This window comes from Fundulus heteroclitus, chromosome 21 (genome assembly GCF_011125445.2).
Source record: "Fundulus heteroclitus isolate FHET01 chromosome 21, MU-UCD_Fhet_4.1, whole genome shotgun sequence".
NCBI classification, from domain to species: Eukaryota; Metazoa; Chordata; class Actinopteri; order Cyprinodontiformes; family Fundulidae; genus Fundulus; species Fundulus heteroclitus.
The window spans coordinates 33,200,895-33,342,340 of record NC_046381.1 but is presented as its reverse complement, the minus strand read 5'-3'; the positions used below and the strand labels follow the sequence as shown (position 1 = coordinate 33,342,340).

The window sequence follows — 141,446 nt, the reverse complement described above, 5'->3', positions numbered from 1 at the left end:
CTTATTGCACTCCAAACAGTCCTTTGCAATATGAATATCTCATAATCTGATATGACGGCGATGGTATAGTTGCGATGTATTGTGCAGCATTATTGCAACCACTATGTTTCTATTCAGGGTGACATTAGGACTCCAGGAACGCGTGACTGATATATTAAAGAGTTATTTTTGTTCTTTGACTATGTATTTTGGGAAAAACTGGTTAGTTTTAAACTAAGAGCAACATACATGCTCGTGCCTGTTATGATGCTCACATAAAACTAAGAACCACATGTGTTATTTTGTTATAACTTGTTTTAACTTGTGGTGGGAACCTATGACAATGTGTTGTGGGAAAGACTGATTCTGTATTTCTTATTTTGCTTATATTTGCTGTATTCTGAGTGCACTCATTATTTTGCTTCGCACACTGCTGAGATGCTGGGAACGGGTTCTGTTTGGGAAACATGCTTAGGGAGGCAGGGCAGCTGTGGAGGGAGAGATGGCCGCTCTCGCTCCACATCTGACTCTTTGTTTACAACTATATAAAGAGGTGACTGCCCTCAGCCCGGTGAGTCTGCCGTGAGTTTGTGTGTGGAATACCGGCATCGTGAACGCTGATCTTAACCTAGGACTGAGGACTCCCAGTTCGTGTCAATGGTAAGAGCTGATTCTGAGAATCTGTTGAGCGTCACATTTGTGTGCCTTATATTCTAACAGAAAGTGTTTGAGTCCTTATTTGTGTTTGCCGATCTCTCCCGATCCTGAAATAAACATTTCATAAAACAGTGACGTACGTGGAAACAACCATCTGCTGACCGAGGCGTTCTGGGTTGTCTTCTTAAGGGTCACTGAAGGCCACAAGCTGAAACGCGTTGGTCAGCAGTTCATGGTTTGCCAGTACATCGAGCGTTGCTGGAGTCTTCACCAGATCTTTGACCTTCTCTGTGCACATTGGAAGTCTGCAGTTGTGTCAGAGACATTTGGATCTCTGAAAGGTGATCATGGATGCCACCCTCAATACAATGTCCAATAACCAGAGCACCTTCTTACATGGTTTTAGGTGCTGAAAGCATTTCTTACTGCTTCCTGTCACTCTACCATGATGTGGCTGCATAGGATTTCATTCAGGGGTAGCAGAATAAAGGGGGCCACCATCTTTCTTAACGTGTGAAGCTTTATAATGTCCCTCTGTGGTGATACGGGGGACCCGGGTTCTAACACTGGAAAAGCTTCTGGAATAGAAACTGTGCCGGGCCTGTGTGTGAGCTGTGAGGACTTGCTGCGGCAACCCGTGGAAGGATTCACTGGCGTATGGAAAGTATTTTTAGAAACCATCTCTTTTTTTTCTTATTTCCCTTCAGAATTAAGCACGGCTTCCTGTTGGTCTGTCGCATAAAACCTCCACAAAAGAAGAGACAGAAGTCAAGGTGGTATGAAAACTTCTGCAAGGCACCGTAGGGTTACACTCCCGGTACATGCAACAATAGAAACCCAAACTAGTGCATCTATTCTATCTAAAATCGGTTAGTACCCTAAGTTGCACCATATAATACTCTGACTGAAGCACCCACTGTTTAATAATCATAGTTAATTAAGCATAACTGTCTAAACATGATACCGTTGCCTTCGCTTTTTGAGGCATCTCATTACTTCACCTTCTGCCGAGCAGAATAACAGATAAGACGGTGCCTGGTATGTTGGACGCCGCTAGTCGCCTTGGTTTGGGTCAAGGTCCTGCTATTTCCGTGGCTGAACGCCTCTGCTGCTGCGGGTTAACTTTAGATCAGAGCCAGACAGAGAACCCTGACATGCCTCTGGAAAGCAGCTCCACTGCAGCCTCACGCAGAGCAAGGTTTGCAGTCGTGACAGCTAGAAAAACTTCCCAGCACATCGTGTTTCCAACGAGATCAAATGTGCACACTCTGGTAGAAGATAACTAGCCACCGACAGACATTCACTGATCAAACACGGTCGTAAATAGTTCTCGTTATAAAGGATGAGAAGCTCAAACCGGGTCCCAGAACCCGACTACCTCCTCTAAAGTCTAAAACAATGAAAAGCTCTGATCTCAAAGTGAATATTAACACCCGCTCTCCCCAAACGTCAGCTCGAGTATAAAGAGCAGACAGAGGAGCTCCACATAAGAGTGACATGTCTAAAAATATCATGTGCTCTGGTTACGCGCAGCCTTCGCCGCTGCAGGCGCCCACGCAGACCCCCATCTCAAGAGTTTCTATTTTCACAGAGCAGTAGCAGCTGAGACTGAACATGCTGCAGAGGGCACGCACCACAACGGCAGCAAGCTAAGGTCCCCGGCTGCTGGTAGATGCCAGAGCTAATCGTCTGATTCAGGACGAAATAATTAAAAAAAAGCTGCATGGAGAAACACAGGCCATTCCAGTTAAAGGTGACCGAGCAGGCCAACAAACCCAGAGTTAGTGCGGATTATTAGTTTCAACCCAGTTCATTACAACGTTAGACTCGGCGCTCTGATGCATTAGCTGCGAGAGACGTAGCAGATCTACCAGGAGGTTAGTCTATGCTCTCCTCTCTTCTTCAACTGTCAGAGCAGAACTGGTTTCTGTTTCTTTATCTAGATCAGGATTTAGTCTGAGTTTTTTTTTTTTTAAAACACTAAGAAATATATGTTGCTGATTACAAAAGTAACAAAATGAGAGAATCTATTAACGGTTTAACCCTGGTACCACTGCTTACTAACGCTTCCACTCTTACCCCAGGTAAAGACGGGTAACAGGTCTGATAATAAATCCACTCCTGACGCAGTAGTAAATCAATAAAGTCCAATCATTAGTGCCTTTCCCCCCCCCAAGAAATTAACTTAAAAAAAAGGATAAAGCACCTGGGATGCATTTCTCATCCCTATGAAATTAATGGAGCAAGTATTTTTATTCATACTTTATATTATACATGCCGTTTCTCCTAAGAGCTAAAATAGAAAGCAACTGAACTTCTTCTCTGGTTTCCTGAAGATGTTTTACCTCTAATATGGCTTCTTCAGTTCTGCTCATTGGTGGGGAGCATCAGGAGAATATCCTGTAGGAAACTGCAGCCAGATATGGAGCGTCCATCTTCTAGTTATTCCTCTTTACTCCTTTCTTCCTTCTATGGATTTCCTAATTGCCCTCAAGCCCTTTTTTGTGTTTTTTGTGCTTCCCATTTGTCTCTGAGGACCTGTTCAGGTCGGGCTGTGGCCGTTTGATGACAGAGTTTACGTTCTCGTGGGTATAGCGTGGATACTAGAGATCTATGTTAAGAGATGACCTAACTTTGAGAAAAGCAAAAGGTTGAACCCAGAGACTGTGCAGAGAGAACAAGTCACAAAGAGATGGATGCAAGAGATGCAACCCGTCCCCCTGCACTAAATGACCCGGACAACAGGTGCGCCGTGTGCAGACAGGGGAAACCTAAAAAGAAACATTTCGAAACACGACAAACCCATATTCTGTCGCTCCACCCACCAGAGGCGGAACAAAGACTACCGGCCTGCTACCATCGAGCTAGCAATGTCAAAGCCCTCCTCCCCGCCCACTCAGTCAGAAAAGGCAAAGCCTATTCCAACGTTCAAGGTAGGTTGTCCAGACATCGACAGTAGCTTCAGAACCAGTGGAGCAACATCCCGTCTGACAAATACTTCACAGCAACGATCTATGAAATCAAAACAGAGGCCACCCAGGGTCACATTTTCTGATGCATGGTGGACTGACTCAGGGAGCAAACGTCTTGTAATACAAACAAACGAGGTGTAGGAGAATATAGCTGACCGGCTGGCAGATTGCTGAGAAAGACTAAGTTCCTGATGAAGGCAGCCAGCATGGACTCATTTACTAATGAATGAGCTCAGCTGTTGGCCCAGGAGAATATTTTCCAGAGCTGGCAGTAGAGAACTTGAGTATTTTGTTTAGATATTTTTTTTATCTTAGGCATATCTTGTTAAACTCAAGGCTCTCTGTTAGATGGTGGGTCTGGGACTGAGGTGCCCAAAGAGGTCATCCATCGATTTCATCAAGCCCGTTTTGTAGCAAACAGATGGAAAAATAAATAACTTGTTGGCATCCTCCCTGGTGAACTTGATGTTCTCAACAGAGTCCGATGTGTTCTTCAGAAGCCTCCACTACTATTAGCTTACAGTTTGACCCAAGTATGGAAACCAGCAGCTTCGTGGTGTTCCCTCGAAGGAGTTCAACGCTGCTGCTTCCCACCTCCATGAAGAAATGAGCTGCTTTCAAGAAACCCATGGTAATCCCACGCTAAGGTCTGGGAAGAGTTGTTCCTATATTTGGAGAATGTGGTGGGGAAAGTCCAGAAGTGATAGAGTGGAGGCTTTACAATCCTCAGGATCTACACTGAAGAAGCCTTTGGGACAAGAGGTGAAACATCTTTAAAGAGGAAGAGAAGACGCCCAGTTTTGTTGAATTTCACATTAGAATCTCCACTGATCAGCAAAGTCTACACCACGGTCTGAGCCCTATAACCAATTTATCACATACATAATAATGTATAGACTACATGAGAAATAAAGGGGTTTTCTCCTGGTGTTCTTCAAGTCAAAGACTGTTTACTTGACCTCCAACTAAAAACGAAGGTTTCTCTTGGCGTTTAAACTTTTGCTGCAGGAAGCTGCCAAGCATCTTACGGGCAGGAAGATCACTACCAGCGATCTTTCTACCATTTGCGCTGTGCTCAAATGGTAAATAATATTGAGATTTCCTTATTGTGTTATTTGAACTGATAGGAAGTTTAAAAAAAAAAGTCTCTGCTTAAAACTCTGTTCTCATATAATTTTTTTTGACACGAGTTTGTAATAAGTCAAGATGTCTGGACTCTAAGGAACTAATGCATGTCTTCCCTGCTTGGCAACAACAGCCACCCACCGAGCGGTTTTGCCCGATGTGGGGGGGGCAGGGTGGAGAAGAGACGAGGAGTGAGACTGCAGTTAAGATGCGGGTCAGCCAACAGCTACCTGCTCGACGCTTAGCGACAAGCTGAGCATTCAGGACGTTACCCAGGAATCTCCGCCCCACAACTCCCATGTCGGCACGCTGAAGCTGCGAGCTCCACCTATTTTGTCCTGGAAAGTGTACAAGCGCTACCTCGGCAAAAAAGATGCAAAGGAAAATGTCACTTTTTTTTTTTTTCCCCCTTCCCCTTTTGAATGAAGACTTCATGATGAAGAAACAGAAAACTAAACATGGAGGGGTAGAGGCCTCTCCGTCTAGGGTCTCGGATCACTTCCTGACCTTCTGAGGAAGTGAAACAGGCGTCCTCCCAGCCTCCCCATCTGCTGCCTCCCACCCACCCGCTCAAATATTTACACACGTGAGAGATCCGCTGTGCTCTACTGGGCAGCCCAACACGGCTGGTGCCGCGTACCTTGCTGGTGGAGGCTTTGTAGGTCGTCTTCAGCTTCTGTGACAGCTGACTGGTGCTGTGGCTGGCTGTGTGACACAGACAGAAAAACCATGAATGAAACGCTCCGCTGGGTGACCAGCTCTTTGCCTGCTTTCACTGCGGCGATTGCTTAACCACAAAAAAAAAGTTGAAGAGCGATTTTTCTTGCGCGCCTTTATCTCAACTGATAATAATAACCCAGGTCAGTTTAAAATAAGTCATGTTTCACACAGGAAGTTAGCACACCAACTGTGAAGTAAGTGACTGCGGGAAGGTTTTTGTTCTGCTTTTTAACGTGATGATCTGAAGCTAAAAAAAAAAAAAAAAAAAAAAAAAAGAATGGATTATTTATGTCATTTAACAGTTTCATACAAACTAGCTGCGCTTTTAGTTGCTCCTTTACTTCATCTTTTAAAGCCTGCTGCTACTATAGCAACATCCTAAAGTATTAGCACCCCTAATAAAGATGTGTAAACCTCTTCAAAATAAATGAATCCTTTATTCCAGTAATCCTTTATTTTAAGGGTATTTCTCTTCCTACTATTGGTTTTACTTCATTATGGCAAGAAAAACTCTACTGCAGAGAATAAGGAGGGCAAGGATTACTAAACTGCTTAGAGACTGATTAACTTTTAAAATAGGTGGTAAATGTCAGAAAATGGTTGGGTATCAGAGGTGGACTGAAACTGAGTAAAAATCCGTCAAAGCCTGAAAAAAAAAAAAACGAAAAACACTCTGAAAGGCCTTCAGGAAGTGTCGGCAATTGCTAATCCAGATTGCTTTCAGTGGCCTGAGGACTCACTAAGTAGTTTATATCAGAAAAACTGAATGAATAATAAAAAAAAAAAATACATTTTTTTTTAAACGTTTAAATCAAGTCATGCTGCCGCAGTAAAAGCTGACTGTATTAGAAGTGTTTATACACATCATTAAAGACAGTAAATGTGGATTAGCATGTATTTTTGGTTAAAGTTTTCTTTAACAGCCTTTTACGTGACACCTCACAGGTGGCTCATGCTTTTATGGTCTGCGACAATAAAACATGTCAAACAGAAACTTTATGTCGCTCCAGTAGAGCCTCCGGGTTGTTTGAATGACTTGATTGACCATTTTCAGCGCTGGGTTAGGGGACCCGACACATGTAGCCGTGCTAATCCTTCATTCACTAAACACGTTCATCTAATTGGCTTGTGAGGCGCAGTGGAGCCATATCCAATAGAAAGCTTTAGCAGATAGTTCAGAAATCGTTGCACCTTTGGCTTTTTGGGCCCCCTTGTTGGGGTCTCCCCCCTCGATCGCCTGTCCATCTCCAGTCAGACGCTCGTTGAGGGAGTCGATTTCCCGGCGCACTGCAACAGAAACACAGCATTGGTGATTGAATGAAGCTCGCTGCTCAGTAAATCGGCACCCGATGAAGGAAGGTAAACTCACATTCAAGGTTTTCTATGTAGAGATTCTCAAATTCGCGTTCGATCTGGCCAAACAGGTCCAGGAGGTTGTTCCGCAGGGGGAGGGGCAGCTTGGAGTCCTGGACACATGAAGCACAGGTAAACCAAGTTTAAACCCCAGATTTACTGAAATGCAGATACTGTAAAAAAGTATTCACACCCCTTTTCTTGTTGTCACCACAAACACCAAGTATCTTTATTGAGATTTTATGAGACAGGCCAAAACTGAACATTTCGGCTCAACTGCAAAACGGTAAATTTGGAGGAAGACCAACACATGGCGTTCAACACACCCTCTGCATAGTGAAACAAGTTGGTGGCAGCATCATGATGGGGGATGCTTTTCCTCAGCAAGGAGCAGGAAACATGGATTGGGTTGATGCGAAGCCAAATCAGGGTTTCAGGAAGTTAAATTTCAGACATTTAGGAATAACTTCTAGATACAACAACTTCTAAATGATGTTTGACTCAAGTATAAATACGATTTCAGAGTCTGGCATCCGAGTTTAATGCTTTCGTACCCAAGGTTATCAAACTTCTACAGCTTCTTAAAGTAGAGAGAAAAGGTTTTAGATAAGTACTGATGGCTCTGAATTTCAGAGAAATCTCACTGAATGGATACTTAACCTTTGAGCTGGTTATGGATAACAAAATAAGAGCGCTTTTATTTCATCTGTCAAAATGAGTTTCAGCTAGAAGATACAAATTTGATGGACAAAAAGATACAAATGAGCTGACAGATTTAAGATGTAAAGAAATATAATTTAGTAACTTCTATGGAGAATCGGTACATAAACTTTTTAGGGCCTAAAATTTGATTTATTTACTTAAAAACCCTGAAAAGCACAGGACAATCCTGAAAGAAAACCTGTTAGTGCAAAAGACACTGAAACTAGGGCGGAGGCTCAACTTCCTGTAGGACCAGGACCCTTAAAGCCCAAACGCATACCCAGATGGTTTGGATCAAAGCATATTCATGTTTTAGAACGGCCCAGTCAAAGTCCAGATCTACATCAAATAAAAAAATAATAAATATAAATAAAATAAAAATAAAATAAGATAATTGATAATTGATGTTCAAATGCACTATAGGTTTAATCTGATTGTGTAAACAAGTAAAGAACATCCAGGGCAATTTCTAGATTTGCAAACCTGATAAGCCCATAAACCCTGCAGCTGTAATCACAGTAAAAAGTGGTTCCGTAAAGCACTGACTCAGGAGGGGCTAGATAGAAATGCACACAACACTTTTCATCCATTGTCTTCCTTCCCGCTTACAGTTATGCACAACTTCATGTCAATCACATCAAGTCCGATAGAAAAAGTGAAGCTAGCGGTCATAACCCGTTGGCTGCTCCAACAACTACATACGACCTTCGTGTCTTACCTCCATGTCGACCTCCTCCTGGTGCCCGGCTAGAAACGGAACCACCGGCGTGTAAAAGTTCCCAATGAACTGCTACCAGATCGCACAAGGCTGCATCTTAGAGTTTAACTACAGATTCACACGTTTGCCCAAAGTTAGTCGCGGTGACGTTAGCGGCCCATGTCACCACGCTCTGAGTCAAAGCTGCTTACCCTTAGTCTCTTAAACCTGCAGCCTGCGACACACTTTGGTCCATAATGCCAGCATTACAAAGGGCAGAGGGAAAAAAGCGGCCCGCGTCGCTCGCGGCCTCTTAAAGCTGCCTGTGCATGTGGAACCAGCGCTGGCCGGGGGTCGGCGTGGCCACGCAAACACAGGCCGGAAAGAAAGGACTGTTGAAAAGACTAATTAGACCCGGACAATCGGCCCATATTAAAACTTGATGAGACAACAGAGCGGCGCAAGCTGAGCTCCTGCTTTAGTGTCTGAAACGTTACATTTAAAAGGGAGAGAGTGACAGCTAAAGCCCGCTTTCCACTGATACTGATTTCACCTGTTGGAATAAACATGAAGAGTCTGAGGCCTTTGCTCTGTTAATCTGGGAGATGGCTCTGTCGAGCTGCAGCCAACTCCCAAAAGTTAACGACTATAATGTCCTTAATCAAACAGAAACTCCTTTTTATTGTCTGAGCAGGACAGAAGTCCCCATATTGAGCCGTGCATAAGGAAGTGGCTCCGGTTCAGGAAAAAAAAAAAAAAAAAAAAAACTCTGTCCTTCGGTTCTGTGAAAGATAAATCCACTGTAGACTTAATTCAAATAACCTGGTAGGAAGTAAGTTAATCACCAACTTTATGGCACCGGTGCAACCCAAAAGGTTACATCTCGATCCATTTGAATCAGTAACTAAAGCGTCAACACCCAAGATGGTAAAGCGTTCTGTAGTCACTAGAACAGATCCTGTATTTAAGCAGTATCGGTTAAAAACGTTTTCCTTTCCCCCCCGAGGGGGAGAGACTCCACCTGATGAACGCGTAGTAAAACGTAGGCCGTCAACGCTGAATCACTAGGAAAGCTTAAAAATGCGGTTAAACAGGTCGGTGCAGGAAGGTCAGGACGGACGAAAGCAGCAGCGTGCCGTCACAATCACTTTCATCTTGGCAAAAAGAAACAACCCTGCTGACTTGATTGTCTAAAAAAAGTCACGTTTTCAGATGATAAACTCATATTACTCATATCAGTGAACAGGTTTCACCCCCCTCCTGCTCCTCTCACCTGTCCCTCGAGCATGTCTCCTCTCAGGATGCCTGGTGGCCTCTCCTCTGTGCTGTTGGTGCGCCGGATGGACAGGCTGTGTGCCTTGCGCTTCTGCTTGGGGTGACGCGCGGCCGAAGCTGAGCCGCTGCCGCTTCCGCCCTCCACAGGCATCTCTCCTATCCCGTGTCCTGTCCTGGCCCCGCCCCCTTCCTCCTTACAAACTACCTGAGAAGCAGGTAAACAAAAGCCGACCTTTGCTGGTTGACAGGAGTGGGGGGGTAGTTTGGGTTTGTCAGTTGTCACAAGGTACCTGAAGATAAAAAAAAAAAAAAAAAAGTATGATGCTTGTGTAATGGAGATGAATCGATCCAAAGAAACACCAAGAGATTGAGAGTTAAAGTCAAGCACGCCCTGCAGCAAAATGCGCAGTACCTCCTGCAGAACTATCCACAAATGCAATTTTCTTCCTCCAAATAAAGAACATTTGTTGGATGTAATGCTATTGTATCACCAAATTTTGATCCAAATAACTTTTTTTTCCCCCTTCAGGACATGCAAGAGTGAAATAAGACATCTGCAGCCCACCACCACAAACACCTTAGAGTCTAGACCAATCAGCAAGCACGGCAGAGGCATTGTTTTACAGAGAGTGCTGTGTCTGTAAAAAGTGTTTCCAAATACATTACAGACAGAAACAAAGGGTATTTAAATAAACGGCCAACACTTGTCGCAGTAATGATGGTGTACGACAATTCTGGGACGATAAACCCGTGCAACATTGTGCGGCCCTGCACACAACCAGACAAAGTTACCATAACACACTGCGTCGACTTTTGGAGATGAAAAAAAAAAAAAAGAAGTTTTTTCCAAACGCTTCATTCCAACTTCACTGTGCAGAGGTTGTCTGGTCACGGTTAATAATCGAGCCGCAACGCATATTACCGCGTCTGCATGAAACCAACAGCAGCATGCCTGCACAAAACCCCTCACTTCAACCGTGGAGCAGGACCGTGGAGGGACCACCTGGTTCCCCTGCATATTTAAAATGTTCAAGGGTCCAAACTGAGTTCATCTGTGAAAGCAGAAGATGACTGTGGGCCACAACGTTCCCAGAACAGCAGCAGATCTACAGCCAAGCGCCGAGAAAGAAAGAAATAGTTAAGGTGTCGCTATGGTCCAGTCAAAAGGAAACAACTTATTCAAACACTGTGAATGGGTTGTAGGAAAACTGTAGAAAAGATCATTTACACTAATTTCCCATTTTGTCATTTTTTTGTTGTTGTTGTTCACCAAATATCAAGTCTAATTGATTGTGTTTTTATTTTTCCTTACACTTTAAGTCAGTTTTTAGAACCCCAGCTTATTTAGCACATCCTGATGATACCCAAGACAAATAAATCCCAGGAGACTTTTCCCTCATCCATTTTCTCAAAGTCACGGCCAGCCCTCAAAACCTTATGAGACAGCACCACGTTATGAAAAAAACAAGACTATTAAATAACATGAGAAAAGGCCGATAACTGACCTTGAGGTTGGTTCCTGGTCACGACAGAACCTGACGGCGCACAGATGTTAGTGTCACCGCCGGCCAAGCCTTAAACGTCCCGTTACAAATCAGACCGCTGTTTGCCCAGAGCACATCACCTGCTTATATTTAGACTTTATTTTTTATGACCTTTCTCTACACACTGAAAATTCGTTTATCGGGCTATTCGCGTGTTTTTTTCCCCCGACACAACCTGACAGAGGACAGCTCCGCAACGCAAATACAAGCGAAAAGCTGAAAGTGGAAGTAAGCCGCGCTTTATAATTTCCGTATTCTATCAATTTTTCCAAACATACGAATTATTTTCTAATGTGAAATCAGACGAGCAGCCCAATACTCAACCCCGAATGGTTGCATAGCTGTAGAGGCGAGGCTGTCACTCACCAAATTCGCTGTTACCCTGATTTCAGAGACACCTTCCAAGAGCTTCGACAGAGCACGCTAGCATAAATAGCCGCTGCCACATACCACCTTCATCATATGCTGCTGTCGGACGTTCATGGCTGCTGTGGAGGAAGGGTGGGCTCTATCACGCGCGTCTGTTCATTTTTATTTTTAAAAGAAATGCCATGTTTTATTGTGTTGGCACTAAACAGTTAAAGGCACGTTATATTTAAAACAACATCATATTTTAAGCACAAAAAAATTTGACACATCGCATACTAAGCTGTGCTTCCGCATCACGCGGCTTGTGTTTGCGCCTTTTGAACCAATGAGCGGTCACGCTGCCGCTTCGACGGCGAATGAGAAGCCGTAACGTCAGAGGCGGGGAGCGAGAGCGCGTGCTCGTTGGCAGTCTGCTCGCAAGCAGATCTAAACAGACGCAGGGGGGGGGGCGCTTTTTGGATCTGCTGCGGTGCACAGCGTGCTCTGTAAGTAACAAATCAACAAATCATGTTATCGGTGTGTTTGCGAGGCGAGCGTGCGTGCGTGCGTGCCTCCTGACGGTGCGTACTGACGTTCGGTTGTTTGAGGCCTGGGTGGCGCAGTGTGCTGATGGCGTGTTGACAGTCTGCGTTGACGGGAAAACCCGAAATGGATTTTATTGGAATGAATCAGCATCAAAATGATCTTCAATATACGACTAAACGGAGAATACTATGACCTGTAGCATGTAATGGGACCAAACTACAAGGTTCCAAGTTTTTTTTTTTTTTTTTTTTTTTTTTTTGGCATGCAGTTTTGAAAGTCTTGAGATAATGGTTTGTCTAAACTGTAGGTAGTGTCATATTTGGGTAGATACACATGGCAGCCATCTAAAAAGAAAAAAAAATCACTGACTCAACCATTAAGGGATTGTTCAGGTTAGTTCAGACTTTTTCATCCGAGGTTCTGTTAAAATGTCACAGGTAGTTAATATGTTACCTGCAGCAGATGACTCTCCTGCTGTCTCCATTTAGTATAGATCCAGATTAGCTGGAGGCTGAAGCTATTAAAGCTAAAGGCTAATCTAAGAAGGGCCCAGATCAAAGCAGGTTTGTACAATTCCCATCTCAAAAACAGCAAACCAGTTTACACAAATGCCATGTTTTAACCTTTAAACCATTCTAACGTTTGCACGCTACAGGCTGATTATTTCTATCCACAGGAAATACAGGTGGGAAATGGTGCACCATCCATGTTCTTCCTATATGAAACACTCACCAAGAACAGAACATGTTTCCTTTCAAAGTAATCAATACAGATGTAAATCCAGTTTCAAAAGTAAAACTAAAGTTTTAAATAGACACTACTTTATTGATTTGCCCTTGCCTCCAAACTTTTCTATTAGCTTTAGCCTCCGGAACCGACTTACCCAAAATTTTGCTTAATGAAGATGGCAGAGAGACATTAACTTCTTATAATGTTTAAACAAAATATCATTTAAAATGTTTAGCCTATACCTTTCAAGCAAATGGAAGAAACTAAGAGCTCCAAGATGGAGTGTGAATAGAGGAAATGCTGCTTGTGTAGAAATGAACCACTTAATTTAAGACGGTAAAAGTACAACAACTATCCTTTTACACATGCAGTTTTTTCTGTGAGAAAGATATAGTTATGAGTGCTGTCTGGGATTTAAATCAATAGAGAAGGGTTGTCCAAAGCGTTGCCCGGGGGCCATTTGACTTTATTCTTAATTTGGGCAAAATTTTACAGACAAGTTAAGATCTTCTTACAACTGAAACGTTTAGGTACAACATAAAGTATTTGTCTTTTAATAACCACACTTTTTACAATCTCATTCATAGTAAATAGGACCACATCCATCCAGTTAATTAAAAGCAGACTTTGGTGCACCAAAATCTGCTTTTAATTAATTTATTAAAATCGCCAGCTGTTTTCCAAGCAATACCCAAATCCTGTTTTTTAATACTGAGAATAGACAAAAAAGAAAAAGATTTATGGTGCCCAAAAGAATTTGCAAACTGTCAAATGTGCAAAACCCCTTTGAAGTTTTGGATCTGCAATGATTTATACATCCCTTTCCCACAGAACACCTTTCTAATTTAATTAAGGTGTTGCATGCTCATATTTTGTGATCCGGGTAAAAATTATCTACGGTAAATCCTAATGTGATTTTAGCTTCTTTTTTTTCTTATACAATTTTTATAATTTTGGCCCATGTGATGAAAAGTTTGGACCCCTGTAACGGAGGAACCCTAAAAGCTAAAATATTAATGTTTTATTGAATCTGAATCAACAAGAAGTATAAAATCGTGTATAAAAGCTATAAAAAAAACTGTTTTCCGGTATAAAAACTTGTAACAAAGAATATATTCAGGTTTGAGAATAGCAGATACTTTTCTGCAGCTTTTGCTATATTAATGTATAGTATAGTATGATTCCAACATGGCGACGGCCAGGAAAGCTGTAGTTTTGTTCGTAGTACCTCTAACAAAAGTATTTTTTAAAGCTGTATTTTCCGCATGCAAGCAGCACTTTGAATTTGTTCGTTGCAGAGTCGCATCCGCTGCATGTAGCATTTATTTTAGACACGCTCTTACAACGGCGTCTTGTAAAATAAATATTTTTTATCACAGCTTACTGTTGTCGATGCGAGGCGCTGCCCTATTGGATCTGACAATGGTCCTTAAAAAAAATGTCTCTGACTTTCCGAAGGGAAAGGCCGACTTAAGGGGCTGTTACAGTTGATGTTTTTTCCGACCGGAAGCCGATATTTCGGAACTGGAACTAGAACTGGGAACGCAACATCAGGACAACATTATCAGCCCACAGGGACAAATGAAACGTGCAACAGTGATCCTCTGTTTCTGTCCTCCTTGAAGCCATATCATGAAAGCCCCTGAACAGAGTCTGTGTTATTTCAGTGAGATAAGAAATCTCCTGTTGCGAGAGTTTAGAGTTTTTATCGTCATAACAGAAAGGACTTCTTTATACACTGGGGCACAGAACAGAGAACTATGGGTCTTCTTGTTAAGGCCCCCTGATTCCTGGGGAAAGTTGTTGTCCTTGAACCCAAATACTGGATTGTTGCAAGATTAGGGAGAGAGGCATCAGTTAAAGAGTAAAAAGACGGTTACTTTTATAAACTTGGACAGACAGTTAAGTAAAACTACAGGCTGCAGAATAAATACTTCTTAATAACCCATAGCTTAATGGGCACGTGCAAATTTTTTTATTTTTTTTTTTGGTTTGTTTACAAGCTTACCGTGGTTTAAGGAGGAAGAACAGCTGATCTGGTCCTTTTCACTTAAAAGGATTGCTCAGAATTTCTGAAGCAACGTTCTCCTAAAACTTGGTAACCGCTTGACGTCTTACCTGCACTAAATGGTTTGTGCTTTCATCATTAACCCGGATCAGTTGGACCTGGAGGCGGAAGCTAATGGCCTGTTCAAGAGTCTCCAAAACCAAAGCGCACTTCTATTGTCTTAAAACCGCAGCAATCTCCAAAAACATTGCGGTTTTATGTGAGCGCTGTTTAAGGAACCTCTGAACACTGTTTACATTGAGTGGACATTTCCAGAGAAGCCCATGATTATTTACGCAATAAATGGAGGAAGTTGGTGGTGCGCCCCCATTAATCTTCCTATGTGAAACGTACTAGGATAATTAGAACAGAACTTAATCGTTTTTGATCAGTAATTACATGAGTAAAGTACTCACAGGCCACAAATATGCAAAAAAATGTAATAAAATTAAATGTTCTAAATATGAAAAGAACAATTTTCTGTTCTTTTTGTTTGTTTTCTTTTTGTCTACTGAGCAATAAACTGACTAAATATTTAAAGCAAAGTAGTTGGTTACTTAGAGGGAAGGAATTTGGGTTTGTGGATCCGGAACATAAACAGGCACTCAGTGTCCTAAATGTTTCCAATTTTGTCCTTCTGGAATAAGTTTTCATTATCAGCAACAAGAAAAGGACATGGGTCACTCTGGGTCTCTCTTTTTCATTTGGTTTAAACTGTGAAGTCCTGGTTTGCTTTTCAGTAAAAGTCACAGGTTTTATTGGGGTTCTATAAAAAAAACACCTTCAAATACAAAATAAAAAGCTAATTAATAGGTTAAACAAAAAGAAGCGATCTGAGTGTTGCAAATGCCCTTCTGGTCAGACTTGATGTGTAAATAACGACAAAGAATATTAAACTCATAAGCTAATAATAGTTGTATAAAGAGGTACAAAGAGATCTGTTTACAGGTGCAAACCAGAGGTAGAAAGGGACAGATAGGCAAAGGAGTGAATAGACCCAGAATCTGTATTTACTGCAGGTTAGATAACCTCTACTCTAACCTTTCCTTCCATTATTCGGTCTCTTTCTGCCTTGTAAAGCTCCAGCCTTGTGTGCGCAGTCTCGCCCGATCCGCCCCTGCCGGTTCCGCCCCGGGTTTTGCCGTCAGCCGGGTCCGTCGTCCCCTGTGATTGGTGTTGTGTTTTGGTCAGGCCATGGCCCCAGCCGTGTGGGCGGCGCTCCGGGTGCTAACCCGCCAGGCGGTCGGCGTGCTGAAATCAAACGCACCTGCCAGCAGCGGACTAGCTTCTGCGCGGCACGGGCCCTCCGCGACGAGCTGCAGCAGACGGATATCCAGGTAAGCGGGGGGCCTCAGCGTGCTGCGGAGCTCCTGGGGCTGTTTAGAGACAACAGGGTGGTGGGGGGGGGTAGCTGAGCAGCAGGGAGCTTCGTTCCTCCACCGCCTGGAGGAGGCTTCAGCGGGGGCAAGGACTCTGAGATGAGTCTGCGTAGGCTGAAGCTCGCCGCCTGAATATCCTTTTCTGTGTAGGTGAAATACTTTAAAAAGAAGAAGAGAGCAGATGTTTTGGAATGGGTTTACTGACCCTGTGATCCAGGGTCTGACAGGGGCGGTTCTAGACAGGGGGCCAGTGCCCCTGTAGGGGCTCCTGCACTAAACACATACATTTCTGTGATATATGCTGGCAAAGATACCGTAACTGATTGGTCACCAATCGTGTTTTTTACCTTTTGCATTTAAAAATGAAGCTGTTTCACGTTTAGCTTCAGCCTTTGATAGGATTAGGGGTCAGCCATCTGCAGTTCCTGAGCCACAACTGGCTCTTTGGCTCACTTACGTTTATACCTTGACTTAGGTATAAACGGTGGGGTGATCAGGCTTTTGCAGTTGCTGCCCAGAGACTCTGGAACAAATTACCCTGTTACAGATACCTGTTACGCATATCGCTCTTTTTATCGCTCTTTCTAAATTTGCCGTAGAGCCGCCGGTTTAGGAGCGTTCCGTATTAAGTCCCGTTTCTCTCTCCGTCAGTGAGGTGAGACGCCTGCAGGCTGCTGCCAGGATGCCGGAGATCGCCACGGATCACCTGGACGACAAGCAGGTCCAGCTGCTCTCCGAGATGTGCATCCTCATCGACGAGAACGACCAGAGGATCGGCGCGGACACCAAGAAGAACTGCCACCTCAACTCTAACATCGATAAAGGTACGCGCCTGCGCTTGGAGGCCAGCACTGGCGCCGCTGCCCCCCAGCAGCACATCTGGACCTCTGTTTGTTGAATCTGTGCAGGTTTGCTGCACAGAGCCTTCAGCGTCTTCCTCTTCAGCAGCGACGAGAAGCTGCTCCTGCAGCAGAGGTCGGACGCCAAAATCACCTTCCCAGGTCCGTTAGTCAAACTCCAGACGCGCTGCCTTTGCAGCTTGTCGGTAATCGCTTCAGCTGTCCCTTTTCTGTCCGTACGCGTGTCGCAGGCTGCTTCACCAACACGTGCTGCAGCCACCCCCTGCACACAGACGGCGAGCTGGAGGAGGAGGACGCCGTAGGGGTGAGGAGGGCCGCTCAGAGGAGACTGCAGGCTGAACTGGGCATCCCCCTGGAGCAGGTAAAACACCTGCTGCTAGAGGATCATGGGAGGCCGAGGTCTTTGCTGTGAGTCAGCCTTTCTCCTGTTGCTCAGGTGCCACCAGAGGAGATGACTTATTTGACCCGGATCCACTACAAAGCCCAGTCCGATGGCGTATGGGGAGAGCATGAGATCGATTATATACTCTTCATGCAGAAGGTGGGTCTGCTCACCCTGAGCTCTGATACCGTTCCTGGTGGATGGACAAGAACCGCTGTGCACTACGTTGCCTTTGCAAAGTATTCACACCCTTCGCCCTGTTTCATATTGCGTCAGGTTATAACTACGATGAATTACATAGCAAATTACCGTGACATAGTCTATGGATGACATAGGAAAAAAAAAGCATATCGATAAAATAGAAATGGATGTCGATAATTCAAACAAATTCAAAACAAATCTTTTAAGTGCAGCCCTGGCCATTTTGTGCCGTTGCATACAGAACACACAAACACTGAATTCAAACTCAGGCCTTTATTCAACCAACTTTTTACCAAAACTGCAAGTTTTTAATAAAAAAAATGAAAAAGAACGCGCCCTCTGTGAACTCTTTGAAGGGGGGCGGAGCTTGGGGGCAAAGCGTTCCTTGGTCTGCGCTGTGATTGGTTGGGATGGGTAGAATGCAAAAGGAAGGAAAACTGTTAATCTATTGAACTTTTTATTGATCTTTTTTCTATCATCGATATACATCTATCAATCAATCTATATTGTTATTGAATTATCAGCCAGCTCTAGTTGTTCGATAGTCTTTTTATTTTCAGGAAATTGGTTGTTTAGAGTTTAGGATATTACTATTTACTTTACATCTGAATGTATTAATACTACAACTTTTTTTTTTCTTTCTTGGCTTTCCATAGGACGTGGAGCTGAGTCCAGATCCCAACGAGATAAAAAGCCACTGCTACGTGAGTAAAGAGGAGCTAAAAGCAATGCTGGAGAAGGCCAAGCGTAAGGAGCTGGAGGTGACCCCCTGGTTCAGCCTCATCGCCGACACGTTCCTCTTCAAGTGGTGGGACAACCTGCACAACCTGAAACAGTTCATGGATCACAGCAACATCCACCGCATGTAGCAGAAGGCTCTGTGTGTAACGGCGTTCAGGAGGTCTTCAAGAAGGCCGAGCTGTGGGAGTCCTGAACAGAAGCGTCCGCTGGTGACGGCTTAGTGCCTCCGGCGAAGCAGTTGGACTTTGAAGGCTCCAAGTGTCGAGGAATGTAGTCGGTCTAGATAAGTTGAGTTAATAATAGTGCTGGCACACTGACCGTAGAGTTGCGCTAAGCACAAAACCAAAAACCGCTTAGGTGAAAAAATGCAACCTCAGCAGAAATCTCTCTAATGTTAGTCTTTTTGTAAGACAAAAGTTCAAGTGCCTGATAACGGGTCAGTAGTCGAGATAAATCTCCGTCTTTCTCTACAATGTTGATACTGATATCAGTGAACAAGATGTTCTCATATGTTTTACAAAATAAAGTGACTATGACCACTGATCGTGGATGGCTTTATTTGACCTTCTAGCACACAGGGTTTCTAGATTGTTGCCGTTTATTCCTGAGAACATGAAGCAGCTGCTTTTTGTAGAATGTACTGGTGACATTAGCAAATCATCAAGATGTTAATGATCTTCAGTAAATCAGTTCAAATCAAAAATAGAATGATGAGTAGAGATGAAGGCCTGCTAAAAACCACGTCTATGGTCCATGTTCAGTACAGGCTGTCTGTGTTTGGCCGCCGGTCGTTTTGACATCAGGCCGAGCAGCGGTAAAAATGTTCCCCCTTTGGGTTCCTCATGCTGATAGGATTTAAAACAGCCTTTTGTACTGTTAAATACATTAGGAATTATGTATGTTTTTAAAATATATATAAATACACTTAATATAAGAGATTTGGTGGAGATGAGATCCTCATTCTGGATAAAGCCAAACTCGATGTAGTTGTTTTCATACTTCTTAATTTTAGATGATTTGGCTTTTACCTTACCTGATAAAGTGGACGGAGTTAAATAGTTGTCCAGCAGTGAACTTTTAAACCCTGCGGTTTCGTCATGCAGTTTGAGCTGTATATGAGTACCATGACTGAAAATATCGTAGTGTTTACTAAACTCAACAACATGTGTTTCACAGACCCCCCACCCGTGGTTCGCGGACCCCTGGGAGTCCAGGGACCCCAGTTTGAGGGCCGCTGCCTCCTAAAATTGTGTATTAGGGCTGGACAATAATTCAATAACATATTGATGATAGGGAGAGGGGGGGGGGGGTCAGTAAAAAGTGTAATAAAATGAGTTTTCCTTCCTTTTGCATTCTAGTCTATCATGTAGGTTAATATTACAGTCACTACATCTTCCCAACCAATCACAAACGCAGAGCCAGGAACGCTCCCTCACTAAGCTCCACCCCCTTCAAAGAGTTCAGAGAACACGCATTAGTTTGTTTTGTTTTTTTTTAGAAAACTTGCAGTTTTGGTACAAAAAAAAAGTTGGTTGAATAAAGGATTAAGTTTGAATTCAGTGTTTGTGTTCTGTATCTAAAATAGGTCGCTAAGCAACAGCATAAAATGGCCGGACTGCACTTACAATATACATTTTGAATTTGTTAATAATGATCGATATTGATCAATATTTCTATTTTATCAATATGCTTTTTTCTATATCGTCCTGCCACATTGTGTATTTATTTTTATTGGTCTTATTTAATGTTAACAATTTCTGTGAAACTAAAATTTGGGGGTTTTCAGGAGCGGTAAGTCATATTTAAGATTAACAGAAATAAGTTCAAATAAGTTGCCTTTTACTGGGAATTTCTATTTTACAGAGAGGCACCTGTATGTTGCAGATGCTGTTCCTGATTTAGTGAGGCTGTCATAAGATTAGATAAGATATACTTTATTGATCTCACAGTGGAGAAATTCACTTGTCATATCGGCTCAATAATCAAAAGAAGGTGCCAAAAGGAGGAAAAGGTACATAAGGTATATACAGCGTGTCCACATATATACAGTGGATCGAAAATAATAAAGAAAAAGAAAATAAAGCAGAGATTTAAGATGATTTATGTACATTCAAGGTGACTTATACACATATGGATTTGACGTTGTCATGCTTTCTTCTGTCCACTAGGTGGCAGCAACATCACAGTGGCATAGGTTTGTGATGATTTTAGTATAAAAAAGAAAAAAACACTGCGACACAGAATTTGATCAGTAAGTATTTTATTAGCAAGCTGAATGTCCCTAAGCACACCACCCACCCCTGATTTAAGTGCACAGCAGCTGGAATAGACCAGGAATCATCAGATGCACCTTATGTGGTCAGAAAGTTACACATATCAAGCTGCAAACATTAGCAGTAAACATGTTTCCATAATCAACTCTGGAACTGGCTTTGAGAGCACTGGCACATATAATACTGATAATACGTTAGTCCACGTCTAGAGACAAATCTGTGCAGCTGTGCATCATCTATATGGAGAAAGCAAAACATTCAAAAGTGGCATAATAAACGAATATAATGACAGGTCTGATCCATGTAAATATCTCTATATAAGATTGATAGATGCATAAAAATACGATTAAAAAATAAATGGTTTTAAAAATTAAAAATAAAATGTTTTTGATAAAAATAACATTTTGAGACTGTAGGAGGCGCTGTAAGTCTGTACACACCCAAGCTGATCTCCCATGTAATATCTCCATCACAAACCCAATCTAGATGTATATCTACTTATAGAATAAACAGAGCTAAGATTTCTGATGAGTGTGTATGAGGACATGTATTGAATTAAAAATAAGTGGCTTTTTTTAATAGTTTAATGTGAAAACACCCGACCACAGAAGGGCAGCGTATTGGGATATGACCAAAAAAATTGAATATCCATCCATCCATTTTCCTACACGCTTATCCCTGTAGGGGTTGCGAGGATTGGTGAATATTAAATTATTCTTTTATTTTTCTACTTTTTGATTCGGGGAAAAAAAATCTAAATGTATGCTCAACTGTTTAACTACTAGGGGTCAGGGGTCAGGGGCCTATCTCCAGCGGGTGTATCCCAGACTGGTCGCCAGCCCATCACAGGCCATGGTCAAACACTTCCTACGTAATTTTGCCAAAAACACTGGAATGTAGGATGTCTGATCACTCTCATGGCCACAGCTGAATAACATCCAGCATCTAGTCATACAGAGGGATCAGTTGTGGGGGGGGGGGTTGCATATTTGGCCATGAAGCAGAAGGCATGTAAATTCACAGAGGGAAGAGGAAGAGCTTGACCTGCCTGCACAGAATCCAGCCCGCAACCTGATAAAGCACCTTTGGCATGAATTAACAGTGGAAACCTCTGAACCAGAACCGTCCTGTCCAACATCAGTGTCTGACCTCCAGGATGAAGGGTCAGAGATTCCCACAGATCTTGCGACGCCGTTGACGCCGTAGGAGCAGCAAAGGGTGGGCCGACATCCTTCTGAATGATGGGGAATGGGACGCCACTAAAGGTCATGTGTATGTAAATGCTATATGTAAATATACTGTATGTTAACATGCAAACTCAGATCCTACACAAAAATAAACAGGAAACTTAGAACTACAACTTAATAACTTCTAGAGATATAATCCAATTTTGACTACATCCTGTTTACTGCAAGGATATATTAACGCTGATTTAAAGTGCACTGTTCTGCACAAACGTTGGAATGATACTTTTGTTTTTACTTAGAAAGCAGCGGCTGCAGCAGCAGACCTGGATGTTATCTAGACCTGGCTCGATCAGACTGGTGCATGCAGACCAGGTAATGGGGCTGTTAGGACGGGCTGGCCGAGATGAGCTGGTTCTGTCTAAATCCACGACGAGATGAAGCGGGACTCCTATCCCGGTGTGCAGGAGGTGAAAGCGGAGTCCGTCTGGTAGCGTGGCATCACGGGGTGCCAGCTGCGTTTGGTGCAGGACTTGGGTTTGGTGGGTTTAGCTTCATGGTGCGGAAAAAGTCCATAAGCTGAGAGGGTACTTCAGCCAGCACGCTCTTGGCCAGGGCTTCGCGAGGAGCCTAGAGCACGAAAAGAGGAGACTTTGTGTTAAACACTCACAGCCGAGGAGCGTAACGACGATGGAGCAGCCGACTCCTGCTGCGGTTTAGAACGGACGTATAGAAATGCAGAGAGGTGACACGCAGGGAGGCCATGCAGATGAAAGCAACTAAGATTCCTGATTTAGATTTTCTTAGTGATTGGAGGAGAGCGCAGGGGGTGAATTCAGGGAACCCTTCTCTCTGATGTGGCATGCGACAGCGACAACCTGTTCAGATCCACGTTCAACGTTTGTTCTGGCAGATCAGATCAAAGTGGGACAGAGAGCGAACTTTTTCTTTTTTTTCTTTTTTTTTTAAAGCATGTGGTTGTGTTCTTTCAGCCTGAATTTAAACGAGTTCCCCGACACAGATGCAAGGCTTTATTGTTCTTCTGGTTTCACGAAAGAAAAACGTCCCATTTCCATATCTTTCATTCCCAGCTCCCCCGTTCCTCGTATTTCCTCCTAATTTCAGCATTCAAGTGCATTCAGGGTACGTGCAATGACACTTTTCTGCCACGCGTAACATTTTTGCATGTAGGCCAAAAAGTTCAGTTTTGATCTCATCGGACCAGAGCGCCCCTCTGTGACACGTTTGCTTCTCTTGTAGCCTCTGATGGATTGGTGTGCGTGTCGCCTCTCGCCCAGTGACTGCCTGGCTGAGCCTGCAGGGATGGATAAGCGGGTATAGAAAGTGCATGGATGGATGTTGCAGCAGGCTGCAAACATGGATTGTTAGAGCTTTCATTCAACAATGGCTCTACTTTAGCATCGACCCATGAAGACCAGATTGGTTGAGTGCCTGATTGATTTATACCCTCCTTGCCTGGCTTTACAGTTTAGGCGCTGGGTTTGGTAGACTTGCGGTTGTGCAATACTCTTTCCCTTTTCCGATAATGGAATGAAAAGTGTGAATTATTCAACCTGTCTTCCTGGGTCTTCATGATGCTGTTTGTTGTCTGATGTTCTCCAACAAACCTCTGAGATTTTCGCCTAACAGCTGAGATTAAATTACACTCCAGCTGAAGGCAAGTGGTTGTATCGGGTTTTATTTTACGACTTATGAGAGTAAAGGGTCAGACCATAAATGCACGCTACACCATACACTCGAGTTTTTCGGTAAATTTTTAAAACCTAATGTCGTCTTCCTTTCAGTTCACAATCATCTGCAACTGTGTGATGGTCTGTCACACAAAGTCCATCACAGTTTGTTGTAAAACCAACGTGAAAGGGTTAAAAGTGCATAAACACTTTCCTAAGCGCTGCTCAGCGGGGTTGTCACTACCCGATCCGTACCATCAGCTCATTTGCGCACGCGCGAACAGAATAACTTCCGGTAGGCAATATTTGGTTTTCTTACTTTTTATTCTTTTGTCTTTTTTCGGGCCAGGTGTTTCTTTTTGTATATCTTCGTATTTGCGTAAATATTGCATATTTTAAAAAATAAATCGAGAAATATGTAAATATATATATATATATATATATATATATATATATGTAAATATATATATATATATATATATATATATATATATATATATATATATATATATATATATATATATATATATATATATATACACACCATTACTTAAAGAACATAAAAACCCCAGCTATGAACACGTTTAGGAGTATAGAAACGTATTTTATTGTGAATATTCTTCAGGGTTTTTGTACTTAAAAAATGCATTTTAAAAAAAGTATGCCTTGGCTTTGTTATGTGTTCTTTGTTCTATTCCCTGTTCTGTTTTTGTAAAAAATAAACAATGCGGATACTTTAATGACGGGGTCTTCTCTTGTTTATGATTTGTACACCAGAGGGCGCTAAATTCTTAATATATGGTTTTAACTTTCTAATAAAACTAATTTTTAGTACAAGATTATTTAAATAACAAAATTCACCTTATAATTAAGGAAAAAAATATTTTTTCCAGTCCTGTTTGAACAAATAATATAACTTATAGAGTGTATTCAGACAATACAGACAAACGTTGCGCAATAATATATTCCCAGACTTCTGAGCATATCCGATGATGACGTCAAGCATTGCAACGTACAGAATGTAAAACGCATCAATTTCTTCCAGAAAAATCTTAAATATTTTCTATACAATATAATTAAGCATTCTTTAATGATTTAAGTACAGAAATAAGTATTTTCAGTACCGTAATTACATTATTTTTTTGGCGACCCGGACGTTATTCTGTTCGCGCTTGCGTAGATGAGTTGATGGTACGGATTGGGTAGTGACAGGGGTCACGAAGACCCAGGAAGTTCAAATGCACGTTAAGCAACATTTTAACGCCAGATGTGAAGCGATGCGCCTGGAGTTGTCCATTCATGATCGGATCACGTAAAACAAACATTGACAGCAGGTCTGAAAAGGGTTATTTATAGAGGCAGAGCAAAAACGTATAGCAGGTTCAATGATGTGTTATAGGTCTGTGTACCCCTAGGCAGAACTTGGATCTCGGGGAGGCTTCAGTTTGCGTGAGCTGAAGAAGGAGGTGACTTGCTGAGGCAACTCGGCTAAAACGCTTTGGGCGAGGGCCTGGCTGGGCGCCTGGAAAAAGATGGATAAACAACGTAAACACAAAAAGGAAGCCAGCTCCGTGCTGAGGGGCTCGTTTGAGGCGTCAGAAGACAGCGTGGAGGCTTTGCGCTGACCGAGTGAAACCCATGCAGCTTTCACAGGTATGGGTTAGCTTCACAAAACGGAAAGGTAAAAACGCTGAATCAGCTGCAGTCACAGCAAACACCACTCCTCCTCCTGTCTTCTATAAAGCAGAGCGCAATGGAAAGAAGAAGAAGAAGAAGAAGATAAAGAGGAGTGATTTACGGCATCTGACGTAACTCACGTTCTGGAACTGCCTGAAGGGAACAAACTGGACGATGTCTCTCAGGGCGGCCTCGCCCGCTCGAGAGCTCAGATGGCCGTCGTCCCCGTCCAGGAACTCCATGGCGCTGAAGTCCGCCGCCCCCACCCCGACGATGATGATGGACATGGGCAGCCGGGAGGCGTTGACGATGGCGTCGCGCGTTGCGTCCATGTCGGTGATGACTCCGTCGGTGATGATCAGCAGGACGTAGTATTGCTGCAGGAGGAGAGAGAGAGGCAGGCAGCAAATAAATGAGTTATCTGATGATAACATGAGCAGAGAACCATCCAAATGTGTTCCCAGGGACGTGGAGCTTTGGATAAAGCTATTTATGAATCATTTTCCACAGGAAACAGTTTAGAGGCTCTACGGACAAGCATGGACAGCGTGCTTACATAACACCCATAACATGGCTGACATATTTATCGGGAGATTATCAGGGTTCGTTTTTACAATTCCTTTTCCAAGGAAGGATAATTACACATTTTCAAGCTTCTGTGACTGAAAAAAAAAATTAAATTTTTTTTTATACAAGTTTATATTTACTGCATATTTTCTCAAACCCACAAATGGTGAGAAATTATTCATAAAAGACTGGCTAAATATAGACATACACTTAGATTAATATTCTGCATATCCTATTTAATTTCAACTGATGACAAACCAGATGCTTGAAGACGTTTGAGTGTTTCTCCATGACAACGACAAAACGCACGTGAAAGCTAGCTTTGGGATAAAGGCTAAAATGAAGCTTCTGGAATGGCTCCGCCCTCAAACCTACTGAGAAACTACAACAAATGCTTCAAAAGGAAAAATAAAACTGTAGCTAATCCGCTGAAACCGATGCTCCAATAGCCAGTCATAAAAATGCCAGCATTGCTACAAATTAGAGTTAAGAGTCAAATCTCGCTAAGATACATTCAGTCAGATTACAGTGGGTGTGTATGTGTATTTTAAGAGCAATTTGGATCCTCTCTAGACAGGAAAAAATTCCTAAAAACTTCAAACTGGAGCAGCCGGTCCTGGATTTTAAAACCCTTCAAGCTGATGTGTAATTATTTCGCCCTGAGAAAAGAACATAGAAAAATACTTAAAGACCTCAAAATGATAGTGGCATCCACTCCCATCATGGGTTTATGTGTCCCTTTGACAGACGCTACATGCAACTGCAAGACAGGGACTGTGTTGCTTCTCAAGAATACCGTTAATATTTCTCCAGAGATGCCCAGGAACCACATCTGGATTTTGACCTGCCCGTTACAGGAAGTCTTGCCCGACGAGGGAATGAAGCCACGCATACTCACCGAGGCGGTGGTCTGCTGGAGGGCTTGCTTGGCGAAACAGGCGACGTGGTTGATGATAGGGGAGAAGTTGGTGGGACCGTAGAGTTTGACCTGGGGGAGACACACCCTGTAGGCCTCCACCACCCCTTCGATACCTGCACCACAGCGGCACATCACACCAGCATTAGCGTGAGGAAAACCGACACCTCCGGCACAAGCTAGCCACAGAGACACGGTCACGCACCGGCACAAAACGGACTGGTCGGGTTGAAGTTGAGAGGAAACTCGTGGGAAACCTGTAAAAGGATATCATCAGTTTCAAACTCTTTATTTATTTATCTTTTTATCTGACGTTTTAATCTGATAGCCAAAGGCCTTTTTTTGGGCGTGCTTGCTGCGTCGCGTTTCAACGCTGAGCTTTACCTGCCACGTGGGTGGAATCTGAGCTCCAAAGCCAAAAGCAGGGAACATCTTATCACTGAGAAAAGGAGACAAATCGTGCGATAAGATCCGATTAAACTGGAGGGATTGTCGTTTTTTTCCTGCTCTCTGAGGTAGGACTGATGGAAACGGTTGGCGCTTGAACTAAATGAAGCGCGTGCTCCTACCTATCGTAGTCTTGAACGACGTTGCCCACAGACCAAATGGCAGAGAGGTACTCGTTAACGCCCTGAGGACTGATGTAATGCAGGGAATCGGGCGACCTGGGATCCCCGTTGGAGCCGGTGAAGTCGACGGCCACCTGTGGGGAAAACCACGGATGCATGAAAACAGCAGACGATCCGGTCCCAGACAGAGGTTTACACACACTCATCGCTGGCCTGGAATGTCAATTTGGGGCTCTTAATGCTTTATCTGACGTTCTTTGTCAGAGGGAGAACTGGTATATGACGACTTGTTTTATCAGGAATGGTAGAGCTCGTTTAAAACGGTCAGCCTCCAGGTGCAGATGCTTTTACCGGCATGTGGCGAAGGTCAGGGCCCAGTGCAGAAGCCTAATGCTAAAGGAGCACAGCAGAAGTCCCAGGATCTTTGCAGATGTCTGCCCCCTCTGGTGACAAGTTGAAATGACACCAGTGTTGTTCACGTGCGTGGGAGAAGAGGAAAAGCATCTGCCGCTGCGACTGCACAGGTCTTTTAGAGGCGTAATGTCTTCTGATGTGAGAAAGCTATAAATATGAAGTTAGCCCGCGTTCTATTGCTAATTTATCATTTACGGCGGAGACTCAACAAAGTAGCCAGTTCAACGAGGGCATGTAGCGCCTCACAGCCACACCCAGAGGACTCAGCCCAAATCGCGCTCTCATGAACCGACTGATCCAGCCTATAGAGGCAACTGCAGGAAATAGAGGAAAACTAATTTTACACGGGAGATTGTAAGGGCATGTATGAGAAGGAAAAGAAATAATATTTAACTCCAAAATTTGCAGTATGCACCTTTAATCCTTTCAAGAGCCGTGTGTTTGAGGTGTTTTGTCCTGTTCACTGTTTCACCATGTGACTCAGACTTACCCCCTAGGATGAGGAAAGCAGCTGAGTTGTTTAGAAACAACCTATTATGAAACCCGAGGCTCAAACGGCTCAGTCTTTAACTGGAAGCTGATTGAACACCACGGCCTTTCTCCACAACACAGCGAGCCAAACATCCTCATCGACTGAGACGGCGCCGACCAACAAAGCAAAACCACCCCCTTCAAGCTCCACGGAAAGCTTCCCAGGAAAGCTTCCTGGTCGGACGGGAAAAAAGATGTAGCTTTTAGGCCGCGATGATACGGAACATGTCTGGAGGAATTACGCTGAGACCTTCATAGCTCCGATCAATGTCCCGACTTTCAAATCATGGCGGTGGCAGCATCATGCTGAGGATCGATTCTGGACTACCTCCGAACTCTTCAAGCTCATCGCGACTTGTCAGCTAGGTTATTTAAAATGTGGAAACAACCGGAGCAACGGGACAACGATGCTGCAATGTTTGAGGAGTGGTCCGACACCCAGCCAGATCTACGTACCACACTTGTGGCACAATAACACCAGCTGAGATAAAGAACTGTTCAATCAAATCATTAAAAGGCTAAAATGAATGAATGAGGTTATGTAAACCTCTGACAGGCAGAGCAGGTATTGCTAGAAGGTAGCAATGAGAGATTAATCAGTGAACCTCACCGTGAAGTTGATCTGACAGCCCCCCATTATATAATCCAGGAAGGTATACTCCTTTACCACCTGGAAGAAAAAGCATCCGTCTCAGAGACGCCTGAACAGCAGTCACCCAGCAGACCCAGAGCAGAGCAGATACCCCACCTGGCAAAGCTTGACGCACACAACGCCAGAGTTCTTGTAGCCTTTCTTCTTCTGCTTCTTTTTGCTGTTGATGCACTCAAACTCTGCCTGTGGAGGAAGACGGTGGAGTTACCACAACCAGACCAGCAGAGAGATCAACAGAGGGACTGGAAAGGTGTTGCCGTTTTGTTTTTGATGGAAAAACAGTTACTATCAAAGCCAACTATGAGTGAATAATGAATGAACCAAACGGACTTTAGGTGGAACGGCAGCCTGTACCTGTTTTTGCTTTTCATAAGGGCTTTAAATTGAACCTGTCAGACGTGTTCTACAACAGCCTGTGACGTTCTTCTCATCAGAAAGCTATTTAAAGACGACCTGAACAGCGTCATGGTCAATGAGATGCTTTAGGTGACGGTTGCCATAGCGTTCAAACAATGCCCGCTCATACCGGAGAGGTCCGCGATGCGTCCTGGAGCCGCTTCATTGTGGTCTCGAAGGAACCGATGAGGTCGTGGGAGCCGTCGTCGTCGTAGTCGTAGCACTCGACCTGGGAACGGTTAACAAAAATCAGCCTGTAGCTGGGCAGGGAATCCACGCAGCATAACTGCAGCACAGGAAACTGGGTTCTTAAACTTAGATTTTAGATCGTTTAACAGAACAACCATCAACTTCAGCTAATTTTTCTGGGATTTTGTGTGACAAAACTCTGCATTTCTATTCAGCCCCCTTTCCTCTGATATCCCCAGATAAAAAACAGTGAACTGTTTAACCCGTCTATGAACGGAGAGAGCATGGTTCAGCTGAAAACGTACCAAAACAGGGCCGTCCGCCTACAACCTAAAGGGTGGGTAAGGACACTATTAATCACTTTGAAGGAGCTGCAGAGATCCTGAGTCTATAAGTCCCTTATAGACTTCTATTACCAAATTACTCTTACGGTTTCCTTCTGTAAAATATATTTCGTCTCAGTATTAGGCCTGATCTCAACACACAATAATGATGAGGACATATTTAAAATAAAAATGTGTAAACCATGGTAAGCAATGCAAAGCAAAAATGATTTACTGCGAACAGCAGCGTTAAAGTCTGTTAATCTAAAATAACACGTTCTGCAGACTTGGAGGATTTCTGGCTCTGGTGAGCTCCTCCTGCTAAATCTTCCTGAGGAAAACAAACCTTGTTGTGATCATGTGAGTCGGTTTCCTATGTAATGTCAGAGCTTTTTGATGTTTTGAAGGGTTTGCATCAAACAAACGTGAAAACAGCAACAACAACAAAAAAAAAGAAGTCATGTTCTAACAGAACGTTACAGGACGAGTCCTCGTTCTGTGTTGCACCCCCCACTGTTGCTAGCTGGGTCTGGCCTCCGTTTGCTTGCGCTCAGAGTGTTGCTGTGATCATTCGGCTCTGCTCCAGGTCGGGTCCTCTTTGAGCCCTTTTGGAACCAGGTCAACATCCCAGCCGTGATCATTTTCCTCCTCTCTCATCACTTACGGCAGCCGTTGTGTGACAAAACAACGGTTTCTCTTGAGTCGTTTTTTTATCAACATAGGCTACAAGCTGTAAACTTCGACTTGGCTGTCACACAAAATTCCCAATAAGTATATCAGAGCTTGAGGTTGAGACGTCACGAAATGAAAGGTTAAACATGCATGGATACTTTAGCAATGCGGTGCATTTCATCCCGATACAGGACAAACACTAATATCCAGGTCACTGCAGGTAAAACTGGCAGCAGCACCGACAGAAACTGTTAAGTCACAACAACAACAACAAAATCTGACCAGATCCACAAACCGTCACCTGTGGTTTTCCAGTTTTTCTTCTGTTTAGGTTTTCACAGGAGACGGTGTGGTTTGCGTTTAGGTGAGGGATGGTAAAAACCCAGGTCAAACAAACATGCGAGACCAACGTTTAACACGAAGGAACTCTTAGAAACAGGACAGAAAGGCGGTGAGGACATTCAAAGTTCTGTCTCAGGGTAATGCTTCAAGATCAAGATTGTTCTTGACTAAAACAGAGTCAGACTCTCTCGGTCTGTTTCAGGGCGCTTCACTCACTCTTACGCCTCGCCCAGAACGTGATGGGAAGATGAGGACAGACAGAATGCTGTGGCACACTAAAATAAACTCACTTGTCCCGCACGCCGGCAAACTGCCTCCTTCCTGACGTGCTCGCTTCAGAGGTCAAAGAAATGTACATCATCAAGCTAGCACTAAATACACAATTATCTTTACGCGTTCTTAGACGTTGCAAAGATAAAAACATGGCGGCTGTGGGTGCCTCCTGACTCATCGCACGCTTATAGGATATTTACTTTAATGGATTTGTCCATGTCGCCTCCACACAGAGACTGCAGGGGGATTCGAAACGGCTTCCATGATGGGTTCAAGTTATTGTTCACCACCTGAAAGCAAAATGAGAAAAATAAAATCACACACATAGGCAGGCACCACATGCAAGTCCTACTTAACAGTTTGGTTTCACAACAACTATATCATATGGCTCAGATGTGACCGCAGAGTTGATTGATGTGAGTAAATAATCTGATATGAGGCTCTTAAAGTTGCTGTAGATCGGTGTATTTAATTAATAACGGTTGGTTATTACTGCGAGGCATTGCAGAGGGTCAGGCTCGGTCTGGCATTATTTACAAGTGATTTATTATTTAAGCAAACAATAATGATAGTTCTGCAATACTGTCGGTATATGTCGCCACGTCTGTTTATATTTGTTAATCGCGCCCCAGAGAGAATTATTATTTGACTCAAACATGACCATCAAAACACTATCAAGATGGAGGCTTGGTGTATATAACCTTCTTTTATCATGATCAAAGGTTTTTGGTCTTTTTTTATAAGCATATTACGTGGCTATATACCTTTAAGACTACGATTCAGCACTGAACATAATGTAACGCCAGCGCATGCTTCCTGCCTTGTCCAGGCCGGTGTTAATGGAAACCTGTTGACCTGCAGATCAGACGCTGCTGTCCACCAGCACAGACAGACACAGTCAGGTCCAGATCCCCGATATTATAGAGCGTTATGGTGACTGACACCATAGAGTTTGGTTATTCTGGTGTGGCAATTTCAACTTTCAGACCATCTATCGGTGCCTTCATGGACCCACTGAGCAGAAACAAAAGCTCAGTACGCTGAGTCAATGTTAGCAGGGAGGTAAGCAGTTTGTTTAAGATGCTGCGTAATTAATCTTATTTGCATCATGCAAAATGTACTCCTTGACTTAGTGTGTTGCTTAGAGACAGGAGCAGGAAGCAGGAATCAGGAGCCTGGATCCATCATGATCAGGCAACAAGATTCAAAGACTGAGAGCTTCAAATAATCATCTAAAGCTTTCACTGAAACACACAAAGGATATATCAACGTTCCAAACTGTACACTGTTGTCATTGTCAAAACTACACCCATTTCTACTCTTTAAGAAACTTCTTTTGCTTAAAACATGGAAGAGCATTTCGTAATTGTTACTGTTTGTGGTTTGCTTTCAGCTCTGCTGAACAGAACGTAACTTCTGGGAGCGGTACGGGTTTCTTCTGTACAGGGATTAAGTTAAGAAGGACAGAAATTAAAGAAACTAAAACAAATATTCATTTCACATAAGCAGATTATTGTGACTAAAGTTACTTCAATAAATAGTATTATTATTTTTAAGGATGAAACCACTAAAAATAATTCCACCAAACAGAAGCTAATAAAGCTAACCCTGCACTTTAGGTCTTAGTGTTGCTCTATGAAAGGAAAGTCACTACGCCAGCTAGTGAACTCAAACCCACACACACACAAATGTGGTTCTCGTCCAGAATCAGAACAGACTGTACATTAACCCGTAGAACGGGCCTGAGCTGTTCCCGGGTTTGGTCAGAGCACATATAGGCTTTCCAGCCAGCAGTCACAGCAGCATCAAGGGGAGCTGTACTGATCACACACCTGGGTGCTTCATCCAGGAGGCAAAAACTATGCAAAGTTCATGGTGTAACAGCTGCACCGCACGCTTCCCCTTTCCATTCAGACGGTTAACAGTGAAAAGCAAATGAAACAGAGGAGATTGCGGATCCAAGCACCAGAGGCACAAAGCGATGCTCAACTAGCAACGGTTTCACTGTCCATTTAACAGACGTGGGAAAACCCCATCGAGCTAGAACAAGGGATGAAGTCTCTGATCCACATGAACGCTCGCCGTGTTCCAGAGGACAGGCCACGTCAACGCAGCTCCAGATCAGAAGGTTGTGTGCTTAAATCACGTCGGGGGGGTCAAAGTTTTTGTGGGATTGGCGGCCTGGTTGTTAGAGACCAGTGTCCGTGTTCAGAGAGCTCCTGTCTAAGAGTGAGTCAGTGTTACCTCTGTCCTGTGCGCCAGCTGCCATCCACTTTCTGTCTGCCTGTAAAACTCCAAATAGGGATCAGACTTCCCGAAAAAGTCCTACAAAAGGAAACAATAACGGTGACACAAAGACCCCAAAAAGGCCCCTGAAAAGTTTAGAAATCAGAAATATGCACCACGGAGAATACCCTCACCTTGTTGTCCAGCTTTCTTGCCCCCACCTCAAAATTGACCACGCGGTTGTCTTTGATTTCCTCTGCACTGATCTACAACATGAGGTTTACATGAGAAAGAGGACCTAAAAACAGAAAACACACTTTTCTTCTTGCTCAATCCTTACAGTGATTGTCCCCTTTCCAGCTGGCTTCTTGTTCTTCAGCGCCAGCGGCCGGGTCAGCTTCTTGCTGGACACGACCTGAGCATTAAAGGAGACACAAAGAAGATGAACCAAAGGCAGCGCAGTGGACGGGCTCCGTTGGCAGAACGGATGAGTGAAAGACTGCAGCATTGGGGCCCATGGGGCAAATGACATCCATTAGAGTATGGTGGAGTCAACATGACATTCGTATCAGCTAGGGTTTATTATCAGAGATTTAAAGAGCTCCTGCAAAACTCAGTTCAATTTTAAAATAGCAAAAATGGATACTTTAGCGACATATAAACCCCAAATGCACGTAAGGATTCCCTGCCCTTGGTCCAGAAGAAGCGAGCTCACCTGGCCCAGGGTGCACTCCAGCTCCCCCAGAAAGTCATCATCATTCAGGTCAACCGTTTTGTTGTCGATGTCATAAATCCCAAACTTCAGCTTCTGGACGATTTCAAAGTAGTAGTCGATGACGAATTTCTGGGCAAACTTTGGACTGAGGCAATTCTGGACCTTCTCCGTGCGCCCCACCTGTTGGGAGAGATTGAACGCTGAGGGGGGGATGAACTGAAGCTAGAAAGAACTCGCGCTGAACGACAGGCGGCGGCGAAGCAGCAACAGGGAAGCTGTAGCCTTTGGGCCTTAATGATTAACGCAGCACTGATGGTAGAAGTAACACAACTGAACACACACACAGTCGCCGCAACAAGAAAGACTCCATGACTGTCAATACAGCAGTGAGAAAAGCTAACCCTAGTTAGCTTTTCTCACTGCTAACCCTACGCTGACATGGTCAACTTTAGTCTCCTTCATCGCCGTGGAAGAATCAGCTCTGCTCCGGTTTATCGAGATCTTTGACATTTTGCCGAGCACGAAAGGAAGACTTTGATTGGATGTCCACTCCAGAGGAGATTGCAAACCATCCTCTACGGGTTTGGAATATTATTTCTTCCTGAAAAATACTGAACTTCAATTGGTCTGCTTCCCCCTGTTTATGGCAGGTGGAAATATGTTTAACAGTCGCCTCGCCTTTATGCTCCAGAGCAGCCGTAACTCGGCTGCTTTTAAAGAAGTGGCCCTGTTTACCAATGATCATTTAATCCGGTTTATATTCAGCACTTATTAACCAAGCGTGTCTGTAAAGTCAAACCCACCTTTAGCTAGATTTAGTCACCAATTAAAACGTGTTCCTGTCAGAAAGTTGGAAAAAAGGTTGTTGGAAGTTAACATCCTCGGACATCCCATAATGCAATTGGTCAAGGTTTTGTTCAACAAGTCTACTTTTATTTTTCTGATTATACCCCCCCCCCCCCCCCCCCCCCCTTGTCACATATTTTAATCCAATGCGGTACCGCGCACGTGACGTCACCGTCTCAAGAGCAACGCCCCTTTTGCCGCTTAGGTAGGGCATACAGGAGAGAACGCACGGATAACGGATATGACCGACTTTACAGCCGTTAAACTTTCCCAAGACGATGTCCCAGGCGCACGGATTACTGGTCGCACTGTCGAAGAACACACCAACCTTCAGCTCAAATGATGGCTTGAGGTTCGATGGCTTAAAAAGACTGGAAAACTAGCCGAGTTGATGAACGGTAAGCTTTGTTTTTTTTTTTCCTGCGCGGCGATCATGGCAGCGTCGGCCGTTTTTTTTGTTGTTGTTGTTTGCAATCACCGTCCAGGAATGGGTATATGTTTAATGTTTGTCTCATTTGAAATATTTTTGAGTAAGCTATCCTGGTAGCAGGCTATCATGTTAGCGCCTGCTACCATGATAGCCTATATGCTGTCATGGTAGCAGGCGCTACTTTATTAACATGTCGGCCACCAAAATACTCTTACCTTGACTTGATGTCGCTGGAATTGGGTCAGGATGTTCTTCGGTTGTGCCCTTTCCTCCGACAAAATGCTTGCTACATATGTACTTGAATTTGGTAACTTTTTCCGGGTTGAACTGTTGTGTAGGCCGACCGCCCCGGTGTTCCAAGCGTACACATTTCTCCTTGGCAGTCTTGAAGAAAACATCCTTCATATACGGCCGATCAGCGTAACTCGAGTCGCTGTTGCACGTTCCATAGCAACAATGTTTAAAAACCATGGTCTTAGATTTGGAAAAAGCAGTCGTTTACCGAGTAAAACCAAGGGTAACGCACGTCTCTTTTACAGCGACACAGCGGCGGACTATGCAAGCATGCCCTACTGCGTACCACGTGATGTGACGTCATCGTGACGTTGTGTTTCTAAAAATAGCTCGCGCGCGGTACCGCATTCCTCCTTCAAAAGGGGTTTGTTCATACTTTTTACAGCTGGAGCAAAATGTACAGCGCAGATTTCATCAACATTTTATACCAACAAAACACGCAGAAGCAGATAGAGAAGCGGACCAGAGTAGACAGGAGCAGCCTGCTTCGACGATCAAAGGTCTTCAGCGATCATCGCTATCAATACCAAATGGTCAGAACATAGGAATTTGTTTTAGGCAAACTCAGTTCTTTTTCATAATATTCACTCGGTGTCTCGCTATGGGATGCAGCCTCCTGCAGCCCTGATAGAAGCATTTATCTCAATCTGCCAATCCTGATTGGCCGGTGAAAGTGCTCGTCTTACGCCACGCCCAGTAGCCCCGACTACTAAAGCGTGCGCAGATCACGTCACTTCAATTCAAAACCTCTTCTCACCTCAGAGCTTATCTCACGTCGGAGCCTTTTGCTAGCTTAACTGCCCATAGACGGACCTTGCTAGCTTCCGTCGCCGGACGCTAGCACTGTGCTTCGATTTCTGCCCTGTCCGCTCACTCCAGACCGGACCGGTATCGTTTTCTTTTTTTTCCGTTCACTCCACGGCGGAATCCCTCTCGGCTCCCCTCCGCGGACGCTCGAGTCGGTCGAGCATTTGGCACACCAGCGAATTTCTCGACCCCACCAAGCTAGCACACCAGCTAGCCACGATCCCTTTCCCTACCAGCACTCCAGCTCGTCGGAAAATGGCAACCGTGAAAAACCCTCACACCAGAGGAGAATACCGTCTTTGTGGTTGCGGGAACAAAATTTCGGGGAAGGACACCCACCCGGTGTGCAGTACCTGTCTGGGGGTCGACCACGCCAGGTCCGCCCTCGAAGTTCCCGGGTCCTGTGGGCACTGCAAAGTGTTCACGGTCAAGAGCCTCAGACGAAGACTAGCCCGCCAGGTTAGCATCTCGGACCGTGACCCATTCCTCCCCACCGCCGCCCACGAGGCAGCCGCGGAGGAGGACGAGGACATGGCTGGGGAAGCCCCGGAGACTGGCTACGACTGGAGTGCCCAGTGCGAGCAGCTCCGTGCTCCCCCGTTTCCCGAGGAAGACGTGCTGGATGTTAGCCCCATGGAGGAGGATGACGACGCCTCGTTCCTCATATCAGAGGACGAGGAAGAGGATGACATCTTCATGGCGCCAGTCCAGACTGAAAAGCCGAAGCTGCCGAGCCCTTCCACCAGGGAAGACAGGGGAGCGAGCTCACCAGCTCCCTCCCTCCATGTGGACCTGCTCGACGTGTGCAAACGCGCGGCAGAGAAACTGGAGATCCCCTGGCCGATTGCAATAGCGGAGCCCACCCGGTCCCGCTATGAAGGCAAACGGCTTCCCTTGGCGCGAAACGCGATGAAGCAGCTTCTTCCTGTCTTCCCCGAGTTGCTGACTGAGCTCTCCAAAACATGGACTAGCTGCCCGTACAGCAACAGGAGCCCCATTGCGGGCGCGGCATCCCTCGATTGCGAGGCGATGGACGCCCATGGCTTCTTCTCCATGCCTCCGGTGGAAGTCCCGGTAGCTGCGCATCTCTGCCCAGGCAGCGCGAGCCAGCTGTCCGCGGCTTCCACCAGGCGCCCGACGCTGCCAGCTAAGCCCGATCGTTTTCAGTCTGCGCTGACCGAAAGGGCGTACAAAGCAGCTGCCCTCTCGGCCAGAGCCCTCAACGCCCTCTCCATCCTCACCGCCTACCAAGCGGAGTTGTTTGGCGCGTCCGCTGAAGAGCAAGACCCGGATGCGTGGGAGGAAATGGCGGTCATCGCCGATTTGTCTCTCCGCATCCAACGTGTCTCGGTCCAGGCCACGGGAAAAGTGATGGCAACCCTCGTCGTCCAGGAGCGAGCGAGATGGCTCAGTCTCGCTAACCTGACCGACAGGGAGCGGGATGACATCCTGGATATGCCAATCGTCCCTGAAGGCATCTTCGGCTCCGCATTGGCCACAATGCAGCAGAGATGCGAGGCAAAAAAGAAGGACAACGAGGCCCTCAAGCTTTGTCTCCCTCGGAAAGCCCCAGCGCCTTCACCTCCGGTGCAGCGCAAAACCTTTGGGCAAGCTGCCTCCCAGCCGCCGCGTTTTAAAATACCGAGACGGCCACCACCACCTGGCCAGCCCCTCCCGATGAGGAAGGAGCGCGGAGCCGGCTGGCATGGGAAATCCGCCTCCCCGACCGCTGCGCCGCCGCTGCCCACAGCCGCCGCGACCTCGGTCCCCCGGGCGATGAAGAAAAAGAGAGCGGCCTGACAGCCGCCCGTTCCTCAGTTGGTGCAGCCTGCAGTTCCCCGTTGCGCAGGCCCACCGTTTTGGCTTGTTCGTGCGCGCCCCGTGCCACCGCTGCCCGTTCCAGAGCCGGTCCGCGAGGAGAGGGACATCGCCTCGGAGAGTTGCGCTGTTGCGCCCCGAGCAGAATGTCCACAAGCACACACATACACACACGTTCGAAGGTTGAACGGTGTGAAAATAAAAACAATAAATCTGTCACATCCAGGCCACGAGCCGAGGGTGCAGATAATAAAAAAAGCCAAAACAAACAATGCTCTCTCCATAAGCAGGGTGGCCATTCAGCCCCCTGCAGCCCTGCTACCGGGATGGGCGTCGCCGTCCCCGCGGAGCAGAGCAGAGCGCCCCGTCACACCTGCGGTGGTACCCGAGGATCATTTCCCGGCTCTACCACAGGGGGGCGCGGAGCAAAAGCCGCAGTATGCTCCTGCTCTTTCTCTCAAATGGGAAGGCTGGAAAGCAGCAGCGGCCCCACCGTGGGTATTACGCACAATTTCCCGGGGATACAGGCTTCAATTCGCCACTGTCCCTCCCCGTTTCTCCGGCGTAGTACACTCACATGCACAGGGAGAATCAGCTCGAGTCTTACAGGAGGAGATCCTCTCTCTGATAGACAAACGAGCGGTTTCTGTCGTATCTCCCGAACAGAGTCTGTCAGGGTTTTACTCCAGATACTTCCTCGTCCCCAAACGGGGGGGGAGGGGAATCCGCCCTATTCTGGACCTGAGAGCCCTGAACAAATTCCTGCGGAAATACAAGTTCAGGATGCTGACACATGCAGCACTGCTGCGTCTAGTAAGACCGAACGACTGGTTTTCGTCCGTGGATCTGAAAGATGCGTATTTCCACATTCCCATTTACCCCCCTCACAGACAATATCTCCGATTTGCCTTTCAAGGGGTGTGTTACGAATACCGTGTTCTACCATTCGGCCTGTCTCTCAGCCCGAGGGTTTTCATACGGTGCACAGAGGCCGCGGTAGCCCCGCTCAGACGCCGTGGGATACGTCTGGCCACGTATTTGGACGACTGGCTCCTGTTAGCGCAGTCAGAACAGGAAGCCAGGGTTCACACACATATTGTCACAGCACACCTGATGGATTTGGGTTTTGTGATAAATATGGAAAAGAGCCACCTATCTCCGACGCAGGAGATATGCTTTCTGGGGTTATCCCTGCGCTCTGTGCCGTTCACAGCTCGCCTATCAGAGGAGAGGGTGACGACTTTCAGAGCTTGCCTTGCACACTTCCGTCGGCACAGATCCGTCCAGTTCAGACTGTGCCTTCGGTTGCTGGGTCTGATGGCCTCAGCCATCCTCGTGATTCGCCTCGGCCGTCTTCACATGCGGGACTTTCAGCGCTGGGTCGCTTCGCTCCGAATGGACCCCGTGCGTCATGGCGCACGGCGGATAACGGTCACAGCGGACTGTGTAACAGCTCTGCGCTGTTGGCGAGCCCCGTCCTTCCTGACCCAAGGGGTGCCCATGGGCACCGTCTCGTCCAGGAAGGTTGTGACCACGGATGCCAGCCTATACGACTGGGGCGGCATTCACGAGGGCAGGTCTGTGAGGGGTCGCTGGAGCCAAGCTCTCCAGCGCCTGCACATAAACTTCCTCGAACTTTCAGCTGTGTTTCTTTCCCTGAGACACTTCCTCCCATTCCTCTCAGGTCACCATGTCCTGGTGAGGACAGACAACACGACAACAGTGGCGTATATCAACCGCCAGGGAGGCTTGCGCTCTCGTATGTTGCACGATCGGGCACGCGAACTGATCCTCTGGAGCAGTGCCCACTTTCTCTCCCTGAGGGCGACGCACGTCCCGGGAGATTTAAACACAGGTGCGGACCTGCTGTCCAGGGGCGCGCCAATGTACGGAGAATGGACGCTGCACCCGCAAGTCGTGGAGCAGATATGGGCGCGCTATGGCCGCGCCCAGATAGATCTGTTCGCGTCCAGGGAAAACGCTCGATGCGAGCTGTTCTTCTCTCTGAGGACCCTGAATGCTCCCCTGGGCGTAGACGCACTAGCGCACGCTTGGCCGCACGAGCTGCTCTACGCGTTCCCCCCGCTGGCCCTGATACCCCCTACTCTCGCCAGAGTGAGGGCATCCAATCACAAGCTGATCCTGATAGCTCCACACTGGCCAGCACAACACTGGCTGGCGGAGATATTCCAGATGCTGTGCGCCCAGCCTTGGCAGCTGCCGCTGCGCAGGGACTTGCTCTCGCAGGGGGCGGGGACAGTGTTCCACCCGCACCCGGAGCGACTGCAGCTGTGGGCCTGGCCCGTGAGTGGCTCAATTTGACCACTGCTGGGCTCCCTCAGAGTGTAGTTAATACTATACAAAATGCCAGGGCTCCCTCCACCAGGACTCTATATGGCTCCAAGTGGGGACTGTTTGAGCGGTGGTGTCTTGAACGGGACTACGTTCCTTTTCAGTGTTCTGTACCAGCGATTCTGTCGTTTTTACAGGAACTGATTGATAAAGGAAAAGCCTTTTCCACGGTTAAGGTCTATCTGGCTGCTATAGCGGCGTGCCATATAGGATTTGGGGACAAAACGGCGAGCCAACACCCTTTGGTGTGCCGGTTTATGAAGGGCGCGCGCAGGCTTCTCCCTGTCTCCAAACCTTTGCTGCCCCCGTGGGATTTGATGGTGGTTCTGGAAGGGCTCAAAGGGCCCCCTTTTGAGCCATTGTTGGGGACCAGTCTTAAACATCTGTCTCTTAAGACAGTGCTGTTACTGGCTCTGGCCTCTGCGAAACGAGTCAGCGACATTCATGCGCTCTCTGTGAACCCCGCATGTACTCGGTTCGACCCGGGGTACACGCGTATGGTTCTGAAACCCAACCCAGCTTTTGTTCCTAAAGTAGTTGGTTCTTGTTCACCGATCGAGCTGGCGGCGTTCTCCGCTTCCCCCGGTGAACAGCGAGCGCACATGTTGTGCCCTGTTCGGGCCGTACGCTCTTATATGGACAGGACACAGAACATCAGGAGGAGTGATCAGCTCTTTGTCTCCTGGGCGGAGCCCCGTAAGGGACAGCCGATCACAAAGCAGCGCCTCGCCCACTGGGTGGTAGAGGCTATAGCTTTGGCGTATGAAAGCAGGGGTCTGCAGCCCCCGGCGGGTTTACGTGCACACTCTACCCGCGGGATGGCCGCGTCCTGGGCTTTATTCAGGGGAGTGTCCGTTCAGGACATTTGTTCGGCAGCGAGTTGGTCCTCGCCTCTGACTTTTGTGCGGTTCTACATGCTTGACGTGTCCAGACCGTGCGTGGCCAGTGCGGTCCTGAAGTCATAACGGAACTTATGGACCTTCCCCATACGGCCGGTTCTTGTTCGATAAGCTGTCTGGCAATACGGGAGCTACCATATCCCATAGCGAGACACCGAGTGAATATTATGAAAAAGAACGTTTGGTTATCTAACATAACCCCAGTTCTTAGAATAATATGAGCGAGGTGTCTCGCCAGACAACCCTTCTTGCTGGGCGGTGAGAAGAGGTTTGCTTGTTGAATTGAAGTGACGTGATCTGCGCACGCTTTAGTAGTCGGGGCTACTGGGCGTGGCGTAAGACGAGCACTTTCACCGGCCAATCAGGATTGGCAGATTGAGATAAATGCTTCTATCAGGGCTGCAGGAGGCTGCATCCCATAGCGAGACACCTCGCTCATATTATTCTAAGAACTGGGGTTATGTTAGATAACCAAACGTTCGCATGAGTACGGATGGTATGCAGGTGCCGCTGTCTCGGAAGATAACGTTACTATTTAAGGTGGCAGAAGCAGAACAGGGGCCCATTCTTCGTACGTTGCTTAAAACATCCAAGATCAAATGACACATCCAAGATAATATCATTGTGCTAATCATGATCCGGCTAATTGGGTTCTTCGAACACACCTGTTGTTTATGATTAGTATGGCTGGATTGAGTTATCTGAGATAACTGCGTTTGTTTAAAAGGGGAAATGTATCGATAGTAGAAACAACGATCAGCAACGCTGCTATTGGCTGTTCAGCATGGTCAAAGAACGCCCACAGTTTTTCTCCCAAGCAGAACACCAGCTTTTAATGGAAGGTTATGCTAAATTTGAGTCATTAATTAAAACGACAGGGGATTTACACAGTAGTCGGTTTTCCTGGGTAGTTTACCCCAAGATCTGAGGAAGTCTGATAGATATCTCCTGCTAATATTAATAGCAGGTGCAAAGAAAGCTATAACTCACAGGTGGCTTTTATGCGGAAACATCATCATGTTGGGACTGGAAAATTCACACAATGCATGACTTTTTCATTAAGACTTGCCACTTTTAAATACAATAAATACTGGAATAAATGGAACATTCATCAGAACTTGACACCAACTGTATAAGTAATATAATTACTTTTTTCCTTTTTTATTATTATTCAACTGCTCCTGTCAAACTAGTTGCTCTGTAATTTTTGTTGGAGGGGGGGTCCAATTGTTCTATGTGTGTATGTATATTTCTAAAACTACTAAAATGACAAAAGTATTAAAAAAAAACAAAGTCTGCTAAAGCCAGGATAGAGGGCTGGCAAAAAGTAGCAGACAAATTAAATGCGTAAGTACTAAGCTTATCCGTGGTAGATGTTTCTATCACTTTCTACAGTATGTCTTTTTGCATTTTAATAATTTCATATTTACTTTGTTCTGTTATATCAGAACCTCCACAGGACCCATTAGAACATGGGGACAAGTAAAAGTGAAGTACAAGAATATTGGTAGCCTTTAATTATTATATTGTATTGTAAAAAGCCACTTTTTCCTCTTTTTAAAAGCCACTGTTAAATGATGTTTGTCTGTTTAAAACAGCCACCAAGAGAAATCTCTACAATTACACTGTCACGCTGCGCTAAAGGATCCTGACTGTCTCGCAATACACAATTAATACATTACATGTTGCTCTCACAGATTAGGGTGTTTATTTGCTTGTCATCTATAAATTACAACTTCAAGACTTTGTCCATAGCGACGTACGAAGAGCGGACCCCAGGTCTTCTGCAGAACTTGGTTCTGAAGACATTCCTTGTTATTGTTGCTTTCCATCCAGGTGAACGGCCCATTGGGATTTATCCCAAGTCAGAATATGGCTAATACATAAATGGCTGAACCTCTTGCAACTCAGATGATCGTTGAAAACTTCAAAATCGACAGCATCATCTGTCAAAAGTCGCTTGTCCATTGTAGCATTTACTAACGCCAGCCGATAAGCGTGATTCTTGTCTCCCTTTTGTGACGGCATCAGCTTAAATACTGGAAACAGCTCGTTTTATGACTTTGGTGTGCTTCCTAATAGCTTTGTCGTGGAAATCCAGAGACATCATCAGCAAGCTATGATATTAGGGTCAGAGTACACTTGTGAGTGAAACAAACCTGGATATGAACTTCCTTTCATATCTGCTTTTAGAATCCTCTAAAAGCAGAAGGAGTCGTACTGCGTGGACAGTCATGAAATCTTTCTTTTTAACTAACAATAAAAGCAGTATTAGCCCAGCACATATTCAGCGTTTATGGAGTATGGTGGCGCACTTTAACACTTTTGAAAACACAAATGTGCATTTCCTCCAGAGCTGCCACCGGCTGCCAATGTCACTGACCTCATACCACTGGGATTCAGAGCTGCACATTAAGAGCACACACAGGGGGTCCGACTTGGAGCCGATGTCTTTGTCCAGGAGGTTCTCGCAGGACACGGTGAGCTCCACCTTGGTGACACACTGGGCAGCCATGCCTTAGCTCCGGGTAACAAGCTGCAGAGAGCAAATGTGAAGCAGGGGTCACCAACATGTGGGCCCCCCAGGACCAAACATGGTGTCCTCAAGCCTGTTCATAAAGTACAACCCTCCACAGCTGGATCTAAAATGCTATTTTTAATTCTACTTTTAAATTCTACTTGTCTCTACACAGATCTAAACATGATAAAAGCATTAAAAACTATTTAGATTACGTAAAGTTAAGGGGAGTTTGGACTCTTGTAGTTCAGAAGTCAGTACAGGTAGCGCCTCATGTGATAAAGTATCGATGAGGTAGCTTTCAGTTTCAAAAAGGTTGGTGGCCCCTGACGTAAAGGGACCAGGGGGCCATGTTTCTGTTTTATCGTACAGACGGCATTGCTTTAGTGTTTTGGTTGGACTTTGGGGAGTCGCCCCTGCTGCTGCTGATGCCACACACGCCCAGTCCGTTACGACCACCATACTACAGAGAAAACTGGGAGCTACCGCTGCTATCAGGGCTGGGGGGCAACAAGCAGCCCAGCTCGCTGCCTGAGTAAAAAAAATTATAATAAATAAATAACAAAAACACAGAAGATAGTTTTGACGTAGCCTACGCTTAGTAGCAGCGTAGTAACTGAGCGGCCGTTTAACGACAGCGGAGGTGGAAAACATGACGAAAAGCTGATGCGTACGTAAGAAAAAAAAACATGCGTAAGACCACTAACTAAAGCTAGCAGGACTAATAGAACTAATAACGCCAAAGCTGACTTGGTGAGCTGGTTTACCACTTCCGCATATTTTAGAACGCAGCTTACCGTGGAAAACGGACTAGAAGTCGGCCGCTGGTAAATCAATCCGCGCTTAAACTGGCTCTTCTAGCCTCGCCTCATGCAGCTCAGTGATTAGTTAGTCCCCCCCAGCTTACTGTAGGCTACGCCCAGCTGTGATCGCTTCCTTTCTGTAGACGAACGGCGTTGTTCCTGAAAGGAGCCGGATCTGAGCCGCAGCTCTTGCGTGACGGTGAATGGTTATCGATAGTTCTCAGTCTGTTCAATATACATACTTTCCATGGCCAGAGGCGGGACTACTCTCTGAAAACACAGAGGCGGTCCTGGAGTCCACTGGGCTGCATTTTAGGTGCTAAAGAGCAGCGGAAACAATTACAACTTTTATATTTGAGTGACCAATCTCTTCTAATATGGATGTATCTTATTAAAATGTACTCAATTAAAAAAAAATAGACATCCAGATTTTAAATCTCCTTCTTAAGAGGAATCTTGAGAAGACCAGCCAACATGTTTCATGCTCCTTGAACTTTTCCACGTTTTGTCACGTTATAACTTCATGTAAAAGTGATGTATGGAAACTGATCCTGTCAAGATCACACTGTAATGTTCTGGCCTACATGGAAAATATGTCTGTTTGGGAGTAAAACCTCCGTTGCCCTGAACATACCATCCCTACTGTGAGGTAAGGTGGTGTTATGCTTTGGCTATGTCTTTCCTCAATAGGGGCTAGGAGAAGCAGAGTTGCTGGAAAGACAAATGGACAAACACATGTCGAGAGCATGCCTTATAATGGCCTACTCAAAGTCCAAAGACAAAAGGGATTGACCCAGCGGGAGCTGAACACAAATGCACCCAACACATTCCAGAATTGTGAAAACTGCATCTATTATTTCCCTTTCATTACCAATTAAGCAGGGGGTTTGTGTTGGTGACAAAACACGAAAAGGTTTGACAGGTGCGAAGACTGGCAATAACATCTACAGGCAGATTTCTCTAACCTGACCCTAGCCAAATGAATTTCGCTCCGCCTAGCTCCACTCATCCATCTGGAACAGATCCGAATGGCGTTTCAGAAGGCTGAGCTATATCAAAAATCCTTGCATATGATTGGATAAGCCACTTGTCTGTCATCTTTATCGACGTGCTAACTGCAAAAAAGCCAACTTGTATTTTTTGGCCTAAAACAGTGATTTAAATTGGTCAAACTTGAAAATATCAATTATTGACATTTGAGGCAATAAAATTAGTTAGCACAACAAAGCAAGCCAGTTGTATACTCTAAAACAGTTTGGTGAGTTGCTAATACTTAAATCTTTAAGTTGGAGTTCAATGGGTCTTTTGCAGACACGTGACTTCGACACTAGGAGGCGCCATTTTGGGGGGTAACCTGCCTAATCGCAACGAAGTTCATTTGAGTTCAAGGATTGACAGTAAAGCCGCGACGTCAGCTAAATAACTTCAGCAATATGGACATCCACAATAAAAACGAAAAGAAGCCTTACAGAGATAAACTCAATAAGGACGCCAGAGACCGGTATTTAGCTAAGCTAACCTCAATTAGCAATATAGATCCATATGAGCTAGCAGCTAAAGCATGGACAGCCGATCCCTCGCTATTTCCACCAACTACAAATATGGACATCATTTTTTATCTTGTTAATGGTGTTAGTGCATATACACTTGAAGAATTCCGAAACTACAAATCTCTGGAAGCTCATGGACTGTTTACTAACGGTTGGGTGCAAGATTTATACTCATTTCAACCAGAAGGATGCACTAATACTGTGGTCACCGCAAAGGTAAGATGTTAGTCAAACTTGTACAAGTCTTCACTTCACAGCTTTATCTAAGTGTAAATTATGGTGCATTCGAACCTATCAAGCGGCAAAAAGCTTCCAAAATGATTAAACTCAAAGTACATAAAACTCTTTTACATGGTAAATAAATTTATTCTTGTGACCCCTGGAATATTAAGGTTCATAGGAAATATATAGGTGTGTTTTTTTTTTTGGTTTTGGTAAAAAAAAAATGGGGACAACTGGGACAAAGTTTGTAAAAAACATCAGGTCACCCTATCTAAGTGAGTAACACGGTACTTTAGTTTTATGCAAATATTCAAGCAATATTCTAAGTACTTTGCACTTTCTTTTTGTATGTTTTATTGTAGGTGATGCACTCCCAACGCCTGCGAGAAGCACCACTCAATCCCTGGGCCATCATCGAGTCATCTGGGGCTATATCCTCTGCTCACTGCACCTGTATGGCGGGCATAGGAGAATCTTGTACACATGTTGCTGCTATGCTGTTTAAGTTGGAGGTAATTGTCAGATGCAGAGAGACAGTGGCAGTGACTGGCAGACCAGCATACTGGATGATTCCAGGTAATCTTTCTAAAGTGGTACCAGAGCCTGGATATAAAATTGATTTCACAAGTTCAAAGGCAAAAAGAAAGACTCTGAACAGACTCCTGGAAGGAGGGACTGTAGCTGCACCTGGCATCAGGACAAAACGCACAAAGACAACTAGTACTGTGTCAAATGAGCAGTTGGACTCCTTTTTTAGGGCAATTCACAAGGCATCACCACAAGCTGCTGTGCTATCATGTTTGCCTGAATATTGTGAAGCATTTATTGACCAGGTCCAACCATTAACTGTGCCACGTACCCTTCACTCTCTACGTGATGCGACAATGGATGGCAAGGATATATCTGTTTTGCGCAAGCACTGCGAATCACTTGTTAGTAGGACCTCACTTTCAAACAAGCAAGCTGAATACATAGAATGTAATACAAGAAAGCAAAACAAATCTTTAACATGGCATCACTATCGTGCTGGGAGGGTAACAGCATCTAACATGCATTCAGTTTATGTAGCAAATCTGGACAAACCTTCACAGTCTGTTATTAATGCTGTGTGCTATCCTACAAATGAAACAAACAGCTCTAGTGCTATTGCATGGGGGAGACAAAATGAGGACGGTGCCAGGGAAATGTACAGACTACAGTCTAACAGAGATCACGTTGGTTTTGAGGTGACAGTGTGGTTTTTTTGTGAACCCAAAGTTTCCAGAGGTAGGAGCATCACCTGACGGCCTTGTACATTGCATCTGTTGTGGCCGAGGATGTATTGAAATTAAATGCTCATATAAGTACCGTGACCTAACGGTGATTGAGGCTTGCAATAGCTCTGACAGGAACTTCTGTTTGGAATTACATGAAGGGGAGATGCGTTTGAAGCCACAGCACCCCTATTATAAACAGGTGCAAACTCAGATTTTTGTTACCGAGACTGAATACTGTGATTTTGTTATGTGGACAAAAAAAGACCTGGCTGTGATACGAGTTGCACCAGACCTGGAGCTTTGGACAGCTATCCTTGAGAAGGCAAAACAATTTTTTGTATGTGTGAGTCTCCCTGAGCTTGTAAGCTGCCATTTCACCAAGACATTAAACAGTCCTGCACTAAATGAGATTCCCCTTTTAGCTTGTAATAACAAAACACCACAAACATCAGACACAGTACCACAGAAAAAATGTAAGCGAAAAAGTGTTGAAAAGTTATGGTGTACTTGTCGTTGTCCAGAGAGCAAAGACAATATGGTCGCCTGTGACAATGACAACTGTAAAATTGTTTGGTTCCATCTAAGTTGTGTGGGTCTGCAGCTTACACCTGCACAAGAAGAGACATGGTTCTGTTCTTCATGTACCAATAAAATGTAATTTACTATCTTATTTTGCTTAATAAAGATGGCTTTACTTGGCTAAACCCTGTTTTTATCCTATTTGTGTACATTATAAATATGATATAAATATATGTATAATAGTATATATATATATATATATATATATAATATATATATATAGATGATATGATATATATATATAGTATATATATATATGTGATATATATATATATAGATATCTATATATATATATATATATATATATATATACATACATGTATATATATATATATATATATACATACATGTGTATATATATATAATACATGTATATATATATATAATACAGGTATATATATATATACATGTATATATATATACACATGTATATATATATATATATATATATATATATACATGTATACATATATATACATATATATATATATATATATATATATATATATATATATATATATATATATATATATATATATTTGTCATTAGCTACTTACAAACAGATGGGCACAGATTTGTCAATGCGCAACACACTGTAACCACTTTATCTAAAAGGGTGACATCCTCACCTTCACATGGCAGTATAAGAGAGATTGGCATTGTCCCTGTCAATATCTTATATTTCTGATTTACATTTCCAATAACCCTTTCAACGTGAATTCTCAGATGTGCTATTTTTCTTGTTTCCTCCACATTTTTAGCATCCAGCTGACACATGCCTTTAGTAAAAGCTGGGAGTTTAACCTCCGCACACAACAAGCCAACATTTTCCTGAATGTCAAAACCTCTGTCAGCCAAAACGATGTCCCCTGGCAATAGTTTATCCAGAAACCCACTATTCAGGGTAATATGTTTGTCACTTGTACGCCCCCCCCCCCCATCCCTTTGACAAAAAACAGATGGCTCCCTTGGGTGTAATGCCTATCAGGTACTTCATGGTGTGATTGTGCTTGTAACTTGAAAACATTTGGGCACATGCTTTGACATTGGAAGGTCTCTCTGTGAAAATTTCGAAGCAGTCAATAATGACAGCAACTCGATTGCCAAACGACTGCACAAATTGATGTGGCATAACTTTGCGTAAAGTGTCTCTGTCGAGCCATATAATGGCATTTTTTAGAAATGTATACAATTGTGAGAGTGTCGCTAAAAGCTCTGTACACAGTACTAGGAGACACAAAAAACATATTAGCAAGAAGATAAACAGAAACATCTAGTCGAAGCCGCATACATGTTAGAAGAAGCATTTGAAATGGTGTGAGTAGTTTCTTATTGTCTGAAGTGGCAGGCACCAGAATCGACACAATTTCCATGAATGTTTGTTTATTTGGCAGTCCTGTATAGTGCCTAACTTTATCATTGTAATCATCTGAAAAAAAAGTATCACTGAATTTAACTCTCTCAAGTTGGTGCCTCAGATTTCGATTTTCTTCCAAAAGTCGATTTATTTCTGCACTTTTGAGGATGCATGTGCCACATTCAGGGATGCCATTCAGTTGTTCATCTTGCTGTTGCGTATCACCAGTCTTGTCTGTAATGGCATCTTCCTGCACAGTAACTGCAGACAGCTCAGTGTCCACCGGGATGTGTTGACCACAGACTTCTCCATTCTGCTGGACCACTCTCTCTGCCTCCTGCAGCATACTGTTCCTCAGCTGCTGGCGTTTACCTCGTCTTGCAGAGCGCGCACTGTCAGTTGGTTGGAGATCAGTATGACCAAGACGTAGGGATGGAGCCCAGTCTGGATCAGTTTCCATCATCTCATAAGCAGGTTGACCTGCAATTACATATTGAGATAATAAATACAAACTGTTATGCCAAGATTTCTGTAAGTTTTATATGTTATAATAAGTTGAAAGACAGACTTTTATTGGTTCTGTCTTTGTCCTGGTTTAGTCTTTAGTTCTTGTTTTTCCCTGTTTAGTTCTGATTTAGACCAGATTTAATTTTGATCTAGGCCTGATTTAGACCCTATTTAGAAAAAATTCATGCATCGGCAACAAGACAAACAACAATAGCATCATGCCACATATAACACACATATCCAACAGATTACTAACTGCAGCTTCACAAACTAGAAAAACAAATAAAGCATAGGATAGATAATCTACTTACTTTTATGAAAATGCAAAGAGCAAACACGCATATTCGGAGATATGTGATTGAATGTGATATCTTTCCGTCGGACAGCTGCAACCCAGGCTATCCTGCGTCTCCGGCTAATGTCCTCTATTTGTAAGCCACGATCTTTTCTCCAGGCAGGAAACCTGAAAAATTTCATGCCAGAACGTCCTTTTTTACCCGAAGTAGTACTCCCACAGGCTTTAACACAACAAGAACGAGCCATTTTATTCACAAAAGAAAGGGTAAATCTCCTCGGGACGTTTGAATAGCAGCTCGAATTTCTCGCTCGGTAACCCCCCAATATGGCGCTAATTACCCACAATGCACAGGGCGTGACGTCACGTGCAAAAGACCCATACAAGGGACAGGAGTTCTGCAAACTCCTATTTCTTTGTTGCGAAAGGCGGGAAAGCCAACTTTCCAAGTTGGCACTTGGCACTTGAAGTCTCATTGTGGCTGTGCTGCCTCGAGCTGGAGTCCACACAGGTAAGTAACCTTTAATAAAATTAAATTAAAATGATACAAGACTGTTATTCTAAGTTGTGTTGTGCAGTATTGCAAGTCGTTTAATGAAGAAGGCGACATACACATTTTTTACATTTAAACACCAACAGCTTTACAGTCAGTAGCGAAAGCTAGAGGCTAACTGATGCTAGTAGCGCTGCATCAGTTAGCCGCTAGCTTGTCTGGGCAAGTCCCATAAAACAGGATAGGCATGTTATCGTCTGACTGGTTGGTACTCTGTTAATTCATGTTCATTACCAATTCTAACTCAAAATTGTGGTCGCAAAATTAACCTACATTTCATGTAATCTGTCACTGTTAGAAGAATTGGCAGTGTTATTACACCATGGTAATAACACTGCCAATTCAGTATGCATTGCTTTCTTTATGCAGCAGGAGAGCAGGTTAGTTTGACAGTAGGGACAGTTAGAGAGTGGAGCCCGAGCCGAAGCCGCACACAAGCTGCGGCTCGGTCTCTAAAACAACAGACACAAAAACAGTGAGTATATCCACCTGAAATATCCATCCGCCTCATAACGTGCTGCAGCTCATCCTAACATCGGAGCCGAGGGACTAAAGGCAGGAGCAGCTCTGCCCGTATTTTCTGCACTTTACGGTTGCAATAACCGGTAGCTCGTTCCCCAGTTGCAAGCAAAGTGTAAGACTCTGGAATGAACTGGAAAATTTAAATCCTTTTCCAAGCTTTAAACTGTTTTAATGTGAATAAAAGCAGCATACAAAAATATACGAGGGAATTATTGTTGTTGGTGTGAAAGCTCTGGATTAGATGCATATGAGAGAGTGAAAAAAATGAATAATAGTTGTGACTTTATTAAAATATAAAATTAGTATTACTTTATATGTAAATGCTTAATACCATGTCTATCTTTGTTTAAGAGGCAAACAAATATTTTGACATGAAATATTTATTTATTTACATCAGGGCGCTATGATTAATGATTTATCCATTACTGGCCAGAGTTTAACATTTTATGGCACCAGGATGTTTTCATTCCAATTCTGAAAGTCCTTGAAAAGAAAAAATATTAAAATATCTTTTGTACAAGGATGTTTTTTACTAGTGTCATTTATTGCAAATTTGCATATTAAAAGGCCCAAATAGGCTTTTACACTTTCAGAAATAAAAAGATAAAGTATGCGATTATTTTGCGATTAATCTCGAGTTAACTATTGAAATTATGCAATTAATTGCGATTAAAATTTTTAATCCTTTGACAGCACTAGTATATAGTAAATACTACTATATACCGGTGGGTATGATCACTAAAATGCCAACGACCAGTGAGTCTAATGACACTGATCACTGTCTTAATAGTTTGACAGTATAACCTCATATGAACGCAGCTCTAACCGACCCGATGCCTCAGCACAGTGACCAAGCTTTGATAAATACACCGGATCTGCGTCGGCGGAGTGTTTTCTTTTTATTTTAGCCGGGTCGCTAGAGTATGGAAGAAAAACAGTCCCATTGGAATCCACCTTTTCTTTAACACTGAATTATAAACACTGAATTTTTTAACACTGAATTTTAAACACTGAATTTTTTAACACTGAATTTTAAACACTGATTTTTTTTGACACTGAATTTTAAGCACTGAATTTTGTTAGACATTAAATTCCTTACACTGAATTTTAATCTGGTAAAAATTCACCTGTGAAAATTCAGCTGCAAAAATTCGGCTGCAGAAATTCAACTGCAAATATGACTTTCGGTGAACTCAAGCCAAAGCAATCTTAGCATATTTCCATGGGACCCGATATGTGGAGGGTATGATTCTTTCATCTGGACACTGCAGTGGACTGCCAGAATTTTATAAAATCGTGACCATAGTAGTTAACCCTGAAAAAGTAGCCTTTGTTGGCAAAAAGCTCACATCTTGGTACCTTGAACATTTTAGGTCTTTTGAACTTGTGGAGAGCATCTACGCAGACATTGAGATTTTCGTTCCCCAGGCTCTCAACAACCATCATCCACTAGTGGCATACACAGTGGGAGGGAAGGTGCTGGTGACTCCAAAAGTGTGCCTCCTCCATTGAAATGACACAGAATGGTCAGTGGACTCTCATTACACTCTATAAACAAAACTCTGTGGCTCTCATTCACATTTTCACCCTTTCTTCTATTCAAACAAGATGTCACAGCTTGTCCATTATTTTATTTTGAGAGATTTTTCTGTCAGTTTTACTTCTTGTATTTAATGGATTTCCTGATTTGTTTCACGTGTGTCTTGTTTCATTCACCTATGTCCTGTTTGCAGTTACCCCTAATGTTTGTGTATAGGTTTGGTTTTCAGTTCAGTTTTTGTTGGATCCTTGTTCATATTATGTACTTTTTTGCTGCTCAAGCTTGCTTTGCCTATGGAGACATTGCTTTTCTTGTTAATACTTGCAGGTAGAATTAACACATTGTTAGACCTTGTTACATTATTTATGAATTTAACTTTCGAGAAATTTTCTTTAACCTGACCCCTCTGTGTTTTGTCCTTATTTTTTGTGACATAGGCTGGATTAGTACTGCTGGTGAAAATCTCCCCAAGAATGTCCCGTAAAGTGACACTTCCTGAAGTACCTGGTTCGGTTGAGCAGTTGCAAAACATTCTTCAGGAAAATCTTCAACTTCAAGGCAGTTTTACACTACAATATGAGGACCCAGGCTTTAATAATGCTCTGTGTAATTTGATTGACATCCATGAGTTGCCACCTGAGCGTGCTATCTTGCACATTCTTTGGGATGAGTCTGCAGTTGTTCTGCAAGAGTCAGACTCTTTTGATTCAGGGTCTTCCCTGGATACAGCCAGTTTATCCAGCAGAGAGTCACTCCAGAGTCCCTCAGCTTTTATTAAGAACTATCTGCGAAATGTCTCAGAATGGCCTTCACCTTTTCCGATCCCACCCTTCTCCTATGATGTGGAGCTTAAGCTGCGTAAAGGCAATGAAGCATATGGAGAGACCAAGAAAGGTATCAGCTTAACAAGAGACATGAAGACAGACATTTTGGACAAGATTGCTCAGGCAGTCTTTGAAGTGAAAGCCTATCCTGATCAAGACTAGATTGAGTCAGTTGCTTCTGCTCTCATCAATAGACACCCCTGCCTTCGAGAACCAGGCAGTGAAACGGGGTATGAAGGATGGAAAATGAGCATAAAATACAAACTTGGCAATTACAGGTCCAAGCTGCGTCAGGCAGGCTGTATCGAGGTGAGCATTAACAAGAAAAAGAGGAGCAGTGAAGATGATGGTGCCGGTTCTTCTCTGAAGAGAGCAAAGCGAGGCGAGATTAACCATGTCCCTGACCATCCAGAAAACCATAATGATGATTCACTGGAGGATGAAAGACTGGCTCTGGTTGAAGAGTTTAAGAAGAAGAGCAAGAATGTTGCACTCATCAGGCAAAAGATGGAGTTGACTTTCTCTTTGAGACGCAAGGAGATCGTGGAGCTGCAGCCTATGGTGTCAGAGGTTCTGGTGCGGTGGCCTGCTCTGTTTTGTGAGGCAGAGGTAAGCATGTGAACTAAAAATATATTATGTTGTGTTTATGATTTACTCGTTTTCACAAGGGGAGTAGAAGAGTTATGCGTGTTGATTAGAATGCATATTCAACATGACAATGGTGTTGATATTGTATTGACTTTGAATTGAGGATTTCAATTTTATGTTTACATTTTTCAACAGATAAGGGAGGAGTTTTATCGCATCACAAACAAGAACCTGTCGTGGAATGTTCTTCCCACAACGTAATAATTTGTACAAAGTCCTTCAAAAATTCTAAGTTCTTGGTAAGGCAGTTAAGAATATCCAACAGTAGTCAAAAAGTGAACAAAAGTAGCTGAGTTTCGGTCCAAGGTGGTTTATTGCAACAACACAAGACAACCACAAATGAGATGCGTTCCGGACAACATCTGACAACGTACAGAAAGTGGTCTGCTTATATACATTCTCTGTGTCTTGAGGCTCCTCCTTTGAGCCCCACCTTTTTATTACGTATTTTCTATCACTTTTCCACGGATATCTTTATTATTTTGTTACATATCGGTGGAAACTTCCCGAGGGTGCATATTTTTTAAAACACTTTATTGTCCTGCCTCCTTCCAGATGGCCCCACCTCATTATGTTAACCTCATTTGCAAACTGTCTCCCCATCATTATCTTCTTGCTGATGACAACACTTTATTACATTAACATCATGTGGCCATGCTAAACAGTTGCGCATCATTTCCTCTTCCTGGACCTTTCCATACATCTTTTGTTCACAATACAACATAATTTGATTTCTGATTATGATGTTTCCATGGTGCACCATGTATGTCTCCTTCTGCCCTGGCCTGTGTGCGTCTAACTCTCAGCTTGACCTCAAGACTGACACACACATTTCCCTCAGATACATGTTAAGGCACACTTTTAATCATAGTGATAGGAATACATTCATTGTGAGATATGTAAGCACACCCTTTACCAATGTGACAAGAAAATACAAGTATTGTGAGAGGTTAATCTACTACAAACCTAATGGACAACTTCAGAGCTGCCCTTCATCAGCACACTTGCAGGCTCCTGAGACTCTATCGGGGGAGGAGGACAGCTTTTTCATCTGAGATGGATCAGCTCCTTAACAGCCTGGATCAAGAGGTGAATTCTAGATGTAGTAATTTAATAACTCTGAACATTATGAATATAAAAAAGAAATGTTGCCTTTTTATGAAACTATAGTAATAATTTTGGTAGCAATTGTTACAATGTTAAGTGATTCTTCTCATGACAAACCCTCAAAATAAACCTTGACAACGAGCAATCGCAGAGTCCAAGCCGAAAAATGTAAAATTACTGAATACAATTTTATAATTAATTTCATGCAACTCTTTGTTTCAGACATCTGACATCACTGCACTTCGACAAACTGCAGCATTGAAGGGCCTTCCCTTGTATCTCCGTGACAGTCAGGAGAAGCTCTTCAGGAACTGTTTTGTAAGTAGTTATAAGTAGAAATTATAAAAATGTTATTATACTGTATTTATAGTGCTGAATTTAACATTGACTTGAGCCATTACCTCTCTGTCCTCCTTGTTCCTTTATCTTTCCTTATGGCCAGAGTGTCTTCAATAGCTGTACTGTCCTGGATATGACTTTATGTAGCCTAGATGATGTCAATTGATGTGTGTAAGGGATTAAATCTTTAATTGTGGGGTATGGGATGGAAATAGTTCAGATGTCCAACTCATAATTAATTCAATTTTGTAAAAAATTGTATTCAATAATTTGTGATTCTTTTAGCGTAATACCTTATTCCTATTCACAGTAATTTAATGACTAATGTATTTTCCTGTCTGTCCACACAAGGACACTGACCCAGAAGAGGAGCAGACGAAGGGCCTCACTGTGGGTGTCCTCACTGTGTTGGAGGATGATGACAGCGCAGCTCCTCAAAGTGTGGTGAATGTTGCTGTTGTTGTGGAAGAAGAGATTGTCCTTCAAGATCTCCCTGACCTGCCAACTGCTTTTAGTTACCTCTTTGGACTGATCTATGCGTTGAACCTTAAGTACCCAAAATATCTCAGGTACACATTTGAAACTATTCAGAAGGTTTTCATGGAACTTGCTACAGATCTCTCTGCAAGGGTAAGATCCCTCAAAAACAAACTCTTTGAGTGAATCTGCACGCTAACTGATACTGTTGGGTATGGAATTGTTGATCTCTGAAAGGTTCCTTCTGTCCAGCCAACCCATGTTAATTTTGTCTTCCTGTTTCTCACACACAACTCTGATGTACCTCAAACTCCCACTGTCTTACATTTATTTTGCACTTTATTGGGTTTTCCTTAAACATCTTAAATGTTGAGGTTCAGTGTTTGTAAAACAGGACATAGTATTGAGCAGTGTTATAAAAGCTTGTGCTACACATTGTAGCACAAGTTGACTGGGACAATTGGGTCTCATTAGTTTGCATTTACTTGGCCCTGTTGGAAGGGCTTTGATCCTGGTACAGTTCAAATAAAACAAAAGTTTTGAATGTATATGTTGCATCTGTAATTATTTATACATTTCTGTAATTATTTATACAAATCATAAGTTAGTACAACTTACAGGAGAGTTAGTAAAATGAAGAAATTAAAGTTATTATAATTTAAAATTAGAGATCTGCACAACTTACGGGATAGTTTGTAGAATAAAGAATTTAAAGTTATAACAATATAAAATTAGAAGTTAGTACAACGTATAGGATAGTTAGGAGAACAAAGAATTTAAAGTTATAACAATATAAAATCAGAAGTTAGTACAACTTACAGGATAGTTGGTAGAATAAAGAATTTAAAGTAATTACAATGTAAAATTAGAAGTTAATACAACTTACAGTTGAGTTGACAAAAATTTGAATTTAGAGTTGAGCCAACTCAAAAGCAAAACTTAAGATATTTAGTTTGATTGCCCAACTTAAAATTTTATCGAAGTTTGTTGCCTTGAAATTTTGAGTTCATCTAGCTTTTTTTTTTTGCACACTCACACCGAAGCCAACTCGTGACGCTGATGAGAGCGACGCAGGAAAAAACAAAACTTGCCAAATCCTGTCGGGAGAAGGGCGAAAACATGGTTTCCACCAACAAAAGCCTTCAGAGCCGTTCTTTGATGTTCTTTTAATGAAACAATATTAGGTAGATTGGACAACACGGAAGAAATAGCAGCATCAATGTTAACGCTTGCTTCCTCCATGCGAGCTGCCATTGCTGTCTGAATCAAAACAGTCTCACGTCACGGTCGCTTCTCCACTACGTCACATCTATGAAACTCCAGCCCTGCGTCCTGATTGGCTGGAGAATAAAATTGGTTGGAGAAATCACTTTCTATGGGAGATGTCCCAGATGGATATGAGTGGAGCTAGGCGGAGCGACATTCATCTGGCTCGTCGGGTTAGGATTTCTCTGCCTCCAATTCATTGATGAGTCCTTTATAAATATTCAAAGAAAGTAAACATCTTAGTTTTCAAGTCATTCTGCAAAAACAGTTCTAGTTCTGAGTATTACAGTATAATTAGTTGCCATTTCCCAAACTCTGCAGACATATAGGGGCAAAGGATTTGTGGACTGAACTACCAATGTTTTTAATAAATGTAGGTCTAAAGATTTATATTTTTAGACCTACATAGAATATACCAGCTTCCTGGTCTGCAGATGGACCACTCAAGTTCTGACACTTCTGCGTTATTCTGCGCCAACATTGTAAAAGCTTTAAATGGCCTGTTGTGTTGATGGATAACCCCAATCTGTGAACTCTAAAATGCAGAACATGTGGCTTAAATGTCTGAGTCACAAAAATTTGATGTTAAAATTTCTAAAGCCAACTGCTGCTGAATTCAACATGTTGGGTGTAAATGCTGAACATTACTGCAACAGCAGAATAAAGATGAACATGCGCAGCGATGAGTTTAGTTTCTACATTAATGATCCAGAGGATTATAGGAGTGATCCTAAGACTGATCCCTGGGGGGGGTAATTAATTAATGCTGTAATTAAACTACAAGATCCTTTATGTGCAAATACCAAAATACAGAGTATTTTTGTCGTAATAGGCAGTTGATAACATGGTGGTGTTGCTCTGATGCCTTACTGCACCCCCTGCTGTTTCCTCATTATTTTTAAAATGTTACATACAGACATAAACAGTTATGTTTCCTTAGCAGAAGGAACATGTAACAGATTTACAGTAAAAAGAGGGATTAAGCTGGGAGTTTCCCCACTCCTGTTCATCACAGCTACTGTGCTCCTGGCTATCTTCATTAAAAAAAAAAACCTCTTCAGGGTCTTTCTAATGGCTTCCTATTACTGTACCAAACCTACTACTAAAGTACTTGCCATGTAGAAATAGTATTTCTTTCAAAAACAGTGATTGTTACAATTAGTAATATTGTACTGCTAATTTTTTGAATGCAACTACACCTTCAACAAGTTTACGTAATTAACCACAGCCAAGCAGTGAGCGTGACTGGACATGATCTAGCTTCATTCAGCTTGTTGAACACAAAAGAAGGCTTGAGGAACAAAAACAAACCAGTGGAAACAGCTCCCGTTCATCAAGATGCTGGTAAAACAGTCTACTTTTCAGCAGTAGCCAGATATCTGAAACAAACAAAAAACAAAACAGACAAATCTGGATTTCTGTAATGTTGTTTGGCCATATATGGGCCGCTTAAATTAATCAATAATGAGAGGCCAGACTTCATTTGATATTCAATTCTCTCCAAAGTGCGACGAATGAGATAATATCCATGTCAAATAAACACGCAAGATTCACGTTTATTTAGTGCAAAAGATTAATTTTTCACAACTTTTACTATGTATTAAAGTTACACACACATCTCTCTATATATATACTGTATATTAAAAAACAATGACAGAAATCCTTATCAAAAAAAGCAAATGCAAAATAATTCTGGGCAAATTTCTTTCTCTGACAAAATAACTGTGCATCACATCATGCTGACATACAAACCAAAAAAATAAATTAGATTGAATGTTGAAATTTATGAGATTTAATTTTTTATGTTGGTGTTTGTAGTGTAATGTGGAGGCAGGCTAGTGATTGTAGCTCTTTACCAAAAGTACTGCATCCTACAAAATTACAATAAGCTTTAAAAGCTAATTTTGGCTATGGAGACATGGTGAGCCCAAGATCTCACTCTTTGCTACAGTTAGACAATGCAGGTTTTTTTTTTTTTTTCGTTTGTTTGTTTTACTTCCCTTACCATCACTCAATATGAAATAAACCTGCTGTTAACTTGTTTTAAACTGTTTACTTATTGCTCTGGCTGAAGATGTGGCTACATTTAGCAGACCAGATACTTTGAGAGGGTTTAGTTAAGACCCAAGTGCAGACAGGAACATTGGATGAACATGGAGAGTTGAAGAATTTAATAATGAAAAAAAAAAACATACTACATGTCATGAGCAAAGCAGGACATGGAGCGTGGACAGAGAATCAGGCAGTAACACAGGAAAAAACAGACATAGTCACAGGAATAAAACAAGAATCCAGGGAGGAAAATGACCAGCAGAGTGCTTATGTGCTGAGGGAGGGGTGGAGAATGACATAGGATGCTGGTGTTAATCAGGAGATAGTATAGAGCAACTGTGGCAAAAGGGATAAAGCACAGGAATCATTTAAGAAACTACAAAACCAGGAACTAATATGGTGAGCCTAAAATTAACATAAATTAACAAGAAAATACAGAAACAAAGGAAAACCATGGAATTCATGACAAGGTCAGCTATTTTATCAGCCATTGTCAGAAATATGAAGATCTACATATACAAGTTTACTGAATGTCAGTCTTTCTTCAAAACTAGAAAGAAAGAACTAGAGAAGTGAGCCTTTGTGTTAGATCATATTACTAAAGTTACTCGACATTCTGACCAACTTGGTTTCAAAAATGCTTCAGTTGCATTATTAGGAAGTGAGAGTTTCTGAAATCTGTGACATAACTAGTTTTGTAAATCAGTGCTTTCTTAATGTAAATATTGTTCTCCATGTTGTCAGTGTGTATGAGTGCTGTTATGACGAGCCAAAAAGGAATCTGAATATAGAAATGAATTGCTGGATTTTGTACATTTCCCCATGAAAGACGATCCTTCTGCAATAAAAGAGTTTATTTTGAGACTGTTTTCACATTTTCACCAGGGGGTGCCAATGCCTCAATGAACAAACCAGACACAAACACAGACACTTTAAAATTATACATTTAATAAACTGTAAAATGCCCTGCGTTTTTCATTTCTTGACTTTGAATACATGTAAAAAGAACAAAAAAAAAAATACATCCAACAAGCCAAATCTTGTAGTATTCATTTGTTACGAACAGCATAGGAGTTTTTTTTTTTTATCTTTTCTTGAGTTATACTTGTAAGACAAGCCGGAAAATGATAATTAATCATGGATGATAACCTATAACTTCTAATTTTCTACATAAATATCATAATACATGTGAATCGCTGCAAGTCATTCTTACATATATCATTTATTAAATAGTTGGCAAATATTAAAATGATTATTTCATTATGTGATTATGTTAATTTAATATGTCTAAACTCGTGATGCCAGGAGGGTTTATTTTTGCATAGCATAGAACAAAACCAAAATATAAGCAGAATCAACACATTTATCAAAGAGGTATGACATAAGGCAATACATATACACTCCTTAATGAGCCAAAAATTAATTTTAACATATACAAAAAACAAAGTATATTGTGGTATTCTCTACTTTAGTACTTGTTAAGACAAAGTGAACATCTGGTATTATGTGCATATGTTTATAGTGTGTAAACAGACCTTTTCTCTATTAGGTCTCTCTGATTCTGCTAATAAGGAATCACTCCACCCAAGCACTCACATGAAAGCACCAAGCAATCAGTTCAGTTATAAAACAGAAATTTGATTCAGTACAAATCATCTTTGACAGGAACATATACGTCGATTCATTCTGTAAACATTAGGTAAACATTTGACAAAGCTCTGCAGTTTTAGCTTAAAATTCATTTGCATTTTCTGGGACGTCACAACATACGAAGGGCAGCAAAGAAGTAACTGCAGTAAAAAGGGGATCCCGCATGAAATATATATAAAAACAAAAATTAAGACATGTATGAAGCACTCTGGCGAGTTTATACGGACATCTGACTTTAGAACTGACAGAGTCAGTAGATGGCTTATATTAGCTGCCTCACTTCTGAAGAAAAAACAGGAATTTATTGACAACATTTTAAAGAAGTGTATCAAAGTTTGGATGAGCCTAGCACTTGGGTCAGATGAAGGTAGACATGTTTCTTACCTTTGGCAAGAATATTTGATGAATACTAGGAAACTTTTCACTAGAGCTTAAAGGAGCAATAAGCGAAATTTCATAAAAATTTAGACAAAGAACTATAAAAATAGTTTTGTGAAGAACTAAATCTATCTTTTTGGATGGGTTATGGCATCACACTATCTCTGTGTTGTTCTTCAGTCTCTTGTTTACAAAGCCGGGCCGGCCGCGCGGCCATGTACGTCTATATGAACAGCTGCTGTTCAGGGCTTAGCCCCAGCCTCCCCTTAAAATGCTACCGCTGCGTTCACTTGAAGAATATCAGGACCTATCATTACCGCACATAAAACAACAGTCTTTGGCAAATAAGTTATCAGATAAAGAAAGAGAAAAAAAAAAAAACAGGATTATAATTGGCATTGCGCTTCCAAGGTGGAGAGCATTTCCAGAGTAGAAGAAGCTCCAGTTTAACTCAGAGCTAGCTAGCTGTTCTCCTCCAGACTGGTGAGTAACAGCATGAAGTTGGATGTTTGTTCTTGTTGGTGTTACAGTCTTGTTAGACTTGTGTCTATATGTTCATTTGATTCAATGTAATGAGCCAGGCGTTCCTGTTATTTGAGGAGAGTAGCTGCGAGCCCAGCTAACAGCATTGTTGATTGCAGCCCAGCGGGCTTGTGAGCTGCCCATCGTGATCCTCGCGCACATTTAGGGCATTTTTTTTAACAAAAAATATATAAAATTTAACCAGATACCTGGTCTGATGCTTAGATTTTTTGAAGTAGAGAGAGGCGCAGCTCTACTGACAGTGCTCAACAGCCACCTAGTGGTGACATTTTAGTGCTCCTTTAAGGGTTTACATTGAAATGATCAAAGCTTTAATCCTGGACCACTTTGCAATTTACTGACGTTTTCTACAACAAACCAAAACCAGATTTATTTGACTTAATATGTTGGTGGCAGGGAAAAACTTAGAAAGCAATGCCGTCTCCCATTTTTAGGTGGTGAGCCATATGGCCTGGATCAAAAACCACTACTAGTAAGCCCCAAACCTTTGATTGCTGGGTGAGTTGTTTTTGGTACAAACTGTAGAGGAAACATTGTGACCATATTGATACTTTTTGTGCTTACTAACAGTTACTTGGATGACTAATTCATATTCTTTAAATTCACTGACAGCAGGGTAACACTATGTTATTTAACCAACAAGCATTACATAAACCTCACCTAAACAATTCTTACTGTTTCCTTTCAGGGTCTCGCAGTGGTTTGTTTATTTTGTTCTCTTGTCTGGAAACTAAAAATTTACTCAAAAATATTTCATATGATAAAGAAACACTTTATTTATACTTTATAAATGAACCTAACGTTGGCTTTTAAGGGTTACAGCGCAAGAAACATGAGGGTTACAAACCTCAGGATAGTAATGTAGTTATTAATCAAAGCATAAAGAAGCATTTTCCCCCCGTTCGTTAGTTTAGTTGGTTGTTTTTTTAAGTTATGCTAAGAATAACTGAACACATCTTCTGAAAAAATAAAGTCTATTAGTATTGTTGTGTCAGTTTCTCGGTAGCAGCAGCACCTTTAGTTTGCTGCGTGGTAGTATGAGCTCTCAGACTACATACCGTTTGCTTCTCATACAGCAAAAGCGTCTCTAAAGGGTTAGTGAGGGGGTAATCTGAGTCATGTTTAAAAGCATGACAAAAGAAGATGGAGGTTGTAGAGACGGGTTAAAGAACAGCGCAGGAGTGGGGTCAGACTGCGTATCACCTCCAATTCATTAAGATCTCAGCAAATAACATGCGCAATGCATAGCGTGTCTCGTTTAAGAACTCGTAACCTGATAAATGTGAGCTTTATATGAAGCAGTTGTTTAGTGTCTGCCCATGTCAACATGTCCGTCCCTCTGCATAACACATGCCAGCTTTGCTTAAAAAGACACCTTACAAAGGGGGCTTGGCTTTGTCAGGAGGATGGATGGTCCTCAGCACGGATCACTAGGAGGCGCTGATGCCAGGAGGTCATGGGGAGGAGGGTGGCTTTGCGGAGGCTTCAGACTCATGGTATTGAAGAAGCCCGTCACCTGACCGGGGACCTCCGCCAAGACACTCTGAGCTAGAGCTTCCTTGGGACTCTGAGGAAGGAAGAGAAACATAGGGTAACAATCCACGATGAATAAATATATAGTCTTGATATAAGCCAGTGGAAACAGCATAAGCATCCAAAGAAAAGTACAGATTGTCTACATAGACTGTATAAAAAGACAATTGTGTTTTTTCTCCCTGTTTGACATTGTGCAATAAGCCTTTCCTGTTTTAGGTCAGTCAGGGTTACTGATTTATTTATTTTTTATTACTCTGCTAAATGCCAGAATAATAAAAGACCACATTCACTGACATTAATTTGCTTTTGGTAGAGCTGCTTTTTAAAGGGGAGAAATTGTGCAGCCCTTAAATACACTTTGTCATGTACTTAGAGTCTAGAGTAACTAAGGGATTTCGATGTAAAAAAAGAACTTAAAAAAAAAAAAAAGGATGATATGGCCCTTTTAAACTGTACAACGATCAAACATTTTTAGTTTCCCTCCACAAGCTTCTCACAACAGTTTGCTGGAGTCTCGGCCCATTCCTCCTGAACGATCTGCTCTGACTCAGTCAGCTCTGTAGACCGTCTTGCTCGCCCACACCTTTTCAGCTCTGAACATGAATCGTTCACAGGATTGAGACCAGACCTTTGGCTGGCCACTCCAAAATACTGACTATGTTGTCCTAAACCCACTTTGTAGCTCATTTGGCAGTATGACTGAGGTTATGGTCCATTTGGACTCGAGCTTCAACCCCCCGAAGGATGCGTTGGGAGTTTACTAAAATATTTCCATGTGATGTTAATTCCTTTTGATGTCACTGACTTTTCCCTCCTGCCGTTAATCATCCACACATGATGCTGCCACCTCCATGCTTCACAGCTGGGATGCTGTTTGCAGGCTTCCTGCCAAACGTAATAGTCATTATAGCCAAACACTTCCATTTTAGTTTCATCACAAGACATGTGTCCAAACATTAAGGACTTCGCCCCTGAGTGAATCGGCAAACGTATACAGTCAGAGTTAATGGATCGTAGTGTTGTTGGTTTCCTTGATCATAACCTCAGGTAATGATGACTTATTGGCGGAGCTATGGGTGTTTCAGGGGCTAACGTTAAGGAACGTATGAAGGCGAGGCAGTGCGGTGCGTAGGCAATAACGCAGAAGTGTCAGAGCCGTGCAGCTGGAGGTGCCTGATAAGAAAATACAGCTTGCTTGGTAGAAAAGATCCAGGATCGCTTGTAGACTACATCCAGCACCACAGAATGGAGGCTGTTTGTTGGAGATGCTGCAAAAAAAAAAAAACAAAACAAAAAAAACAGCCGGACCAAGAGGACGCTGTAGAGGAGAGGTTCAAAGCTTATTGCTCTTTTTGTTTTTTAATGGTACCACTAATGATTTTTTCTTTGCATTTGCATTTGATTTCTTTTTCTTTTGTCCATATTGGATCGGCCTCATGTGTGGACCTAATTACAATTATTTACAAGCCCTGATTGTGATTTCTTTTGATTTGATGTATGTTAAAATTGAAGTTGTTTTTTTTTTTTTATGTGTGTATTTATTTATTTATTAGTAGTGTTTGCTGCTGCTCATTTTATGTTACTGATCTTTGATTAAAGCCAGACGTGGTCACTCACAGCATCCTCTCAGTGTAAACGGTTATTTAGTTTGTTCACAGATGATGAGCTTATGATTTAGCTTTTGCATCCATGTTGTTGGTTTGTATATGACCAGAACCATTATTATAACCCCCTTGTATATGGTATAAGGGGGTTCCGCTTTCATTCAGGTTGGATGTTACAATATTATCATCATCAAAGTTAGCAAAGTATGTAAAGAGCAGAATAATAAAAAATAAAAAAAGTAATAAATAAAACCTCTACAAACAATCTAATTTTCGTCATTCTGGCAAATAGAAATAATTATACAGTTGGATTAAAAGGGAATGTGTCTTTTTATACAGTGAATGAAAACATATATTTTCAGCTCTAATTCTTTTAAGAAATTTTAAACGTAATTTCAGGGACGTGAGATTGATTAATCAGCTGACTAGTGATTTTGTAATGTGGCAGCTAATAAATGCAGGCAGTACATGATTACATAAATCCTGTGTTAGGAGGAGCCATAATGGGGAAAAGTTGGCTAAGGACATTTTATCGCTGCCTAAAAGCATGCTGCTGTGGATAAAATGCAGAGGAGAGAGGAGCAAAACAAGGTGAGGAAATAGGTCGGGAATGTCGTACATGTCTAGGAAGGAGGGGGGTCTCTGGGGGGCTTCAGCTCAAATAAATTGAAGAAGGAGGCCACTTGGTCAGGCAGCTCTGCCAGTACGCTTTGTGCGAGTGCTGCAGTGCCTGCCTGCAATAAGATGTGCGACACTTAAACACGAACATCATCCCAGGTGGAGCGTGTCCAGAAAGCGCGCCCCGCGTCAGACGTGAGAGCTTACGTTCTGGAACTGCCTGAAGGGCACGAACTGCACGATGTCCCGCATGGCGGCCTCGCCTGTGGCCGAGCGCAGGGACCCGTCGTCCCCGTCCAGGAACTCCATGGCGCTGAAGTCCGCCCCTCCCACCCCGACGATGATGATGGACATGGGCAGCCGGGAGGCGTTGACGATGGCGTCGCGCGTCGCGTCCATGTCGGTGATGACTCCGTCGGTGATGATCAGCAGGACGAAGTATTGCTGCAGGAGGAGAGAGAGAGAGAGAGAGAGAGAGAGAGAGAGAGGCAGCGCGGAGGATGCAGTCAATTCACTGCCTCAAAATACATTACCATCAGCTGTGAAGTTAAGGAATGAAATTTCTCCTCGTTATTCCCGACAAACAACCCCAGTTCTGGTCTGATAGAGAGCATCATACTTTAATCCAAAGACCATTCCAACCAATACACTGCAAAGGGAGCTAAACATAAATAAAATGCTCTTGAAATGTGTGTATTTGCCCTTGATTTGAGCAGGTAAATCAGATTGTCTGCCCATGGAATAAGATGTTTGCACTTAAATCGGGAACAACTCATCATCTTATTTCAAGTGCATTACATCTAATTATCTTGTTTTAGGGTTAAAAATACTCATTCCATTGGCAGATCATCTTATTTAACTGCTCAAATCAAGGGCAAATACAATCATTTCAAGAAAATCTTTACTTTTAGCTCCCTTTATGCGGTGTGAATACGTGTTGATTTAAACTATCCCACCGTAGCTCTGGCTGCATGTTTAGGGTCGTTGTCCTGCTGGGAAGGTGAACTTCTGCCTCTTCCTCAGGTTTTACAGCCTCTGACAGATTCTTATCCTAGAACATCCTGTTTTCACCGGCATTCCTGTCCCCCCAGCATGATGCTGCTGCCACCACAGAGTGGATGTTTTTGTTGAGCACTTAGCATGTTCTTCCAAATATTCACCATAGGCTAAAATGGGCCTCTTGGTTGCTTCCCTGATTAATCCCTCTTCTTGCCCGTCTTGTTAGCTTGTAGACATAGCTTAAAGAGGCATGTCTTGGCAGGGTTTCTGGCATGTTCTGCTCCCTCAAATTTTTGGATAATGGATTAAAAAGTGTTCTTCGAAAACCTGGGATATTGTTTAGACATAACCCTACCATAAACTAGGGCTGGGAATCATCTAGGATGAGCCGATTCAATACTATTCTCGATACATAGCTCAGCTTAACTTGACTCCAATATCAATATTTATTATTTTCAAATTAATGCGCAGTTTTTCAATCAAAAAACAAACAAACAGGCAAATATATTTATGTTCAATTTATTGAACATTGATATATTAACAGGAAAATAAAGTGCATTTGGTTCAATGAATTTAACATATCACAGAAACCAAACATGTGCCCAAACGTCTGATTTAGGGACGAAGGCGCTTCTAAAATCCTGTCAGCCGTTCCGCCAATTTGTCTCACTTGCACTTCCTCGCTGTGAACAGTAATGGCGTACTTTAATAACGCCCCCTTGGGGTTGGGGGGTGCATCGATATTGAAAGTCAGATATCGATATTAAATCGTTTTTAAAAACATTGATATTAATCTTTGTATTGCCTTTTATACACAACCCTACCATAAACGTATAACTTATTAACACAGCGTTCTCCCTGAATCTTGCTGCTGGGTTCCTCGGTATCCCTCATGCTGCTTATTCATCAACGTTCTCTAACAAACCCTTGAGGACTTCACAGAACAGCTGGATTTGTAGCGAGTTAGCATAAAGACGAGTTGGCTCTATTTACTAATTATGACTATAAAAACATGTACCTCTTGGGCCACACAAACAATAAAAGTCAGTTGGAAGTTCAGCACTTTTTAGATGTTAATACTATTGCCATTAGGTTGTTTTCTGAAACTCACAGATGCGGTTTGCTGCTGTAAGGCCTCTCTGCCAAAATGGGCCACATGGTTGATGATTGGAGAAAAGTTGGTTGGACCATAAAGCTTCACCTGAGGCAGACACTGCTGATAGGCAAAGACCACGCCCTCTATGCCTACAAAAACAGATAAAAACAGACCAAATGACTCACATACACAATCTGGATCCGTTTCTACACACCTGTGTGACTGTACTACATCTAGAAACAAAGACCAAACCCCATCGGATCCAGGACACACCACAGAGAACTGTAACTTCCTGTCAAATTTTAAAGCACGCTTTTATCTTTACTCTTACTTTTAGAAACTCTGCAGAGCCAAACAGCATTGCTGCCACTTTAGTAAGACTTCTTAGGCTGCCCCTAACGTTGCCAAAGGAAATCATTCACAAGGCGTTAGCTTCGGTCTGGTCTTACCTGCGCAGAATGGATTTGACGGGTTGAAGTTGAGGGGAAACTCGTGGCTGACCTGCAGACGCAAAACACCAAATAATCCAAATGTCAAACAAATCTATAGGAACAATGTTCACTGATCCAGTGCGAGCTTCTCAAATTTCAAGATTAGAACGGCTAAAACGATCACCTTCCACGTTGGAGGGAGCTGAGCGCCGAAGCCGAAGGCAGGGAACATCTTGTCACTGTGGGAAGGAAGATACGTTGGGTAAGAGGGACGGTCGATGCACGTTAACCAACATGGAGAACTAAGAGTGAAACACAGAGTCAAGGGAAGCTTTTCCCCCTCTCAGACTGCAGTGACTTTTCCATGAGTGTTCCTGATGACTTCAGTCAGACCGACGTTGGATCTGGCTCGCCTCTGCTTCTCACCCTGCTGTAATGGCTCATTCGTTCCACTATTTCATGCCCAACACGCCACACACGCCACACACACACACACAGAGCGCCAGCCTGGAAAATACTGCAGGCACCCGAGCTGCATTACTTTTACGCCGCCTGCCGTGTAAAGTGCTGCAGCTAGGTTCAGCCGTGCCTCGGGACGGAGCGGGGAGAAACTGGAGGAATGCTGCCGCTGCAGCTGTGGTCTGCTTACCACCTCTGCTGCCGCCGTGCAGTCAGACCTGTTCAGCTGCTGCCTTCGCCAGAGATGGAGGCAGTGTTGTAGTACTCGAGTCCGAGACTCGAACTCGAGTCCGAGTCATTAGCTAAATTTAGAGACTCGTGACTTGATTTGGACTTGAACACTGATGACTCGAACTTGGACTCGGACTCCTACATTCAGATCATTCTGGCTCGGAAATTGAGAAAAAGACTCGACTTTTTTTATATCATTAGTGTATAATTTTAATATGTCATTAGAATATTATTTGGTGTATGATTTTAATATCTAAATTATTAGTGCAATGTGGTAGAGTGTGGACTTTTTTTAGTTTAAAAACATGTAGGCTATGCTTACTTTAGTGCGGAACTTGGACACGACTTGATCAATAGTGACTCGACTCGGCCTTGACTCGGATGAGTAGTGGACTTGACTCGGACTCGACTCTGATTTTTTTTAAATGACTTGGACTTGAACACTGGAGACTCAAACCTGGACTCGGACTCGAGGCATAGTGACTTGACTACAACACTGGATGGAGGTGATATGAAAATGTAACCCGGGTCAGTCAGAGCTGCTGTTAGTAGGACCTGAATACTGGAAGGGCGTCGCTTCCCACCATTCATTCTGCATTAGCAACAATCATTATTGATTAAATCCATTATTTATGGATGTTTATACACTCACCGGACATGTTACACCAGCTATTAGCAGGGATGACCTTATTCAGCCTCTATGCTTTGTCACATAGACTAACCAAGCCTGTGTAAACCGTCCTCAGATGTTTACAAAGGGAACAGCTAATTATCCCCCCACACCATTACACCACCAGCCTGAAGCACTGACACAAGATTTGAAGGCCACCAACCAGCCGTGCCACATTCAGAGTCCCTAAAAACGTCTTTCCCCCCAATTCTGACGCTCGGTGTAAACTTCAGCAAGACATCATCCCATCATCTGGATGCCTGAACGCACCGTCACAGTAATACAGGGTTTGCACAGCATGTTCCACTACAGTTACTGGGTCGACCAGGGACTTGTACCAAAGTGTTCAAACGTCTTACCAACCTTCATGCAACGAGACAGCAATAACAGAGCAGGAAACCCACAACACAATAGTGGAAAGAAGGAACATCATGGTGTTGCAACCATGGTCAAAGTCCAGACCTTAACCTGACTGAATTACTTAAGAGAGCTTTAAGCAAACAACTTTAAAGTGAAGTGATGCAACCTTCAAAAGAGAAGAGGCTTTCTGCAGCAAGTTTCTGCTGCAGAAGGTGTTTCTACAAGCTATCAAACCTGGGGAGGGGTCAGGTCTATCGTCTCAGCAAATGTTTATTGTGTCCTCTTATTTAAAATCTGATTGGGTTTAACTAATTAGTAGCACACGTTTAACATATCTATTTACCTGTCGTAGTCCTGGATGACATTACCGACCGCCCAGATCGCTGCCAGATACTCGTTGTAGCCTTGAGGGTTGATGTAGTGTAGGGACGTGGGTAAATTGGGATCTCCATTGGAGCCCGTGAAATCGATGGCAATCTGACCCAAGCATAAGAAAATGGCATCATTACAAGTACGCATAAAGAAAGGAAAGATTCTGAATAGTGTGTAGTACTCACTGTGAAGTTAATCTGACAGCCGCCCATTATGTAATCCAGAAACGTGTACTCCTTCACTATCTGTAGGAACGGAAGGAAGGAAAACAAAGAGCAAAAAGAAAGAGAAGAGGGGAAATTACAAGAAACAACAGCGGTAGTAGTTGTAAAATCAGTAAACAGAAATATATTTTCATACTTTCATTTTCTTTCTCTTTCTTAAAATCCAGACCTGGAAAATACTAAAATCAACTTCCACACTTTCCCAGACGAGGAATGGGACCCTGACAGTAGTGCTTAATTGTGACGTGGAGGAAAAAGACAGCTTGGTTTTGAACGTTTTGAAGAAACACCTTCACAGCCCTGAGGGAACGTCCCCTCACAGTTCACTGTCAGGCGCTGCTCTGTGCTCATCTGCAACATTATCATCCAGACAGGAAACGCTGTGGTTGTAATGTGGGATAATCTGAAGACGTTTAAAGGGGTGTGAAGCGTTTTGCAAAGCTCTTAGTTGAAAGTGTCTGTCAGGTTAAATTATCTGACTTTTTTCTTTTCCATTTACACATCATCATATTAAGCTGAAGCTGTTCTGAAAGCTTGTGGCCGGTGTGGTTTGCCAACAATGAAAATCATATGGGTCTCTGTTGACATGTGTAACAAAGACAAATGAAGCTCTTCCACAGCAGAGTGGTTCGTAATTCACCAGAATATCTTGTATGAGATGGAAGCAGAATAAACCATTTATGGGTAGAATGACAAGGATCTCTGACTATTCAGCCGTTTTCTTAAATCTCTTCTTGAGGAGATTCAGATCTCCTTCCGATAAAGTTTTATTTGGCAGAAAATGGACCAGACATGGCTGTAGCTTTTGCAGAACTCTATTTTAGGATGTCTGAGGAACTGGGTTTATAATACAGTCTTTGCTGATACACCTGTGTTGTAATACCTGAATAAGTCCAAAGATTATAACGTGTTTGCTGCTTTTCTTTGACATACATCTGGCCTAGGGTTGTAATGTCCACAGATGTTTGGGTGAGAAAGACCCACCATTTAATGATGGTTTTGAAATCTGATTTTTATTTGCGTTTCCTATAGTCACACGGTGTTGCTGTTTTCCTACTCTACGAAGGAAATGACTAATGAAATAAAGAATGCGTGACAAAATACCTTGCATTGTTTTATGATTATAACTCCAGAGTTCTTGTAGCTTTTCTTCTTCTGCTTCTTCGTGCTGTTGATGCATTCATACTCAGCCTGGGGAGAAGAGACACACACCAGTCATGGCTCTGGTTTCAGGACGCTCTTTCTGCAACTACACCGTTTTAATGACTCGCCAAAGAAAAAAATAAAAAATAAAAGAACTTACAGCGTACGACTGAGACGCCTGCTGTATGTGGCTGAGTGTTGTGAGGAAGGAGCCGATAAAATCGTGCGAGCCGCTGTTGTTGTAGTCGTAGCAGTCGATCTGGGGGGAGACAAGGGGTCGCGAGAACCGGGACAAAGTCTCAGTCGGCTGTTTTGTTACGGATGACAAAGTTGCGGAAGACCGAGCAGACGAGGCAGGAGCATGCCATGGGTGTGAAGCTTTCAGTGACGCTCTGATACACAGTGAGAACCTCTGGCAGAGAGAAGCACGCAGCTCATCGACACCGTCGGAGCAGGATGGGGCTTTGGAAGCATGACTGCGCCGTTGGTGTGGAGAGAACAGAGAAGACAGGAAGAGCTCGACGCACAGGATGAAACAACCAGCGGCGGTCGGACAAACTGGGTGACGCTACAGCCTATGAAGGCAACATCTAGGAAAGCTCATGGCTCATCCATCTTAACGGTGAATTCTACCTGTGGAGAAACTGGCCCATTGGTCCCCTTACCTCTTTAGCATTTAGTCATTTAAAATAGTAGTTAAACAAGCTGGGTGTGGAAAAAAATAAATAAAGAATTTTCTTGGGAGAATCTACAAGCATCTCGTGTAGTAAAGGTGAAAACACCAGCAGCAAAGCGAGACTACTTAGCTGAATTTTCAGAAGGTGGATAAGGTGCCCTGTAAAGTGTCTGCACCCTTTGAACTCTTTCCACGTGTTTCCAGTAAATTTTATGACCGACACAAGGTAATGGAGACATGGAAGGAAAAATCACACATTGTTTTAGGAAGAAAATCCATGGCAAGGGAACATATTCACTCCGATCCACTCAGCTCGGATTTACCCGTAGAAAGAACCCAAAGCAAGCAGCTGTCTTCTTCAAAGGTCGCCCAGTTAGTAAATAAACGCTAGTAACATAATCTCAGAATAAATCCAGCTGCTCTGCGAAGGCCTCGGCTAGTTCTATGGGAACTTTGGTGAGAAAACGACATCAGGAAGATGCTTTTTCTCAGAGGGAAGAGGGAGCATGGTCAGAACTGAATAAAGGATGGGTTGAACTAAATACAGATCAATCCTGGTTGAAAAACTAACAAAAAAAAAACTTGCTAGAGGGTGTGGGTGTGAAAATACTTCAGAAGAGGGGTTTACCTTCCAGCAGGACCACGACTAGACCTGCAATCGATTGGTTCAGATCGAATCAGATTCATGCGGTAAAACGGCGCAGACGAAGTCCAGACCTAAATCCAATTCAGAATCTGGGACAAGACTTGAACATCGCTGTTCAGAGACTGAGCTCGAGCCACTCAACCAAGAAGGATGGGCAAAATAAAGATATCCCATTTCAGATGTGCTAGGCTGGTTAGAGACATAAACCTAAACAACTAATTTCCCTGAAAGCTGGCTCTACAAAGTACTGACTCAGAGGTCGGCAAGACAAACGCGTGCCGAACTGAAACACGTTTTCTTTCCGTTTTGCATTCATGTCTCACAATATGTCGGCCGGTCGTATAAAATTTCAGTACAATAAAACTTGTGGCTGTAATGAGACAACATGGAAAAGTTCAAGGGGTGCGAATAATTTTGCAGAGCACTATAAACTTCTAGGCTAAATTTAATATGACTTTTGTCAAATATTCAACAAATACCAATTATCTATGTATTTCTGGGGTCGTTTGAATGAACCGCACCAAAAGCTGAGTCCCATCTTCTAAACAGGTAGGCTGAGCGAATGGACCAGTCTCCTCAGAACTGTGTGGGTTCCTTTAAGACGGATGTAGATGCATCGCGGACTTTGGCCGGTCCCGTCACAGACACTGCAGCCCTCACATGATGTGCACTCACTCTGTTATCAGTTAACTCACTTGTGCTGCTGCCTGGACAGCATCTGTTCCAGAGAAGTTTGCTTTAGCAGAGTTAGAGAATGGACAGAAAAAAAAAACAACAACATGCATTTCTTTATTTGTAGCATGACGATCAAAAGCTCAAGTATGCTGGCAGATGTGATAAAACATGCTCAGGGGAGTCGGTGGGTTCTTGGTTTGACTCCAGGAGACGCTTCAGACATTGGGAGATTTGGTTTTAGGTTTGTTGATATATCTTAATGAATAGGCCCAGAGGTTGGGATGTATGTATGTACCTTTATAGATTTCTCTACATCACCTCCACAGAGGGACTGCATGGGGATCTTGAATGGCTTCCATATGGGGTTTAGGTTGTATTTTACCACCTGAACAAAAGTGGGGGGGGGGGGGAAAACACATCATGACTGCATGGTTGGGTAGTTGTGCAAACTTTAAAAACTTGCAAAACCTAATAGCAATTGCTTTCACTGTCACAAAAAACTTTCCCTGAGAATCCCCAAAGCGAAGAGCAACAGGCATGACGGCTGTACCTCTGTCCTGTGCGCCAGCTGCCATCCAGTTTCTGTCTCCTTGTGAAATTCTAGGAAAGGGTCGGATTTGCCAAAGAAGTCCTGAAAAAAATAAAAAGTAATTAACTTCAAGCCTTTTAACTGTACCAAGAGCAAGACATCCAAATGTATCATATGAGTCTTTAGCATTTGTATTTACCCTGGGAAGGACAAATGTTGGAATACCATTAACGATATTTATTTTTCTCCTGGCTTCCTCTTAGACGTGATTACTGCATACTTGGTGATGCAGCATCGGAGGAAATCTGCAGAACCTGATCTTTGTTTGGACTTTTTAGATCCAGTAGAGCTTCAAAAATACTAGCTTCATCTAAACCTTCAATTTGTATGTTAGACCCAATCCCAACCAGGTTAAAGAAGTATTCCCTTTGATCAATACCCCCATTTTAGACATGACTAATCTATCCTGAGTAAATGGATATGTACCACAGGCTTTTAAAGTAGCTGTTTACTAAAGAAACCATCTCTTGATCAAGATTACTTAATAAATTACAGACCTATATCTAATCTTCTTTTCTTATCTAAAATTCTTGAGAAAGTAGTTGCTAATCAACTTTGTGAACATTTACAAAGTAATGACCTACTTGAGGAGTTTCAGTCAGTTAGAGCTCATCATAGCACTGAAACAGCTCTGATGAAGGTCACTAATGATATTCTCATGGCCTCAGATAATGGACTTGTGTCTATACTTGTCCTGTTAGATCTCAGTGCTGCATTTGACACAGTTGATCACAATATTCTCCTAGAAAGACTTGAGCATACTGTAGATTAAGGGGAAAGCATTAGCCTGGTTTAAATTGTATCTGTCAGACAGATTCCAGTTTGTTCAGATTAATCATAAATCTTCTTCAAACTCCAGGGTCACTTGTGGAGTACCACAGGGTTCAGTACTTGGGCCAATTCTCTTTACCATCCATCCATACATTTACAGGAGGAATATTTTGATGTCGGCCTTCCAATGAAAGCGTCCAGCATCCAAACGCACATTAACACCCTTCAGTACAAGTTTCTTTGTTGACATGACTGTAATACAGCGTTGCCAAAGTATAGCATATGAACACAAATCTACAATAAAACATAAAATATTCTAAAACCAGATATCTCCAGCCTGGCAAGGGCTGGAGGTATCTGCGCGTGCGAGTGTTTCATTTTGAGTGTCTTTCTCAATGGTTTAGTTCTTGGAGACCACCAATATTAACACCAATAAAACATATATTTATATATTATATTTGTATGGCCAATGGTACACCAAAGGTGTGTCTCGTTTAACCATTTCACACTTCAAACCGATGTTCTCCCTGTGAAATGTTTCAGTTTTGCGTTTTTGTCGTCTGGCAATTCTAAACAGGAGCAATTAAAAGTAAGCTTTTGGCCATTTATCTGCACTAAGCTTATATTTACAACAATTCCTTGAGGTAACTGTACTGTAATGGATGTAACTCAATAAATAAATAAAAAAAATCCAAGGTTTTTGATTTATTTTTATTTTTTTACAGGAGCGTTCAATTAATTTTGTTAAATTCAAAAAGGTCATATTTGAAAAATTATAGCACAGGTAGTCTTGCATAGTACAAAAATGTTTAAAAGGATTATATTTGCCGTATCAGGCAGGACTGACCTGTGGGCTGTTTTTTCACTATGGTGAATGCTGCTTGTCAATGACTCCATGAAATCTGCTGGGTTAGAAAACTTTTAACCAACCTGTGATTTGACTGAACTGACTCGAGTAATGTGTCTTGAGATGGCCTGTGCAGTGAATTGGTGCTGTATAAATAAACTAAATTTAATTGATTAAATCTTTAAAGAACCTTTATTTTATAGATGAAGTCACATGAGATGTTTCAGTGTGTTATGATACATTTGTAAGCATGGACGTCACACACCACCAGTATCTGATCTAATCATGAGCTCGTGTTGACGCGATGTTTATGTGTTGGCAACTGATCTTCGATCAGAGGCCTCAGTCAGATTTTAAAAATGCAGAGTAGATGTGGATCAATAGGAAATGCTTGAGCTGACTCAACAATCAGTCATCCAAACCTTTTTGTCTAGTTTCCTGGCAGCCACTTCAAACACCACCACCCTGTTGTCAGTTAACTCTTCTGCACATATCTAGAAATTGTAAAAAAAAAGAAAAAAAAAAGAAGATATCTTGTTAACATTTATATTTTCTTATAGCACCAGGAAAACAGATATACTTTCAAAAGAAAAGCTATTCACATCCCTTGAGCTTCTCCACATGTTACCACCCCCACCACGTTTCAATCTACTGTATGTTAGTGGGCACTAACAGGTGTTGTCTTTATTTACTTTCTACGCACCAAATAAAACAGATTTATTAACGTTTTAGTTTTGATCTGTAATGATCTACTACAGGAAGGGCTTATACCTTGTTGGTTAGTTTATTAATTGACCGAAAAAGGTGTGGCGTTTCTCATCGCTCTCTCTTCCTCTTTGAGGTTACCTGGTTGTGCGTTGGCATGGAAGCACAAACATGAGAGGAGCTGAGGAGGAACTGGAGTCAGCTCCTCTCGTCAGCTCCATCAACCTCACTGGGAAAAAACACACTGCCGGGGGGAAGGGGACTTGGACTGTGTGTCTGGGTTTAGTTTATTGGGGTGTACAACGTAAAGGTAAATAACTTTTTGTTTTCTAGACATTTAATTTAGTTAATTGTGTGCATGTATAAAGAAATCGTGAATTTTGTCTTCACTCCTTTTGATTAGCATATGAGGCTGAAAAAGCTCTCTGTGGTGGTTGAGGAAGGGGAATCCGTGTACAATGGCTGCCAAAGATGCAAGGACAATCTTTTTTTTTTTTTTTACTTTCCCCTCCAACCTTCCACAGAACAACATCACTGGGCTAATGAGGGAAACGATGTATGGCTTTCCAAAAATATTACAGCTGAATAGTGTGGCAGGCCTTTGTATTCAGACCCCTTTACTCTGGTGCCCCTAATTAAACACATGGCGCACGGCAGAAAATTAAGGAATACATTTGTGGAGAAATCAAGTCAATTGATTCATAATTTAAACTATTTAAATCAACATTTGTGCTGTAGGAGACACAGCAAACGTATGGAAAAAATGAGTGATGTGTCAATATCTACAAGCTACACCTTCATAACAGGACATTTTGCTGACCGTCCTTTTTCTTCCACTCATGCATGATTCTGTGTTGATCTATCACAGAAAACCCCAACGACATATACTGTCTGCGGTGGTAACGTGACAATATGTAAAAAAAATCAAAAAATCAAGGAGGAGTATAAATACTTTTTGCGAGGCACTGTAAGTTTGATCAATAAAATAAAAGCTCACCGTTATTGTTCCTTTCCCGGCGGGCGTCTTGTCTCTCTTTACTAGAGGCTTTGTCAGTTTTCTCGAGGACACAATCTGAACACAAACTCAATTTCAGTAAAGATTAGATGGTAATAACACTAGTTAGCGATTATGTTGGCTAGTTGTTAGCAAAAATCAGGCTCACCTGTCCCAAGGTGCACTCCAGTGCTCCTAGGAAGTCCGCCTCTTCTGGGCTGCAGTTTTCACTGTCGATATCATACAACTCAAAGCGGAGCTTCTGCACCGTCTCAAAGTAGTAGTCGAGGACGATGCTTTTGGAGAACTTGGGACTTAGGCAGTTCTGGATTTTCTCCGTCCGCCCGATCTACGTGAAAAAAAAACACAAAAACGTTAAAGAGGTCGGATTACGTTACAAGTGCTGGACCTTTTTCCACCAGCGACACCAAGTTAAACAAAGAAAGAAAGAAATCTAGCTACTTACCTCATACCAGTGAGAGCCTGAGGAGTTTATTTGAAGCACGCACATGGGGTCAGACTTTGAGAAGGCGTCCATGTCCAGCAGGTTGTCGCAGGAGATGCTCAGCGCCACCTTGGTCACACAGTCCGGGGCCTTGGGTGGAGGGACTCTGACCGACGCCATCGCTGTCCAGGGGCACAAACACGCAAAACTAAGAGAATCTGAAGAGAAAAAAAAAACATCTGTTAGAAAATAAAGACCAGGATCTATTGAGCTCCGTCCACAGTGAACTGATCCAGAAGGCGCCTATAAATAAAACGGAGACCCTGGATAGGGGAGCCGATGGGAGAATGCCGCTTCAGCTCTAGTCTCGTTCCAGAGAGGCAAGTCTGGACAGATTTGTGGATGGACACGGAAGCGTTTTTGCTACACATTAGTTGGCAAAGTGCTCCCCAGAAACTCCCACTAAGTCTCTGTCGCAGCACACAGTGCAGCCTTTGAGCAATGCGGCCTTTTCTGTTGCCGCGTTTCTGTTGCAATAACCGTTTCCGCGCAACAAGCATCCCTGCAGCGTCGGACGAATCCAGTCTGCACGCGTTATCCTCTGATGCTGACGGGTGACAAAGCTCCACACCAAGCAGCTTTTATTGTAGCCGTAGTCTTTCTGTTCCGCTTCTTCACGTGAGCTTCCTCAGGGGGACTACTAGAACTGGTTTAACCAGTGATCCACAACTCCCCGTTTCCCTGGGCCTAAATGTGACGACGCTGACGAAGAGGGGCGTTTTTCTCTTAGCCGCTAACCAAAATGGGAAAGCAGGGAGTACATACAGTACGTTCTGGTTCAGTCAGGGAGACTAAAGTCAGAGCAGCATTTCAAACGTTGCAAACCACTGGAGCCACGGCAGGAGAGACCGGGCGGTGTCCAGATGGGTCTGGTGAGAGACGAAGGCCCAACGTCAGGAAGAGCACGGCATGGTGGGCGTTCTGTCACGCTGTGGGCCTGCTTCTCTTCCACAGGCCACAGACACCTTGTTAGAGAGAGTGTGGCATCTTGAGCTCTTCAAAATTAGCGGGACCTTTTCGATTAAAAATCTTGTGTCCTATAAGAGCAGGCAGTCATGGATGGGGCTTTCAGATGGATTAGAACGGCAAGACAAGACAGTAATGACCAAGCGGACAGGAAATCCCATATTCCATGGCCACCTCAGTGCCTCACCTCTTTCCTCTTAAGCAGATTTGAATCTGCCTGCATCTGTTTTTGTGAAAGTTTTACCAAACAATTTTTTTTTCTTTAATCTGCATCAGCCTCCTGGGCCGGTGAACCAAACCGGTGCCGTTCTCGAAATGTCGCCCATGGGGCATGCAAAATTATCTGCAGGGCTGGAAATTGCCCCGGGGCCAGCACTCTGGATGGCCCTGCTTTAAGATGTGCTTTTTAGGCGACACGTTCTGTTTATTATTCTAAAAGATGAATGGTGAAACGGCGTAATAACATCAAAACAGAAATATAGAACATAAATAGTTGGCATGTTAGCACCTGGGATACCTGTAATTCCTCCTCCGTACATCACAGATGTTAGACAAAGCTACACCACAGATAACTAAGCTGGACCAGAGCAATGCCACCCAACGAGATCCATCAGATCAGACCCATTACTTTCAGTTCCATTTATTACTGTTAGAATTACAAATATGAAGCCACCCAACACAGGAATGCTTACAAACATCTGCCAAAGTCCTGAAAATAATAAAATAATAGAATGTTCAGATAATCAGAGGAAAGAATCCCCACTGAAATGGTCCATAAGGTTCCTGGAGGGCAGAGGCAGCCTTCATGGGGACACATCCTGGGTGGGTGGGTGGGGAGGGACAGATCTTCCAGCAGAGACCCTGGGCTCCTCCGTTTGGAGCTGGCACAGCGAGCATGTTGCGCTCCGAAACAACAACCCGCAGAACATTAATAAAAGGCGAACACCTCCCGGGGTTCCTGTCAATAAGTGAACCCCGGGACGGACATGTTGGGAGGGGAGAAGGAGGTGAAAGCCCAGCGCTGGTCTCCCTCCGCGGCAGCAGGCTGCGCTCCGTTAGGGCGACAAAGCTGCGGTTCGACGCGTTTACGGGAGAACCGAGAGCGGAAGTGTTTGGTTCTCAGAGTGAGAGCAAACATGCAGTCATGTTTAATAAAAAATAAAATAAAGCTCTTACCTCTGTGCGTGTGTGTCTGTCCTCCCGCAGACGGAGAGGGACTTGTGCTAGCTGGTGGGCGGCGCTCTTCCAGCTGGGCGGCTGTTTCCTGTCAGCGCCTCTGGTTCTGGTTCTGGTTCTGGTTCTGGTTCGGTTCGCTCCTGCCAGGCCCTGAAGCTTTCAACCGCAACATCTGTCTCCAAACCCGCGTCCTGACGTCATTTTAATGGCGCTTTATGGCCTGGATAATACTTACACCACATACGTCACTCCTCTGAATCGCTCTTATTCACGTGGCCTCCTCCAGCAAGGGCGTTGTTACGCTGCTGATGTACCGGGGGGCCCTGGCCCGGACAGCAGCTTTCTGTTTCTTCTTTGCTTTCCTTTTTAATTTATTTATACAATACACACTTCAAGGCACTGAAAATACCAGACTTGCTTGGAGATAAAACAAACAAAACAAAAAAAAAAAAAACATCAACACAAAACCGAGAATAACAGGTGTGTTATGATCAGTCATATCCTCTTAGATCAGCAAACCCAGGGGGAAAGTCAGCTTCTACCCAGTGGCGCCTCCAGAAATATTTCATAGGGGTGGCCAGATGGAGCGACCTAAACTCTTGGGGTGGCGCTGAAATTAAAAGCTGTAATTTCAGGATTTTATTCTACTGTTGTAGTAAAGCTGCATGTAGAAAACAGGCAGAATCAGAAAGACTTAAGTAAAAGCCTACTAATATCTTATGGTTTGTAATGGTTTTCTGAAATTTGAATGTTCCTAATGATCTAATGTGCATAGCCCAATAATAGCAGAGTTAATATTTTAAGTTGAACAACAATACATTTTTATTGCGTAATTACATTAAGAATAAGGTGTACATTTATTCATTTATTGGAAAACAAAACAGTTACTTAAGGCAAGTAGATACTGGCAGATACAAATAAAAGTGCGATAGAAGCCAAGGAAGAGCCTCTGTCTTGCTGGCTGTGGATGATAGGATGAAATGCTAAACTGACAGTACTACAATAGACACTGGCCAGTGGGGTGGCCAGGACATGGCACAGGGGGGGGGGGGCCATGGCCACCCCTGGCCACCCCCTGGAGGCGCCCCTGCTTCTACCTAGTAAAAGTACCTTCTTCAGCATGAACTAAATGTGCACTTTTAATTGGGACGGCACACATGGCAACATTTTGTTCTCATTCAGTACTTGTCTGAAATAGGGACTTCATACTCAGAGCCAAACACGGAGAAGCAGCATTTAGTTCCTATGCTCCACTGATCTGGAATAAACTTCCAGAAGACTGTAAACATGCTGAAACCCAGGGTTCCTTGAAATCAAGATTAAAAACACATTTGTTTAGAATTGCCTGAAGCATACCGTAATTACTTAAAGTTTGTAGTCAAATAATTTTTTAAATCAATAATATTTGCTTTTAGTTTACAGTTTCCTGTGACTTATTTTGTTTCAATTTTCTACATTTTATTCCAGCTGTTGTTTTACTTGCTTTTATTCTGTTTTTATTTTCCTATGTCTTAATCATGCAAAGCACTTTGCATTGTCCTTGTACTGAAATGTGCTATACAAATAAACCTGCCTTGCCTATAAAACATGGATTATAAATGGATATCATACTTAAAACATCATTATTATTTTTATTGGTAGTAATTCTGTTGCTTATACACCACCAGTCAAAAGTTTGGACCTACCTTTGACATTCAATGGCTTGTCATTATTTTTATGACTTTCGACATTGCCGTTACATAGCGAAGAGATCTAAACTATGACTCAACATTATATGGAATTATATATCAAAGGCAAAATTGTGAAAGAGGTTAAAACATCTTGTAAATTTTAGCTTTTTCTAAAAAAAAGTGTACGTACATTATACGTATGTACACTGGTAGTGTATGTTTCAATGTAGTATTCATAAACACATGGATAATATTGGGTAGGGAATGTATAACTTGTTTCACATTATGAAGCTGTTTCTTCATGTAGCTGGTAAGAGATCAACATGAGCATGCGTTTGGTAAGGTGGTGGGTCAAAAAATGCATTACCAAAATAGTTCAAAATTAATTTGCATCCTATTAAGGATGATCAGTTTTTGATACCCGACAACTCAACCAGAATCCTGGTTAACATATAAATAAATACTTGATTCCTGGTCATAACTTGCAGTGTGTACAGAGCGCAGCAGACCCCAGAGCAGAGTTTTACATTTCCAGCCTGTCCATCACCATGGATGGACCAAAGAGCTGTCTAAGGATGTCTGGGGCAAGATAGATCTGCAGAAGGAGTGGGTTTCCAGAACATCAACAGTGAGTCCGAGAAAGTGATTGGAGAAAAATAAACGAACCGATCTGTTGCCCTCTATCAGGAGCTCCAGGAACGATCTTCGCTCCTAGGGTGAGCATAATCCTGACAAAGCTGAAGGATCCGCCTGAGGTTACCTGGAAGGTTTTGTTAATGCCAGACCACCAAGAGCCCCCTTGGGAACACACTACAGTATAATGGACTGAAATCCCCCTGCTATAAAAGGCACATGTAAACCAAAATGAAGCTATTTGGTAACAACTTGCTGTGTTTTTTGGAAGACAGGTGTTGAATAAGACCCAAAGAACAAGCCTCCAGCAACCCCTGGGGAGGAAACATTGTGCTTTTGGGCTGTATTTCTGCTGAGCTTACAGGACTTCACCGCACTAGGGCCCCCAGTGAATGGGGCCATTTACGGTCATTCACAATGAAGATCAAGAATCATTAGTGTCACTACGTCATCATAATGACATTTTGGTGAGACGCCGGCTCAGAAGTCACGCAGGTTCACACATAACACACAGACACAAACAGAGGATGTTCAAACAGTTGAATGCGCCGACAAACATTCCTGAGAAGCTACAGGCGTGCAAGTAGTCCTTAGCATCTGATAAGATTTAAATGTTCTCTCAAAAAGGACAAATAGCGGTCACGGATGTCTGGGTCATCATGCGTGACTTTTCCAGTATGACAATAACTCAAAACGTACATGATATATAAGAATTATTTTTGTTCTTTGACGATATATTTTGGGAAAAACTGGTTAGTTTTAAACTAAGAGCAACACATATGCTTGTGCCTGTTATGTTGCTCACATAAAACTAAGAACAACATGTTATCTTGCTATAACTTGTTATAACTTGTGGTGGGAACCTATGACAATGTGCTGTGGGAAAGACTGAGGCCTTATTTTGCTTATATTTGCTGTATTCTGAGTTTGCAATATTATTTTGCTTCACACACTGCTAAGATGCTAGGAACGGTTTTTGTTTTGGAAACGGGACGAACAGCTCACATGGGAGAGAGAACTGGCCACTCTCCCTCCCATCTGATACTTTGTTTATTAGTATAAAAAGGAGGGATCCGACCTCAGTCGTTGAAGTCTGCCGTGGATTGTGCTCTAACCGGACTGACCTACTTCCCAGTCCTATATGGTAAGAGATGGAACATCACGCCTGTTTGAAAGCTTGTCGGCTTTGATGCTTGCTACTTTGCGTGTGTGAAGAGCTTGCTGTATTCTGTGGGGAATAATAAATATGGGCGCTATTATCCTAATAGAAACAGTGTTTGTTTGTTTGTTTATTTGTGCGTTGCCGATCTCTTCCGAAACAGCAAAACGGAGTGGCTAAAGGTGATGCACAGAGTCATGTACCGTCTCCAGGCCGCTGTCCTACAGATTTCCTAAGGCGATCAGCACAAACAGAGGACAGTAGTTCATTGAATTTCAGAAATCTTGCTTTTAATTCACTTTGAACAGGCAGAATACACAAAGATTCCTGTTCCACACTTGGAGCGCAACACTTCTGCTCCCGAGAGTTTTTTTTCTTGCGTAAGAGATGTTATCCAGACGTATAATAGACGTACACATTAGCGCTCCTCGTCTCAACAACCTCCGAGTTCTGCGACATCAACATGCGTATATTCACAGAAGTATGCAACCATCAATACAAAAAAATCCCACATATTAAAAACAAAGGCAGACAGAAATATAAACATGGCACATTCAGGACGCAGGGAAAGGCAAGTTTATCCGTATAGCACAGTTCAGTAACAGGACAATTCAACATGGACGTAGGACAAGGGTACCGAAAATGTTGAGACTCAGTTTTATTGTGAATGCTTTCAGATATCACAACGCAGTTTGGCCTGAAAACCCGGTCGTTTCAGATTTTATTGATTATCTTAAAAGGAAACTTCAGTCAGAGAGGTAGGTGTGGTGTTTTCCTTTGCGCTGTTTCCTGCGACGGGTATGAAAACACCGGAGGAGACACAAGCAGGTGACTTCCAGGCAACACGCCGGCTACACCAAGCCTTCCCATTAGGATGGCTCAGGCACACTGAGCACGTTCGGTGGCTTCAGCTTGTAGGCGTTGAAGAAGGACGACACCTGATCGGGAAGCTCCGCCAGGACGCTCTGGGCAAGGGTCACGCTGTTTCCCTGCAATATAACACGGCACAATAAAGAGGACGAATCATCTCCGTACCATCAGTGGAATCTAGAGATATGAAACACAGTGGCTTGCAAATCTATCCACGCCCCCTGAACGTTTTCCCCCTTTTCATGACCAAATCCCTTTAGATGCCATGATACGACTAAATTAAAATCCAGTGGAAACTTTTGTCTGCAGAGGTCACCTAATTAGTGAAGCAACAGGCCAAGCGAGAAGCAGCAAAAAGGGCCAATGGTAACTCTGGAGGAGCTGCAGAGACCCATAGCTCAGGTGGAGGGATCCTCTGAAGAAAGAGTTGTTAATTGTGAATGCTAACAATCTAATATTTCTGGACATGCTATTGCCTTTAGCATCGTGCTGTGGGGACGCTTATCTTCAGGTACAGGAGAGCTGGCAACAGCGATGGAGCTACAGGCGGGACAACGGCAAAACATTTCTCATCAAAGACATTTGTCACTGAGCTTGAGCTATGTCACAGATGACACAGTTCCTTGAACTTGAGCCCAAACAATTTGAGCCCAAACTTTGAGCGAAATGTGGCTTGACAGTTTTAACTGTGACACAACGTGGAATAGTTAAAGGGGTATTTATACTCTGGCGAGTCACTGTATTTTACCTCTGCACTGCAAAAACGGAACTAAAAATAAATTAAATTTTCTTGAAATTAGTGTATTTGTCCTTGATTTGAGCAGGTAAATAATCTTATCTGCCAATGGAATGAGCAATTTTACCCCTAGAATAAGATAATTAAATATAATGCACTTGAAATAAGATGATGGAGATGAGTTGGCATTGCCAGATAAATCCTATTTACCTGCTCAAGTCAAGGGCAAATACATTCATTTCAAGAAATTTTCACTTACTTTTAGTTTTTGTTTTTGCAGCGTGAGACAGCAGGCGGAAGGTTCTGACTTGTTGCTTACATGGAAATGTCTGAAAGGGACAAACTGCACAATGTCTCTGGCGGCAGCCTCCCCCGTGGGGGAAAGCAGCAGTCTGTCGTCGCTGTCCAGGAACTCCATGGCACCGAAGTCTGCAGCGCCCACGCCCACTATGATGATGGACATGGGCAGACGAGAGGCCTCCACGATGGCCGCGCGCGTCTGGTCCATGTCGGTGATCACTCCGTCAGTCAGGATGAGCAGCACAAAGTAGTGCTGCGCACGGACACAAAAAGAGAGCTGAGACGAGGCGGGCAAACGGCCTACAATCGTCTTCTGATTTTTTTTTTCTTGTGGTAATTTAAGGTATGAAAACGGTCGCCTACCGATGCCGTGTTCTGCTGGAGAGCTTGTCTGGCGAAGCAGGCCACGTGGTTGATGATTGGAGAGAAGTTGGTAGGACCCCACAGCTTCACCTGAGGCAGACATTGCTGGTAGGCCTGCACCACACCCTCTATCCCTGCAACACACACACACACACACACAATACAAAATACAAAGTGAGGACCTTGCCGTAACTTCTATTCATTTTCAACCCTTTTTACGGCCTTACCCTGACACTGACTTAGGGGGATGTCACTGTGATGCTAAACTAAACAACCATTGCCTGCGCCATCAGACAACCAGAGCTCAATTTAAACCACAGGTCTGCCCACAACTTTCTCATTTTTCCTTCCCTTCCTCTCTTCCTTTAAGGGAGGGAGAAGGGGGACGGCAGGCGGAGCCTAAACCGGCTCGGTTGATGTTGCAGTGTCAAGACATCCTCCACTTCTGTTACCCGTTACCTGCAAACATGAAAATCCTCGCTTTGGAGGTAAACTACAACCAATGTGTTGTCACTCAGCTGCAAGTACAAGTACACAAGGACACACAGAGGCATCCATCTGGTAACAGCCAGCGCCGGTGAAAGCGATCTGAGCTTGATTAAAGACTTACCTGCACAGAAGGGATGTGATGGATTGAAGTTGATGGGAAACTCGTGAGAAACCTGTCAGCATGAGTTGACGAAAAGTGACACACAGATGGTGTTTAGAGACAAAGAGCTCGGATTGCTTCACTAGCAAAACTAATGTAAACACTGACAGCCATTAGATTTATGTAATAGGTACACTTTTACTGAGCAGAAATTGAAGCTTGTGCATGTTGCATGATTGTCAGGTTTGTCCAGCAATGGTGGGCTTTTCAGGTATGTTTCATACCTGCCACGATGGAGGGATCTGAGCTCCGAATCCAAACACTGGAAACATCTTGGTACTAAACGTAAAGAAAGTGGTGGTTAATAAAGTGGTAATCTCAGTCGGACTGGATGTAGCGGGTCTGGGAGCATCTGTTTCCAGGTTTTGCCACAGATTATGGGCCATTCTAACCCATGGATCCGCTACGGTCTGGACCATGGCTGTACATTTCACGTCATCCAGCTTTAAGGTGAACCTCTGATTTACGCTCTAATGTTTTGCAGCCTATAAAAGGTATGTTATGTTTTCAGGAGTAGCCTGCATTAGGCTCCATCCATCTTCCTATTTACTCTGGACAGCTTGTGTGAGTCTGTTAAAGAAAATCACCCCCACAGCCTGATCCCGTTACCACCAAGCTTCAAGCTGGGGATGATGAATTCAGGGTGAAGCGCAGTGTTATTTTTCATGTATAGTTCAAACTTGATGTCAAACTGCATGGCTTGTAGCAAACAGCACTTCTTGAACCTTTCTTATATCAATGAAAATTCTGCATCCTCTTGCTGCCCTTTCACAAATATATACTATGTGCCTTGGTTTATCACATGACTGTCCAATTGAATAGTTTGGACGTTTTTGTTTGTGTGACAAAACGATAAAAAGTTTAAGGTGCATGAATACTTGAAGGGTGGTATATGAACTTTATATGTAGCAGACTTCATATTCAAAATTCCAGATTCTTCCACACCTTATGATTTTGTCTACAGCGATCTATACTTCATTCTGCGATTGGTAAAAAAAAAAAACATGACAAATAATCTTCTTTCTGCTTTTCCCTTTCAGGCGTCGCCTCAGCGAATCAACTGTCTCCAGCTAACCATTCCCTCTGCAGCTTCTTCTACCAACTACCTCCATCTCCCCTTTCACTCCATCCATAAATCTCTGTGATCTTCCTCCTGGCCTCCTGCCTGGCAGTGTCCAAACCATCTCAGTCTGACCTCTCTGGCTTCATCTCCAATCCATCCAATCCTGTCTCTTCCTCAGCGCCACTGTCTCTAAACCAGACAACCTCTCCTTTCATTCTTGCTGATAAACAACATTAATACTAATGGCTATAATTAAGGATGGCAGGTTGCTAATTGGTGTGAGGTTGTGATTCTGACCAGTGGGCACACAAAATCTCTCCCCTGGCTCTGCTTGTTCATAACGTATAATTCACCTGTCGTAGTCTTGGATGACGTTACCTACGGCCCAGATGGCCTGCAGGTATTCGTTGTGGCCCTCCGGGTTGATATAGTGGAGGGACTGAGGGGACATGGGATCCCCGTTAGAGCCTGTGAAGTCAATGGCAATCTGGGCAGAGAGGGAATACAGGAATAAAAGGGGATCGTTCAAGACACCAGTGGCTTATGTTTTCACTGAGTATTCATTTCAGGCATGCTCTGACTCACAGTGAAGTTGATCTGGCATCCTCCCATTACATAATCCAAAAAGCTATAGTCCTTCTCCACCTGAAAGACACAGAGTTAAATTATGAATCCAGCAACATAAGACGAACAAATGACCAGCGTGGTAAAACTGGTAAAAGGTAATTAACAGGAGGGGAGTCTAAAATTCATTTCAGGTCTTACTTAAAGGGTTAGGAGGATTTTTTTTCTCTCTGTTATTAATTTATTATTGATTGATTTTTGATTGTAATGTATGTATTATGTGTATTTTTTGCCTTTTTGTTTAGTCTGTGCTGTTTTGCGGGTATTTTCGTATTATGTTAAATGAATTCAATAAAAACTTGAAATATTAAAAAAAAATAAAAAAGAAGAAGACTTTCTCAAATCCAGAATATCTATGCTATGGGTGGTTTTTGACATCATAGAGCAATCTTAATGCAGTGGGAAGCAGGCATTATTGTGATATTATTATGAAATTTCCAAAGGAGTAGGAGGATTTTCCATTGTTACCTGGCAGCGTTTTATGCAAATGATCCCAGAGTTTTTGTACTTTTTGTTTTTCAACTTTTTGGAGTTAATGCACTCAAATTCAGCCTGAAAATGGAAACAAAAGACACATTGATCCTGGTGAAAATAGAAATGGTTTCACCACCACAAAATAAATGCAGAATCGGTTGGAGAGTCTTACCGGTGAGAGGTGCGTTCCCGCTAGCATCTCTGCTAGCGAGGCTCTGAAGCTGCCGATAAGGCGATGGGAGCCGCTCACGTGATGGTCATAGCAGTCGACCTGAGGAGAGCAAGAAGGCTTTCTTCAAAAAGAAACACTTGATAAGTTTTAGCATTAAGTCACAGGACATGCACACATCAGCTGAAGCACAGTAGCATCACCTCAGATGAGCAAAACGCTAAACAGAAACAAGGATAAAGCCCACGTTTACGCCATGATCCGTGATTCATGCACGCGTACACGCTTGCTTGTTCAGCTGGGCGACACACACCAATGCTTTTTCGGTATGGCAGCATTGTACAACCGAAAAAAGAAAAAATGCAGTACAGCAATATTAGTAGTATGGGGAGGGGGGGGGGGGGGGGTATAAAAGTAGCAGACATACTGTGTTAGGAGCTCAGGTCATTTTCTTTCTCCACTCACTAGTTAAGGGAACATATTAGTTAATATGGAGCATTTTCACACAGCAGGCAAATATAGTCTAGCTAAGGAGTAAGTGCACCAAGTTTGGACTCTAATATTTTACATATCCATATGTGGCTGAGTTCTTTAGGTCTGGTATAGCCAACCACAGTTAAACGGCATGTATTCAACAAAAACTAGTAATAAATAAGTGAATTGCAAAGGCTGGGTTTAGTCCACGTGAAGACTGAATGAAGACCATGTTAATGTTGTTTTTTACTCTTTCCTCCAGAGATATTAAATGTATCTTCTATGGTAGTAACATGATCTCATACTGAAAACCCCAACCTTTAACCCGCAGACATTTATTCTGAGAAATGTTTAGAAATTGTTTTTTTTGTTTTTTTTTTTTTTTGCAAAATCACTGGTTGCACAACTATTGGTTCCTTTAATAATCCATTTAAAATAATTGTAACTTTTCAATAAAAAAATTATGCTTTCCCTTTTTGAGATGATCAGATAGGCCCTTTTCATCAGTAATCCTGTTTCTTGATCAAGCTTGAAAAGCTCCACTTGGACTTTAACAGGTAGTGTTTGCTTTGGTCAGGTGAGATGAAGACTAGGATTGAGCCTTATTTTAAGTATAGTGGAGGATCTGTGATGCTGTGGGACTACTTGTCCTCCAAAGGCCGTGGGAACCGTGTTAGAGTGCATTATGGCATTAACTCCGTGAACAGAAAGTTTCATTAAAAAAATCTGGTGGATTCTTCTAAAATATTGAAAGGACACCATCACAGGGTTCTTAAGCAAGACAATGACCCAAAACACATGTCCTAATCAATGAAGATATGTCTCAGCAGACAGAGAATCAATCTTCTTCCATGGCCATCTGAGTTTCCAGTCATAAATCCTATAAAAACCCTCAAGGCAATGTTAAAGAGAGGAGAGCAGGAGAGAGGACCCAGGACTGGATGTTCTGGAGAGAACATACGCTCCCACCTTGTCAAACTATTGGGGGATATGTGTAGTAAAAGGGAAAGGAAACGTTTTGTATTTTTGCAAACAAAAATCTGAAGTATGTGGCATGCATTTGTATTTATTGTGTTATCCCCAAATCCAGTGATACCCACACTTCAGGCAAAATGGGTTTTAACAAAGTGTTAACAGGGGAAGTACCAGCAACCGTACCACCAGGGATTTTGTGGGAAAAATAATCAATAAAATTTTTTATTTCTTCATGTTTTCCCCCCCTCACTGAATACATGCGCTTAGATTAAAGGTAGTTTTTTTTCTATTAATTCTCTGTCAGGTTATAGTGCGGCAACAAAAAAATATTAATTTAAGGATTTTCACACATTTGTTCCCGAAGCAACCCGGAAAGTGTGAACGACAGCGTAAAACATTAGACACAACACCGCAGTGCACTTACTTTTGACATCACTGTAAAACCACTGAGCTATATAATACACTGGAGTGCTAATCGCCGGCTGTTAGAACGAGTCGCTTTGAAGCCACCAGCCGCCATATTGGTACTCCCTATTTTCCCCCAGTAACTAGGGAATATGTGCGCTACAGCATCGAATAACGATGATTTTTTCATGTTCAGGGGGGGCTTAAAGCTTTTAAAATGTCAAATGTCATATACGTTTATGTTATGTTCTAAAACTATCAAGTACTGAGAAAGTCATGTACTGAAATATTTTGCATTTTATTTATTTAAATATATATATAACATTTATAAATATATAAATAACAATACACAAAAACATATATTTACATATATGTATACATATATACATATATACATATACACATACTTATATATACACATATATATATTTAATATGAATAACATGTAAAATATTTCAGCACCTAATTTCCTAGTAGTTGATAGCGTTAGTACATCCACTGACTGTAGAATTACCTGTGCAACCAAATCCTATGGGATTCTGTGAGAGTAGGGAGTAGCAAGATGGCGGCCAGTGACGGCCAGTGACTTCAGTTTTTCGGCTAAATCAGCACTCCAGTGTATTATATAGCTCAGTGTGTAAAACACAGAAGAAGAAGAAATTACCTTTATCTGTTGTTCCACGTCTCCCCCACACAGAGCTCGCAGGGAAACGCGGAAGGGCCTCCACACTGGGTTCACGTTGTTGTGAACGACCTGCGTGGAGAGGAACCAAAGAACCCAGAGTGAGCAGCGAGCGTTGCCAGGGGTGCGTGAGACGCGCGCTAACGCGTTTACCTCTGTCCTGTGAGCCAGCCGCCATCCTGCTTCTGTCTGCTTGTGGAACTCCAGGAAGGGATCGGCCCACCAGAGAAACTGAGCAACATGACAGCCGTTTCATCAAATACGGCACCGGCCAAATCAGATCAGACCGCCTTATCGGTTTAAAAACGCCAACGCAAGCGTCTGTACCTTTTTGTCAAGCCTGAGCGCCGACACTTCAAAGTTTGCCACTCTGGTGTCTGTTATTTCTTCAGCGCAGATCTATGAAGCAGTTCAAACAGGGGGTTAAAATGATGGACTGTTTAACTTCTTGTTTTGGCCACATTACAGGGCAGTGAAGCGTGTTATAAAGCACTGTATGTGTAATGAGTAATGGATCCACCCACAGTAATGGTCCCATGGCCTGCAGGTCTCCTGTCCTTCAGCAACAACGATCGGGTCATCTGCTTGTTGGAAACTATCTGGATGCAAACAAAACTCTGTTACTTTAAAAAAAAAAAAGGAAAAATAGAATATTTCTTATATATAATCTTATATACACAACTCACCTGACCAAGGGTACATTCCAGCTCGCCCAAGAAATCGTCGTCACTCAGGTCGTAGGTGCTGTTGTCGATGTCATACACGCAGAACTTCAGCCTCTGCACCATCTCGAAGTAGTAGTCGATGACAAACCTCCTGGCAAACTTTGGGTTCAGGCAGTTCAGGATCATCTCCGTGCGCCCAAACTGATTGCGAAAGACGTGGAAGAAAAAATGAAAAACCACGGCGCTTTGTTACCGAGGATGAATCCGTCAGGAAAATGGGGAAACGTTTTCCTGCCGTCACGACCCGACACGGACCTCGTACCAGTGGGAGCCCGAAGAGTTGATGTAAAGGGCGCACAGGGGGTCCGACTTGGAGAAGACGTCCATGTCCATCAGGTTTTCACACGAGATGCTCAGCTCCACCTTGGTGGCCAAGTGGGTGGCCCTGGGAGCCGAGGCCACTGCTGAGGCCATTCCAGCTGCTGAGAAGACGGTCTGCTGTCGGCAACCAGGGGGGAATCCTGAGGAAGAAATGTGACTGCTATGCTGTGCAATACATGGCAATTAATGTTACATTTAAGAGATATTAATGCTGATTCAGCATCAACGTATTTCAGTGAGAAAAACTGGGCCTTTCAATAGTGTTCATAAAAGTATTAATAAAATGTTCTCATGTTACTGTTACAAGCTTATTGGTATTGGTGCATAAATGTGAAGTTTCAAGAGTGTTTTTATTTGTTTCTAAAACAACAATCTGAAAAGTGTGGCATGTATTCAGCTTCCTTTACTCTACTAGCTCTAGATCCAGTGCAACTGACTGTTGTCACAACTCATTTACAGCGTCCACAATATAAAAATTCATATTTATCTTTTAATGGAACAACATTGAAGACATGGCACTTTGATAGAAAGTAAAGTAGCCAGTGTCCAGCGTGTATAACAGTGTAAATTTACTGTGCATTCAAATGAATTCAATAAACCATTAACATGTAAACTGCTGACAACAAACGTGAGTACACCCCTAAGTGCTAATATCCAAATTGTTCCCAAAGGCACTTAACTCTCTTGGTCATGGAGTTCACTAGAGCTTCACAAGTTGCCACTGGACTCCTCTTCCACTCCTCCATGACGACACCACAGACATGATGGATGTTAGACAGCTTCAACCTCCTTCCGTTTGAGGCTCAAGAGGGTTTAGTTTTGGAGCCATGTTTAGCCAGTCCAGAACCTTTACCCTAAGTCTCTTTAGCAAGGCATTTGTCATCTTGGAGGTGATTTCGGGGTTCTCGTCATGTTGGAATACGTCCTGCAGCACAGTTTCCAAAGGGAGGGGTTCCAGCTCTGTTTCAGCATGTCATAGCACATGTTGGCATTAATGACGGGCGTCTCGATGAACCGTAGCTCCTCACAGCTGGCAGTACTTATGCACGCCCAAACCATGACACTCCCACTACCATGCTTGACTGTAGGTAAGAAACCCTTGTATTTATCCTACTCACCCGGTTGCAGCCACACACGATTGACACCATCCTAACCAAATAAGTTTATCTAGGTCTCATCAAACCTCAGGACAAGGTTCCAAGGATCCGTCTCCTGAGTTGGCTTCTCTTCAGCAAACTGTTTGCGGGCTTTCTCGTGCATCATCCTTAGAAGTGGCTTCCTTCTGGGAAAACAGCCATGCAGGCTAGTTTGAGACAGCATTTAACACACCACCACCCCATACAAACCTCAAACCTTGTAACGCCAGCAAGTCACATGACACCTGGGAGGGAAAAAGGCTAACTGTGCGCCCTTTAGACATGTTCACTCAAGGTTGTACTCACTTTTGTGGCAAGTGCTTTACATATTAGGTGATTTGTGTTGATTTAGGTCAGAGAATTAACACTGTTATACAAGTGTACTACTTAACATCTTATCAAAGCGTCATATCTGCAGTGTAGTCCCATGAAAAGATGTAAAAGCGTATTTACAAAAATTAGAGGGTTGTACTCACTTTTGTGAGAAACCCTACATCATAAATAAAGTCTGACTGATGGTAGTTTAATCTCTGGTTAAAAACACCTTACAAGCTTCAAAGCTAAGGGCATAAGGTAACAATGTCTTGTTTGTAGCCACAAGCCGTGCAGAGGACACATCAAGCATGTGGAAGAAGGTGCTCTGGTCAAACGAGGCCAAAATGTAACTTTTGATCTCATTTGCAAAGCAGTTATCACTAGTGGTGTCCTGTTACTGATGCTGGTATCGGTGTTGGACCTGATACCAGCGTCAAGTACTCATACTCATACTTGTAACTTTCCTCTTTGGCTACACTGTCACTCTAAAGCTAGATAGCACTCTATACCAGGTAGTGGTATAGAGTGAAACCCCACAGAATTTTTACTTCCACTACATAGGTATATACCGCTTCTCTTACTGGCTTCCATGTTTGCAGGCTGCTGCTCTTTTGCCCAAATAAAATGTTTTGGGAACCCTGGGAAATCTCATATGATTGGCTCAGGAACCAGGAAGTAAATACGGTCTACATTTTGAACTGAAGGAGTTCCGGACCGTAGCTCTAGGTTTGAAAGGAGAAAAGCTTGACTAAGTCATTGTTGATGCAGAGGACCAATTGTTTACAGGGATAGTTACTTCCATCCCAGGTAACAAGTGAGAATGATTTTGGTTAACCTTGTAGTAAATTTCTTACTTTTTGCTCCTTTAAGTACTCTGTATTGGTACTTGGAATTAGCAAGTATCTAAACTGAAGTACTTGTACTTGGTATGGAACCAACTGGTACCGGGACACCCCTACTTGTCACTTATTAAGGACCTTATCCAAATGGTAAAACATATTGGTGGCAGAATTATGCTCTGGGGATGATTTTCTTCAGCAGGGTGAGAGAAGCCTTATTTTTTACTACTTTGTGGCTAAATGCATTATAATAAAAAAAAAGAAAAAAAAAAGAAAAAAAAAAAGATATATAATCTTATTTTTCAGTGTCCTGTCTGGCAATGTGGCAATAAGAATTGTTGTCTTAATGCCAAAAAGAGCTCATCAAATTTGAATTTCCCAAGTGGAGCAGTACTGCTTTTGCCATAGTGCTCCGCTTGATTTATGAATGTGAATAGTTTTATTATGATTCATGTATTCGCTTAATTGAAGATCTGCAGTTCCTATATTGTCAACGAGGGGCGCTGTGTTTTAATCAGCAGATGATAGCACTGAGCTTCAGATGTGGAAAATTGATTTTAAATAATTTCTTAATTTTTATCTGTTTGATGTATTTTGTCATGCAGGACAGTGTTTTTGTGATCAGTTCTTATGCATAATGCACAATTAAATGTTTAACTGAGTAAAGGTATTGGTGAAATTGCACATACTTTTCTTAAAAACGCTGAGGTTATTCATAATATAGTATGTAAAAGTGAAATTCATTTAATATAAAAATCAACAAGTCCACTTTTATTAGTTCTATTTAATCTAGCAACGAGTTTACTCATGTGGCCCTCTTGAGATCAGATTAAGCTGTATGCGGCTCCTAAACCAAAATGAGTTTGGCACCCCTGCTTTAAAGGTTTCCCGAAACAATAACATCACCAGACTTCGTAAACACTATTGTCTGTCACGCTTGTAAACGTCATTTTTAGCCGGTGTAATGCCATCCTGCAGTGACAGAGGGGTGTGGTGACCAACCGCAACACGTTACAATCATCTATCTGGACCCTTTAATGAATGGAGGCTTACTCACATTAATTTTGTTCCTGATTTAATAGCTCTTGATCCAACAACTTATTCCTGCTTCTGGGCTGGCGAGTGAGGGGGAAAAACTCTGGTTTATCTGACAACAACAGCTGGGCGAGTCGGTGTGGGCGGACATAGACATTTATGTCCATGTGGGCGGAGCCCAGGCCGGGGTGCTCACTTTGATTGGTCAACCTATAAATCTGCATTAACCCACTGACGGTGTGGACTGGGGACAATCTGTCCACTACAGCAATGTTGTTTTGCAACTACGAAAAGATAATTGATGACAGAATCTGTCATTATTCAGTTTTAATGACAACCCGGAACTGTTAGGTGTTCGCTTGTTTCTCATCGGTTGTAGATAGAAGAGGCTAAGTTGTGGTCAGTGGGCATAGACATCATATACGTAGACGCCCCATTGTACGCTGCCGGCAGCTAGGCTGACGTGCCTACGGGGCGGCCATCTTGGGTCAGACCACAGATCAGACAGCTGCTGTCAGAATGAATAGGAGGCAGCTCAGATCTAATTTTAATCACATGTTCACAGTGATTGTGACCTTTCAGACAGATTACACATATTTATTCAGAACCAAAACTATTTAAACTGAAGTCAAACTGGATGAAAAATGTACACGCACTTACATATTTTGCAGTTGCATATTAATCTAATATACACACAAATTATACACACATCAATCTCTCTCTCTCTTACTTCCAATATATATATATATATATATATATATATATATATATATATATATATATATATATATATATATACAGACACCGATCTACAGACAACAGCACTTATCTACATAGTATCAAAACTATATACAGACGACAAGTAAGAGCAAAGGTGCTCATAACAACATTTAAAAATGATATAATACAAACAGCGATCTGGGAAAAAAAAAGTCAACAAAAAACCTAATAACCCATCTTAGAATCAAATACATTACAAAATCATAGCAAAACCAAAATTACTGTATAATATCTTACGCCCCCCCCATAAATCATGTCTATCCAGTAATTTAGAACCATTTTGTTAGTTTTTGATGTTTAATGTACTTTTCTCTGCTTCCATCCCTGCTACCCATTAGCACATATTGTGTTTATGCCAGAAAAACTGTAACTGTAAAGCATGAGGAATATCTATTATAAAATCTTCCTTATGGAAGGTAATTCCCCAGGATCTGGTTCCTAGTGTCCTTTTATTTGCGCACCCATAAGCGGAGTAAAAGTCGAGCTTCCTGGGACGTAGCTCTGGAAGTTTGCTTACTTTCAATACAAAATCGAAATTATTTATTAAGTTAGACAATCATTTAATTCAATCAACAGGGCCCATGTAGCCCCTAAAGGGTGACATTTTCAGTCAGTTGATTTATCTGGAAATTGGGGGAGAATTCACCGGATTCAGAGTGTCTGAAAACATAAAGTACATTTTCCGGAATTGACTTGTATTCTGTCTGACTGCAGCTTGGTCTGACCTAAGATGGCCGCTCTGTCGGCACGCCTCTCACCCGAGGACGCGGCGTCTACGTATTCATGTCTGTGGTCAGTGGGGTGCATTTAGGAGCAACAGCAGGTAGTAGGGTGGTAATTTAACGCTAAAGGTCTAACCTGTAGCCGTAGTGAAATTAGATAACAGACAATACGTACAAAGTTGCGTTTAAATATAAATTTAACAAATACAGAGTTGTTTTTTGTCCGTTTTAGGGATCAATGCATGTTTTTCAGAAAACGTATTTGTGCTCTTGAACGTACACCGCTTTCCTTTGCTAGCCGCTCTCTATAGACATTGTTTACGTAGACACCTCGTTACGTGCTGGAACGCAGTCTGCGTTGCCGCCATATTGGATGGGTCTCTCCTACTCAAGGCTGGCATAGGAGCCGACGAGAGTAAACGCAGAGGGGGCAACTTTGACCGGATTTTTTGCAGTTTAAAGTTACAACAACCAGAGATAACTATTGAAAGTAGATCACGGGGAGCAGATCACCATTCTGGCCTGAGATTGGTTCTGAAGACAAGTATTACTTGGTGAGAACAATGCAGAAACCCAACAGATGGACCAACATTTTATACTTTTTAATTTTTTATTGCTGTATTTCACAAATTAAGGCTGAATCACATTGCCAAATTATGTGTCCTGGAGTTACAGAGTTACAGCGCATGCAAGAAGCTGTGCAAAACAGTTCTAAAGTCTCAAGTAAAGTTCCAGCCCTATTTGCATGCAGGTTAGTGTAAGACACTGGAATGACCTGACATTTTTAAAGAACACTTTTCCAGGCCTTTAAAAAATCTTTTGTTGGTGTGTAGATAAGGCTCAGGATTGTACATGTGAGAGAGAGTGAAATAAATTTAAATGAACAATCCAACGTGTTTCTTTATTAAAATGTACAATATATGTTTATCAATATGCAATACCACACATCTCTTTGTTTAAGAGCATAAAACAACATGAAACATGTATTTATTTACATATTTAATACCATGCCATAACACATGTCTGTCTTTGTAAACTAGCATAAAACAAAGTATTTCGGTATGAAATCATCAATTTATACCTTCATATGCTATATGTCTGTCTGTTAAAGACCGTACATTTATGAAATACATTGTTTAAACAACATTATTTCAGCATGAAAACATTACTTTTGTGTGTAACAGCGTCCTGTATCATAACCACATCTCTGCTGGTAACAAACCAAACCGTGTGAAAATCCGGTAAAAAGTCAAGGAGTTATGATTCATCTTAGCTGGGCGAACAGCTTTCTCAGTCCAAGCAAATGCACTGGGAGCCCGCGAGAGACCCATCCAACATGGCGGCCACGCTGAAACGTCGGCAGCGCCAGTCCGTGGGGCGTCTACCTACACGGCGTCTATGGCCGCTCCCTGCCTTAACGTTGAAGCCGTGTAGTTCCTGCTCATTGAGCACTCTCGCCTGACAGATGATGGCTTGGAGGGCTGCAACGCGGCTTGTGAACAGGACTTTGCTGGAACTTGCAGTCGGCGTCAGAGGCGGAAGCAGCCGGGGGACCAGACGCTCATACCGGATAAGGGCCAGCTGGACAGCCGGTGCTCTGGGTGTAAATGCCGTCGCCTTTTTTTCCCCCCTGGCCGATCGCCTTAGAATAAAGCTCTTGGCAATGCAGAGAGGCTGCCACTCTCAGGGAGCTGATGTGGTGATGGGTGATGAAAGTAGAGCAAAGGGCACCAGGGCTTTAATTGCGTGCTGCACCTTTAACTGCAGGATTTAATAAACGATGGGGTCAGAAAGGACAGGGAATTCATATAAGGATGTGAGAAGTGCAAAGTGGAAGTCAGCTAGGATGCCAAGCAAACAATTTTCAACATTTGATCCCTGTCACGTTTCTATCTGACCTGTTCTCCTGTGCACAGAGCGGAAGAGCAGCATTCCTGCTGGGACTCCCTGTGCTGTCTGCTCTGGGTTATCAAGCTTTCCGTAAGGTGCAGAGTTCAGCCGTGGTGTTTGCTCTAGACAAAGGTAAATGGCCAAACTGGGTTGGATGTGGGAGAAAAAAAAAAAAAAAAAGGAAGCTAATTTTGAAATGGGAGTGGGTGGTGATCACTGTGTGTGCTTTGTGTCCGGGCAGAGGAGGTCCTGGAGCAGGCCGACTACCTGTACGGCAGTGCAGAGACAGAGAAGCTGTATCAGCTGCTGCTGCAGTACAAGGACAGGTGAGCCAGCGCCGCAGACTCTCTCCTTCCTGTCCAGAGCCCCTTCTGTCTGTAAAACGTAGAATCTAAAAGGTGCATTTTAATAAATATAGCATTTTAAGGTCTTTTTCTTTGGCGAGTCTATAAAAGAGGTTTAAACTCAGGCTTATTAAAGAGCGATGCATTTCAGTAGTTCTGATTTATTTTAATTTTTTTATGTAGTATGACTCATCGTTAACGAAAGACCCCCCCCAGAAAAATACGTTTTCCAGACATTGTGAATATTACACGAGAAAAAAAAAAAAAGATATTTAACACAGAAACGACATGGGCTAAATAATCATGAGGAAGTCTGCTGATTTCACAGTCGCTGACATCCTCCGCAGACAGGCCAACAAGCCGCAAAAGGCTATTGCTGAAGAAGCTGGCGCTTCAGAACGCTGTGTTCAGACATGTTGGTAGAAAGTTGAGTGGAAGAAAAAAGTGTGGTTGTAAAAGCGTAAAAAAAAAGCAACAGGGATGAACACAACCATGAGAGGACTGGGGATTGAAGCCCATTCAGGAACGTTGGGGACAATTATCAAGGTCTTCTTGTCAGCAGCTGGAGCTCCGTGGGCATCAGGTAGACTTATCCAGGATATTCGCCTTCCTTGGGTTCAGCAGCAAGCAGCACCTCAGATTTCTTTTGATCCCGTAAACAGAGTGCGAAATACAGGGGGGTCCGGGGGGGCTCGACCCCCCCCGATTAACCCATGAGAACCCCTGAAAGCCTCAAAAGCAAAATTTAAAGGGGGTCTCAAATTGTGTCAAAAAAATTAAAAATTAAATATTTTTTTTGTCACTAATGGTCACTAAAAATTTTTTAAGCTCAACATGTCCAGTATTTAAAATTCAAAACATTTATTCACAAGTATCAGAATCAGACATACTTTAATGATCCCAGGGGGAAATATGTTCTGTTTTTTGTCAAGTGGAGCCAGCCAATCCTGTTTGCGTATGCAAATTAGGCATGTGCGTGCCAAACAGAAGAAAGACGTAATGCTGACAACAATTAATACTAAAAATGTTTAAATTTTAGTGTTAGGAACTGATCTTATCTGTTGTGCCTGTGCACTTTATCTGTTTCACTGTTGATGAAAGAGGAACGTTCTCTCGAGTCCTTGTATGTCTGGTGAATGTGAAGAGTTGACATTAAAGCTAACTTTGACTTTGACATTGTAATGTTATAGGCCTACTGCATATTGAGAAAATTTACATCGGTATTGCGCAACAATCGGGAGATGGGGACCCCCCCAAATATTGACAGGTATTTCGCACACTGCCCGTAAAGCATACCGCGTTGAACACGTTGCTCCACAAGGACAGTTCGACGGGATGAAAATGTTATTGTCCTTTTGTTAGCCTAGCATTAGGGCACCACCGGGAACCATCCTAACACATGGATGAACCAAAGCTGTTTTTCTTTTAAATCTTTTAACCAGTTGGTGAGCGTAGGGATGACGTAGGGCTTTGTGTCTCCGTGCAGCGACGACGCAGAGTTCCTGTGGAGGCTGGCCCGGGCGTCGCGGGATCTGTCCATGCTGCCCGACACGGACGGCGGGAGGAAAAAGCAGCTGGTGTTCGAGGCCTTTGAATATGCAAAGCGGGCGCTGGAGAGGGACGACAAATGTTTCGCTGCACACAAAGTAAGCTTGTTGGCTCACCCGGATAAAAGCGCCGAGGTTATAATGAGGCCTGTTGTATTTAAATCTTCTTCTGGTTGAATATTCCCAGTGAACAACATGACTGTTTAGTTTAGTTTTTCCCCCCTTCCCCTCTCTGAACTCAGTGGTACGCCATTTGTCTCAGCGACACGGGGGAGTTTGAGGGCGTCAAGGTTAAAATAGGAAATTCCTTCATCATCAGGGAGCATCTGGAGGTGAGAAGAACACCTGGGTCACAATCTTGTAACAAAAATGGTGCATTTATTCATCCTTCTCTCCCTTTTGCCCTCCCCCTCCCAAGAGGGCCATTGAGCTCAACCCCAAAGACGCCACCTCCTTACACATCCTAGGTTACTGGTGAGTGTTTCTCTTCCTCTTGCCCCGACCGTTTCTAAGGTAATCAGTATCAGTGGGTGTGGACAGACGACACAGACACATTTCCTCTTTATGGCAGAATGAGCCAAACAGCTAGTAGAGCCCTCTTCAGCTTCAGCAGCAGCTCTCAGTAGTTTTCTCAATGACTATCACTCTCCTCTAGGTGGCTTCAGTCCACTGAAGGTTGCAGGCCTTACTTCCTGCTTTGCTCCCTGCAGAGGTGGGGACTCCAGGTTCAGAAAGTAAAAAGTTGGTCCAGAGATTAGTTCCAACCATTCCCAGCTCCACAGCATGGACAGGGACTCCTTGTCCTTGACCCATCATGGGGTCAACACTAAGAACTTTATCCTTAAGTAGGGAAGGAGCTTCGAACAGCTGTGCCGATGTCGGACAGCCTTTAACCTGGACGTCGTTACGTGACAGAAACGCACACGGATGATTCAGGTCAAATCCGGGCCTTACAGCCTTCTGAAAATGAACTACAAAGTGTGCGCTTTCTGCTCTCCAGATATTTTCGTTGATTTCCGTGAGGAGGCTGTGCTGATGCGTCATGTCACGCAAAGAATTGTGGGATACCTTAAGGGTTTTTTGCGCCGATACGGGATGTTGAGGAGTTCCTAGGCAAAACTAGCCGCAGGACGGAGCATACAGGCTAGAGTTTCATGGCTTAGACCGTCCCACTCAAGATAACTTATTAAAAAAGATTTATTTCATACTTGATCCTATTGCCTTTCACTTGTGGGCTTTACTATCTTTTAATGATAAATAAATATAACGGGTCACTGACATTGTTTGGGCATAGGAAGCAGTTATATTAGAACTAATGCTTGTTTGTTCACACTCTGTTACAGCAGCTCACTGGTTTCTTCCATACTAACAGGAGCAATCCCCTCATCACTACTGGCTCTGCTTCTGACACTAAATCACATTTTGAAATAGGGCTGGGCCTTTATTGTATTGTTATCTTGAAAAATTCCTTATGATACGAATTTGGATTTATCTTGACATATGCTACTACCAGTGGTGTCTGAAAACCCCCCAAAACTGCCAGGATTGTCAGGATTGTTATTTACACCACTGTTGATTTATTGAAAGCATCAATAAAAATATATATATAATTAAATACAATTACTGTGTGCAGTTTGGTAATAAAAAAATCATACTTCTTAATGTAGCTAGAGTCCTGATTAAACATATTTGGAATAGTTTAATTATGTCACATTTTTAACTGTTTTCAAGGACTGTATTAGTGCTAATCAGGCAATAATTGACATGCAGTCACAGCCTCACAGTTGCCTGAAAAAAACTGCAGGGAGCTGCAAGTACTCTTTTATCATCACTTTTATCATCACATTACCACAATATATTGTGATAGAATTTAAAGTCCATTTCGCCAATCTGTATTGAAAATGATCATAATGGTCAGAACAAAAGAAATCACCCCTTGTTACAAAGTCGTCTGATAGAGTCCGGTCAGTTTCATGAATGTAGTGAACAGCACCATACTCTTCATTATATTAAATCTAATATTGACTAATGGGTAATCCTACCTGCCCCCTCAGGACTTGTGGGCTCACGGCTTGTTTAAAATACGTAACATAATTTTTACGTTAATTTTTTTAATACTAAACAGAACTTTTGCACTAATATTTTATTTTTGCATTAATATTTTGACTGTCCATGTACAATTTTAAAACCAAATTTTGCTGCTTTTATTTATTTCTTCACTGCATGTGCCCTCTTATTTACTTTTATCTGAATGTTATGTTGTCTGTGTACTTAGTCTGGTAAATATGTCTTGCCTTCACCATGGGACAGTGAGAAACGTAATTTCGATCTCTTTGTATGTCTGGAGCATATGAAGAAATTGACAATAAAGTTGATTGATTGATAACATTATGAGCCACAACATTACAAAAGTCAATGACTTGGTAATTAACCTGTAGGGTGGTTTGCAGGTGGGGTTCAACATCTTTCCATCCCCATTTCATCATCATCACGTTTCAAACCATGAGCTCATTATATTGAAAAAAAAAAATGCAAATTTTTTGCACATTTAGAAGCATCTGTTTTCAGAGCTTTCCTCTTTAATTCCCAGGAAAAAAAGAGAAGAACAGCCCTTTGTGGCCCAAATATCAGACTGGCTCACCGAGAATTGTCCCGGTCTTCCTGATTGGCCACTCCTGGCCTGGACTCTGTTTATGCAGGGTGTCCAGGTCCCGAGCCCAGGGGTCCGTTCTTCGTACGTTGCTTAAAACATCCGAGATCAAATGAGACATCCAAGATGACTTCATCCGGCTAATCATGATCCGGCTAATTGGGTTCTTCGAACACACCTGTTGTTTATGATTAGTATGGCTGGATTGAGTTATCTGAGACAACTGCGCGTTCATGCGTTTGTTAAAAAGGGGAAATGTATCGATAGTAGAAACAATGATCAGCAACGCTGCTATTGGCTGTTCAGCATGAACAAAGAACGCCCACAGCAGAACACGAGCTTTTAATGGAAGGTTATGCCGAATTTGAGTCATTAATTAAAACGACAGGGAACACCTCAAAGTCTGCTAAAGCCAGGAGAGAGGGCTGGCAAAAACAGCAGACAAATTAAATGCATAAGTACTGTCCATGTTAGATGTTTCTATCACTTTCTACAGTATGTATTTTTACATTTTAATAATTTCATATTTACTTTGTTCTTTTATATCAGAGCCTCCACGGGACCCACTAGAACATGGGAACAAGTAAAAGTGAAGTACAAGAATATTCTACAAAATGGTAGCCTTTAATTATTATACTTTATTTTAAAAAGGCACTTGTTATGTTAAGAGATCCAAATTTCAGTGTCAGTCCTTAGACACGGGAAGTAAAGGACGCATGCAAACTGGGATTTTTAACAAAAAATTGTTTATCTATAAAAAAATGAAGTTGTTCCTTTTCCAAGTCATCCACAGTTTACACGGTAAAACTGTATTGCTCCGTGGCTAGATAATCCATCCATAGTTTTTTCTAATACAATATACGGCTCGACAGGAAGCAAGCCTTTCAAAGTAAAGCTAAACTTCACAATAAAATGGCCCGAACAAATCTTCTTACCGAATATGATAATAATAAAAAGCAAACCATCATAACTTAAATATTTTCTATTTATGGCTCTAACACCACTTTTTCCTCTATAAAAGCCACTGTTAAATGATGTGTGTGTCTGTTTATAACAGCCACCAAGAGAAATGTCTCTGTCGCGCTGCGCTAAAGGATCCTGTCTATTGCGCAATACGTGATTAATTCGAAAAACTCTGCAAATTATTCTTGCACCTTCCGCAACAGGTTGCAGTCGTAAAAATGGACATGGCTACGGCAGACTTCCCTATCTCCTCCGCTTATACAGCCGTGATCTAATCTTGTTTACATGAAATAAGCCTGCTCTGGAGCAGGCTTAAGCTGGCGCACATGTTGCTATGACAACAAGTGCAGGATGTCTTTCGAAGAACCAAATGATCCAAGATCATGCCAAATCGTCAACAATGAAATCCTGCTAACTGAGTTAGCGACGTACGAAGAACGGACCCCAGGTCATCACCCTTCCACCACCGTGCTGAACAGCTGGAGGTGTTCGTCAGAGACAAAGCACAGTCCCTCAGCACAGACTCTGCTCCGCCTCCAGCTGTTAAAGGGAATCGTTTTGCCATCAAGCGTTCACTGTTCCTACTTGTTTAGTGGCCTTCAGATTTTTCATCTAGGAACTTTAACATGCTAACTGAGACACGTGGGCTCCAGGATGGAGCTCTTGTGGTTTTCTTTCAACTTCAAGGAACATTTGTATCAACAGCCATTGAAAGAAAGAGATCATTTCAGTGGCTGTGGAATATAACCCCGTTATCGCACATGATCAAAGTTGAATAAAAGCCACGATGCCAAAACAAAGAAAAGCATGACGGGTAGATGCAGCGAATATTACACAGTGACATTTTTAACACGAGGATATCCTGAATTAGTTTTCTAATCAGCAGGTCTGTAAGCGAACAGCACAGAACAGAGTTCTCCCTGTTGCCAACCCACCGATCTTAACCTGAGCGCGTCTCACAGCTGCTGAAGCATTTCAATCCTTGAAGAAGCGACATAAATAAAGTAAAATCTCATCCAGAACTATTTCTTCTTCTATAGGTGTTTTGCCTTTGCCGAGTTGCCGTGGTATCAGCGCAAAGTGGCGGCCGTCATTTTCTCCACACCGCCCACGTCGACGTTTGAGGAGGTAGAGACTTCTTCCGTTCTTCCTCCTCCTCACCATGACTCTTAAACGAGCTTTGGCCCGAACTTAATCAGCCACTGGCCTTTGCTTCGGCTTTAAAACCTCAGCGAACGCCAATTAATTCTGGTTTTGTGTTTCTTCTCCAGGCTCTGGAGTTCTTCCTGAAGGCCGAGAAAGGTAGAGCAGATTGGAGCGAAATCACTGAACAGCTGCGGTTACGTCGAGCTGAGACTCTGTGCAACATGGAGGGATGTGTTGGTTAATAACTTAGAAAGCCCCTAAGCTAAAACACACCTCCTGTAATCGTTTGTTCCAGTTGACCCAAACTTCTACAGCAAAAACCTGCTGATGCTGGGGAAGACTTACATGGCCATGAAAGACAAGGAGAAAGCGCTGCTCTGGCTGACCAAAGCTAAGGAGTACCCTGCTCACACGCTGGAAGACAAAGAGGTACAAACACACACGGAGGAGGATTCACACTCCTCGGATAATTCCAAACTTCAGGGCATCATAATAATGATTATTATTGAGATTTAATGTGATCCACCAACACAACGTTGCACATAATTAAGCAGCAGGAAACGGGTTTTAAAAACATTTTTACGACCTAAAAATGTTGGCATGCCTTTTAGTTAAATAAAGTCCTACTTAGTAATGGGTCCACCTGTGTGGTGCATGTTCAACCCCTTCACACAGCCGGTGTTCTCCAGGGTGAGACCTGGTGGTGCAACTGTAAGACGGCTGAATCAAATGCCTGATTTACGTCTCCGGCCTGAAATGAACTATTCCTGATTCAGGATCTGAACCAGGAATGCATCTAAAACACATAGGACGTTAGAGAGCCCTGATTAGGACTAAATCGTTTTCCCCGTATTTGACTGGGCTACTGTAAATCCAAACCTAAATCCAGTTAGGGAATCTGTGGCGAAGCTTAGAAGCTGCAGTCACAGATGCTCTGTCTCATCTGATGGAGCTACTTTGCAGTAAACTATAGTTCTACAGTCGGGTTGAGCACTCATGCACACGTCGTGTTCGTTATTAAAGCATAGATGTTCCTTCCGCTTCAGCTCTGTGCAACACTGTGTTGGTCGGTTACATAACATCCCCACCGAACTACGTTGAAGTTTGTGGGCTTAAGGCGTGAATACTTATGCAAGGCACTGGGCTGGTGTTGCTCGTGTCATCTATGAACACATTGGTACTTGTTGCTCTGCAGGTCCATAAAGAGGCAGTGGAGCTCCTGAATCAGCTTTGACCGCTACCTCGGCACGCCACGGGGGGGGGCCTTTTCACGGAGGATGGACCGGACCTGGTGCCACGAAGGAAGAACCGCAGCAGAACCTACCGGTGCATTTAACGTCAGGGGGACCGAAGGAAACCAAAACCAAACGAGATCTCGTTCCAAGTTCCCGTACGCAGCTATTGGTGCGGTAGAAACGTGTCGTTTCTGCCGCTGTTGGAGAGAATAAGGCGTTAGTGAACTAATCTATGCAGCCAGAGATCTCATGCTGATAAACACCTTTACAGTGTGCTTATTTACTTTTACAAGGTTTTGAATGCAATGTATTTTAATTTTTTTAGCTACTTCTGTTTGAACTGGTTGATAAACTGTAGATCCACCCAGATGTTCTGAGCCCATCTGCATTTTGCAGAAGCACGTTACAAACCTCGTACACCTCAAGCCTCGTATAAGCGCGGGTCAGTAACCATGACTACTGCTCTGCTGATTAAAGTCCTTCAGCGAGTGACTGCAGTTTACTGCCCCTCCTCCGCCTGTTTCTGTGCACTGCTTGTGAGACAAATTTGTCTGTTTATGAAGTATTTTCTTAAAGTTTGAAAATAAAAAAAAAAAAACAGCTCTCACCATCACTCCGGAGATTTTCAAAGTCAAACAAAAATGTGTGTTAGCATTTACTGCAGGGCAGCTGATGAAGCAGATAGCCTGGCTAATAAACCAACCAAGAATAACTTGATTTAGTCATCTCACTCTATGATGAATAGAACCACTGAAAGATAACTATTGCCCTTATTTTGAAAATTACTACATTTTGTATTATTTCGCCAGCCTAAGCCGAGCAATAAACGCCTCAGATATTGCCACTTGATGGTTATAAATCTAAAACTATGCATAACTACCAGGCTGATCCTCAGCACTCAGGTTATTAAATAGTCTGTTATCTGTTGAACTACCAGACGGATGAGTGTTGCTGTGAACCCTGATCACCTTCCACAAAAACCAAGCCACTGTCCAGGGTTTAGTCATTTATTTGTATCTCATAAATCCATCTCTCTTCCATTTAAAATGGGTGAAAGCAGATTAAAAATGAATCTTCTATACACATGGTCTCCAGTAAAGGGGCATTCTGTACAGTGTGGTTGGTGTTTTACAGTGTGTATCTACACGTGATATGTTAGAGTGGCGGCGTTTCAGGCGGCCTGAGCCGCAGCACCCGTCTCCTGCTCCACCCGGACGGGTTCAAATGGCCTTCTGGGAGCGCGGCGCTGCGACCCGAGGACGGCCTGAAACGGCCCGGCTATTCTGATAAGAACAAAAGGCATCACAGATTTCCATCAGTGGAGCAGTCGCTCTGTGTGGTCGATTATAATATTTAAAGGAACTTCATTTACTGTCTCTATGCGATCAACACTGGGATATACAGCTGATTTGGGTTACAGGTTTCCGCTGATAAGGAAGCACAGTTTGATGGATCTCTGTATGAAAGGACCTCCTTTTGCTACTGAGAGCGTCCTCCTGATACCGTCGCTCCGCCCTGCGGCCCGCCGGCTGAACGCGCGTTCACGCGGCCGACACCAGGCGCCTAAGGGACGGCAGCGATCCAACACCAGACTGGCTACCCGCTGCCTAAATGTAGCTCTTCCTCCTGGACTCAGACCGGAAATAATCAGAAAAACTGCAGCGTATGATGTGACCCTTGGAAAAAGAAGAGGCTGTCCCTTTGAAACGGAGTTAAAGGACGAAGGAAGTGCAGGCGGTGGGTTTTCTGAGCAGGGGGACACAAATAAGGCCTTTATGAACTCAAACGTGAGCATCGTATATGAACTAATCTGAACTGTCTGGTGTAGCTGGGCCGGGTTTTTGGTTTATTTTTGCTCCTCTGATCTGCCTGCTTTTCTGACTTGCTTTCATGTTTTTTTTTTAATTTAGACACAAACATGATACTTTTTTTTTTTTTAAACACTATTACCTGGACCTAACTACATGAAAATAATGGCTAAATATATTCTGGTAACCATGGTTGGAATCCTTATTTTTTGCTCAGCACCGTCTGCTAAAGGGTTAAAACTGGACCGTAAGCGCTGCGTCAAACACAGTGGCTTCAAAGGACGGTGAGACGCAGCCTGCAGTCCAACTCCCATATCTGCAAATCACACAAACAGGGCCACAAAATCTTTTTTTTTGTCCATTTTCTGATTTGCAAATTTAAACTGCAGATTCAGAGCGTGATCCTCGTAGGCTGCCGTCCCACAGCCCTTCTCTCATCACGTCACAGTGTGCAAACAGGCCACAGTCGAGGTAGCCTGGAACAGCTCTGGCACTCCCGCCGCAGTCTCACACCGACATATACATTCTGATGGCTTGTTTTCAATGCGAATATCTAATATCTTCCAGTCCTTTGAACCTTAAAGACAATCAGGATGTTATTATCTTGCCCCGAAGAGAAGGATCTGGTTCTGGCCTCCGGCTGGTGCTGGTCCGAACGACTGGGAGCGATGTTCTGTGCTTTCAGGTTTGTAGCTTCTGAACACCGAGCGTTCTGGACATTTGGGAGATGCGGCGATCCATGCCAAAAAAAAAACAAAAAACAAAAAAAAAAAGTCTACGTGCACGCTTGTGTTGGTGGTCACAGCGCTCGTCTAATCTTCATAGGCAGCATGCAAGCACGCAGGGTTTCTAAAATGACTATCTGTCCGACAGGAAAAGGAAGTTTTCAGGCACTGAACGCCAAATGCAACTACTTTCTGCCTTTTAAACAGCTCTATAGAACTAGAGCTTTAAAAGAACGTTGAGCCTAAACTATAAAACCCTCTGGAAAACACTTTCAGTCTATTTTTTTTTAAAAGCCAGTCAAGCTGTGTGGGGGGAGGATATCTTCAAAAATATCCAGGATTTCTGTTTTTAAACAGACGAGCAGATCGATGAAATGTTTGCATATCTTCATGGAGGGTAGTTATATATTATATAAGGACTAGGAACAGGAATGCGGCAAAAATTATGCTGCAAATTAGGATTTGGTTTTAAATGACAAAATAGCTTATATACATTGGTTGTTATCTTGTGCAATTATTTTTCGTGTTTTTTTTTTTTCTTGGCTGACTGAACAGCAGGGGGCGTAGCAGAGGGAGACGCCGGACGACGAGTCCCTCTATTCTTGGCCGAATCCTTCTGTTTCCTCGATGGCGAAGAGCAGCTTCTCCTTCAGCTGTTCGTAGCTTTTGTAGGGCGGCAGGTCCAGACGGTTAAAACTGAAAGATTAGAGAGAAGGAAGTCAGTGGAGAACGGTGGCTTTCACAATCTTCTGACAGACGTGTTGAGCAAAGCGCCTCTGAGTCACTCCTGGGATGTTCTTTACACTTTGTCCTATTTCAAACCTTCAATTGATCTAATCTGGGTTTTATATGATAGACCAACACAAAGCAGTGAATGCCTGTTAAGTGGAAGGAACAAGCTGTTCAGTAAAAATCTGCTATACAGCACCCGAGTCAACTCTTTGTGCAACAACCTGTATGTCTTTACCAGATTTGCACATCTAAAGAAAAAAAATTCTCACTCTTCCTTTTCAAAAAAATACTCCAAAATCTGTCAAATTGGATGGAAAATAACTATGAACATAAATTTTTGAGTCTTTCAACAGATGTTCAATAGGATTTAGGTCTGGACTTTGACTAGGCCATTCTTGCACATGCTTTGATGTAAACCTCTCCACCTTAGCTCTGGCTGGATGTTTAGGGTCGTCTTTTGCAGCCTCCAAAATGTTTTCCTCTAGGATCGCCCCATATTTAGCGCCGTCCAGATCCGGCCCAAGGCATAAGCAAACTATGCCACTGCTTAGGGCCCCTCATACCATCAGGATGCCAATATAAATACTGATTTTTATCTAAAATGTTTATATTAGCTTATTGAAAATGCTGTTACGTTTGAAGGGCTCAGCACAGATGAATTCAAAGAGTTTAAATAGTTTAAACAATACCATATTTTTTGGACTATACGTCACACTGCATTTCATAGTTTGGCCGATCCTGCTTATATTCAGGTGCGACTTATATATCAAAATTAAATGGTAATTCATACCGACCAGTAGGAAACCAAGGAATAAATATTACTGTCTATAGCCACAAGGGGGTAACCTGACTCTAGCCATTTGTATGTCGCTCCGCCTAGCTCCACTCACATCCATCTGGGACACCTCCATAGGAATTGCCTTTATTGAAGGCTGGGCCTTATCAAAAATCCTTGCATATGATTGGATAAGCCACTTGTCTGTCATCTTTATCGACGTGCTATTTCAACCACTCACACCAAAGCTAACCCATTTTTTTTTTATGTGTTTGCGGCTCTAGTGACACGCGTTTTATTGACAGTGAGCTGACAGGAAGAGGGGGGAAGACAGGCGGCAAAGCGCCGCGGGTCGGAGTCGATCCCGGGCCGACCACGTTGAGGACTAAAGGCCTCCTAACATGGTTCACGCTAACCGCTAACCGCCACGGGCGCCCCCCGGAAAACAAAACTTGCCAAATCTGGTCGGGAGAAGGGCGAAAACATGGTTTCCACCAACAAAAGCCTTCAGAGGCGTTCTCTGATGTTCTTTTAATGAAACAATATTAGGTAGATTGGACAACACGGAAGAAATAGCAGCATCAATGTTAACGCTTGCTTCCTCGATGCGAGCCGCCATTGCTATCAAAACAGTCTCACGTCACGGTCGCTTCTCCACTACGTCACATCTATGAAACTCCAGCCCTGCGTCCTGATTGGCCAGACCATAAAATTGGTCTGAGAAATCACTTTCTATGGGAGATGTCCCAGATGGATGTGAGTGAAGCTAGGCGGAGCGATATCAATCTGGCTGGTGTCAGGTTAACAAGGGGGCCCCTAGGCTTGTGAAAACTATATGTTGCTCCTGTACCACTTAAACATTTATTGAAAAATTAACTTATAGACAAGAAAGATAGAACACTTTTGTACGTTGTTTCACTATGTATTCATGCAGCGGAGTGTTGCGTGGTGCAGCTCGAAGGACCACGACAGAACCCTGTTAGTGGGCTGTCTGTGAAGCTAATAACAGCTAGCGCTAGCTTACAGCTCTGTCGTCCGGACGGTTTACGACTTTGCAAATGCATGGATCCTCCCAGGTATGTTCCATGTTATTTAGTCAGTTTTTAGTCATGGATTGTGTGAAATAAATGTCTAAATAAATTTGAGTAGTCTGATGCAACATATGTTTTTTCCCCCTCTTTATGAAGCATTTTTTTGACGCGACATATTCCGGAGCGATTTATAGTCCGAAAAATACGGTAATCGTCATTGTTTGATGGCTGTTTTAACACAGTGCTAACCTGATGCTATGCAACAAAGCTCTGTTCGTTCTCAAAGGCATCTCAGCAAATTATAATCAACTAATCTGATTACTTTTAAGCTCAGCAAATAAACCCGTCCACCTCTCCCCGACGGCACTAAATCTGTATTGAATGTGGGGGTGTTTATAAAAAGAGGGGCCCTGAATCAGAGTCTGCTGAAGACCACATCCAACCACGCCTAAAGTCTGACCAGCTTCCCCGTCCCTGCTGAAATAAGCCCAATGCCAACACCACCATGTTGCACCACATGCATGGTGGGCACAGGGTGATGTGATAGTATATCTATCTGGAACATTTTCCAACCACTTTACTATTATGTTTCACTTTGTGTCGGACTAGCACATTAAATCCTACATAAAAATTAACACTAATAAAGAACTACACGCTTCAGCAAATAAGCAGCCATTCTTTAAAAGGTAAATATTTAGGGTAATTAAAATGATGGCTATATGTGCTCAATATTATTGTGCTAATAACACTCTGACCTTTCCTGGCCAAATAGTTGCTTCTTTATATGTAGTAGTATTTATAAAGAAACCATCACCTATAAATGATGAGAGTAGCCACAGCTTAAAAAGTGGCTGCTCAAATATAGTTCTGATAAGACGGTGAGAGGAAACAGAACAAGCATGAAGTCATGGCGGGCACTGACCATGTGTGGCTCCGGGGGAGCCATGTGTCCTTCCCCACTTTCTCGATGCAGAACTTCTGAGGCCCGTTACTTCCTGCAACGCAACACGAGACAATCAAGAGGACCGCTAAGCTTCGGACGCTGCTCAGCTCATCCCCGTTCTGGTTCTGTCACTGACCCATAAGTTCAGCAAAGCCGCCCAAAGGAAGCCGACACGTTCCCGTGACGAACTGCATGAGTCGCAGCCGCACCTCGTTGTCCACTTCTTTCACCAGCTGTAAGGGGGGGAGGGGGGGGGGGGGGCACAGCAAACAGAGCTTCACATGACGGCAGGATGTTCCAGTAACACTGGACACAAACACGGCGGACGTTTGAGCCACGGTACCTGCCAGAACCAGATGATCTGTTTGCTGTTCCTGGTGTAGTGGCGATACACCGTGTTCCTCTGCCAGTCCTGGAGGTCTACCTCCTGCATGCCGCACAGCATCACCTGCGTCAAACACACAACAGCACACACACGGGAATCAAAATACCAATCAAAGCCAAGTGAAGAAACACTCAATGACTCCTTTTACTTGAACCTGAAAGGTTAAATTCTGCTGCATTAGTAGAGCAAACCCAGATGGGTGTTTCTGCTCACCTCCAGCTCCTTTTCATCAAAGTACTGCAACCACTGCAGTGGGACCACCTCGTTGAAGCCATCCAGGAACGCTTTGGTTTGACCCTCCACCCCCCGGGAGAACCTCCACTCCGCCATCAGACTGCAGACCCCACAGCACAGATGGACTCAACACTCGTCCCCATGAGCAGACGTGTCCAAAGCTCAGACAGATGGAAAGGAAGAGAAAACTACCTGATGTACTCCTCCTTGTTCTCCTCAGTGACCAGGATGTCGGTCCCATCAGGTTTCAGGTCGTGAGAAGAGATCTTCCCCAAGATCTCCATGTCCACGGAGAAGTACATCTCCAGCCCACATTCCTCTATGTTGTTGTCCCTGAGGAGAGAGGAGACGGTGATGCTGCGTCCCGTATGAGGAGAAATTTCTCTCAGGGTGCCGTTTCAGTCCCTAAAAGGTCGGAGCAGACCTTTTTAATGACTGTGTTTTCTTTAGCTGCTGTTAGCTCATTCTTTGAAGCCACTTGTGCTTCCTGGCCCTTGGTGGTGTTTCTATAAAGAAGCAAACATGTGCAGGTCTCCAGTTTTAGAGCCACTGTTAATGTCGTCTTTTGGACCCAACACTCTTCTCTTCACCAGCATTGTAATGTCGTCGGTTCCGGTTCTTCGGGGCTGATGTAAACCAAGCTGGGCCTCAGGAATATTCGGTGAACATTGTCTCATCTATTCTCTAACGGTGGATTTAGCAGAGCCCTGCTATACTCTTACATGCCAACTAACAGTGGAGTCTGATCAACCTGCTCCCACTTTTCCCAGCTATGCGCCAGAGCTCCTTCAACACGTTGGACAATGAAAACCTTTAGAAAAAACCCTAGTTCCACAAGAACACTTCTTTGACAAAGAATGAATTTATAGAATCACTGAGGAAAAGACACAACCCGTTAATTCAGGTGTCCACCTTCAGTCCTCAAGGCCCGGTCTCCTTTTCAGATTGAAAATCCTTCTGTACACTTTCAAGGCCGTCCACAGCCTCACTCACTTTGCCTTTCTGATCTTCACATCGCTGAGCTTTCTCCTGCTCTGCTTCCAAACTCTAATTCCCTCCCTCCACACACCGGCAACACCGACACCCTCTAAACTCAGAACCCATCTGTTCAAAAAGGCATACTCTCTGTGATTGCGGTAACTTTTATTGTTTGTTGTCTTATTGTTCTGTAAAGTGTCCTTGAGTGTTTTGAGAGGCATTTTCTTTAAATAAAACTATTATTTTATTTATTCTGTTGAGTAAATTGTTCAAATTAAATTTCATCCACGTTTGACTGCTCCTTAGATTTTACTGCCAAAAATCAAAGTTGCTTAAAGTCACAGCTAAACATTCGTAGGCATGAAGTGCCACTTTGTTTTGCTTGTACGTCAATTTGTTCCAGACCTTCAACCTTAGCCAGAAATCAGATTGGATCCTTTGAGCATTCATATTTTCTTCCTCCGTACTCACATAGAGAACATTTCATACCATAGACTCAAATTCCCGACAGGCCAAGCCACTGAAAACCATGTAATAACCCTGTATTTATACATTTTTTACCAAAATGCCCAAACTTTTAGACGAAACAAATATCAGAAGGAAGCTAAGATAAATATAGTGGTTTGAACTTTACTTCAAAAGTTCAGCAACGTTTCTTCATGACCTCTGATGACTTCAGCGCTGCTGGTGCTGAACCTGGCGGCCCGAGCCTACAGCTTACCTAATCCATATGAGAGAGTTGTAGAACTCGGGGTCAATGGACTCCAGGTCTTTAAGGATGAGCTTCTTGTTCAGCATTCGTTTGTAGAAAGGCAAAGAGAAGCCAGTGTCAATGAACTTCCCATGGAAAAGCGCCTGCAGAAACAAGTACAGAGATTAACACAAGTACAAGCCCTTTCCAACTCAAAGGTAATTACAATCAACGCCTCCATTATAATTGTGATCGTTTGTCGGGGGGCGGGGGGTTTGTGTGGGTTGGATGTGGACGTGCCATTGCAATGAAGCGGCCTATGAAGCAGAAGTAGGAGAGGTGGTCTGGGTTGATGGCGGATGCCGGGTTGATCTGCAGACAGTAGTTGCTCTTGCCAGCGTACTCGAACAGACAGTACATGGGGTTCAGCACTTCGTGGGACAACAGGAAGAACCACTCCCTGTAAAGTGAGCGGGGGAAAACACAAACGGCAAACACAGGAGAGGAAATGTTGCTAAGAATCCAAACAAATGCAGAGCAATATGATAAATGTGGAAAAAAAGCTGCTCGTTTACAACTGTTTCTACATTGATTCTGCGTCAGATGTTTAGATTTTTATTACCTGGCTAAGCCACCATAGTCCAGACCCTCCTCGCCTCTGAAGATGACATACAGCCTCCTCCTTAGGTCGTATGGTTTCAGGGCCATAATCTGAAAAATTTACAAAACATAAACCATAATTCCCCAAGTTATGCACAAAACTGATGATTCAGCAGAAGACAAAGCTCTCAAATGATGAGACCTTTCTGGGCTTAAGTAAAGCGAATGAGGCGTAAACGGTTTAACCAGCCAGAGATGAAAGCTCTTACTTGCTGAAAGGAGTCCTCAAACAGCGTCTGTCTGGAGACGGTGATCTTCACGTGGCTCGGGAGCGCATTGGACTGAAGGACAAGACAGAAGATGAGCACCAGAGGACCGGGGGATGTGAGCTGGATCAAACGGCTGAAAACACCAACCTGACACAGGTAGCGGAAGTGAGCCAGCTTCCACCTGAAGCTGCGCTCATATGCGATCTGCGGGCCTTTGGTGCTGATCAGAAAAACACATTTAGAAGGTGAATGTTTGCCGTTTGCTTCACAATAAACGGGCTTAAGAATTTGACAACATCCTGAACATGAACTCTAGTTTTTTTTTCTTTATAAGATAAACTAAAAAAAATTCAAAGTGTCGACTCCATAAACGACCTCCAGGTTAAACCTAGCAGGATGAAGGAGATGTGACGCAGAACCACTATCCCTTACACAGAAGACTTCCCGGTGCGCGGGTCGCTGAAAGTGGTGGTCCGGGTGTTGTGGTCCACAAAGTAGCGGACCCCTTCCCTCGTGTAGCGGATTTCCCAGCCTTCAGGCAGAGGATCCTCATTCTGCAGCCTGCAAACACACGAAGGCAACAACATCCAGGCTAGCTTTAATCTGCAGCACGAGGTGAAAACACCAGCAGAACGTTAACGTTTCATTAGAAAGCAGAGAAAGACCCCATCCAATAAATAGAGGAACTACTTTTTTACTTCTAGTCACTATTTAAATGCAGTTTTTCTTCTAAATTAGTTTTCCTCTATTTGGACTCAGGAGGATCTTTAGAAACCGACAAGAGCGCCGCTGTTGCCTCTCTGTTTTCACAGGAAAGATGCATTATATCAATAAAAAAGAAGCAAATAACTAAGACATGGATGTTTTTATCCGAATCGGTCTCATGTGCAAACAACAAAAATAAAAACACGGATACAGCATAAACATAAAAACAGATATGCGAACAGCAGCCCTATACAGTAAAGGAAGTTTATTTTGGTAAAACCACAGCCAATAAAATCTCGACATCAACCTTATTTATAAAGCACTTCAATAAAACACAAGTTGAACCAAAGTGCTAAAAACAATGAATTGATACAATAAAAACTTTTATCATAAAATGATAAAACCACAATGAGAAATTAATAAGATTAAACAAAACTAATTTATATGATTACTGACTTAATCAAAACGAAACACACTTATAGAAAAAAGTATAATCTAAAAATAGGAGGAGAAAAAAAAAAGCCTGAAAGTCACGGCTGCACAAGAGATTTACATCTCCGCTTACATCTCAGAACATCTAAAAGCATTTGGTTGATCCTCCAGATTAGATGAGCCAAACCAGCCCAGCAGGGATGGAAAAATCTCTCTCCGTGTCTTGTAGATAAAACCCTAATGGTGTTCTCACCCTTGGGTGCGAGGGTCTTCCCACTGGGTTGTCTTGGTATTGTGGTTCACAAAGTACACTCTGTCGTTAGAGTCCACGCGCCTCTCTACAGGTAATGATGACACACAACGATCTGAAAGTTAGATTAGAGATACTTCTACAACACAATTACACAGTAGTGTGGTGGGAGAGGAACCGTTACAGAGGTCCGTGTTACGGTCCCAGCAAAGAGAACCACTGGGAGGACAAGCTAGCGTTAAAAGTCTCCATAAGGACCAGGCTGAAAGACAGCTCTGCTAAATGCAAATGGTGGTCCATGTATTTATTATAGAGGACTTTAATATTCACAAGTAAAACCCACTGAAGATAAATGATGAACTTACCCCATCCAGGAGGTAGAGGGCCTAGCGGATCATTCTCAGCGGACATCATGGATGCCTGAAAACGGGGGATTAGAATCCATTCAGGAAACAGAAATTAAATAGCAACATAAGAAACAGAGGATGAAGAAAAATGAAATAATGTTGCTGTAGAAAAGGTTTCTGCCTAGCAGGAAGTTGATTTAAGATGGAGGTCCTTGTCATAGAATCAGCTCAGCACCATGTGGAAATCACCGTTTCTCTCACAGTTAAACAGTGAAGCGGACATCAGGTTTTAAAGAGAGATTATAATTTGGGCTGAAAAAAGTGGAGCTAGACACCAAAGATTGTGGAAAAACACATGGGATTAGAGGGATTAAATTAAAGATGGCCGACCACATGCAGCTGGCACCGCTGAGATTAAAGCTCATGTTGACCAAAGTTATCGGATAGGACTGGCCCAATTAAGCAAAAATAAATTTAAAAGGGAAACAAGCTATGAACATAAACACAGTTTTGACATTATTCTTTATCATTTTGGCTGCCAGGGTTCAGAAATCTTTACAACAGCAAACCTGCATCCTACGTTTGTGTTCCTAGTTTAACAAATGAGATTTTAGTTTATTTTCTAAGAACAGGGGCCAATGACGGAATAAATCTTCTGAAAATGAGCCAATTAAGAGGAGATGGTCAATCTGTTCACATATAATTACATATTAATGACTTGACTTCATGTTACCCAGTACATCCTCTCCAGCAGCCATGGCAGCTAGAGAAGCTTGTAAAAATATTTCTATACAATAAAATTGCAACGACGCTACAGTCTGAATGTTTAAATCAAATGAGATCATCAGGAACCAGGTACTCCAGAACCAATTTGTGATTTTGCAGAATTGTTTCTTGAGATCAGACTATTAAAAATCTAAAAGATAAAGGCCCTGGGCATGCTGCGCTTCAGAACCTAAGCTTACTAGCAGTACACAGGGAGCTGCAGGAAGACAGAGGCGTGGGTACAAAGAGCCTGGTGCAGCGAGGAGGTCCTTACAGAGTAGAGGTATCTCTGGTTGAACTGATGCATAGCTCCCTGCAGCTGGCTGCGCTGGCTCTGCCACTGCTCGAAGTTGCGCACCGACTCCATGGTGGGGCGCTGCCAGGTGGTGGTGCGGGTGTTGTGGTCGACGTAATAGATCCGACCCCGATCGTCCACCCGACGCTCCCATCTGGCAACATTAAGGAGATTTGAATGGAAGAAATGGAGAAACAACAACTTGTTATTGACAGCTGAAACTAAACATGAAGCAACAGACAGTAAACCATCAAAGATACTTGGGAAACCCTTACCTTTGCAATGTCATATGGCAGTAAAGGTTGGTTATATTAATATAGTTCATTCATTATGTGGCATCTTGATCATGACATGACAGTCACATTCAATAAATTAGAACATCTTAAATAAGTCAATTTGTTAAGGTAAACACGTTATATAGATCAATTACTCACAGTTTTAAAGCCCTTGTTTTTGTTAATGAGAATTTTTTTGCTTACATATAATGAAAACACAAGTCAAGAATATTACATCAAACCAATTAAAAAAATACTCTTAATACAGAAATGTGGACTTAATGAAAAATTTAAGACATGCTTAACGGTTGTTGTTATCAAAAGGTACTTTTAATCTGACAAATGAGCCTCACTGGAACCCGTATTATAATTTATAGAACATGTCTGTAAATGATGAAGGATGCATTGGACATTGAATAATAATGCTTGTAAAGTAGAAGTGAAACTAGTGATGCAACAATAAATCATCCTATGTTCAAAAATGACCAACTTACCCTTAAGAGGATCTCAAAATTCTCTTTCAAAAATCAACAAAAACTGCAAATTCTTTCTTTGGGGAAAGAAACGGCTCAACAAACATCCATCTCTCTGATGCTTGTTTTCAGAATGAGTGAAATTCGATTAAAGTTTTGGGACATGATGCATTCATAGAGATCTCCTTAAAATCCCTTCATTATCTGTTGGATCCATTAATAGATGTATATTGAGGAACATGCACAATATTTGTTTTCTCTTATGGTCTGTATGTCATGTTACAACATGACACAGTTTGTACAAATTAGTGTGCAAGTGTTAGAGTCCTTAAAAGGTGAATCTGACATGGGGGGCTGCCTCTAGAAAACTCAGTATCAACCAATAGGAGCCTGACGGGTAGATCTCTAACTAAATCTAATAGGTCATTGTTTTAGCTCAGTTTAATTCTTTTTTGATCACAGTGGTGTGGAGATTCATCAGGCGTGAACAGGGGATTACGTTAACATTTGGTTTGAATCTGCAAAAGCTACACACTGTGGACTGAGGAAAGGCAGATACTGACCCTGGAGGCAGTGGCTGTGGCCTTTCCCAGGTAGTAGTTCTGGTGTTGTGGTCCACATAGTATGTTCTCCCATGTGGATCTTTTCTCTGCTCCCACCTGAAACACACCCATTTACAAATTCACAAACCCGTAAGGCTTTCAGGCTTTCCAGTTACTAAAACATTTGAGCACAAATGAATTAAAGGGGAAAAAAATAGTAATTTTTCTGCATTCAACAGGAATTAGGCAGGTTGTGAGTTTCTAAACCTCAGAAAAGTTCCATCACAGCATTATTTTTGGCTTAAAGTCCCTTTAAATGGATGCTAACAAAAGCAGCAGTTTCCTCAGCTTTACCCCTCCCACACCCGTTGCTGAACACTGCAATCAGCCGGATTCAAAAAGGGCAACGCTTCATATTTCTAAGCCGTGACACAATAAATACAAGCTGTGAAAACGAAGTAATGCTAATTTAATCAGCCTGACTGATTCACTGGTAAATTATTTACTACCAGTGTTATTCTACAAAGAGCAGAACCAAAGTTCAGTTGGTGCTTTTATTCAAGTCTATGAATCAAAAGTAAAATAAATATCATACATAACACCTTTATTAAATACACTTGGAGTAATTGTTGCTTTTCTCTTTTAAATACCAATCAGATCCCCTGAAACCTCTCACCTCTATCTCTGCTCCTTCTTTTGTCCCTTCAGATCATTCAGTATCTTTGGGCAAACAAATGCTTCACAGCAGCTAATTCCCGTCAGAAGGTTAGTAATTTACTAATTTCTGGAGGTTGTTAGCAGGTAATAAATGCACTGCTAACTATTGTTAAACTGTAAGCCCAACGTTTATAGATTTCATAGACATACACCGTCCTGCCAAAGTTCTTTGCTCAACCATCCAAATCACTGAGTGGAGGTCCGATCCCTTCCACGGCCACCAGAGAATGAAATGGAGAAGCCAGGCAGCTCTCAGCTCAGAGGATTCGCTGCCCACAACTTCAGCTCATCTGAAGTTATAAAGGGAGTTTGGAGGTGAAGAAAACCACGTAGAGAGCTTCATGGAGTAGGTGTCTATGGCCGAGCGGTCAGCCAGTGCAAAGTAAAGCCTGATATGTAGCTGTTGTCACCATAATCTAGAGCAGTGGTCCTCAGTACGCCTGTCCTGCATGCTTTAGGTCTCCTTGCTGCCTGATCTAAAAGAATGAGTGATTAAGAGGCGTCCGCAGCCCTTGGTGCTTGCTGAGGAAGTCGTGTCATCATTTAAACGAGGCGAGGTGCAGCTAAAACAAGCAGGACCGGCGTACTTGAGGACCAGGGGTTAAGAACCACTGGAGAATTACACCTCTCAGTTTAAGATCCTTTTCAAGCACGATCTACATCTGAGCGCTAGGACCGCATGAAGAGCTTCCTGCAGCAGCAGCATTTTGCTCGGTGCCCAGAAATGTATCCTGGCCGTATGGATGAGTGATAAAACGTTGAAGCCTTCTCTACACCAGTGATGGATTAGTTCTTTTCCCCTTTCTGGAGCTGGGACCCATTCTTTGCTTATCTAGGTGCCACAGCGTCGCGTAGGCTGAGGTCAGACCTCACAGATCTGGCCTGAGTACAACATGCAGCGTTACAGCTTGTTATTGATATGTTAGCAAACTTCAGACTTTTGATTCTGGCGCTGGTGTTGCATTTTATGCCATATCTGTTTCACCTGCTTTGCAAAAAAGTTCAACAACCATGTTTGAAAAACACTTTAAGAGTCTAGTTAGAAAGTGGTTGCCTGCTCTGGTAACCACAATCTGAACGTTCAGAGCAGTTTTTTTTTTACCCTGGCGGTAGAGGATCTGATGCTGGAGCGTTAGGGGCCGTCTGCCTGGGCTTCACCCCATCAGTTGCTGTCGAGCTGCTGCCATTACTGCCTCCAGCCCCGGCGCCCGGAGCAGCCGCTTCCCCCGGCGCTGGGGAGGAAGAGGCCGACGACGAGGACGTTGTGAGGGTGGTAGCCCCCTGGGTGGCGGAGGCAGACGTGGTAGAAGCAGCGGCGGTGCCATCGGCGGGTTTAGCAGCGAGAGACGAGGCTGGAGAAGGCGTGGAAGATGGGGGGGGCCGGGAGGTGCTAGCTGGTGATGTTTCAGCATCTGGCAGTGAGGCATCTGGAGTGCTCTCCTGGTTTTCACCTGCAGGGGGCTGCGTTTCTCTTCTAGATGCAGAAGATTGCCTGGGAGCAGCCTCAGAGGAGTCTCCATTCACTGCAGACACATCAGAACAATGGACACGTTTCTGACAACTATTTGCAAGATCCTCCATCAAAAAATATCATAATACTCAGTTTCAAACAACGCCATTCAGATACCGAGGCAGGGCCTGAAAGGATTGTGGGTAAAGCACTTTCTATAATTGATTGCTGCCAATCTGTGATGTATAATGCGAGAACTTTCTGCATCCAGTTACAGAGTTACAGTGGATGTTTGCCGTTTGCCTCTGCTGTCCCAGTATCACTCCTGCTAGCAAACCAGCAGTTGTCGGTTCAACGCCTTTTAACGGTCAGGTAATCCAAACTGGTGAAAATAGAAATTTAACTTTAAACCAAAACACATCAAGAAAGATCCAGAACAGGTGGTGGTGCTGACCACAGCTGTTAGGAAGGATCCAACCCTGCGGTTCCTCAACAGGTAGCCCCAGCACTGGTACCGTTAAAGAGCCCAACGATAAGTTTCACACTGGCTCATATTATCTCTGTGGTTTAAACCTGACATTGGTGCAAAAACGGACGGTACTGTGCCTTTTACTAGCCGGTGATACCAAACATGGACTTTGTGCCGCCACTCAGACGGTGTTTCTCCTCCACAGCAGAGGTGAAAAGAACATATCAGGGAGATTCAACAAGACACGAGAAGAGGCTTCTACGAACTACCTACTTTAATGCAGAATTAGTTATTCTGGACAAAAATGAAGCAGAGACAGAGGATGGAGACAAGAGAGGAGATTAATGATGCAACCCAAAAAGGTGGAGAAAGAGGAAACAAAGCAGAGCGAGGTAAATAGTTTACATCGTCTCTGAGGTCATGGGAGCCAATTAACAATTTAAAGTGTAACTCACCCCCATGTAAAAGCAAAATCCCACCCCCAGCTTAGAGCTGGGCGATAAATCGATTTAATCGATTAATTCAAATTTACAATTCTTTAAGATTTCATTTTTGGAAAATCTGGATTTTATTTTGCCAATACACCCATTGGCTTTCCATGAAGAGAACAGCATGTGATGCTGAATATATGTTTAGGCAAATGTATTGTCAAAATATTGTTAAGTGGAAAGTTTTTTTTTTTACCATAATACGAGGTACTTTATTTACTTTTTTTTTTTAACTTAGTTTGAAGTTCACAAGTGCAGTGAAGCCTGTTCTTAGCTCAATGTGTAATACCACTAGCAGCAAATGTTTTGTTATATTTTCATTGTTTATAATGGCACGGCTGCCATCTTGTTTTACAAGCATGTTTCACAGCTTGTTTTTAGTTGCACTTTGAATTCAGGTCAACTCCCTGACAAAATACTTGACATAAAAGCAAGGTTTTGAAATAATTTCTTTAATTTCTTTTTATGAAACAAAAAGGAGGAAAAAAAATTATCGATTAATCGGATTTGGTATGATAAAATCAGAGATTTATTTTTTTAAGCCATATCGCCCAGCCCTACCCCAGCTGCAAGTTTTATTTGCCATATTGGACAGTGGATATTCGTGGTCTGTGGCTTCATCGCCGTCTGCCTCCGGTTTGAGCCGATGCAGGGAGGCTGACCTGATGCTGCCGCTCTCTGTCTACTGGCTGACTCTGGAAGCTGCAGAGCACGAATTTCCAATGTCCAACCCAACACTATTATCACCGCGGTCTCACACCAGCTCAAGACACTAAGGGCAGAACAATCCGTTGCTTTCACAGAAATTCACCAATAACACATAAAAAGTAAGTAGATAGGTTTCTAGTCTTTTTTGAAGGAAGAAAGTCCTCAGAGGGTTTGAAAAGTGCAACAGTGCTCTCTATAGAGACACAAGATGGAGCTGTGTTTTTTTAAGACAGCTGCTTTATACCCTACAGCGGCAGAGCTACCAACGTCACTATATCAGCATTAAATCACGTCAACTGAAAGCAATAATTCAAAATTAAATGCAAGACCACCGTTTAACCCCAGGAGGGCGCCACACTGATGATTTTAGACACAAAAGCAGGATTTTAACAAATATGCACTAATCTTTTTACAATATTGACCAGGATATATAGACAGTACTATAAGACAACCACGTTAACAGTTTATATTTGGGGGTGAGTTACTCTTTAAGGATTTTAATTTAACAAAGATGTTCCTGTGAAGAAAGATGCAGCAGAAAAGGCCGAGATCAGCGACGGAGTGGAGCATGGAGACGAGAGAGCAGAGATAGCCATGGATGCTGCTCAGATGAACATTATTAAAAGGGGACAGTGAATAAAATAGCCATCTGAGGTAAGAATACTAGAAGATCTATAGTTGGAAATCCGTTCTTCCTTTAACCCGTTTTATTAGGTGGAAAGATAAAGCTGAGATCAAACGGACAAAGAGATACGAGGGAGATCCAGATCCAGTAAGAGACAAATAAATATTGCTGCGTATTGATCGGAGGTATGAGTGACGCGGGTAAGAAGGGAATTCCTCCTTATTTTAAAAGGTGAGTTTCAGGCTGTGAGAGAGCAGACTCAGTTGCTCACAGGGGGAACTGTGGGAACTACCTAAAGTTCACAGCGGTTTCCTCACTGTTCCTAAATTTAGCCTCTTTTACAAAGAGACGTAGAAGTGGACTGCAGATAAGCAGGAGGTCCTTGGGTTCGGATCGAACAGGATCACTGAGCGTAACCTAACTCTTCTGACAGCAACGCTCGGTGCGCCACACCAGGTTATACTGAACGCATCTGAAGGCCTGCAGCAACATCTCTGTCTGGGGTTATAACCCACACAAAGCAACGGGTCTGCAGCCGCTGTCACTGCGCCAGTGGGCCGAGCTCAGCTGGACAGCAACAGAGCTGTCTAACTCGGCCGGTCCCACTGGTGTGCAACAAACTGCTGCATGAATTAGTGACCAGGAATCAATTATAACATGAAAAAAGCTTTTATCTTTTTGTTGAAAATGTTCTACTCTGATTTTTTTAATGGAAGAAAACAACCGTTTGGTAATAAAAGGCCTTAATGCAGCGCATTTAATCCTGAAAAGCATTCTTGTCCAACTCTAAACGGATGAAGACAGAAAGCCGAGGCTTATTGAGTGGAAGTGTGAAGGAAATGACACGATTCTGTTCAACAATTAAAACGCAGGATAAAAAAGGCCAGCATTTCCTCCCTGCATTGCAGCGTTTACGTTGCCAGCTTTAATGAGGCGGCGGTGTGGGCTGTGGAAAAGTGCAGCATGAAGCTTCTAGAGCTTCACTTCAAACAGATTTCTATCAGAGAGACGATGCTGAAGCTCAAACAGCAGACGGAGCCCAATCACCCACATGATGCAGATCAGATCGACGCTGATGAACCATATTGATCAGACAGGTCGTTTATTTTTTTAAAGCGCATAAATGTAGGCATTGCTGTGGAAACGAGGTGGGCTTCATCCATCATGCTCAGCTCAGAGTGGCTCTGCAGCGCGCTGCTGCACTCTGCTCCCCTTCACTTTATGCGTCTCCGGGGGTTTGGACAAAGGTGCTGACAGCAGCTGAGACTGCAGGCCTCACTTAATGAAAATTAATCAACTGCTCTTCTTTACACTTCATTACAACCCCATGAACCGTGAAGAACAGACGCTTAAAGAAACCCGAATCCATTTCCCGGTAACAGAGTGGGTATGCGCAAAAAACAAACACAAAAAAAACACAATAGAGGTTAACAACTGGCAGCCAGCCAGAGGTGGTAGCTCTGTCCTACGCAGGATGCACTTCAGTAAATATCTCAACTCCATGTTCATAGATTTTTTTATTTTAAAACATAAAAAGGAGACCAAATTTTTATTTTTTTTCCTATAAAAAGATACAAAAAAAAGCAAACTCACCCATTCTGGTGTCTGGGTCGCTGTCTGGAGGCTGGTGCACCGGGGTGGAGTTGGGTGTTGCGTCTCCATTGATCAAGCTGGTGACATGATCGAGAGCAGGGCTGCAGGAGCTGGAAGGCACCGGAGCGTCTGCACCACTGGAGGCTGAGCAGGAACCGGACCTCTGGACCGGCTCTGCTCCGTTCATGGTGCTGCAAGGGGACAACAAGAGGCAAAGCTCTCTAATGCCCACATAACACATTATACTGCATAAACACTCTTATGTTGATTTTACTTTGAAGATGTCAGCTTTTTTAATCATTTTTAAGAATCTTGGAGAAATGGTTATTTGGGCTTTATGATGTTTTGTGCACTGTTTGTGTATTTCGCGATTTAAAGAACAATGTTTTTGGTTTCTGAAAGGTAGGAAGGACACAAGGACGAAAGGAGGTAAAGAAGAATGAACCTGAGGGAGGACAGTTTGCAGATCTGTACCTGTATGCAGCCCCACACGTATTGCTAAAAAGACATTTTAATCATAATTTGTGTCATTATCAGAATGACACAAAATGCAGACTCACCTAAACGCAGGGCAACCCTGCAATTACAACAACCCCAAAACTCAAAACTCAAAAGTTCAAAGGGTGTTCATACTTTTGCAGGACACAGGTTCTTGTCTGATCATGTGACTAATCGAAGCAGGAAGTGCTGCTGCCGCGCTGAAGGTCGGAGCACAAAGCAGTCGGGACAATGTTGCAGCATTTGGTGTTTAAATGAACTGGACCGATGCTGAAAATGAAACAGGATTTGGCTTTTAATAAACACTCCCGCATCATCTGACTCCTTGGCGCTGAGTTTTATAAGGAGGTCGTACTTGTTGATGATTAATGCTGTATTTGATTAGCGTCGTCCAATCTAATGAAGCAGCTATAGGCTGCTTACTTTTTGCCATGACTGTATCATGCAGTTCTCAAAAAGAAGATTTTAATGACTTTTAAGGACCAAAGTGCAAATGGGGTAAAAAGTACAGCTGCATTTTGCTGCAACGATTGAGTTGCATGTCTCAGGTGCAGAAAAACATTTTTCCTCCATGGAATGGATGGATGGATAAATCAAGATTAAAACAGCATACGCACTTCTCCCATTAAGCGCTGACTCAGGGATAAGGCAGAGGTGTTTCTGCAGAATGTGGGTCTCAGGCTTTGTAGTTATTGATCAGAACCAGCGGACAAGTCTAATGGCAAACAGGGAGGACTACTGGTTGATCTGCTGCCTTGTGAGTCCCTTTAAACCCGTTTTTGGATGCCATAAAATAAACGAGTATGAATACATGAACGCAGTTTGTAGACCGCCTTCAGTCCCGAGGAAAAAACTTTGACCTGTAGCTACAAGTATTTATAGTTTCTATTGCTTCGACATTTCCAGCATCGGGTTTCCTCACAATCTGAAATCCTCCCAGGCCTCACAGTTTCCCCCTGGAAGGCTCGATTTGAGCAATATGTGAAATGTGTTTTCACTGCTCTTTTTATTGTTGTCTGAATCTGTTTTAAATTGATTTTGGTGATGTGATATATTGGGAATGTACTGCAGCACTACCAACCTGCTTTTACAATATCCTATACAATATAAACGCCAAACACAGCTTAGATGTTGATGCTTCTCTACTTTAGTTTGCAGCCCAGGTTTTCCTGACTCAAACGTATTTATTTCTGATCCTCTTGTGTGTTTTTTTTTCCAACCAAATTAACTCAAGAGTTGTTCTCTGTAGTGTTTCATGGTTATCAGACTTTACTACAACCGGCTGGAAATGAATAGATATAAATTCAGCTGGTCTAAGAAATGTAGAAACGGATCATCTGAAGGAAAATGTGTTTTTCCATAAACAGGCAATTTGCTTCTTACAAATTTGCACCTGGAAAAATAAATGACTAAAGAAAGAAAAGGTCTTTTTAAGCGTGTTATATTGAAGCGTGTGGTTTACAGCTTGTTAGCCGCTCAATAGTGAACGCAACAAGCATCGGCCCTGGAATCTAATCTAGCCACAGCCACGCCCTCCTGACAGAGACGACAGCTGGAGGTTAACCTGATAACTATCGCAGACGTCAGCAAGGATCCAGCTCAGAACAACCGCATAAACCACTTTATTTATCTGGAACTAGATGGGATGGAAATTTAAGTTTGAAACAATATTTTGCCCAACTAAATGTAGTTACGCTTTTCTTTTTAATTTGTTGAACAGATCCTTTTGGAAGATTTTCTAATTGGGATTGAAGAGTTGAATACTCTTGAAGCAATAAGCTCTAATAGCTTTTAAATACCATTTATCATCAGCAGCTGTGGGTCTAAGAAGAGCAAAAATTAAACTAGTCTTTTCTGTCTTCTTAGTCAAACCCTTTTTACTTGGCAATTTTGTGAAGAAATGAGTCGGTGCGGTTGGGTTTATAGATTGTTTCATGAGGTTACCTGTTTGCAGCTCTAGAAGAAGAGGAAGAAGTGTCCCCGTTTTCATGAATGGCGTCTCCATTCTGTTGGACTTCTGGAAAACATTCAAATATATCCGTCAGCCTGGAGACGTTACGCGCAGATTTTTTTCATTTAAAATGTCCTAGTTATCTAATTGGCTGCATTTAACTGCATAGGTTTCCAAAGGAATCGCCTTTAGATTTGCAGCCCATAGTGCGGGTGGATGTTTGATTGCATAGAACAAAAACACACCCCTAACATAAACAGTGAGCTCACTGGTGCCGTTTGCTGCGCTGCCATTGGTCAGCGGGGCCAGCTCCTCCTGGTCAGCGACAGTCAGGCCGTCGAGGTAGACCGTCAGCTCGCCAACGGGCACGCAGACCCCTTTCTGCTCCGCGTTCAGCTTCAGCACCTCCTTCACGTTCTCCACTGTGGAGCACAGGTCACAGCTAGTGAGTAAAAATGCTGCGTCACTACGCCTAAGCCACACTACGACAGCGTCACAGTGTTACGTGATCTAACGCTTTAATTTAGAGCAGAAACTAAAGAATTATTCCACATAAAGTTCAGGTTCCATTTATTATCGCATGTTTAGCTGTAATTGTTGCCATCCAGAGCAGCAGATTACATCAGAGTAGTTGTCGGAGGTTCCCGTCTGTTTTATTTGCCCGGCTTGACAGATTTATCAGCCAAACACGGCAGACCAAAGGTTTGGAGGCAAAGCTAACGACGGCCAAACATCTGGAGGCAACTTAAAGAGTCGTTCCTGTAATCCAGTATAACTTCTACGGGTTTTGTAACCCTTTTAATTGCCTAATTAGGCTTTGCTTTCATTGATGCTAGCGTTTTCCTCAAATTGCTTTTAGTTATAGGCCGAGGTTATCTGACCGTTCCTTAATATTCCTTAATAATAGAGATGAAGGTTTTAATTCTGGAGTTGAGAAGATTTACAAGAATTAAGACTTCAGTGCAAAAATTGTGTTAAAAAAAACACAAAGGCTTGTAAAGCTTGTAAAGGCAGGTCGCTGTGAAATAAGCAGAGTATGAGCAAGAAAAACCTAAAAACCCGATACTTAAACAGAACGGATAAGTGACTATAGAATATATTCTTATTCAGTTTTACAGCTTTAAAAAACAATTATGTGTTCTAAAATGTTGGTGTGTAGTCCGTTAAGTCCAGATTTCTGGGATTTGGACTTTTGTGACCCATCTAAAATCCTCTGCTCAATGTTTAAGACCAGTGACTTTATTTTAGCAGGGAAAAAAAGAAACAGATCAGAACCAGCAGTTCCAACGCAGACTATAGTCTAATTATGCAATCTAATCTGGTGTTTGCCGGCCCTACATTTACTGCTCTACTATCATGTTAGTAAACAAGGCCGTCGCAGCGCCACGTTTCTGCTCATTTCGTTCGAAGCATCCTAAAAATCCTACATTTTCTGTCATGCTGTTCCAACGCAGGACTGAGATCCAGCGTGGCTTTGCCCACCAGAGCGTCCGCTTTCAGGGTGTGGTGACTCCATACTTTGAAATCCACCTGTGAGTGCGGTGTCACAGTCCTACAAAAAAAAAAACAAGAACACACAATCCACACTGCTTAGCTCAGAGGAACCTTAAAAAGAGCAGAAACTGTGGATGCAAGAAGTAAAAACATAAAAAGATGTCATTTCTGACTTTCAATGTACAGCAAGTTTTTAACATCTTAGAAATAAAGAAAACAATTAGTACGAACTACTCAATCTTTCACCTCCTCCCAAAAAACATAAATAAATAAATAAATAACCACCTTGAAAGGATAAGTTATGCGTCTGGCATAAGGCCGCCTCGTTGAGTTCTAACAAGGACAAAGTGAGCGGCAGACAGGGCGGCCCTTGTTCTAGGAGCTGAGCAGATCAGTCCAAAGAGAAGCGTCTTACGTTACAACCTCAAAGTCACGAGAAGGACCCACAGCCGCTCGCAAAAACATCCCCGGTGCAAACGCGGAGCTAGAAACCCGCTTGAAGGCGTTCCCGTTTGCAGCGCCTCATCTCAGCCGGGCCGTCGCTAAAAGAGCGGCGGCGTTCGTGCCGCCAGCTCCCCTTGTGAGATCGAACAAAGAAGTCTGTGTGCTCTCAGACGGCTTCCCCTCTTTTTCAAATGATTATCAGATGAGCAACCTGCCGGCTCTCATATAAAACTAAGAAGTCCCAAACCGTCTAAAAAAGGCTCTGCTTGGAACGGCTGCTTCTTCTTGTTCAGTAAGCAAAGGAAACGGGTCTAAAAAAGAACGGCACGGAGGAGATGAGAAGAATACCTGCTGCTGATTCTGCCTCTCTAGGAGCGGTTTTATACGGGCCTGAATGCTGGGGAATACACATCAGGATCACATTAAGGTAAACACGCAAAGAGGGGGGGCGTTGGACCGCGGCTGCTTACAGAGTGAGCCGCTCGTCCCATTTGGGGCTGGAGGAGCTGTGAGATTTAGTCGTGCGGCGGGTCTCTCCCTCTGCTGTCACCTCCACATAAATGGCAGCCCCGAAAACGCTCTTCTTCCTCTTAAGCTTGGCACATGAAACTAGAAAGAAGAAGAAGAAGGGGGGGAAATGTATATAAAGGAAGCAATCAAAGCAAAAAAGGTGTTTAGGAAACCGACCCTGGATGCGTTGGGACTTACCGATGGCATGGAGCTGCGACGTGCGTCGGTGGTTATGGCTAGTCTCTGCTCTCGATGAGGCCGTGGCCATGTCATCCACCGCGGTGGGAAGCCTTCAGCACACACAAAGCACCATCAGCAGCTTACTCCAGATAAATTCACAAACAACACACAGGTGAGCTGCGCAAGGTTGCAAAAGCCAACAGAGATCAGAGGTGGAGCCGGCAGCAGGATCTCATTAGTGGAGGTTTATAGGCGAAGCTCAAAATGACTTCAGCCGCAGCCAAAAGTTGGACTGGCGTCCTATAGAAGCAGCTTTACGTTAGGGAACAGTTTTAGAACATGAGCTGCTACGGGACAAATGAGTTCTGATGCCAAATGTGGCATTGGTGCAACGTGTGAACTGCGTCAGCACGGATACTCACAACAGACGTCTTTCGCTAGGCCTTCCTGTTCAGCCCACTCCGTGTCCCATGGCTGCACTGCAACACACAGCATCAGATTTGATCAGATGCAATCAATCAGAGGTTAGAGCCGGCAGGTTGTCCGGCCGTCAAACACAGCGTGTCCTATGCGTTACAGGCACGAAAGCTCGCTCTCTGTTTGGTCCACAATCAGCCAGCGGTACGTCTTTTACACGGGATTTTGTTTCCTAGAAATCAGACTGAGGTAAGGAACACGCTCCAGGAAAACGTCAGCTTTCTGTCATCTAAAGGCACAGGATCATGAGGAAATCATCCTGTCCTAATCAAATTAAAAACAAACCAATCCGTTTGATTGAAAAAGGGCAGCCTAGTATGCTCACTTTCGCTAGGTCACACCAAAACCTCTCTCTCTATTCCAGACACCTTCAGACCCCAGCAGGCTTTCCCAGAATCGCTCAATTCAGAATCAGCAAAGCTCATAGAAAACCAGAAATCGGATCAGGCCGGTTGACACATCTGACAGAACGGGTCCTGTCAAAGAGGAGACCTCTCCACCTGCAGCGTGGAGGGCAGAAAACATCCCGGCTGCCATTAGGAGCTTCATCCTCCCGTCAAATGGATTCAGGTCAATATTTTCCCGCGAACACAGACAGAAGACGAGGCCCGGAGGTCAAGCTGCACTCAGGCAGGACAAACATGGCCTGGTTATTCCTCGGATCACCTCCATGGACCCGACCGACTCTTGGGCACCTTGTAAAAATAAGAACCCGTCACAATCACCCAGACGTCTCAAGCTGAAATACAAAAATGTGCCATCAGGGTGACGTCTTACAGAAATGAGTCCTGGAAAGGCTTTTAAATAAAGATCTGCTACATCACTGAACTGTTGTGTTCAGTGTCACACACACACAAAAACACACACACAAAAACACACACACACACAGGAGGGCAAAGGGTGCAGCGTTTGTTGTGCGTAACAGCAGAAGAGACCTGGCTGAAACCTGGGATGGAAAACAAGGGAGTCGCACGTTCCTGATCACTTTTACGGTGGCTGTACTTTTCCCAGAGCTGAACAAGAGCGAATCGATACGGCGACAGAGAACCGGGCCGGCTCTGCAGCCAGCATCTAAACCCCAACGTCGTTATTACACGATCACTACATCCTGCCGGCACAGAAAGGAGGAATGCAGAGCAAAGCCCCGAGCGCCTGTGGCACCTCTGTCTCGGTCAGCCAGGTGTTTTCAAGCAGAAGGGTAAAATTGCCACGGAGAGAAACAGCCCCCGCTTTGCAGCGATGCCCTTTACTGGAGCTGAACGCTTCTAGCTGCAAATCACCAAAGCTTTTAGAAAAGATTAGCTGCTAAACAGCTGCTTGAGCTTTAAGGAGAGCAATCAAGCAGGCAGGAGTCGCCGGTTCTGTCCGTCTGTGGATCCTGAGCTTTACGCTGCGACGAGCCGGATGGAGACGACAACAAGCACAGAAAACAACGGCCACATTTACAGAATAAACACGCCGATCAGAATATCGCGAGCGGATTAAGCTCAATCAGAGCAAAATGACATCCCGAATGAGCCGTGTGGGTTCTGCTGATCGCTCATCCAGGCGTCTCTTGTTCCCATCACATCACTCAGGTCAGGGCAAATCGCTCCGACTGCGTCTCCAGGCCCTACGGCTCTCATCCTGTAACGCAGGAAGATCTACAGATGACCTACACCTGTAGCTTTACTAGCGAGGCAGCAGGTCTCAGAACCTGGAGCGGGTCCAGTCTGGCCGCTCAGATCCCACACAATGGACACACTTCACTCTGTCTGTATGTTGTTTACTATCGTGGTGGTTGTGATATTTCAATAAAGTGTGCTTTGTTTTCAGCCTGGACAGAAGTGCAACTTCTGTGGTTTTAAGGTCAGAGGACTTCTACTCTGAATAAAGCCTGGAGCCCGTAAACGTACGACACCATCGGATTGATTGGGCTCATTTAAAGGATGAGTTCAGATCATTTTCTTCCTTTTCAATTCAATCTGATCAAGGAATTTTGCGCCTGTAAGCGTAGCTGCTGTGTGCAGGAGATCAGCCGGGCTTAATGCGTTGCTGGTGATATTCTCACCAAACGCCAGCCCTCAGAAAGGAAGCCTAGAGGAAAGGATCCATTATCTTTGTTTCTCCAGCCTGAGATAGACGGTAATTAAGAGATAAATACGGCCGGGCCCTCGCATAACCTTGCTGGATATCTGCTGCATAATTACTGCGGCTCGCAAAAACAAGGAACGCTCCAAACTGCTCACACATAAAGTTTTGTGGAAGTTTAAAGCACACACTAAAAACTGTTTGAACATCTGAGGGGAGCCCCTCCATCAACCATAGGAAAATTAGACTGGAGGGGGTGACTGCAAATGCATGCTACAGATTTCTGATTATTTGGATAAAAAAAAACAGCAGTTATCCTTCACCTTCCACTTAATCATGTTCGATTTCATGCTTGTCCGCATATAAAATCCAGAAAGGTGTTGTATTAAGGACAAAATCTTAAAGAAGTTATAGAAGCACAGAAATATAAGGCACGGTGCCAGACAGGTACTCTGTCAACAATCATGCTCCGCTTTAGTTGGACACGCCGCCTAAAACCAAAATGAAACACGCGGAAATTTGTCGTTGCAATGTGAAAAACATCAAGGGTGTGAATACTCCTGTTCTCACTGACAACGCGGATTTGAATGCAATATTTCTGAGTGCTGACGCTAAGCCAGAGCCCACCGGTCCTGCAGACCCGGACGAGGCCGGAGACGAGCAGACAGAGGAGGCAGATTGAGGCGCTGTGTTTTTCCTAACCTACCGTCATGGCTGCAGCGGCGTGCGGGCAGAGCTGCTTACAAAACACAGAGCGCCCAGATACGGCTGCAGAATAACGCCCTTTGTGTTTTCTGCTGTAAGCATTTTCTACCTACGGTAAGAGGAAGGCATAAAAGCATTAGCTCCAGCAGAACGAGCTCAACGAGTCCTGTGGTTAAATATTTCCCCAACAGTAAAAGTCTGTAAATGGACAACGTGGGCTGCGTTGTGGGTCGGGCGCTCTGGCCGATCAGGCCAGCAATGGACCGAAAGCCGTAATGCGAGGAAACCTCCTGACCTTTGGAAGGTGCCATGTTGACAGGGAGGTAGTGGAGGACCGAGCGCGGCGTGGCTCAGAGGAGCAGGAACACATTCCAGGGAGAGGCACCGAACCGGCCCGCCAAACCACAGAGAGCCACTCCGCTGCCCGGCCACTGGCACCCAGAGTCCATTCCTCCATGCACCTCTAAACGTGCCGTTACGTTCTCCTCTCTTCAATACATCTTCACCCTGTATGTTTTGTCCATCCGGACCAAGCCCAACCAATCAGGTTGCTAGTTTGCATCCGTTTCTTTTACCGTGCACTGCTGCAAGGGAACTGGATGATGTGGATTTTAAAACCATAAAAATAAAAGCACCACAATGATCACTACGCTCAAACTTATTTTTTGGCATTTTTTATATACATAAAAAAAGAGAAAAGAAGCCCAGGTAAAGTAAAAAGCTGGAGGTTTGCCTTCCTTTTCCACAGTCCAGAGCCCTTAAACAAAAGTTTCTCCTGAACAGAGAATCTTCCTGTGAGCGTTTCCTTCCCTCCAAATGTGCCCGCGGCATATCCGGTTTATAGCAACCTGAGCTGCCAGGCCAGGCTTCGTGGCACAGAGACAGCAGAACGGACATTCAAAATCCAAAAATACAACAGCGCAGAAAGCTGGAACAAAAAAGAAACAAAAACAATGCAGACGTCTTAGACAGCCACAGCGGAGCATTACCATTTCTCAGGTAGACAATGCTCCACAGCAACATGACCAACACCCAGCTACGCCTAAGGTAGCTGACACATATGATCCCTTATTTATTGGCTGTGTTTAGCTGCATAACAACATTTGGAAGAATCAGCTGATTAAATGGTCGTATTATTTGTTTTGTTCCTGGAGATGCTACGGCTTCCTCCCACCGTCCCAAAGCATGGCCGTTAGCTTAATTGGTCTATTTAAATTGGCCCTAGGCGCAAGTGTTTGTCTTTCCAGAGTGTACCTCGCACGGACAAGCTGGATGAAGGATAAATGGACGGAGAGAGAAATTAGCACCACTCTCCTGTGTGGGAGACATTACTTTGGAAAGTCAGGTGTTTATAAATGAAGTCGGGCACAAAAGCTGCAGATCGAGGCATGTAGAGAGGAAGCTGCGTTTCCCACAGAGCCAGGTTAGCAGCCTCTTCAGGATGCCACAACAGTGTTAAGACGTCAGAAGAAAAGCGGAAGCCGAGCGTATTGCAGCAAAGTTTTTACCGTTTTCAAGCGCCCGATTCTCTCAATCGCACGACGCGGCTGGATGAGGGAAACGTGGGTCCTGGTAGTCTCCTGGAAATCCCACGGCTAGTAGCGCTGACCGTACAAAGTGCCAAAGGCGGTCTAAAACGTCGAGCCGAGCGTCTTCGTTTTGAAATAGCAGCAAAATCCTGTTTGGCTGCAGAGCTGTGTAACACAACGGCGCTCTGCTTTTGCTCCCAATATAAATAACGAATTGATTTACATGGAGAGGGACGCTTAAGGCTCCAGATGAATGAATAATTTACCAAGCCCAAACAAAACAGTAAATCAGAGACTTTTGCTTTTACAAAGCGGAGAACTATTCCAGAGTGATCTCGAGAAAACATGCAATCTCATGTGATGCGGTCCACAGCCAACTTTCAGGGGTAAAAGAGAAAAGAAAGAATGGTGAGCTACAATATTTAGTGCAAAAATAATTGCTGTAATGCTTTTCAGTGGGGGTTTATTTACATCTCTGTCCCATAACCTTTAGGGTGGTATTATTGCAAAAGCAGACTTCCAGTGTCACAGTAAGAGGACAGCTCTGTTGCTTAGGGCTGTTTTTAAGAGATCGTCGTTTTGATCGTCAGCTGCTCGGTTGTCAACCTGGGATTTACAGATAACCCAGTCCGCCAGAACTGAGATAGGCAGGTCGGAGCTTTATCAGAGTCGGTGACCGGAAACCAGAAACATCTCTAAACAGTGTGTCCGCTACGTATAATTATATAGAACCGCGTTTACAAAACAAGGAGGGGTGCTCTAAAATTAAGTGCCGACGGTGTGAAGTTAAAAGGCTGGCGAGGCAAAGTGTTTACCTGCCTCAGGTACTGGGATCTGTACGTGGGAAGGAATCCCAAACAAACCAACTTTAGAGGCTGAGGAGTAGCGCAGCGTTGTCGAAATGCAGGCATGGGTGAAGATCAACCAGCATACGGGTGAAAACGGAGACTATTCCCGCTTTCAAACGCTAGAACAGGAGCAGCAGAACCCTGCGGAGACATTTAGAAACCCTCACCACGGCGCTAAAGAGTAACCTGGTGAACAAACATTGACCAACTTTGGGTGTTCACCTGACATGTTTTTCACGCTGACTCTAAGGTACAGGTTGTGAATCTGCCCCTGTCGGAACCACCGTCTCTCAGACAAAGTGTCCTTCCACCTTATATCATATGTCTGCCCCTGTCTGAACAATTTGTTGCCGATGCAGGGGAACTAATCTGCAGCGAAGGCTAAAGTCTGGTGGCTAGCTCCCGTTAAGCTAGCTCCTAAGCTGCAGAGAAAACGTCTCACTCCGCAGCCATTTGCTTTTATAACTACGTTTCTGTCTGATAATTCTCGCTTTTATCTGTGGATATATTGTATTACATGCTGCTGGGGAGATAACTCGGCGTGTTTGTTTAGTATTTAGCGGCAGCTTTGCCCAGCGGACGGGGCTACTAGCAAGCTAACGTCCCAAACTTAGCAGGGTTAGCGGTTCTCCAGCTGCAGCAGGGGAGGAGGACGCGTTTCTGTAAAACATGTTTAAAAGCGCTAAAAAATACAATAAAAAGTCACTCGGAACGGCTCGGCCGGCCGAGGCGGCCCGTGTTTTACCTTTTTCGGCGCTGCGCTCCTTCCCTACAGTCCCGCAGTTCGGTAAGGCTCGGGCCGCTGGTCACCGTACAGGCCCCGCAGTCAGCTACGGCTCTACTGCCATCTCTGTGCGGATGTTGCCGAGCAAAACACCCGGGTGACAGTCAGCCGCGCGCCGCGCCGCGCCGCGCGCCACCCTAAATCCCGCCGTGTCAAGGAGCACGAGAGTCACCGGCCGAGCGCTCACACCCTTCCAGCTCCATCAACACATGAACACTTTGTGTTTAATAAACGTGAGCCATGTGATTTTTTTTTAAATAGTTTTCATAAAACGCATTTTTTGAAACAGGTTTAGGGTCTAAGCAGTCCCAGACAACTTTATTACTTTATTACCTCAACGCTAAGGTGGATTTGATTTTGTTTTTAAATCAATAAGACAAAAAGCTTGGAATGTTATTAACATTAAAGCAGAGGACAACGAAAGACAATTCAGCAACTCAAATAAATGATTAGATTTACATTAAGCCTTAGAAAAAGTAGTCGCGAGATGCAACATAATTTATTGCACTTTCACGTGCTGGCTAGCCTAATGCAAAGTAGACTGTACGACTGTGTGGAAGATAAATGGTTTTCAAACATTTCTGCAATGACTAAAAAAAATAAAATAAAACTACAAAGTGTTTTATTTTATTTTTTAAGGTTTTACTGAGAATATTTTGTGCTTTTTTTTTAAATCATGGCTGAATCTAACTGGCTACTAATCTAGTTTTGCATTTTTGAGACCAAAACATAATGAGCCATGTTTTTCTGCACTGACGCTCCAGGTCTACCCTTCCACAATACATGATGCCACCCTTTTGTACCCATGCTTTGCCATTTTGTACTTGCAAATAAAACTAAAGAGAATATATATACACATTTCACATATTGTGAAACCTGATTAATTCAATATAACTAAGCCACCAGCAAACTCTGAGTAGATTATTAAAATTCCAGTTACTTTAAATTATCTGTCATAAAGGCAGCTACAAACTGATGCGTGGTTGGGACTAAACATGATGTTGCAGACTGCTCCTTTAACTACCGGAAAAAGTTTGGAACATGATGACCAAAATTACAAAAGTGCAAAATGAGCACCGGCCGTTCAACTTCTCAATATCTTGGGGGGGGACACTAACTAAGTGACAAGATAGGATTTTTGTCACGGGATGACACAAACAAAGTTGTCTTTTATATTTAGTGGGGGATATTTTTATATGTGAGTAAAGTATGCAGATATTGAATAAAATTCTCCCAAAATTCAGCTTTGTGGAACTCCACATAGAACCTTTCTTGCTCTACTGTGATGGAAACATAATCAACCAAATGAGCGCATTACCAGAAGGCACCTGCCACTTCTCTCTCTCGTCTATAAGTCACCCTGATGTGGGAAAACAGGTAGGTTACTTTCGTCCCTGCAAACTTATCACTTACAATTCTAGACAGTCTTTCTTTAAAAGAGATTTGATCACTTCGGCTTTCACGGCCACAGATTTCTCCCTTTTTGGAGCGCTTCCTACCCTGGATGCTTTAGCTTTTTTTCAGCTTAGCAACTGGAAACACGATCAGCTCGGGTCAGGATGTCTCGCTGCTGGAAAGGATCGCCTTTTGGGCCGAGGTAACCGCCTGGAGTTGGCTTTGAGGCTTTTAGTCGTTTAAGTAAAAAGATGAACAAAGACACAACAACACTTTTGGTGGGTTGTTATGGGGAAGCAGGAGGCCTTATTTCTGCGATATGCAGGCCTTGGCATTGGTCACAGTTAGTTGGGAAGGATCCAGTCACGCTGACATTTAAAGCTCATTTTTTAAGCCAAAGGAACAAAATTCAGGTTTCCCTAAGGCTTGCCTGATCTGTGCAAGACCAAGCTACCAGAATCTCAACACATGATTTGATAGATAATCCATCAGTAGATTAGACTGACATTTTGGGAACAAACCTTCTGTGAGTACTGAATGAACGGGACAGATAGGGGATGTTAAACCTATTAAATGCTTGGTTTTTTTTTTTCTCTCTCCGTTTTCTCTCTGCTTTCCCCATTCGATGTGACGGCCTGAACAAAGTTCAACTTCATCTCACCAGTCATGTTAGGATTAGATATTCTGGGATTTGTCATAACAGTTTCCACTTTATCTCATTATAGATAAACACTTTCAAGGTTTTTCTCGAGCAACTCATCTGGAGATATTCATGCAGTCTTTACGAATTAGGATGCCTTTATGAAGATAAAAAAAAATCTTTTTTATTTTCTTGAAAGAGAGACAAATCAGTCAGACACGGCACAAATCGACTTGAGTGAAGATAAACTCAAGAACAAACATAATCCAGTAGCATGTTGAAGTTACAGAGCAGGACGACAGAACCTGTTAAATCATCTCGGGTCAAAGCGGCCCGGTAGAAGGGGACTCGGAAGATTCAGTAAAAGTGGTTCACTGATTTCCAGTAACAATTCTCTTGATCAGAGTTTAAGTTTGGGTTCTGCAAATAAGTTAAGACCAGGCGATGTCTTATCTGGAGCAGATACCTGTAGTCACATCTTCACTTTGGTGAAACAGAAATGAGCCTTTCAGCAAACTCCTATACCTTTAAAACAAAGCCCCATTTTTAGTGATCTGTAGAAAGAAGAAGAAGAAACTTTATTTCTATAGCCCTTTTAACAGATAAAATCACAAGGTGCTTCACGATAGACAGCAAATTATAGTAAAATATAAAATCCCCCAGTGCTTCATAAAAGACAACGGAAGCTATATAAAAAATACAATATCACAAAATGCAACTTGAGAACAAAACACAATCAACCAAAAGCCTGCCTAAACAAAGTCCTCAGCTGCTTTTTGAAGGAGTCAACAGAGTCAGCAACACGAAGGGACAGAGGAAGGTCATTTCTAGCTTGGAGCAAAAGCTAGAAAGGACGGGTCTCCTCTGGTTTTAAAACAGGTTTTTGGAACCAATGAGAAGGCTCTGACCTGAGGACCGAAGGGTGCAGCCAGAGGTGTAGGGGCACGACAGATCGGTGACATATTTGGGAGCCTGACCATGCAAGGCTCTAAAAGCCAAACACTAAAATTTTGAAATGTTTATGAAATTTGATTGGGAGCCAGTGCAAGGTGGGTAGAATAGGAGTAATGTGAGTCCTTCAGCTAGATCCTGTTAAAAGCCTTGCAGCAGCATTTTGGACCAGCTACAGG

General features: G+C 43.2%; 7 protein-coding genes across 25 annotated transcripts in view; 2 read left to right on the top strand and 5 right to left on the bottom strand.

Annotated features, from left to right (window-relative positions):
- Positions 1–11,708, bottom strand: part of LOC105928006 (WD repeat-containing protein 37) — a 25,657-nt gene extending 13,949 nt beyond the window's left edge. For 2 of the 4 annotated variants that reach the window (XM_021317794.2, XM_036125785.1), the window contains exons 1-6: positions 11,391–11,708; positions 9,479–9,770; positions 6,823–6,919; positions 6,645–6,740; positions 5,374–5,438; positions 5,006–5,089 (exon numbers count right to left, since the gene is read on the bottom strand). In XM_021317794.2, coding sequence (XP_021173469.1) covers positions 5,006–5,089; positions 5,374–5,438; positions 6,645–6,740; positions 6,823–6,919; positions 9,479–9,631 — 495 coding nt within the window. In that variant the 5' untranslated portion in view covers positions 9,632–9,770; positions 11,391–11,708. Of the gene's footprint in view, positions 1–5,005; positions 5,090–5,373; positions 5,439–6,644; positions 6,741–6,822; positions 6,920–9,478; positions 9,771–10,985; positions 11,196–11,390 lie in introns of those variants that run through there. The other 2 variants (XM_036125784.1, XM_012865071.3) reach the window with 2 other exon arrangements.
- A 52-nt stretch (positions 11,709–11,760) lies between these two features.
- On the top strand, positions 11,761–18,801 carry idi1 (isopentenyl-diphosphate delta isomerase 1). Of its 4 annotated transcripts, none has more exons than XM_012865032.3 (7): positions 11,761–11,878; positions 15,886–16,031; positions 16,725–16,897; positions 16,982–17,074; positions 17,164–17,294; positions 17,370–17,474; positions 18,173–18,801. In XM_012865032.3, the coding sequence occupies exons 2-7, from the start codon at positions 15,889–15,891 to the stop codon at positions 18,383–18,385; spliced, it is 858 nt and encodes a 285-aa protein (XP_012720486.2). In that variant the 5' UTR covers positions 11,761–11,878; positions 15,886–15,888; the 3' UTR covers positions 18,386–18,801. The 4 variants fall into 4 exon arrangements, with proteins under 4 accessions (XP_012720486.2, XP_012720485.2, XP_021173471.1 ...); XM_012865031.3 differs by having other exon boundaries at positions 11,763–11,878; positions 15,795–16,031; XM_021317795.2 differs by having other exon boundaries at positions 11,825–11,878; positions 15,775–16,031.
- A 2,972-nt stretch (positions 18,802–21,773) lies between these two features.
- cpne3 (copine III) lies at positions 21,774–44,862 on the bottom strand. 4 transcript variants are annotated; one of them, XM_012865030.3, is made up of 17 exons: positions 44,629–44,732; positions 43,697–43,849; positions 33,868–34,047; positions 33,493–33,567; positions 33,347–33,418; positions 33,171–33,251; positions 31,127–31,216; positions 29,258–29,356; positions 28,828–28,914; positions 28,690–28,749; positions 27,135–27,268; positions 26,950–27,004; positions 26,771–26,822; positions 26,548–26,681; positions 25,223–25,459; positions 24,815–24,927; positions 22,224–22,344 (listed from the first exon to the last, which is right to left on the bottom strand). In XM_012865030.3, exons 2-16 carry the CDS (start codon positions 43,826–43,828, stop codon positions 24,817–24,819), a joined length of 1,599 nt encoding a protein of 532 aa, XP_012720484.2. In that variant the 5' UTR covers positions 43,829–43,849; positions 44,629–44,732; the 3' UTR covers positions 22,224–22,344; positions 24,815–24,816. The 4 variants fall into 4 exon arrangements, with proteins under 4 accessions (XP_021173472.2, XP_012720483.2, XP_035981284.1 ...); XM_021317797.2 differs by lacking the exons at positions 24,815–24,927; positions 44,629–44,732 and adding an exon at positions 44,739–44,862 and having other exon boundaries at positions 21,774–22,344; XM_012865029.3 differs by lacking the exon at positions 24,815–24,927 and having other exon boundaries at positions 21,774–22,344.
- A 15,794-nt stretch (positions 44,863–60,656) lies between these two features.
- Positions 60,657–80,881, bottom strand: LOC105927988 (copine-3). Of its 2 annotated transcripts, XM_036125390.1 has the most exons (17): positions 80,593–80,881; positions 78,412–78,610; positions 78,115–78,294; positions 77,949–78,023; positions 76,669–76,740; positions 74,590–74,670; positions 74,335–74,424; positions 72,203–72,301; positions 72,004–72,090; positions 70,861–70,920; positions 70,647–70,780; positions 68,768–68,822; positions 68,602–68,653; positions 68,168–68,301; positions 66,265–66,501; positions 66,059–66,173; positions 63,780–63,866 (listed from the first exon to the last, which is right to left on the bottom strand). In XM_036125390.1, exons 2-16 carry the CDS (start codon positions 78,568–78,570, stop codon positions 66,063–66,065), a joined length of 1,626 nt encoding a protein of 541 aa, XP_035981283.1. In that variant the 5' UTR covers positions 78,571–78,610; positions 80,593–80,881; the 3' UTR covers positions 63,780–63,866; positions 66,059–66,062. The 2 variants fall into 2 exon arrangements, with proteins under 2 accessions (XP_035981282.1, XP_035981283.1); XM_036125389.1 differs by lacking the exon at positions 66,059–66,173 and having other exon boundaries at positions 60,657–63,866.
- Positions 80,882–84,322: 3,441 nt separating this feature from the next.
- Positions 84,323–96,345, bottom strand: LOC105927989 (copine-3). 6 transcript variants are annotated; one of them, XM_021317785.2, is made up of 16 exons: positions 96,232–96,344; positions 92,826–93,024; positions 92,525–92,704; positions 92,363–92,437; positions 92,166–92,237; positions 91,992–92,069; positions 91,821–91,910; positions 89,306–89,404; positions 89,128–89,211; positions 88,621–88,680; positions 88,389–88,522; positions 87,197–87,251; positions 86,934–86,985; positions 86,324–86,457; positions 85,980–86,213; positions 84,323–85,043 (listed from the first exon to the last, which is right to left on the bottom strand). In XM_021317785.2, exons 3-16 carry the CDS (start codon positions 92,687–92,689, stop codon positions 84,924–84,926), a joined length of 1,452 nt encoding a protein of 483 aa, XP_021173460.2. In that variant the 5' UTR covers positions 92,690–92,704; positions 92,826–93,024; positions 96,232–96,344; the 3' UTR covers positions 84,323–84,923. The 6 variants fall into 6 exon arrangements, with proteins under 6 accessions (XP_021173460.2, XP_012720482.2, XP_021173458.2 ...); XM_021317783.2 differs by having other exon boundaries at positions 84,924–85,043; positions 92,819–93,024; positions 96,232–96,345; XM_036125430.1 differs by having other exon boundaries at positions 84,924–85,043; positions 92,819–93,001; positions 96,232–96,345.
- Positions 96,346–99,036: 2,691 nt separating this feature from the next.
- On the top strand, positions 99,037–108,099 carry rmdn1 (regulator of microtubule dynamics 1). The gene is made up of 10 exons (XM_012865039.3): positions 99,037–99,314; positions 99,628–99,733; positions 99,843–99,927; positions 101,432–101,591; positions 101,735–101,824; positions 101,911–101,966; positions 106,146–106,233; positions 106,377–106,407; positions 106,547–106,680; positions 107,447–108,099. Exons 1-10 carry the CDS (start codon positions 99,177–99,179, stop codon positions 107,483–107,485), a joined length of 927 nt encoding a protein of 308 aa, XP_012720493.2. The 5' UTR covers positions 99,037–99,176; the 3' UTR covers positions 107,486–108,099.
- Positions 108,100–108,479: 380 nt separating this feature from the next.
- On the bottom strand, positions 108,480–138,422 carry LOC105927993 (NEDD4-like E3 ubiquitin-protein ligase WWP1). 4 transcript variants are annotated; one of them, XM_021317788.2, is made up of 25 exons: positions 138,243–138,422; positions 132,291–132,347; positions 131,887–132,007; positions 131,649–131,787; positions 130,668–130,792; positions 129,486–129,662; positions 129,234–129,306; positions 126,792–126,982; positions 122,561–122,981; positions 120,763–120,858; positions 119,431–119,605; positions 118,410–118,464; positions 118,048–118,132; positions 117,090–117,218; positions 116,805–116,877; positions 116,658–116,729; positions 116,411–116,499; positions 116,089–116,248; positions 115,819–115,952; positions 114,312–114,452; positions 114,099–114,219; positions 113,844–113,948; positions 113,637–113,733; positions 113,480–113,552; positions 108,480–110,715 (listed from the first exon to the last, which is right to left on the bottom strand). In XM_021317788.2, exons 3-25 carry the CDS (start codon positions 131,954–131,956, stop codon positions 110,616–110,618), a joined length of 2,901 nt encoding a protein of 966 aa, XP_021173463.2. In that variant the 5' UTR covers positions 131,957–132,007; positions 132,291–132,347; positions 138,243–138,422; the 3' UTR covers positions 108,480–110,615. The 4 variants fall into 4 exon arrangements, with proteins under 4 accessions (XP_021173463.2, XP_012720488.2, XP_012720491.2 ...); XM_012865034.3 differs by having other exon boundaries at positions 131,887–131,978; XM_012865037.3 differs by having other exon boundaries at positions 129,510–129,662; positions 131,887–131,978; positions 138,243–138,421.
- Between the last annotated feature and the right edge of the window lie 3,024 nt (positions 138,423–141,446).

What these genes read in the sequence shown, in the direction of transcription:
- idi1 (XM_012865032.3), top strand. Translation starts at nt 15,889, where the DNA reads ATGGCCCCAGCCGTGTGGGCGGCGCTCCGGGTGCTAACCCGCCAGGCG. An exon ending in TGCAGCAGACGGATATCCAG is followed by an intron (nt 16,032 to 16,724) that starts GTAAGCGGGGGG and finishes TCTCTCCGTCAG; the next exon opens with TGAGGTGAGACGCCTGCAGG. An exon ending in CAACTCTAACATCGATAAAG is followed by an intron (nt 16,898 to 16,981) that starts GTACGCGCCTGC and finishes GAATCTGTGCAG; the next exon opens with GTTTGCTGCACAGAGCCTTC.
- LOC105927989 (XM_021317783.2), bottom strand. Translation starts at nt 92,977, where the DNA reads ATGGCCTCAGCAGTGGCCTCGGCTCCCAGGGCCACCCACTTGGCCACC. An exon ending in CAGGCCATGGGACCATTACT is followed by an intron (nt 92,238 to 92,362) that starts GTGGGTGGATCC and finishes ACTGCTTCATAG; the next exon opens with ATCTGCGCTGAAGAAATAAC. An exon ending in AGATCCCTCCATCGTGGCAG is followed by an intron (nt 86,986 to 87,196) that starts GTATGAAACATA and finishes TCATGCTGACAG; the next exon opens with GTTTCTCACGAGTTTCCCAT.
- LOC105927993 (XM_021317788.2), bottom strand. Translation starts at nt 131,956, where the DNA reads ATGGCCACGGCCTCATCGAGAGCAGAGACTAGCCATAACCACCGACGC. An exon ending in TGGGACGAGCGGCTCACTCT is followed by an intron (nt 130,793 to 131,648) that starts GTAAGCAGCCGC and finishes TTTTTTTTGTAG; the next exon opens with GACTGTGACACCGCACTCAC. An exon ending in TTGAGGACTCCTTTCAGCAA is followed by an intron (nt 116,500 to 116,657) that starts GTAAGAGCTTTC and finishes TAAATTTTTCAG; the next exon opens with ATTATGGCCCTGAAACCATA.
- rmdn1 (XM_012865039.3), top strand. Translation starts at nt 99,177, where the DNA reads ATGATGGCTTGGAGGGCTGCAACGCGGCTTGTGAACAGGACTTTGCTG. An exon ending in TCATCAGGGAGCATCTGGAG is followed by an intron (nt 101,825 to 101,910) that starts GTGAGAAGAACA and finishes CCCCCTCCCAAG; the next exon opens with AGGGCCATTGAGCTCAACCC. An exon ending in TTACACATCCTAGGTTACTG is followed by an intron (nt 101,967 to 106,145) that starts GTGAGTGTTTCT and finishes CTTCTTCTATAG; the next exon opens with GTGTTTTGCCTTTGCCGAGT.
- LOC105927988 (XM_036125389.1), bottom strand. Translation starts at nt 78,570, where the DNA reads ATGGCGTCGGTCAGAGTCCCTCCACCCAAGGCCCCGGACTGTGTGACC. An exon ending in AGCTGGCGCACAGGACAGAG is followed by an intron (nt 74,425 to 74,589) that starts GTACAGCCGTCA and finishes ACTTTTGTTCAG; the next exon opens with GTGGTAAAATACAACCTAAA. An exon ending in GTCATCCAGGACTACGACAG is followed by an intron (nt 68,823 to 70,646) that starts GTAAATAGATAT and finishes TCCTTCCCACAG; the next exon opens with TGACAAGATGTTCCCTGCCT.
- cpne3 (XM_021317797.2), bottom strand. Translation starts at nt 43,828, where the DNA reads ATGGCTGCCCAGTGTGTCACCAAGGTGGAGCTCACCGTGTCCTGCGAG. An exon ending in CTGGAAAGGGGACAATCACT is followed by an intron (nt 33,419 to 33,492) that starts GTAAGGATTGAG and finishes CTCATGTTGTAG; the next exon opens with ATCAGTGCAGAGGAAATCAA. An exon ending in CCTTCAGGCAGTTCCAGAAC is followed by an intron (nt 22,345 to 25,222) that starts GTGAGTTACGTC and finishes TTCGTGCTCTAG; the next exon opens with GCTCCTCGCGAAGCCCTGGC.